Genomic DNA, 131,745 nt, shown 5'->3' with positions numbered 1-131,745 from the left:
GAAAAGGAGAGGGGGAAAAGGAGAGGGGGAAAAGGAGAGGGGGAAAAGGAGAGGGGGAAAAGGAGAGGGGGGAAAAGGAGAGGGGGAAAAGGAGAGGGGGGAAAAGGAGAGGGGGAAAAGGAGAGGGGGAAAAGGAGAGGGGGAAAAGGAGAGGGGGAAGAAAAGGAGAGGGGGAAAAGGAGAGGGGGGAAAGGAGAGGGGGGAAAGGAGAGGGGGAAAGGAGAGGGGGGAAAGGAGAGGGGGGAAAGGAGAGGGGGAAAGGAGAGGGGGGAAAGGAGAGGGGGGAAAGGAGAGGGGGGAAAGGAGAGGGGGGAAAGGAGAGGGGGGAAAGGAGAGGGGGGAAAGGAGAGGGGGGAAAGGAGAGGGGGGAAAGGAGAGGGGGGGAGGAGAGGGGGGGAGGAGAGGGGGGAGGAGAGGGGGGAGGAGAGGGGGGGGAGGAGAGGGGGGGAAGGAGAGGGGGGAGAAGGAGAGGGGGGAGAAGGAGAGGGGGAAAAGGAGAGGGGGAAAAGGAGAGGGGGAAATGGAGAGGGGGAAATGGAGAGGGGGAAATGGAGAGGGGGAAAGGAGAGGGGAAGGAGAGGGGAAAAGGAGAGGGGGAAAAGGAGAGGGGGAAGGAGAGGGGGGAGAGGGGGAAAGGAGAGGGGAAATGGAGAGGGGGAAATGAGAGGGGGAAATGGAGAGGGGGAAATGGAGAGGGGGAAATGGAGAGGGGGAAATGGAGAGGGGGAAATGGAGAGGGGGAAATGGAGAGGGGGAAATGGAGAGGGGGGAAAAGGAGAGGGGGAAAAGGAGAGGGGGAAAGGAGAGGGGGGAAAGGAGAGGGGGAAAAGGAGAGGGGGAAAGGAGAGGGGGAAAAGGAGAGGGGGAAAAGGAGAGGGGGAAAAGGAGAGGGGAAAAGGAGAGGGGGAAAAGGAGAGGGGGAAAAGGAGAGGGGGAAAGGAGAGGGGGAAAAGGAGAGGGGGAAAAGGAGAGGGGGAGAAAGGAGAGGGGGGAAAGGAGAGGGGGAAAAGGAGAGGGGGGAAAGGAGAGGGGGGAAAGGAGAGGGGGGAAAGGAGAGGGGGGAAAGGAGAGGGGGAAAGGAGAGGGGGGAAGGAGAGGGGGGGAGGAGAGGGGGGAGGGAGAGGGGGGAGGAGAGGGGGGGAGGAGAGGGGGGAGAAGGAGAGGGGGAAAGGAGAGGGGGAAATGGAGAGGGGGAAATGGTGAGGGGGAAATGGAGAGGGGGGAAATGGAGAGGGGGGAAAAGGAGAGGGGGGAAAGGAGAGGGGGAAAAGGAGAGGGGGAAAGGAGAGGGGGGGAGAGGGGGAAAAGGAGAGGGGGAAAGGAGAGGGGGAATGGAGAGGGGGAAATGGAGAGGGGGAAATGGAGAGGGGGGAAATGGAGAGGGGGAAAAGGAGAGGGGGAAAAGGAGAGGGGGAAAAGGAGAGGGGGAAAGGAGAGGGGGGAAATGGAGAGGGGGAAATGGAGAGGGGAAATGGAGAGGGGGAAATGGAGAGGGGGAAAGGAGAGGGGGAAAAGGAGAGGGGGAAAGGAGAGGGGGAAAAGGAGAGGGGGAAAAGGAGAGGGGGAAAAGGAGTGGGGGAAGGAGGGGAAAGGAGAGGGGAAAAGGAGAGGGGGAAAGGAGAGGGGGAAAAGGAGAGGGGGGAAAAGGAGAGGGGGGAAAGGAGAGGGGGAAAAAGGAGAGGGGGAAAAGGAGAGGGGGAAAAAGGAGAGGGGGGAAAGGAGAGGGGGGAAAGGAGAGGGGGGAAAGGAGAGGGGGGAAAGGAGAGGGGGAAAAGGAGAGGGGGGAAGGGAGGGGTGGGAAAACGATATGGAGATGTTCGTGCCTTAGAGGAAATGAGCAGGAACATTTTTGATGTGGGGGCTGAATTCAGTGATGCTTTGCTATAAATGCCTTTTGAGGTAAAGACTAAAACATCATTTGAAAAGTACTGTATGAGCAGATAGGTCAGGGATTAACAGATGAGGAAACAAGTGACAGAAAACCACATTAACACCGCCACAAGTTGTCAAATACCCTCCTTCTGTGATGCAACAATCTTTGTTCCATGAAAGCCTTCCTTTATGGAACTGAAACTCAGACAGTTGAGAAGGATCATAAAATAGATCTGAGATATTACAATCCTCTGTATGACAAGTATATTACACTGTTTATGAAAGGTGGTAAGGACAAGCCAGAGAACTATAGACTGGTAAGCCCGACATTGGTGGTAGGCAAGTTGTTGGAGGGAATCCTCAGGGACAGGATTTTCATGTATTTGGAAAGGCAAGGACTGATTAGGGATAGTCAACATGGCTTTGTGCTTGGGAAATCATGTCTCACAAAGTTGATTGAGTTTTTTGAAGAAGTAACTAAGAGGCCTGATGTGGGCAGAGCAGTGGACGTGATCTATATGGACTTCAGCAAGGTGTTCCACAAAGTTCTCCATGGGAGACTGATTAACAAGGTAGATCTCATGGAATACAGGGAGAACTAGCCACTTGGATACAGAACTGCCTTGAAGGTAGAAGACAGAGGGATTTGGTGGAGGGTTATTTTTCAGACTGGAGGCCTGTGACCAGTGGAGTGCCACAAGGATCAGTGCTGGGTCCCCTTCTTTTCATCATTCATATAAATGATTTGGATGCAAGCATAAGAGGAATAGTTAGTAAGTTTGCAGATAACACCAAAATTGGAGGCATAGTGGACAGCGAAGAAGGTTACCTCAGATTATAACGGAATCTTGATCAGATGGCCAATGGGCTGAGGACTAGGAGTTTAATTTAGATAAATGCCAGGTGCTGCATTTGGAAAAACAAATCTAAGCAGGACTTAAACACTTAATGGTACGGTCCTAGGAAGTGTTGCTGAACAAAGAGACCTTGGAGTTCAGGTTCATAGCTCCTCGAAAGTAGAGTCACTGGTAGATAGGATAGTGAAGAAGGCATTTGCCATGCTTTTCTTTTTGGACACAGCATTGAGTATAGGAGCTGGGGGGTCATGTTGTGGCTATACAGGACATTGATTAGACCACTTTTGGAATATTGCATGCAATTCTAGTCTCCTTCCTATTAGAAGTATGATGTGAAACTTCAAAGGGTTCAGAAAAGACTTACAAGGATGTTGCCAGGGTTGGAGGATTTGAGCTACAGGGAGAGGCTGAATAGGCTGGGGCTGTTTTCCCTGGAACGTCAAAGGTGACAAGTGACCTCAGATTTTAAAATATCATGAGGGGCATGGATAGGATAAACCGACAAGGTGTTTTCCCTGGGGTGGGGGAGTCCAGAACTAGAGGGCATAGGTTTAGGGTGAGAGGGGAAAGATATAAAAGTGATCCAAGGGGCAACGTTTTCATACACAGGATGGTGCATGTATGCAATGAGCTGGCAGAAGTGGTGGAGGCTGATACAATTACAACATTTAAAAGGCATCTGAAGGAGTATATGAATGGAACAGGTTTGGAGAGATATGGGCCTCGTGCTGGCAAATGGGACTAGATTAGGTTGGGATATCTAGTCGGCATGGATGGGTTGGACTGAAGGGTCTATTTCTGTGCTGTACATCTCTATGATTCTGTGAAAAAAATTTCAAATATCAAACTGTCTTTTTCAAACTGTCAAGCCAAGAAAGAACATCTTGAAGGTCACTATTAATTTGGCTGCATCCTTGAAATAATTAATGAGGCACAGGGCTCATGCACGGAACAGATTTTAACATCAAAATGGAAGTTCCAGTTACATTCACAAATGACAGCCACAATTATTTAGCTGAAGCAAGTAGTTGTTTATAACAGCTGCTAACTACCAAAGCACTCGGGAGAATTAACAGACAGATGCAGCTATGGAACAAGAATGTTGGATTTCAATTCAGCTGGCCCAACTTAAACAGAAATTCTACCTTGAATTTGAACTCAGCCACCCTCTTTGGATAATAATAGGTTTATAGTGTGTAAGTAATGCTTTGAGGCACATTGAAAACAAACACGGTGTGATAATATATTATTTAAGAAACTAAGTCAGCAACGAACAACGTTTGTTAAAACAGGCCAGTAACTGGAGTGAACAATGAACATTTGATGAAACAGCAAGTTATGTCCTCAGCTTGCTGAAGAATTATTGAACATAACGCATGAAGCATTATAATCTGCTCCAGATGAGCTATGTGAAATCATTTTGATGCTGACTATAGCCAACAGTTAGAGAGAAAAACAAGTCAGCAATTGAAAAAGTTCAACACAGCTTCTTGAGTTAGGTTACTCAAGTAAGACAGAAATCTTTACATAGTGTTGAAACTAGAATACAAATGGAAAGTCTGGAAATTGTGTGCCAATTGGAAATTAGAAGAAAAACTCACAATAAAGTTGCAACAGTTGTGGAAATAAAGCACCAAGTTTAGGCCAGTAATTTATTTTACACAATAGTTAAGTTTATATACGTATTGAAAAAAATTGGAACCCAAAGATGCACAAAGAATATCTTATATATCAGAAAAATACAACATACAAAAGGACAGGAGTTCAGTACTAAGTTTCAAGCTCAATGAGGAAGTATTGATCATTATGTCACGTGTGCAAAAGTTCAAGTTTTATGAATACAGATCCCTTGCAATTCTTAATAGGGACAAAATCTGAAAGTAAAAATTTAAACATCCTCCTTCACCTTCTCCTGAATTCCACACCATTGTAAATGACAGCATAAAGCTAGCTTCAGTCATTCCAGGAAACCTGGAAAACAATTAAACCATTGGACTCAGCAAAGACTGTGGGTCCTGATAATGTCAGAGTTCCAACGAAGAACCAAGTACCTCAACTCCAGTAAATTTGATGACATCTGCTGCTACCCAACAATGTGAGATATTGCAGAGGTATATTACCAACAACAAAACAGAATAATTCTGATCTGATCAATTATGATCTTGTCATCTAATCAATGAAGTGACAAATAAAATCCTGGATATTGCCACCATTAACACTTATTTACCACTAACCTTCTTACTGATTCTCAGCTCATGTTTCTCCTGAAATATTTGACTCCAGAACTCCAAAACTTGATCCAGATGCAAATAAATTATGACAACTGAATAGACAATAGTACATACCCTCAAAATCTAGACAGCATTCGACTGTCGACACCAAGGAGTCCAAGGAAGATTGAGGTCAATAGAAGTAGAAGAGAAATACCTCCAATGATCAGGCACATTACTCACATAAAGGAAGATCTTGTCTGCCAGTCAGATGCCATGACAGCCTAAGGCTATTAACTGCACAGCAATGTCCTTGGTCCAACCATTTTCTACCACTGAGCTTTTTGTAATCCCAGGTCAGGAGTGTGGAATGCTTGCACAGCATTCAATATCATTCAAAAATAAAATTTCCTTCAATGGTACCAAATCCCCCAACATTAATATCCTGGGAGTCACCAATGACAAAAAGCTGAATTAGAACAGCTCTTCAACAATTGACTAGAGCAGGGCTGAGATCGGGTACATGATGATATGTTTAATCTCTTGACCTATAAAAGCCCTTCCATCCATCGACAAAGTTTATCAACACTGTGATGCAATACTCAATCACCTGGGCAGGTTTAGGCCTAACATTCAGCAAATTTAATACCATCCAGAACAGTAGTTTACTGATAACATAATGATCTATGTAAAAGAATGAAAATGTCAGAAGCTATTTTTTTCTTCAATCCAATATGAAACAGAGGTTCATTGAATATATCATAGAGTATAGAGATGTACAACATGGAAACAGATCCTTTGGTCCAACTTGTCCATGTCAACCAGATATCCCAACCTAATCTAGTCCCATTTGCCAGCACTTGGCCCATGTCTCTCTTAACTCTTCCTATTCATGTGCCCATCCAAATGCCTTTTAAATATTGCAATTGTACCAGCCTCTGGCAGCTCATTCCATACACGCACCACCCTTTGGATGAAAAAGTTGCCCCTTAGGTCTCTTTTATATCTTTCCCCTTTCACCCTAAATTTATGCCTCTAATTCTGTACTTCACCACTCCAGAGAAAAAACCTTGTCTATTTACCCTACCCATGCCCCTCATGATTTTATAAACTTCTCTACGGTCTCTTCTCTTTTATAAACTTCTCTTAGCCTCTGACACTCCAGTGAAAACTGCCCCAGCCTATTCAGCCTCTCCCTGTAGCTCATACCCTCCAACCCTGACAACATTCCTGTAAATAATTTCAGAATCTTCTCAAGTTTCACAACATCCTTCTCCTAAGGCGGGAGACCAAAATTGCACAAAATATTTCAAAAGTGGCCTAACCAATGTCCTGTACAGCCATAACATGACCTCCCAACTCCAATACTCAATGCTCTGACTAATAAAGCAAAGTGTTTCAAATGCCTTCTTCACTACCCTGTCTACCTGCGACCCCACTTTTAAGGAACTATGAACCTGCACTGCAAGGTCTCTTTGTTCAGCAGCACTCCCCAGGACCTTACCATTAAGTGTATAAGTCCTGCTAAGATTTGTCTTTCTAAAATGCAGCACCTCACATTATACTACCAAGGAAGGAGAACAAAACCAAAGCAAATGATTTTATTTGAATAAAAATTATGAAAAACAGGAAAGACATACTAAAAGTGAGAGTAATCACCCTTAAAACACAATTCTAAGTAATTGTGGTTAAAGAAAGTGAAAGAGTAGCACTGTTAATCAAGGATAGCTTTGGTGCAATAGTTAGATATGACTTTGTTTTGGGAGATCACAATGTGCAATTGGTTTGGCTGAAGACAATAAGTAACAAGGGAAAGAAGTTGATACTGGGAAAGGTTTACAGGCTGATTAACAGCAATCACAAAGTAGGACTAAGTATACATGGAGAAATATTGGGTGCTTATGATAAGATATGGCAATAATCATGGGTGCTTTTAATCCATGTGAAATCTTGAAATCAGATTGCTGGTCATATCTTGGAAGAGGGGTTCATAAAATCTTTTTGCAGTAGTTTCCCAGAGCAGCACATTCTTAAACCAAGGGGAAAGCAGATTATACTAGTTGTGGCATTTGCAATGTGACAGGATGAATTCAAGACTCAGAGTAAAGGCACTACATGGTAGCAAGAATAACCTGATTGAATTTTACACCCAGCTTGAAAAGAAGAAGAATAGGTATTTTAAATTTTAAACAATAGTAATTACATGGGCACGAAAACAGAACTACCTGGAGCGAATGAGAAGGTAAGCTAGTGAGATAGATCCATTGAGAAGCCATGGCAGACATTTGAGGGGATCTTTAAAGATACTCAGAATTACTGTCAAGAAAAATTTTAAGTGACGAACCCATCATCTGTGGTTAATTAACAAAGAATGAACAAAGCATATAACAAAAGAATTAACAAAAAGCATATAAACATGCAAAGATACAGAGCAGATGAAATGATTAGAATGTAATTAACAGCAGAGAATGATGAAAAGATTAAATCAAATGAAAGAAATTAGTGGGCAAGGAGAAGTGAACTAGAAATATACAAGTGGATAGCAAGTGACTTTGCAGGCATTTTAAAAGGAAAAGAGTAAGTGAAGGAAATATCACTCTGCTAGAGTGTGCAAATTGGAGAGTTGAAAGACAAAAAAGGAAATAGCAGATGAAATGAACAATGTTTTATATTCTCAATAATAAAGACAAGTAAAATAAGTAAGTAATCGCTGTAAATCAGTGGTGGAAGAGAGAAAGGAACTTCAGAAAAAATAAAGTCACTTTGAAAGAGGTGCAGAGCAAATTCTTGGAGTTGTGGGCTGACAAGTCCCTGACCCTGACAGACGTAATCTGAAGGTCTTAGAGCAGGTGACTAATGAGCTAGGAGATGTGTTAATGTTAATTTTCCAAAATTTGCTACAGTCTGGAAATGTTCCATCAAACTGGAGAGTAGTAAATATAACTCCTCCATTCAAGGGAGGAAAGCAGAAAAAAGAAACTATAGACCAATTGCCTTGACATCTGTTGTAGGGAAGGTGTTAGAGTCATCTTTAAAGTTAAAACTGGGCACTTAGAAAAACTCAAGATAATCCTTAAAGTATTAGCATGGTTTTGCAAAAGGGTAATTATGTTTAACCATTTTATTGGAGTTCTTTGATGAATAGGAAAGGTTTGGAGGGATATGGGCTGGGTGCTGACAGGTGGGACTAGATTGGGTTGGGATATCTGGTCGGCATGGACGGGTTAGACCGAAGGGTCTGTTTCCATGCTGCACATCTCTATGACTCCATGACTCTGTAAAAGGAGAATCTTTAGACATACTTTACATTGTTTCTAGAAGGCATTTGTCAAAAGTTCCACACAAAGGTTTCTTGCACAAACTAGCAGCTCATGGAGTATGAGACTAAATATTATCACAGGTAGAAGATAAGTCTGCTGCATAAGTACAGAAAATGCATAAATTGGTCATTTTCTGATTGGTAAAATGTAGCTACTGAAGTATCATAGAATCTCCACAGTGTGGAAGCAAATCCACTTAGACCATCAAGTCCACACTGACCCTCCAAACAGCATTACACCCAGGCCCACCTCCATACCCCATCCCCATAAACCTGCTTTTCCCTTGACTAATCCACCTAGCCAGCTCATCCATGCACCCTATCGGCAATTCAGCATGTCCAACCCACCTAACCTGTACTGAAGAATGTAAGAAATAGGAATAGGCCATTTGGCCCTGTTGACCCTGCTCCTCCATTCAATAAGATCATGCCTGATCTTTTCTAGGACTCAGCTCCCCTTACCCACCAGCTCCCATAACCCTTAATTCCCGGACAGTTCAAAAATCCATTTTTGCCTTAAAAACATCGAATGGGCTTGCCCTCACTGGGCAGGCCCTCATTAGCACCCTATGCAGCTGCAGCATAACCTCCCTATTTTTAAATTCCATCCCTCTAGCAATGAAGGACAATATTCCACTTGCACATAGTTGGACTGTGGGAGGAAACTGGAAAACCCAGAGGAAGCCCACGCACATACAGGGAGAATGTGCAAACTCCACACAGACAGTTGCCTGAAGGTGGAAACAAACTCAGTCCCTGCTGTGAGGCAGCAGTACTAACCACTGAGCCACCATGCCTCTACTGCAGGGATCTGTGCTGGATCTCAGTTTTTTTTAATCATTTATATTGATGACAGATGAGGGGAGCAAAGTCATGGCAGCTAAATTTGCAAAATGACAAAAATAAATTGGAAAATACATTATGAAGAGGATATAAAGAGGATATAAAGTATTGAAATAGACAGGTTAATTAAGTTGCAAAAATCTGACACAGAAGGCATGTGGAAAAATGTGAAATTGGTCACTGGCAAAAAGAATAAGAGTAGAATATTATTTAACAAGAGAACTGCAGACTTTAAAACTGCAAAGACATCACAAAAAGTGTGCAAATACAGAAAATAATTAACAAAGCAAATGAATGCTGTTATTATGAGAGGAATTGAACATTAAAGTAAGGGTGTCGTGCTTCATTTATACAGGACATCTATAGTATGGTGTACAGTTTCGCACCTCCTTATTTAAGGTAGAGTGCAAACACATTGGAGGCAGTTTACTATTCTGATATCGGAATGAGTCAGTTGTCTTATGAGAATGGTGAGACAGACTGGACAAGACTAAGAGATGACTGGATTGAAGTGTATAAAGATCTTGAATGGTCTTGACAATGTTGCATATAAAGGATATTTCATCGTGGGTCAATCTAGAACTCAAGGGCATGAGGGAAAATTAAGAATCTCTGTTTTCAGTCAGCAGTGAGAATTTTTTCTCACAGATGGTACGAAGTTTGAACTCTCTGCCTCAGAAGGTAATGGAGGTGGAATCATCGAAATTTTTTAAGGCAGAAATAGATTGATTCCTTTGCCTAACAAGAATCTAAGGTTGAAAATGTGTTGCTGAAAAAGCGCAGCAGGTCTGGCAGCATCCAAGGAGCAGGAGAATCGACTTTTCGGGCATGAGCCCTTCTTCAGGAACGTCGATTCTCCTGCTTCTTGGATGCTGCCTGACCTGCTGCGCTTTTCCAGCAACATATTTTCAGCTCTGATCTCCAGCATCTGCAGTCCTCACTTTCTCCTTGAAGAATCTAAGGTTATCAGGTGTAGTTAGAAAGTGAGATTCAAAACAAACAACTAGGCCACGATTTTAATTAAAGGGCCTACTTCTGCCCTTAATTCTTAACTTTGGTGCGAAAGAGTTAAATTTGTTCTAGGTAACATCTTTGCAAACAGATACCATCTCGAGATCCAACAACAGTGGGCGGCACGGCGGCACAGTGGTTAGCACTGCTGCCTCGCAGCGCCAGAGACCCGGGTTCAATTCCCGACTCAGGCGACTGACTGTGTGGAGTTTGCACGTTCTCCCAGTGTCTGCGTGGGTTTCCTCCGGGTGCTCCGGTTTCCTCCTACAGTCCAAAGATGTGCAGGGTCAGGTGAATTGGCCATACTAAATTGCCCGTAGTGTTAGGTAAGGGGTAAATGTAGGGGTATGGGTGGGTTTCGCTTCGGCGGGTCGGTGTGGACTTGTTGGGCCGAAGGGCCGGTTTCCACACTGTAATCTAATCTAATCTAATCTAATCTAAAAACAAAATGGATACAGATTACCCTCTTAATCCAAGTTGCTACAATAACACTTTATATTTATATTGCAACTTTAATGTAATGTAATGAATGTTCCAAAGTCATATTCTCAAGGCAGATTTAAAAATATTCTTTTAAAGCTGACCCAATGATTGAAAGTAATACATATTGATCACAAAATTGCCTCATCATACTGTCTGTGCACTACCACTAAATCCCATTCTCTACAGTAATTACCATAGAATGATTATCATAAGATATTTGATACTAAATTTAAATTGCTATACCTGACAAACTTTAGAGCCTCAATTTATACTTTATACAACATTAAAAATATGTCATGGGGTGGGGGTGGGGTTCTCAGTTTAATCCAGCTCTAATCAGAGTCTTATGTCATTCTATACAGAAGGCACCTATACTGTCCAATGCAAAAGCTTTTTTGAAAAAAATCTCTATCCAAGCACTGAGGTAGGGATAGGAACAGGGCCAAAGTCACCAATGCTCTGGTTAAGAGGCTAATAGGACACTAGGCACTTATTTTAACCATAGAATCCCTACAGCGTGGAAACAGGGCCCTCCAACACAACAAGTCCACACCGATCCTCCGAAGAGTAACCCACCCTGACCCATTCCCCTAACCTATTACTCTACATTTACCCCGACTAATGCACTCCACTTACACATCCCAAAACAATATGGGCAATTTAGCATGGTCAATTCACCTAACCTGCACATTTTTGGATTACAGGAGGAAACCGGAGCACCCGGAGGAAACCCGCACAGACACGAGGAGAATGTGCAAGCTCCACACAGACTGTCACCCGAGGCTGGAATCGAACCTGGGTCTCTGGCACCGAAAAGCAGCAGTGCTAACCACTGAGCCACCATACCGTGAGAAAAATATTAGCGTGGACTAGTAGCAAACACAAAAGGTGTGTTTCTCCCAAAGTCAGAAAAAAAAGTTTAAAACATGCACTGGTTGGCAAGTTACTGCAAGTCAATTACCTCATTGACATAATGTGTCACATATTCCTTATTCATAGAGATTAATTAAATTTGGCAAGGTTAAACAAGTTACGCAACCCTGATGAAAGATGTACTTTACAGACTCATTAGATGATAAATATTATGAATTATTTTCTAATATTGCAAATGAGTGAAATAGCATTACCATTGTTATGAATGCATCATATACTCATAAAATGCTTTGTTTATTCAGACCACATTTTAGAAATAAATTCAAACAATCATTAATTAAAATATATGCGCCTGTTAAGTAAATTGTGAGATTAGATCTATTGGAAGTAATAAAAAAATGTTCTTCTGGAGATAACATGATGATATCAGATCATGGAAAGTAAGCCTCAGGAACTGTAAGCATGAATCAGCATCATTGATTAAGATGTGACTATGTTAAAGCTTAACTACAGAAAACCAAAACACTCAGAGGTTCAATTCCCCAGCCAATGCCAGGTTAGCCAATGCAGCGATGGAGGATCCTGCTTCTATGGGTGTGGGCCAAGAAAAATCTGGTGTTGTCCCCACATCTGACTGTTAGCTAGTATATACGATTGAGCAATGATTAAATTGGGCTTCTAGATACACTGTTGACATATACAATCTAATTACATATGCAAAAACTAAAAATTGTGGAGATAAAGAGGTACACAGCAACTTGTGATTCAGGGATTATATGCTACCAACATAATAATTCTACACATAACTTTGTTTCAGTAACTAATTCATTGATGTTAGGTGTTTTGTGATCAAGTGAACTTTACAGTGTTTGTTTTAATACAGTCCTGCAACAGGCAACATCCTTCTTAAGTAATTATTATAAGTACTACTAGAACTGCCTGATTGGATAGATAGTTTTATTTAATTCTAAATTTATGTCTAAAATAATCACTCTGAAAACAGCCTGTCTCCAAAAATTTTAAATTGCTTAGTTATAGTGATGGGATATTTGATGATTCATTTTTACAAGTGACAACAAATATTTGAGTGTAATAAGGAGATGCCAAGTTGACAAAAATTACTCAGCCAAAATGGAAAAATACCTCTCTCAATACGTTCGTTCAGGGATCAATTTAATAGATATCAATATTACTGAGTTAACATGCTCTATATAGATGTAGATCCCAGTCCCTGTTTACAATCCATAATGTTTGCACATGAAAGTAGCATCCAGGTTGAAGAAATAGCAAGAATCTCAGTTCATAATCTTGGTTCAAGCTGTACCACTGCTACTATCACTGAAGACTGTCAGAACAGAAACATAAATTACTTAATACTCCAGTTCAGTTTGATTATTATTTTAACCAGACAACAAGAGGCTCAGTTTATCAAAAGTTCTGCAGGTTATCCATCAGAAGAAAAAAACTGATAAAAAATGAACAGCTGATAAATAAATCTGAAAGTCAAAATATTACATATGAGCACTCCAGATCTATAGCAACAATTTCCTTCCATACATCCTTAATGAAATCAGAATGAGGTACAGATCGGCCAAGATCAAATTAGCGATAGAGTAGTCTCAAAGGTCTGAATGGCCTACAACAATTGAAAAGCTCATTTCAGTTACTTTAAATCAGAGATACTATATGACAAATACTTGAAAAATGTGGAAAAGAGTTGCACCTTCAAAGAGTTACAAGACAAAAATTGAAAGACCTACCTTTTTTTGATACCACACTATAGCATCTGTCACTTTAGACGCCATTTATTCCTCTCAATCATACAATGGACATGTTAGGCTGAAAGGAGAGAGAAGAAGAGATCAGCACCGCTTGCAATTTACTACAGTAATGGTAAAAAGAAGTCTGCTGGTGCTGTGCTTACGTTACACCCAACCTCATTATTAATTTAGTAAGACGTCTTGTAGTGACTTGTTACCATAACAACTGAAAGTTGCCAGGCTAGAACTGTACGGTCTACATATTTCTACACATTATAGACATTCCACCCATCAGTTGTCTCTTGGAATTGATTTAGTCATCTTATTATTTATTACACAATCTTATACAGAATAGTATTTTGGTTAGCAATTTGTGACATTCCCTTTATTGCAATAAGGACATTCCCTTGTCTCAAATGAGAGTGTTTCAAACACTCCATCAGGGGAATCATAATATTTTAAAAAATCAAGTGCAGGGTGCAGACAAAATTGTAATACATGCAATGTTTCTAAGCATACAGTAATTTGCCAAGTCAAATATAAAACAAGTTACAAAAAAGATGCAGCTGCAAAGATTGGTATGTCCACATTACACTTCAAGAATCCCAGGATCCTCCTCCACCAATCAGTTTTAAAGCCAAGTAAGATAATTTTCTAAAAATTACGAATTCTGCAGCTTTTGTGGAAGCACTTTGATTTTGTGAACTTTCAAATCTAACAATATTTCTCAAAAATGTATTCAACTTCAAATTAGTAAACTATATTACCTAAGAATTTGCTCATCTTTCCAACAACAATCTCCGCAAAATAATCAAATAAAGACACTACACCCCAACTATAAAATAAATTAGATTAATTAATTTCTTGCTGTCATATAATATATGTTCATACAGCACATCTCATAGCATTTCTGTCATGCCTGAATGTTAAATTTAATGCTAGAAAAACATTTCAAAACTAGCATTTATTTACATATCACCTCAGAGTCATAGGGATGTACAGCACAGAAACAGACCTTTCAGTCCAACTCGTCTATGCTAACCAGATATCCCAACCTAATCTCGTCCCATTTGCCAGCACAAGGCCCATATACCTCCAAACCCTTCCTATTCATATATCCAACCAGTTGTCTTTTAAATGTTGCAATTTTACCCACCTCCACCACTTCCTCTGCCAGCTCATTCCATACATGCACTACCCTCTATGTGAAAAAGTTGTCACTTCGGTCTCTTTTATATCTTTCCCCTCTCAGCCTGAACCTATGCCCTCTAGTTCTGGACTCCCCCATTCCAGGGAAAAGACACTGTCTATTTACCCTATCCATGCCCTTCACGATTTTATACACCTCTATAAAAGGTCACCCCTAACCCTCAGACGCTCCAAGGAAAACAGCCCTAGCCTATTCAACCTCTCCTTAGACCTCAAATCCTCCAACCCTGACAACATCCTTGTAAATCTTTTCTGAACCCTTTGAAGTTTCACAACATCCTTCCGATAGTAGCCTAACCAATGCCCTGTACCGCCGCAGCATGTCCTCCCAACTCTATACTCAGTACTCTGACCAATAAAGGAAAGCATCCCCAAAACACCTTCTTCACTATCCTATTGACCTGTGACTCTACTTTCAAGGAGCTATGAACCTGCACTCCAAGGTCTCTTTGTTCAGCTACTATCCCTAGGACCTTACCATTAACTGTATAAGTCTTGCTAAGATTTGCTTTCCCAAAATGTAGCACCTCCTATTTATCTAAATTAAACTCCAACTGCCACTCCTCAGCCCACTGGCCCATCTGATCAAGATCCTGTTGTAATCGGAGGTAACCTTCTTCATTGTCCACTACACCTCCAATTTTGGTGTCATCTGCAAACTTACTAACTATACCTCGTATGTTCACATCCAAATCATTTATATAATTAATGAAACATAGTGGACCCAGCACTGATCCTTGTGGCACTCCAGTGGTCACAGGCCTCCAGTCTGAAAAGCAACCCTCCACCACCACCCTCTGTCTTCTACCTTCGAGCCAGTTCTATATCCAAATGGCTAGTTCTCCCTGTATTCCATGAGATCTAACCTTGCTAACCAGTCTCCCATGGGGAATCTTATCGAATACCTTGTTGAAGTTCATATAGATCACATCCACCACTCTGCCCTCATCATTCCTCTGTTATTTCTTCAAAAAACTCCAATCAAGTTTGTGAGACAATTTCTCACGCACAGAGCCATGTTGACTATCCCTAATCAGTCCTTGCCTTTCCAAATACATATAAATCCTGTCCCTCAGGATTCCCTCCAACAACTTGCCCACCACCGATGTCAGACTCACTGGTCTATAGTTCCCTGGCTTGTCCTTACCACCTTTCTTAAATAGTGGTACCACGTTATCAAGATGAAGAGTGAGGTAGTTGATTCGGAGACTATGGTGCCAAATCTTAATAAAGGAAACTATGAAAATATGAGGCATGAGTTGGCCTTGATAGGTTGAGGAGAGTTACTTAAAGTGATGACAGTGTTTGGCAATGGCAAACATTCAAGGAACACAGGAGGGAACTGCAACAACTGTTTATTCCTATCTGGCACAAAAGCAAAAATGTGTAAAAGGACCAATCCATGGCTTACAAAAGGAAATTAGAAATACTGAACAACCTCAGTTATCTGAACGTCAATTATCTGAATTTCGGGTTATCCATTATCCGAACAAAATACTGCCCACCCGTCTCATTCAGATAATGGAGTTTGTTCTGTATTATTAGATCTTAGGAAGAAGCATAGAGATTGGCCAAGAAAAATAATAGGTCTGAGGATTGGGAGCAGTTTAGAATTCAGCAATGAAGAAGCAAGGGAAGGTAGTGGGGAAATTTCTCAAATTCATTATCAAGAACTTTATAGCAGAGCATTTAGAAAGCAGTGGCAGGATCAGATAGAGTCAGTATGGATTTATGAAGGGGAAGTTATGCTTGACAAATCTGTTGGAATTCCACGAAGATGTAACTAGTAGAGTTGACAAGGGGAGCCAGTCAATGTGGTATATTTGGACTTTCAGGAATTGTTTGACAAAGTCCTGCATAAGAGATTATTGGGCAAGATTAAAATGCATTGGATTGGGGTAAGTCGATACCAAGTTGGCTTGGAGGATGAACTGTAACTAGGTTGCAGATATCCTTCAGCATGATCTGGACAGGTTGGGGAGTGGGCAAATCAATGGCAGATGCAGTATAATTTGGATAAATGTGAGGTTACTCACTTTGGAAGCAAAAGCAAGGAGGCATATTACTACCTGAATGGGCTGTAAATTGGGAGGGGGTAGTGTGCAGCAGGACCTGGTGTCCTTGTGCACCAGTTGGTGAAGGTAAACATGCGGGTGCAGCAAGCAGTAAAGAAAGAAAATGGTATGTCGGCCTTCGTTGCGAGAGGTTTCCAGTACAGGGGCAAGATGTGTTGTTGCACTTATACAGGGCCTTGGTGAGGCCACATCTAGAATATCATATACAGTTTAGGTCTCCTTTTCTAAGGAAGGATGCTCTTGCTCTCAAGGCAGTGCAGCGAAGGTTTACCAGGCTGATTCCAGGAATGGCAGGACTGACCTATGAGGAGAGATTGGCTAGGTTAGGGTTATTTTCGCTGGAGTTCAGATGAATGGGGGATACTGTTGGAATCTCATAGATCCTTATAAAATCTAACAGGGCTAGCTAGGGTATATGCAGGGAGGGTGTTTCCGACTGTGGATGCATCCAGAACCAGGGGTCACAGTCTGAGGATTCGGGGTAGACCATTTAGAACAGAGATGAGGAGAGATTTCTTCACCCAAAGAGTGGTGAGCCTGTGAAATTCATTATATAGGAAGTAGTAGTTGATGCCAAAACATTGAATGTATTTAAGAGGCAGCTAGATATAGCACACGGGGCAAGTAGGATCAAAGGTTATGAGGAGAAAGCAGGATTATGGATTTGGAACAATCAGCCATGATTGTGACTAATTGCAGAGCAGGCTTGAAGGGTCGAATGGCCTCCTCCTATCTGCTAAGTGTCTCTTTATTACCTCCAAAAGTTATATCCTCAAAAGAACTGTCACAAATTTGGCAAATATGATTTCCATTTCACAAAATCATGCTGATGTTTGATTGTGTTAAGATTTTCTAAATACTCTGCTGTTTCTTCCTTAATAATGAATTAAGGAAAGTTAAGCCAACTGGCTGATTTTTGACTCTTATCCTTTTTGAATATTATATTGGCAGCTTTTCAATCTTCTATATTGACGTTTGGAAGATTTACTTTCTCTGTAACTACTTCCTTTTCATCTCCTAGAAAGAGAACCATCAGATCCAGGAAATTTATCACCCATTAGCCTCTCTAGTTTCCCTTGTATTTTTTCTACTGATAGTTATAATATTTACTTTCCCAGACCCAACCACACACCCTATCCCTGTAATCCTACATCTTCCCTGGCCAATCCACCTAACCTGCACACCTTTAGACTGCAGGAGGAAATTGGAGCACATAATAGAAACCCATGCAGACACTGACTTATTTTTTGCCCTATGTAACAGGTACTGTTAGGAGGTCTATAGACTACTCCCACCAACATCTTCTTTCCACTGTTAATTTTTATCTCCACCAATATGGATTCTCTATCATCTGATCCCAGATCAATTGTTGCTCTTGTCATTTCGTTAAGAATGAAGTGAACCCACACCCTATTGTTCCTGCCTCTCCTTTTGAAAGCCATCATACCCTTGAATATTAAGCTCCCAGCTTTGATCTCCTTGTAACCATGCCACCGTAATGAATGTAAGATCATATCCAGTAACGTCTATTTGTGCCGAGCATTCACATAATGAGTCATTACATTTGCTTTTTTAACCACACTTCCTTTTTGATCCTTTTTAGGCTTGTACACTCACATTTTAATTCAAGGGATGATTTGGAGATGCCAGAGTTGGACTGGGGTGTACAAAGTTAAAAATCACACAACATCAGGTTATAGTCCAACAGGTTTAAGTGCAAGCAGTAGCTTTTGGAGCACTGCTTCTTCATCAGGTAGTTGTGGAGGACACAACTATAAGACACAGAATTTATAGCAAAAGTTTACAGTGTGATGTAACTGAAATTTTACATTGAAAAATACCTTAATTGTCTGTTGAGTCTTTCATCTGTTCGAATACCATGATAGTTTCACTTCTTTCATATGTAAATCACAAAAAACTTTTTTGTTTAAAAGTTACATTCTCAGGTTAACTGTAACAATTGGTGTTAGCCAGATAATGTTGAAAGTGTTAGCCCATTGTTCTCCGTTTGTGCTATAATGTTTAAACTTATTCTAATCTAAAAAGTGAGTTAACAAAGTCTTACATGAATTCATGCAGTTTTTGTGCAAAGTACAATGTAACTCAGCAAGTACAAATTCACCCCACAAACATATATGTATGCGTGTGTGTTGTGTCGGTCTGTCTGGGGTGGGGTGTTGTGTGTGAGAGAGAGAGAGTGTATATGTGTGTAGACTATCTCAGTCTGTGAGGGGGTGCATGCATGAGTATGGGAGTGTGTGTGAGAGTGAGAGAGAGTGAGAGAGAGAGAGAGAGAGAGAGAAAAAGTGTGTGTGTGTGTGTATATATAGAGTGGTCTAAGTCTGTGAGAGGATGCAAGTGAGAATGTGAGTGTGTCTGCAGGGGTGTGTGTGGGAGTGTGTGTGTGTGTGTGTGTGTGTGTGTGTGCATGGAGGAGTGCCTGTGTGCGCGTATAGTGCAATGGTGGTCACCTGTAGTGTGACATGAACACAAGTTGATGCCCTCCCTATGGGTATGGAACTTAGCTATCAGCCTCTGCTCAGCCACTTTTCACTGCTGCCTGTCCCGAAGTCCGCCTTGGAGGATGGTCACCCAAAGGTCCGAGGTCGAATGTCCTGGACCGCTGAAGTGTTCCCCAACTGGGAGGGAACACTCCTGTCTGTTGATTGTCGTGTGGTGCCCATTCATCCGTTGCCGTAGCCTTTGCTCGGTTTCCCCAATGTACCATGTCTCAGGGCATCCTTGCCTGCAACGTATAAGATAGACAACGTTGGCTGAGTCACATGTACCTGCCACATACATGGTGGGAGGTGGCCTCAAGTGTAATGGTGGTATCCATGTCCACACTCCGACATGTCTTGCAGCGCCTACCGTGACAGGGTGGTATGGAGTTAACCTGAAAGCTGGGCAGTTTGCTATAAACAATGATCTGTTTGAGTTTGGCCTTTGTTTAAAGGCAAGCAGTGGAGGTGTGGGGGAGGTCTTGGCGAGGTGCTCATCCTCATTGATAAAGACACTCACACACACCCCTACAGACACACACACTCCCACACTCACATGCATCCCCTCACAGATTTAGACACTCTTCACTCACATACACACACTCTCTCTCACACACACACAACACACCACCCCAGACAGAACGACACAGACACATTCGCACATATACATATACATTTGTGGGGTGAATTTATACTTGCTGAGTTACATTGTACTTTGCTCAAAAACTGCATGAATTCATGTAAGACTTTGTTAACTCACTTTTTAGATTAGAATCAGTCTGAACATTATGGCACAGACAGAGAACACAGGGGGCTAACACCTTCAACATTATCTGGCTAACACCAATTGTTACAGTTAACCTGAGAATGTAACTTTTAAACAAAAAAGTTTTTTGTGATTTACATATGAAAGAAGTGAAACTATGGTATTCGAATAGATGAAAGACTCAACAAACAATCAAGGTATTTTTCAATGTATAATTTCAGTTACATCACACTGTAAACTTTTGCTATAAATTCTGGATCTTACAATTGTGTCCTCCACAACTACCTGATGAAGGAGTGGCGCTCTGAAAGCTAGTGCTTCCAATTAAACCTGTTGGACTATAACCTGGTTTTGTGTGATTTTTAATTCAAGGAAGACCAACTCTGGTCCCCAACTTAAATAAGGGCAATTAAAGAAGTATGAGAAGAGTTGTCTAAAGCAGGCTTGGGAAATAGACTAAGGGAAAGATCAGTGGATGAGTTCTAACAGACATTTAAACAAATGTTTTATAATGCTCAGTGGTGAGAGAGGTCGATGGGAGTCATCCTGAGCAGTGGTGAGAGCAGCAACGGCAGTCCAAGGCAGCTGGTTGTTAAGGTGGTGATAGCTGTCAGCCCAGGCTGGCAATGGGGATGAGGTCAAGCCCATGTGAGGAGTGCAAGTCCAGCATGGTGAGGAGTTTATAGACATTGGTGTTGAACTGTTAACTGTGTTTCTTTGTTTTTCTACTTTTTAGTAAGAAGGTCTGTAATGCTTAACTTCTTACATTTTGTTTTTTTTCCTTTGTACCAAGGTTCTGTACCTAGGTGCCTTTGTATCTAAGATGGCAGCGTAAGTGGCAACTTGTAAACTTCTTAATGTACTCACTCATGTGTAAATGTGATAATAAACCTAAATGTAAAAATTGTCTTCATTCCAATCAAAAAGGACTCTGAGAATGATTGTTAACCATAGGTGGTCTAAGATGGTCAGGGAAGGTATCCAATCAAAAACTAAGGCATACAAAAGGGCAATAACTAGTAGGCTGGAGGACTAGGAATATTTTAGGAACCAGTTGGCCAGAGTTTATTGCCTACCCTAGTTGCCCTTGAGAAGGTGGTGGAACTGTGTAGTCCATGTGCTGTAAGTAGATCCACAATGCCCTTAGGGATGGAACTCCAAGGTCTTGACGCACAGACAGTGAAGGAATAACAATATATTTCCAGGTCAGGATGGTACGTGGCATGGAAGGGAATGTAAAGGCGAACATGGTGTTCCCATCTACCTGCTGCCTGTGTTTTTCTGGGCAGAAGTGGTTGTGGGTCTGATAGGTGCTGAATAAGGATCTTGGTTAATTTTTGCAGAGCATCTTGTCTTTTGCAATACCTAGGTCAATGCTAGGTGGTCCAAATGGTTTCCTTCCTTTGAGACTTTGTAGTGATCAATATAACAGAGTGCTAGACTATTTCAGAATCAACCACATTGCTGTGGAAGTGGAGTCATATGTAGGCCTAATCCGGAGTGAGGATGAAGCCAGGAAGGTCCAAATCGATGTCCAACAGACGAACAGTCACACTACTCCTGATTCGGAGCGTCACTGCTCCCAATTGCCCAGAGCTGTTGTGCAATGGATACCCCGATTCTCGATGGCTAAAGTTTGGGCTGCACCAGGCTCCTTGCGACGTCTTGTATTCCCACGTTGGGGGATGCTCCTCTCGTTCTCCTTTTCCCCCTGTAATGCTGTGTGTATAACTATGGGAAGACGACAACTGAGTCAGCTACTATTAGCACCTTTTTAACCTGTCCACCAACCTCCCTAATTTCCCACAATTCTTTGACACTCACATAATCCTCCTCAGTCACTTTTCATTATAGCCTTCTGTTGGATGCTCTTCCTCCTGTTGAGTTTCAGGTCCTCCATGATCTCCTTCTCAGTTTTGCTGAGCGAGTCAACTTCTCCAAAATCCTCCTCACTCCAAAATGTGTAAAATAATGTGGGATTACCAATAGGAAAAATATAACAAAGTTCTATTTCTCATTTTTGAAGTCAGTTTTAGGGCAAGAGGTAGAAGGTTTAGAGGGGAATCTAAGAGAAATATTTTCACCTAAAGTGTGTCGGGGATCTGAAACTCTTTAATAAGAGGGTGTAAAGACATAAATTATCAGCATATCCACTTATAATTTACAAGACTATTGACCACGAGTTGAAAGTAGACTTAAACTGGATGGCTACCTGTCAGATAGTACATACACAATAGGGAAAATGTGTCCTCTGTACTGCAAAGTACTACAATTGTGCATGTAGCATCTTTCACTTCTATAAACAACTGGACTTGGTTTTTAAAAAAATAGTTAAAAGGTCCAGCAATTAACCTCTTTTCAATTAAAAGCAGTGCATCAACATTTCTATTATTCAGGTAGCCACTCAGAAAGTTATATGTTTACTCAAACATTATTCACTGATACAGAATTATTTAGCCTGTTATTTGCTGTGCAGCCAATAAGCTGACTATATACTTCAAATGAGCACACAAAGCAAATTGCTTTCATCTTTCCACATAGTAAATAGTTGACTCACAAACAGAGTTGGCAATTTACACACAGACAATCACGTAAACAAAGTTTTTCTAATTGACTTTGAAATGAGGGGCTGAATTTTCATAGCCCCCACAAAAGGAAAGAACAGAGGCAAGAGCAGGAGGCTGAAAATAAATCAGCATCAGGCTGTATCACAAGGCATTCAGCCTGGTAGTGACAATAATTACCAGGGCAGGTGGAGGACAGGACAAGAATCCCACTCTCTCGCCAGTTGAGATCCATTAAACTAAAAACAAGCACCAATAGATTGTCAAAAGGGGAAGTCGTAATACTAAAATGGACACAGATTTCCAAGTTATCAGACCTTAAAACATAGGAGAAGTAGCCTATTCAGCCCTTCAAGTCTTCTCCACCAATGAGATCATAGCTGATCTGATAATCCTCAATTCTGCTTTCCTTCCTTTTCCCTAAAACCCTCAATTCCCTTACTGATTTAAAAGGTATATCTACCTCAGTCTTGAAATGCATAATGACCCACCACTGTTGTAAACAATTCAACGGATTCAGTACTGAGAAGAAATTCTTTCTCAGCTCTGGCTAAAATATGTGCCCACTTATTCTGAGATTATGCTCTCTGATCCCACATTCTCCACAAGGGGAAACAACCTACCTGCATCTACCCTGTCAAGTCCCTTAAGGTGTGGAGGTGCCGGTGTCAGACTTGGGTGGACAAGGACAGAAGACACATGACACCAGGTTATAGTCCAACAGGTTTTTGAAATCACAAGACGAAAGAGCAGTGCTCCTTCGTCAGGTGAAGAGAGGTACATAGGCACAGAATTTGTAGCAGAGAGATCAAAAGATCATATGAATGGTGTGCGCGGAGTGTTGACAGGCTGAATAGCAAGTGAAGGGAAGACCTATAATCCAATTAATTGAGGCAGAGAGTTAATTACAAAAAATTAAAATTAAGGTGGTGCTGGAGGCAAACCAAATGGCTAGAATAACATGATAGATATTAGAATAGCATGCTGAGGGTCTAACCAAAGTAACAAGTAATCCAAAACTGTGCAAACTAATTAAGCTAGAGAGATCGTAACAAGTTATCAAGGTGATGGTGTCAAAACAGGACAATAAGGAAGATTTAACAGATACAAAACAATTTGGTGGGGTTACATGCAGCGCAACATGAACCCAAGATCACGGGTATGGAACTTAGTCATCAGTTTCTGTTCGGCAATTCTGCGTTACGTATCTCGAAGGCACCTTGGAGGACACTTACCTGGAGATCAGAGGCCGAATGTCCTTGACCACTGAAGTGTTCCCTGAATGGGAGGGAACATTCCAGCCTGGCAATTGTTGTGTGGGGTCCATTCATTTGTTCTCATAGCATCTGCACGGCCTTGCCAATATACCCATACCTCAGGGCATCCTTAAATGTAGCATGAGATAAACTATATTGGCACAGTCTCATTAGTATCTGCTGCTATGTACGTGGTGGGTGGTGTTTCCACATGCGATGATAGTATCCATGTCGATGATCTGACATGTCTTGCAGAGATTGCTGTGGCAGGGATGTGTGGTGTTGTGGTCGATGTTGTCCCTAAAATCGGGTAGTTCGCTGCAAACAATGGTCTGTACAAGGTTTGGCAGTTGTTTGAAGGCGAGAAGTGGAGGAGTAGGGATGATCTTAGCAAGATGTTCATTGTCATTGATAGCATGTTGAAGGCGGTGGAGAACATGGCATAGTTTCTCTGCTTCAGGGCAGTACTGGGTGACAAAGCCTACTCTATTGGTCATGCCCTGCGTCTGTCTTCTAAGGAGTTGTTGCATTTTATTGCTGTGGTATGTTGCTTAAGGATATTGTGTACTTCAATAATGTTGCTTCTATTCTTCTAAATTCCAATGTGTACAGACTCAATCTACTCATCCTTTCCACCATACCTGGCATTAGCCAGTGAATCTTCTCTGGACTGACTCCAATGCTAGAATATCTTCCTTTTAATGAAGTGCACAAAACTGTCCAGTGTTCCAGCTGTGGTCTCATTGGTGTGAGGTATAGTTTTAGCAAAACTCCCTATCTGATACTCCATTCCCTTTGACATAAAAGCTAACATTTCATTTGCCTTCCCTATTATCCGCTAAATTCGGATAGAATACATTCACTTTTCTCAAAATCATTAGTTTCTGAACTGTGGAGGAGGTGATGCACAGTTGGGAGAAACTTAAGGGTGCCCAAAGACATAAGCCCAGCTCCATAAAGGAGATCAGTGGTGCAAAAGGTACTTGGCACTCATTACAGGAGATATTTTCAGAAGGCATTTGACAAGGTGCCAAATACTAGGACATAAAAGCTCATGATTTGGGGGGGGGTAAGACATGGCATGAATGGAAGATCGCTGGCTACTAGGAAGCACAGAGTTGGAATAACTGGATCTTTTTCAGGTTGACAGGTCTCTTTATAATTTTCATAAATAACTTGGACCAACATATGATAGTAAAATTTGTTGATGACAAAAAGATAAATAAGCAGGCAAGTTGTGAAGAGGATATACGGAATAATAGGATAATAGGTTAATTGAGTGGGCAAAGATCTGGCAAATTGAACATGGTGATAAAGCATGAAATAGTCTATTTTAGCAGCAAGAAAAAAAAAGCAGATTATATAAATGGTTGCAGAGCTCAGATGTAGAGAGATCTGGGTGATCCATGGCATGTGCTGCAGAAGATTAGCATGCAAATACAGCAAGTAATCAGGAAAGGTGCATGTATGGAATGAGCTGCCAGAGGAAGTGGTGGAGGGCGGGTACAATTACAACATGTAAAAAGGCATCTGGATGGGTACATGAATAGAAAAGGTTTAGAGAGACAAGGATGAAATGTTGGCAAATGGAACTAGGTCAGAATGGAATGTCTGGTTGGTGGAGACCAGTTGGACCGAAGGGTCTGTTTCCACGCTTAGGAGTCCATGATATGTTTCATTGCAAGAAACATTCAGTACAAGGGTAGGGAGGTTAAACTTCAGTTATATAGGGCATTGGTGAGGTCTCTGGAGTACCACATAGAAGTGCTGGTCACCAAACCTACCGAAGGATGTTAATGCACTGGAAACAGTTCAGAGAAGGTTATTTTAAAAACAAGACTAATGCCTGGAATGAACTGACTGCCTTAAGAGAACATAGACAGACGTCTGTAACCTCTGGAGTTTAGAAGAGTGAGTCAGAGGTGACTTAACTGAAATATAAAAGATCCTGAGAGGCCTTGACTGGGTGGATGTGGAAAGGATGTTTCTTCTTATGGGTGAATATAAAATGAAGGTTTATAGCATAAAAATTGAGGCCACACACTGAAGGCAGAGAGAAGAGCCTTTGGAATTCTCTTCCTCAAAAGGCATTAGATGCAGAACCTTGAAAGTTTTTGAGGCATAAGTAGACAGATTCTTGATCACAAAAGGAGATGAAAGATTATTGGGTGTATGCAGGAATGCAGAGTTGAGGTTAAAATCAGAACAGCCATGGTCTTATTAAATGGCCCCATGGTCAACTCTTGTTCCTTGCCTGGATGTTTGTATGCAAGTTCTCTTGACACAGGATAAGTGGCAGAAGAGTGTATTCAGCAAATGGGCGTCAGAGTTGTCGCACCCCTGCATGACAAAGACAGAAGAGTAGGGGCAAGGCTACCAATCACAACAGAACAGCTACCAATCTAAATGGAAACTGCAGCTGGCATTGAGATCACAATGGTTAGATTTCATGCCCAGAGCAAAGAAGGCAAAACCTTTCTGAGGAGGTGTAGAACCAAGAGTATCAGAGGGAAGAGAAGCAGGAAGGGAACCAAAGCCATACCCTAAACACAATATCTACTGCCAAATACAATGGTGTCCGGAGTGGATCAAGATTCAGTGCTGCAGGTGGTTGCAATTCCCTAGGCAAAGTGGTCACTGAAATCTTTGGCCTCATCATTGAGGACCATATACTGTGAAGCACTGGACTCCATGCCCTCCCAGTATTCATCCAAACTCACTCTGGCCTTGCAATTCTTTGTTTTTGGTTCTTTCCAAAGATCAGCTATTGATCTTAGCAGCATTTCACAAATGATGCATGCCACTACATCTCACAAGTCAATAATGTTCTCTTTGCCAGAGCTGGACAACACATTTATTTGATGTCAGACAGCCTTGAAAAGGACAGTGGGTATTGGGTTCCACCTCTGGTGCTGAATTTCCCCAGGTCGAGGCCATCATGTGGCCATTAAAATACCCAGTAAATGGCCAATGGCAACAGCACAGTAGGTAGTGTTCGGATTTGTTGGAGCTGTCCACTCAAGGTCAGCTGCATAATTTTGTGTACTTTTTGTCTTTTTTCTTTTCTTCTTCATCCTCAAGGCCAGAGAGCTGTCAGCAGGGCACTGGCTGCAGGGTCAGCAGTGTGGATCAGGACTCCTGGCAGCAGTGGTGGCACGCCCAGAGCCTGAATCCCTTGTGGTGGTAGGCCCAGACAGAGGGTGTGGACTCCTCGCAGCGGTAGGCACAGAGCGTGGTCTCTTGCCAGCAGCAGTGCTTTGGGACCCTGCAATTACATGGGATAACTGGTCAACAGTTTCCTCATTTCCCCACACCCGACATTATCCCAGTCCCAAGCCTCCAACTTGGCACTGCCCTCCAGACCCGTCCATCACTGCCCCCTCTGACCTATCACCTTCATCCACTTATCGCTTTCCTAGCTATCTCCCCCCAACTCCACTCCCCTTTCATTTATCTCTCAGCTCCGATCCACAAACCTCATTCCGAATGAAGGGCTTATGCCCGAATCGTCAAATCTCCTGCTCCTCGGATGCTGCCTGATCTGATGTGCTTTTCCAGCACCTCACTCTTGACTCTGATCTCTAGCATCTGCAGTCCTCACTTTGTCCCAATGGAATACTCAGTGTGGATATGAGAAGAACATATTTAAAAGGGCCTCAGTAGCAGATAGGATGAGGCTGAGGAAATTATAAGTTACATTATGAAGCTAAAAGTAAGTGTTCTTTGTGAAAAAGAAGTCATGGGGTCAGAAGCTTCATTTGGGATCAAACAGCAAGGCCAGGTTGTGAAAAGTACCTTTCAAACTTAAACACTAGACATATCACAGAGGCAGCAAAAATAATCAAGAGTACCGGTGGGGAGTTGGAGATGAGTTCAGTCAATGTAAATATAGAATTGTTGAGCCAATTTGAGTGTCTTCAACAGTGTTATTTAATACGTTACGTACTAGCCAACCACAGCAAACTGTAATTTTGATTGATAAATTCTAAAAATGGAGTAATGGATACTTTCCTTGGCTATGTGATCACTATACTGATATTTGCATACTGATACTCTCTTTAGCCTTTTTATGTCAGAACAAAAAAAGTAGGACAGACATAAAATGTGAAAAAATTTTTTTAAAAAGGTTGGCATGCAGCTTCCAGATTGAGAAAACAAACAACAGGAACAACAGTAATTCTGACAGTATCAGGATGGAGAGGAGAGACATGATAAAGACTGCAATACAGTACACAGAAAGCACAAGAGTGAGACAATGTACAAGCAAGCACACAAAGATGGGACCGACTAAATGCAGACAGGAAACGAAAGTGAGTATATGAGATGCAGAAAGACAGCATAAAGGATTAATATGCACACGAAAGTAAGAAAGGGAAAATCCAGAGAGGGAGAGTGAGGGAAAGGTTAAGCTAACTGAATCACTCCTTTTAAAGGAAAAGTTCAATTAAAGCATTTAAAAATGGGAAAATGTGACATTAAGACAAAGGCAACTCTGGTTACATGTTCAGAAAACCACATTTTTCACTTTAAATGGTAATTAATAAATCATTAAACTGCAATCATGGCACTTGTTGATGAAACATTCACTCTCCTACAACTAGGACACAGGCTATTCAATATCTATGTTAAAGTACTGTTTCATTGTATAGGAAAGTAAGTTACAAAATTAATAATAAGTCATTCAGTAGACCTGCAACTTTTCCTGGCATTGGTTAATAAGCAGGCTTAAAATTTTTCCCTCTGTAACAGCAGGGTCAAACGTTTTGAAATTTTAACAGAAGGTTCTCTGTAAGTTCATGCTTTTTGTGCTCAATTAAAAGATTATTTTTAAAAAACTGAATTATACCAAAGAATGGTGGTAGTGGCAACTCCATTGGGGTGGGGGAGGGGGTGTAGAACTGGAGCAGATTTTCTCTCTAAACACATCCATGTAATGAGACAGAATGATGTATTCCTAGCATTCCAACTAGGATGAAGGAAAGTGGTTGACAAGCACTGAAATATTTCCTGTGGAAAAAGTGCATTAACATTAAATGTTGGCAAAGAATGAATATTATTTTCAGAAGAATTCCATTTTCCGTATTTGTCCTGACTCACCCGGTCTTCAAAACAAAGCAAAACCCTTAAAAGGTCAATAGAACTTCCCACTGAACAAAACACTTCAAAATTAATCCTTACAGGAGAAGAAAGTTGATCTGAAATACACCTAGAGTTTATAAAAGCCTTATAAGTTCATGCTATCTTTGTTTACGTGCTTGTACTTCAGAAACTAAAGGCAACTTATATGTGCAACACCACAAATATTAGCACAGTTGTAGTAATTTCATACCTGTGGATAGTAAACACCCTGAATTAATATTACTATTCAGGTAGCAATCTCACTTTTAAACCTGCTTATTAAATCTACAAAAACAACCTGCAAAAGGCCAGTGACTGCTAGACTCCACAAACTGGAATTCTGGCCACATTATGCATTCCAGTCTACAAACGACATTCTGCTGCCATGCTGCTGACTGTAGAGAACCACAGGAAAATTCTTTGGCTTAGATTGAATGGATCTTCATGCTAAGGACTAACACAAGCAGACCTCAGTAATAAATGAAAGCAGGTTATTTATTTAAAAAGCTATGTTGGCCATTTTGCTAGGATTTTTAAAGTTCACTTTTCTAAAGTAGAAATATTTCAACACTTTTCCACCTACCATAGACAAAATGAGGATAACAATCAATACTGGTGATACTGTAAAAAGAGATCAGCAAGTATAAAACTAAAATATATGAAAATTACATTTTTTGAAAGCATTTCCCGGTCATCTTACTTCCTTGGAAATTGCTATAAAACAAATACATTTGAACCATTAATCCAAGCAGTATTTAGCACAAACATTCCTGCTGAGGAATTAACCAAAATTTGAAAGATATTGTGCATTTTGTTTCAAGAACTCCCATGTGGCTGCCCACTTATTTACAACAAGCTTATTTATAACAACCTTTTAAGTGATAGCAACAATTTGCATTTACATAAGATCAGACATTTACAGTACAGAAAGCAGACCATTTAGCCCATCCTGTCCAAGCCAATAACATCCCAAAGCACTTCACAGGAGTATCATCAAACAAATTTGACACTGAGCTATTAGGAGATAGCCGAAAATTATGACTAAAGACTTTGTTGAAGAGGTAAATATTAGGAAGCACTAAACATAGGAGGAAGCAAGGCAGAAAGATTTAGGAAAAGAATTTAATGGGTTATAGCAATGAAATTAAAATAAAAAGATAATCAAGGGGCAAAGGATTAGATCCACAAAAGATATATTGGATAGTTGTAAGGGTGAAGGAGATCACAAAAGTAGTAAGGGGCAAGGCCATGTAAGGATCTAAAAACAACAAGGAGCCTTTTAAAATTGAGAAGTTGTTTAACCCTGAACCAACATAGGCCAAGAAACTAGGTGCGAGGCAAAGGTTTGGAAACTCTCAAATTTACAGACAGGACAATGTGGAAAGTTAGCCTGGATTACAGCGGAAGACTGAAATATAGGAGTAGTAAATGAGGGTTTCCGCAGATAAGCGGAGAGCAGAGGTGGAGTCAGGAAACATTACAATGATGAAGTCTGTACTAATAATCTCACAGGGAAATAGAGCTAGTGTCAGGACTAGACACTAATTTCAAGAAAAAAAATTATTAAAACAGAACACATTCAAATCTCCTTTAAGTAAAACAGCCCACAAATGTGCTCTTGGAGGTAACACGCAAAACCACACCTGTAGGAACTGAGTTTTTGTTTAATAAATCTAGGTCTATATTTGTGGGAAAAAAATTACCCACAGTATTGCTTCAAAAAACAGAAGCACTGCGTTACCATTTTGCACACCAGTTTCTAGGTCCAAACCAATGCTTAATACTTTGCCAAAAGCAAGATATTGCAGATGCTGGAAATCAAATATAAACAGAAAATGCGGAAAACATTCAGCAGGTCTGATATGTGTGAATGGAGAAAGAAAGTGAATATCTCAGATCAGTGGCCATTTATCAGATCAGAACATTTTGCTTTTAGTGAGTATTAGTTTGACTGAAACAATTACTTTTGGGTGTATCAAGAACCCCATACTCGTTATCTTGAGGGAAATCTTTGCAACAAAAAGGTACAGTTAGCACAACCTTCTTGGAGTATAACACTTCTATCTATGTAAGTGGGCATTTAATTAACAAGCTGACACAAACCAGATTCTGAAATAAAAGGTTCAGATTTTGAGTAACAGTTGTGTTTTCCATACTATTTTTAATACATTCCCAAAATGTGTTTTATAAAAAAAACTACTGTAATTATATTTTAAATGTTTTTAATTCAGAGGACATTTTAATTTGAAAACAAAAAGCCAACATTACAGAAGAGGAAGTGCTGGATGTCTTGAAACGGTTAAAGGTGGATAAATCCCCAGGACCTGATCAGGTGTACCTGAGAACTCTGTGGGAAGCTCGAGAAGTGATTCCTGGGCCTCTTGCTGAGATATTTGTATCAATAGTCACAGGTGAGATGCCGGAAGACAGGAGGTTGGCAAACGTGGTGCCACTGTTTAAGAAGGGCAGTAAAGACAAGCCAGGGAAATATAGACCGGTGAGCCTGACCTCAGTGGTGGGCAAGTTGTTGGAGGGAATCCTGAGGGACAGAATGTACATGTATTTGGAAAGGCAAGGACTGATTCGGGATAGTCAACATGGCTTTGTGCGTGGGAAATCATGTCTCACAAACTTGATTGAGTTTTTTGAAGTAGTAACAAAGAAGACTGATGAGGACAGAGCAGTAGATGTGATCTATATGGACTTCAGTAAGGCGTTCGGCAAGGTTCCCCATGGGAGCCTGATTAGCAAGGTTAGATCTCATGGAATACAGGGAGAACTAGCCATTTGGATACAGAACTGGCTCAAAGGTAGAAGACAGAGGGTGGTGGTGGAGGGGTGTTTTTCAGACTGCAGGCCTGTAACCAGTGGAGTGCCACAAGGATCGGCGCTGGGTCCTCTACTTTTTGTCATTTACATAAATGATTTGGATGCGAGCATAAGAGGTACACAGTTAGTATGATTGCAGATGAGACCAAAATTAGAGGTGTAGTGGGCAGCGAAGAGGGTTACCTCAGAATACAACAGGATCTGGACCAGATGGGCCAATGGGCTGAGAAGTGGCAGATAAATTTAATTCAGATAAATGTGAGATGCTGCATTTTGGGAAAACAAATCTGAGCAGGACTTATACACTTAATGGTAACGTCCTAGGGAGTGCTGCTGAACAAAGAGACCTTGGAGTGCAGGTTCATAGCTCCTTGAAAGTGGAGTCGCAGGTAGATAGGATAGTGAAGGCATTGGGTATGCTTTCCTTTATTGGTCAGAGTATTGAGTACAGGAGTTGGGAGGTCATGTTGCGGCTGTACAGGACATTGGTTAGGCCACTGTTGGAATATTGCGTGCAATTCTGGTCTCCTTCCTATAGGAAAGATGTTGTGAAACTTGAAAGGGTTCAGAAAAGATTTACAAGGATGTTGCCAGGATTGGAGGATTTGAGCTAAAGGGAAAGGCTGAACAGGCTGGGGCTGTTTTCCCTGGACCATCAGAGGCTGAGGGGTGACCTTATAGAGGTTTACAAAATTATGAGGGGCATTGGTAGGATAAATAGACAAAGTCTTTTCCCTGGGGAGGGGGAGTCCAGAACCAGAGGGCATAGGTTTAGGGTGAGAGGGGAAAGATATAAAAGAGACCTAAGGGGCAACGTTTTCACACGGAGGGTGGTATGTGTATGGAATGAGCTGCCAGAGGATGTGGTGGAGGCTGGTACAATTGCAACATTTAAGAGGCATTTGGATAAGTATATGAATAGGAAGGGTTTGAAGGGATATGAGCCGGGTGCTGGCAGGTGGGACTAGATTGGTTTGGGATATCTGGTCGGCATGGACAGGTTGGACCGAAGGGTCTGTTTCCATGCTGTACATCTTTATGACTCAATGACACAGTACAATCAGCCTTAGTTCAGTGGTAGCACTCTAATCAGAGTCAGAAGAGTTGTGAGTTCACATTTCATTCAACCCTATTTGCTGACAGGGCAATACTGAATCCTATTTAAAAGGCCTCCTTGATGCATTTGAGGACAGGAAGAAAATCTGAATATTGAAATTTTCTATTCAATACTTTAAATTGAAAGTTGATAGTAGATGGCACAGTGTGATTATTGGGCCACTTCATCCTTTCTGTGTACTTCAATATCTTTTAAAGATTCAAATAGATTCATTCACATCTAATCAGTTATTCCAAACATTTAAAAAAGCCTTGATCAGATACTACTTTCTTTGTATTTGATGAAACGCATCAGAATACCTCTGAAGATTCCACCAGTGGAAATACGTATCAAGGGAGGCAGAAGTAATTCGGATTTCAAGGAGTCATATCATATTCACTATATTATTAAGTCTGTTACCTCAATAGGACATTAAAAAGTGCATACATGTTAAACAAGCTGTAAAAATGCAGTGAACAGCATACTGATCAATGTCAGTATTAAAACTAAAGGTCAAGTGCAATTCTAAATCATGTTTTACAGACCATCCAATGAAGACCAAAAAGAATTAGCGGAAACATTAGTCTCCTTCAAATCATCAGAAAGTTATGCAATAATTCGACATCTACTGCAGAGAAGGCTGTTGGTACATTGATGGAGTGTTCAGGAAATTGTGGTGTCACTTGCATCCAATCTTTACTTATTGGCAATTCAAGTCATAACCATAACCATAAATACAAACCTTGATGTATTTCTGCACAATCAATGTGGCCCAGGACCTTCTAGAGGGCAGATTTAGAGGCCTCCATCAGATCGAAGGTCAAAATCATAGGTTGATACTGCTTGCAGTATTTCTTTCATTTGCTAAATGGTAAAGATTGGATATGTGCTTCACAATATGTTAAGACCACATTGGGTTTTCAGCAGAACAGCAAGTGGAGGAAGGCAGTTCAGCACAGACTTTACCTTCTTAATCCAGTAGCTTCGGGATTGGGCCTTTGCAGGCCCAAGGAATTTATCATCCTCGAGAAGGTCTTGTGTTAAGTTCAAAACAGTAAATCAAATGCAAATCACTCGCTTTAGTGCTATGGTCAGTGACTAAAGTCCTGCTAAAACTTTTTAAGGCATGAAAATTATCAAATATATTCACGCACACATACTTTATTTCAAAACAACAGTATTTAGAATCTAAAATGAACAAAATGCCACAAAAATAATGTGAGTAAAGATCAGTGCAGATTGACTAGATGCTACACAGGGAAAATTAAGAGTACTGTAGGTGTCAGACCACAGGGAAGTTAGAGGTAGAGCGTATGAGACTTCTCTGGAATGAAATAACTGTCACCATTCCATACAGTGGACTGGGGTTTAGCATCTTTCCAGTAGTGGCAGGCAACTGGAAGCTCAGGGTCATTTTTGAGAACAGAATTTCAACGCATCACTGTGTTTCCTAGCCAACATTTCTGTCTTAGGCCTACTGCAGTGGTCCAGCAGGGCTCTGTCGAAGCTGAAGAACAGCATCTTATTTTCCACGTGGGGACCACGCAGCCTTCAGAACAAGGTCAATAATTTTATGGCTTGAAAACCTTCTTCCATGTATTTTACCCATCTATAAACCCAAAGCCCTGTCATCAGGTGGGTTGCTTTCAGGACATTTTAACCTACTTAAAGTCCCCATTAGCAGCTTTTCTTTCTCCCTGGCTTACCATCATCCAGCCCTTTGTCTACCTAACTATATTTCTCTGTTTCTCTCCACCTATCACTTACTCCTTTAGCAACAGCCACCTCCAACTCCCTGTCGTTAACATATAGTCCACCTTTTCAGAGTTACCATCAGCTTTGAAGGGTCACTGGATCCAAAATAATAACTGCCTTCTCTCCACAGATGCTGCCACACCTGCTGAGTTTCTCCAGCAATTTCTGTTTTTGTTTCAGATTTCCAGCATCTGTTTTAAATTTAAATGCTAGGCAAGTTAACACAATTCTTTTCCTTATACATTAAAAATGAAACTTTAAGTTTCAGAAATTTGAGTTCTTTCCCCTCAGCAGGAATGGCTCAGACTAGTGTCCTGGGCTCAACAATCTACAGCTGCTTTATTAATGACTTTCTCTCCATAAAGGTCAGAGGCAAAGATGTTCACCACAAATTACAAAACTTTCAGCAACACTTGCAACTCAGACTCTCACACAGTTGTGACCATATGCAGCAGGATCTGGACAAAATCCATGTTTGGACTGATAAGTGGCAAGGTGCATCAATAACCATCTTGAACAAGAGAGAATCTAACCATCTCCCCCTGACATTCAATGAAATTATCATTGAATTCACTATTTTCAACAACCTGGGAGGTTATTATTAGCCAGAAACTGAACTGCACTGGGCATTTGGTATGCACATATAAGAACAGGTCAGAAGTTGAAACATTCTGTAGCAGGTAACCCATTTCTAATCTCCCCAATGCTTGTCCACAATCTACAAGGCACAATTTGCTACATATTCCCACTTTCCTGGAGAAACGCAACTCCAAAAACATTCAACAAGCTCAACACCATCCAGAAACATAGAAAATAACTTTTAGCCATTCAGCCCTTCAAGACTACTCCACCATTCAATATGATCATGGCTGAACATCCAACTCAGTATTCTGATCCCACTTTCTTCCCATACCTTTTAATTTCTTTAGCCCCAAGACTATAACTAATTTCTTCATGAAATAATTCAATGTTCTGGCTTCAAGTTCTTTCTGTGATAGAGAATACCAGGTTAGTTAGTCTCTGGGCAAGCACATTTCTCCTCATCTATGTCTTAAATGGCTTACCCATAGCCTTGAACTCTGATCCCTAGTTCTGGACTCCCCATCATCAAGAACATCCTTCCTGCAATTACCTATTCTGCAGTGTTGCAAGAATTTTATAGGTTTCTATGAGATCCCAACACATTCTTCTAAACTTCTGTAAATATAATCCTAACCAATCCAGTCTCTCTATATCTCAGCTCAGGTAAACCATCACTTCACTCTCTCCATAGGCAAAACATTCGTCCTCAGATAAAGAGTTCAAAACTGCAAACAATACTTCAGATGTGGTCTCACCAAAACTGCAGCAGGTTTTCTTACTCCTGTATTTGAATCTTCTCACTATGAAGGCCTTCTTCACCGCCTGCTGCACCTGCATGTTTACCTCCAGCAAATGGTGTAACAAGAACATCAAGGTCTCGTTGCACCACTCCCCTTTCCCAATCTATCACCATTCAGGTTGATATCTGTCTTCGTTTTTTCCACTGAAGTGGATAATGTCACATTTCACAACATTATACTTCATCTGCCATGTATTTGTCCACACATTCAACTTAACAAAATCACATTGAAACATCTCTGCATCCTCTTCATAGTTCACCTTCCCACCCATTCTTGTGTTTCTGCAACTTGGAGATATTACATTTTAGTAATCTCATCAAAATAATTAATATATATTATGAAAAGCTGGGATCATGGCACGGATCCCTGCAATACACCACAAGTCACTGCCTACCACTCAGAAAAAAAAGATCCATTTGTTCCTACTCTTATTTTCTATCAGTTAGCCAGTTTTCAATCCATGTCAGTACACTATCCGCAATCCCATGCACTTTAATTTTGCTCATTAACGTCTTACGTGGGACCTTTAAAAAAGCCTTCTGAAAGTAGAGCAAAAGCAAAGCAGCTGTTTGATTGGCAACCCATTGAACACCTTAAACATTCACTCCTACCATCACTAGCAACACTGTATACCTATCCATCAGAGTCATTGCAACAATGCACAAAGAATCTTCAGAGAGCACCTTCCAAACCTGTGAACACTACCGTTTAGAAGGACAAAGGATGCAGGTACATAGGAATACCATCACCATCTAAATGGTGGCCTAGCCAACAGAATCCATATCGCATGAATAAACCAGAAAAAGGGATAATCAGACGTCTATCCATCTGTAACTATGCACCATTTTTCTTTCTTAGGAAAATGACATTGAGTGGCTTGGAATGTGGTCCAAACCAAGTCATTCTTCCCAGCCCAGAGGCTCATTTGAAACATGCTTGGATGAGATGATAATTCACATTGCTAACAGCCTAACAAGACCCTCAAATCCTGCATGTGGGCAACAGGGACACCCTTGTGCAACAAGTACTTTAAGGTTCTGCATCTATGCCCTCCACCCATTCACTCCCTTCAATAAGTTGTATCCTTCTAGGGCTTCATTATCCTCAAAATGCACATCTCTCTGAAGGGTCAAATTATGGACAGCAGGGCAGATTATGTCTGAGTGAGACCTTTGCAGAAAAGCATTGCAATACACTAATCAACCAGTTCAGGCATCGATACCATTTCTTCAGAAGCCCAAAGACCTAATTAATGTTTGTCTGAATGAGCAAATTGTTTCAGACCGATACCTCATTCTCAAGTTCTCATAGAAAAACACATAACTAGCTCTTGAAGGGATAGCCCTAGGCCCTAGATGTCATCATGTAGCTTGGAAGTAAAGAGCTGCAGAAGATGAAGGAGTCATGGCACTTGCCAGGAAAACAAAGCATACATGGAAGAAGATCTTAAGAGAATGGAAGCTTCTCCTGTTGATGAATCTCACTGGATAGTCAGTACCTTGATGGTATATGGGTGCAATCGATCGTGCCATGCTTCAGAAATGGACACAAAATTGCTCTGTGCCTTTGAAACACCAACTTGTGTGCTAAAGTCTGTTATATCAAATTACTCCTTCAAAGGGCTCACCTAATCCATGGCAGAGCCATTACTGGCTTCCTACTGTGTGCAGCTGTCTGCCTTAGTCAACGTATACAACTTGTACACCACAATCAAAATCAGAACACACCCCTTACTGAGCTCTCATTGAATACTTTAACAATAGTAATTGACCTTAATAGATCAGGCAAGATCATGACATTGTATTCCCACCACTATGGCACCATGAAACTGGCACACTGGTACGTTTATTCCCATTTATCTTGGCCTCCACTCCAAACTTAGCCCAAACTACAACTCTGGGGATGCAACAAGTCCCTTTTGTGGTCTAAATTATTTATTATGGTGAAGAAGCATGTGAAAGCATGAGGGAATAAAGTTATTCTATTTTGCTATCACAAGTGAAGTTAGTGTACATGATGCAATTAGATCTTAATTTAACCAATGGAACCCTCCTCCAAAACTCTCCCTATCTCAGAGTATGCTTTAATTATTTCCTGTTCAACTTCATGTGTTAACGAGCTGTGGGTATGACAGAGCAGTTGCCTTGCCTAAGCCTAAGGCTTACCACTCACTTTCAATGGTGTGGCCCTTTTTTTGGAACAATCCAAAACTGACTTTGCTAACTTTCTTGCATGTCTTAAACAACTGCTGCCTTTACAAAAGGAAACACAAATTTTCTTTTAAAGTACAAAACTTAAGCAACGTTTTACTCTAAATTCGTTCAGTAAAAAAAAACATCCAATCAAAACCCCCAGAACATGACTATTTGAGATCTGCACCTACTAGAAATGTCTCAGATGACAAGTGAAAATGTCTCTAAATAAAGATGAATTTTGACTTTATGAATTTTTGATTAAGTAAATAGTCAGTCCAAAACATTATTAACATGATAATTAGGTCATGTACCATAATATTCTAACAACAATTTTCCTGCCAGATTTCAATCCAGTGGACTGAATTTGGGACTTTACTTTCAAGCTCACTCCACATCTGGTTCAGAATGTCACACAAATTCATTAAAAAAAAAGTTATTCAGATTCACAAAACATTAAATGCCAGTGTTCAATCACCACTGCAACAGTGTCAAATAATTATATTACATGACTCTATAAGGCATATAAAACCCACAAAATTAAAACTGATTTACAGCTATGGTGCAACTATTTCATGGTAAACTGAAAAAGGAAATGAAACAGGTTTCCTTCATTAAGTTAGTATGCTTCTGACAGGATACATAGCGATCATATCAAATATAAAAAGCAGAATGTGATGCCTTCCATACTGAATAGCTCATGAATATTTATTATCAATGCTCACAACGGCCTTTGGAATCTCTTGAAAATTGAGCATGTGAATCCCAGAAAGACAGTTGCAGAAAATCTAATGCCAAGATGAAAATGTAATGTTTTACATGATTACCTAATTTGTATACACATGATGAAAAATAGGAATCTAAATGTTATGATGGATTGAATACCAAAATTTGCACATCAATTGCATAAAACAGAAGCAAGTGTGGTACCATTATAACTAATCTGTATCTGGCTGGCGTTAAAAAGCTATTACATTAACACCATCCATAAAATGGGATCATTCTGAAGTTAATCTGAATTAATATTTATGGACCAAATTTTCCAAGGTACCAACAGTACAGGTAGATTTATTCAGTGACATTATCAAATACCTAAGCTGACACAGCAGTAAAACTAAATGACCTGATAACAAAGTCTATGATTTAGACACACTTAAAATGTTTGACTGTGTCACTTCCCATCTGGTTAGATAGCGCTAACTATTTTCTTCATTATTAGGAAGACAAAATTACATATTCTGGGATTAATGGCAAAATATATCATCATTTGATTCACAAATCTATTTTCAATCACTACACTCTGCAATACCCAGACTTCACCAGCATTTTTACTCATTTAAGCAAAGTTTCTATCTCTGTTCCAACTAATCTCTTGATCATTTACTCCTCCCCCATGTTCTTCAGAGATTTTCTTGTCGAAACATTGTATTTTTAAGCTTATTTAATCACTGTCCCCAGAAACTGGTATTCAATAATTTCAATTTGTATCTAATTCATACGATCCACTCACCCACAAGAGTCACTTGCCCCTCACTCAATTCAACACTATGTTATCCACCCCATGTCTACAGTTATCCTTTTGACCTTGGCATCATACAAAGCCCTTTTACCTGAAGTCACACTCGCTGATTCTTTAATTATATGATTATCCTTAACAATACCTTTCACAAGATCTGCTTCCACTCTCGTCATGCTTATGGATTTCTGCCAAGAACAGAATCACTCTCTTTTCAATGTGCTTACTCAGATGGAATCTATAAATGCCCAACCTCAGAGTCCTCTAGTGTGCCAACACTGCTTGATTTAACCTGGATAACATCACCTATTTGCATCCCAACTACATTCCTACAATCCAACCCATTTTCCAGCACTGCTGGATCCTTTCAGGGAAGGAAAAAAATAACTTATTCTGCTGGATAAATGCATGGCATAAATGTGTACTAAAACATACAAACAAAGAAAACTCCAGGTTCAATTCCTGGATGTGCCGAGTTCGGAAATCTCAGCTAGGACAACAAAACAGTCATCAAACTTGCAGGTTAGAGAACAAATTATTTCTACTTGCAATCATCATTCAATGACTCCTAGAATGTGCTGAGAATGTGTTGCTGGAAAAGCACAGCAGGTCAGGCAGCATCTGAAGAGCAGGAAAATCGACGTTTCTGGCAAAAGCCCTTCATCAGGAATTCGGCTGGGAGCCTCTGGGGTGGAGAGTGGGGCTGGGGAGAAGGTAGCTGAGACTGTAATAGGTGGATGGAGGTGGGGGTAAAGATGATAGGTTAGAGAGGAGGGTAGAGCGGATAGGTGGGAAGGAAGGTTGACAGGTGGGACAGGTCATGAGGGCATTGCTGAACTGGAAGGTTGGAACTGAGGTAAGGTTGGGGAAGAGGAAATGAGGAAACTGGTGAAGTCCACATTGATGCCCTGGGGTTAAAGGGTCCCGAGGAGGGAGATAAGGCATTCTTCCTCCAGGTGTCAGGTGGTGAAAGAGTGGCGATGGAGGAGGCCCAGGATCTGCATGTCCTCGGCAGAGTGGGAGGGGAAGTTGAAGTGTTCAGCCACAGGGCAGTGGGTTGGTTGGTGTGGGTGTCCTGGAGATGTTCTCTAAAGCGCTCTGCGAGAAGGCATCGAGTCTCCCCAATGTAGAGAAGACCGCATTGGGAGCAGTGGATAACCAGATAACAGAGCAATGCAGAGCCCTCTAGTTCTGGACTCCACCACCCCAGGGAAAAGACCTGTCTTTTCACCCTTTCCATGCCTCTGATAATTTTATAAATCAATATAAAGTCACCCCACTGCCTCTGACACTCCAGGGAAAACAGCCTCAGCCTATTCAGCCTCTCCCTATAGCTCAAGTCCTCCAACCCTGGCAACATCCCTGTAAATCTTTTCTGAACCCTTTCAAGTTCACAGCATCCTTCCTGTAGGAGGGAGAATAGAATTGCATACAATATTCCAAAACGTGGCCTAACCAATGTCCTGTACAACCACAACATGACTTCCCAACCCCTACACTCGATGCTCTGACCAATAAAGAAAAGCATTCCAAACGCCTTCTTCTGCACTCCACTTTCAAGGAGCTATAAACCTGCACTTCAAGGTCTCTTTGTTCAGCAACACTCACCAGGACATTACCATTAAGTGTACAAGTCATGCTCTGAGTTGCCTTTCCAAAATGCAGCATTTTAGATTTATCTAAATAAAACTCCATCTGCCACACCTGGTCCATTGGCCCATCTAATCAAGAATCTGTTCTACTCTGAGGTAATCTTCTTCGCTGTCCACTACACCTCCAATTTTGGTGTCATCTGCAAACTTACTATTATCCTATGTTCACATCCAAATAATTTATATAAATGACAAAAAGCAGTGGACCCAGCACCAATTCTTGTGGCACACCACTGGTCACAGGCCTCCAGTCTGAAAAGCAACCCTCCACCACCATCCTCCATCTTCTACCTTCAAGCAAGTTCTGTATCCAAATGGCTAGTTCTCCCTGTATTCCATGAGATCTAACCTTGTTAACCAATCTACCACGAGGAACCTGTTGAATGCCTTACTGAAGGCCATATAGATCACCTTGACCACTCCACCCTCATCACTCCTCTGTTACTTCTTCAAAATACTCAATCAAGTTAGTGAGACACGATTTCCCACATACAAAGCCATGTTGACTATCCCTAATCCTTCCTGATGAAGGGCTTTTCCCGAAACGTCGATTCTCCTGCTCCTCGGATGCTGCCTGACCTGCTACGCTTTTCCAGAACCGCACTTTCGACTCTGATCTCCAGCATCTGTAGTCCTCACTTTATCCCTATCCTTGCCTTCCCAAATACATTAAAATCCTGCCCATCAAGATTCCCTCCAATAATTTGCCCACCACCAATGTCAGGCTCACCAGTCTATAGTTCCCTGGTTTTTCCTTATCACCTTTCTTAAATAGTGGTACCACGTTAGCCAACCGCCAGCCTTCTCAGAAAGGGGCCCAGCAATCATTTAGATCATAGAGATGTACAGCATGGAAACAGAGCCTTCAGTGCAACTCGTCCATGCTGACCAGATATCCCCACCTAATCTAATCCCATTTGCCAGCACTTGGCCCATATCCTTCCGAACCTTTTCTACTGCCTTTCAAATGTTGCAATTGTACCTGCCTTCACCAATAATTCCTCTGGCAGCTCATTCCCTGCACGCACCACCCTCGTATGAAAATGTTGCCCCTTCAGTCCCTTTTATATCTTTCCCCTCTCACCCTAAACCATGATCTCTAGTTCTGGACTCCCCCATCCAGGGAAAAGACTTTGTCTATTTATCCTATCCATGGCCCTCATGATTTTATAAACCTATATAAAGGTCACCTCTCAGCCTCCGACGCTCCAGCGAAAACAACCACAGCCTATTCAGCTTCTCCCGGTAGCACAAATCCTTGTAAATCTTTTCTGAACCCTTTCAAGTTTCACAACATCCTTCCAATAGGAAGGAGACCAGAACTCCAAGCAATAGTCCAAAAGTGGCCTAACCAACATCCTGTACAGCTGTAACATGACGTCCAACTCCTGTACTCAATACTCTGACCAATAAAGGAAAGCATACCAAATGCCTTCTTAACTATCCTACCTACCTGCAATTCGACATTTCCCCGGCTCTTAGGAAAGACATCAGCAGGCTGGCAAAACATATGGATCTCTACCTCAGTATGAGTTAACGCTTTTAAATGAATTGCAAAAAACAATTACATCACTTTGCCAAAAAAAACTACCATGAGGAAAAATCTAACTTAAAATAAAAGTCCAACTGAGTTGTCATGGGGATGCATGATCACCACGGATTACTGCTTAGGACCAGTCAGTAACATCTGACATTACTCGAGAGGCACACCTTTGTTGTTTTGTTTCTTCAATATCCTTAACAAAACAGAACTACAAGCTGTGGCCTCTTCCCTCACACAAATTAGAGTAGTTCCTAAAAATAAAACTTCTTAATTTTCTTTTATGTTGAACTTTTATTTATGATTCTCTCAAGTCTGTAACACATACTTAAGTCCCCTGTACCTCAGATGATGCCAAAGAAATGTTTCACAGCGCTCATTCAAGGCTAATTCAATTCATCGCAACATGAAAGGCACCTCCTTAAATATCAATTTCACTCATTTCTATCTCTAGGCATGTTGCCCTTAGCTTCTATTTCTCTTATCAAAACTCAAATTCTAATTGTTTCAGATTTTTCCATCCTTACTGTACAGGTCACTCAAACAATCCAGTACATAATGCATATATTGACGATGTTCCTTATGTTCACTTTAGCGCGTGTAGCTATAAATTCCCCCTTCATCTTATTAGATGTATTTGATATTATTTTGCTCTTATAACCTTGACAGCTGTCTGAAATTTTCAATATTTGTCAAACAAAATCATCTAGTCTATTTGATCAACTTCAAAATTATCATATCAGCAATATTCATACCACGTTATTTTCTACCAGTACCCTGAGAAATCTATCAATCAGCCTGATCATTCGGCTAAACTCATAAGTTTTTGCCTCATGCTTAACTTAAACTGTTACTTTGTAACTGCACCCTACTGCTGAATTTCTCTAATCATGGTCTCAGGTACCTTTTGTGGGAATGCATTGTCAATAATCACAAATGAGACACATCCACTCTGGCAGACGTTGGCATGATGAATAAGTTAGCATCGAATAGTTGACATTAAAACAAATTTCATGGGCATCTACCTTCCTTTTGGTTAGCTAACATTTCAGTGCTGACATTTTTCAGACAAGTCTTTCTAATATGGAATTTTACATGGCTTTTGCCTCTGATCTTTTTTGCATAAATTACATCCTCCATTTATTAGTCAATCCCCAGCTATTCATTTGATGAAAATTCCAATCTAGTTCATCAATTTTCTTTAAATATACTTACAACATAGAGTACATACTGATCTCATAACTTACAATGGGGTAAAGAAAATGTTGCTTCTTTCAAATTTTTTAAGTCCCAGTTACTTGTGGTAAGTCTAACCAGCATCCAACTCTTTCATTGTTGCTATATTATTTGCTGCTCTCAACAGCTTTGGTCTTACTATCTTTCTGCTCTCAAAAGAAAATCTTACACTGTCCTCCAATGCTAAAGCATTTGCTTTCTCTCCAATTCTCAACCGGGTCCAAGACTATCCAAGATGTAAAAGCTTTTTGTCATGTGCCATCTCACAGCTGCCCCATACTTTGACACCTATTATAGTATACTTTGCCCTTTAAGAAGTAGATTCGCAAATGAAGTGAAATGAAGAACGGGAAATAATTTGTGCAGAACATTTTTGAATCTACCTATAAATAATGTCTCAAACTCTTGGATGCAAGTAGCAAAAATTAATCATAATTTTCTTCAGTTTTCACAACTTTATTTTCTACCCATTGACTACTTCTGACCTCACATGCAGAGCTGATGTTGTTCAAAACAATGAGAAAAAAATATGCTTACTGTGCTTGGCAACAGGCCACATGAACTTATCACCTGTGGCTCATGTTGATTGGCTCACTTTTAACTAAACTCTACAGATGGCTAGTATTCAATTCTGTTACCCACTAGAAAGCTCTCTTCTTTAATCTCTTCTTCAACATATGTTTGGAATCCGTTAAAATGACGGATAAAATAAAATAAAACAAAAAAAGAGGGAATACAGAGTTGAACGCATACAGATTGCTACACAGTACCAACAAAATAAAAGCCTTCTAGGATGCTGATAATCCAAGGTCACTCATGCGAAAATCAAAGTCTTGGAAAACACAGCCAACAGTCATTCAACAACCAATGTCATCTGTAGCATCATCTCATCAGGGACAGTTCAGTTATTTGTGCGGGGGGGGGGGGGGGGGGGAACAAAATGTTTTATTTCTGAACCATTTACAGAAATATAAAAGGAGACAAAAAAAATTCATTCAGTATCAGGTTCAAATATTTGTGTCACTTAAGAACTCAAATCTAAATGTTGGTTGAATCTTAGCCCCAAAGTTGGCGACCACATTTCAATTCCTTGGCATTTCAGTTGTGTGCGGAAAAATGCAAATAGAAGTACAGCCGACTTCTCTTGAATAAAAGGAGGGAATCACTTTTAAACCTCCCAGTAAAATCTCGGAATCATCCTAAGATAAAAAGAAATCGATTAACTACCTCCATGCAACAACAAAAATATCTTCTACTAGAGACTTAATCGATAGGCCTTAACAAGATCAAAGTGTCAGATTTACATTAGAAATTACTGTGGCTTTTCCAGTAATAAAACACATAGAAATAAGGTTGTCTTAAATGATCAAGGGTGTATTCTTCCAGCAAATCCCAACACCTTCATCCATTTCTATTCTATATCATTATCTCTTAGCGACAATAGTATCCAAAGACAATCCGTTTTTGTTTAAATTATTCTTTCAAATGGTCGCGACGTTATCACTTACCAACATATTACATTTCCCCTCTCATTTCCATTTCTGTTGAGTCAACTCTTTCTCTGAAGCGGTGATTAACTGCCAAATCCTCAGCTTCCTTGCTCCTTTTAATTTTGAATCACGTCTGTTTCCAACTGAGGAGGCTGCAGTCGAGCTCGCGCAGAGTAACAGCCTTTCCCGTCCGTCCTCCAGACAAGCGCCAACCTACCGTAATACTCCAGATTGCAGCCCCTTTACCGTAATACACAACTAACCCACCTACCGCACAATACCGCAATATAACAAATATACAGCCAAAAATACCGCAATACATCAAATATACCACACCCGCTAGGCATTTCAGTCAAACGACCGTCGTATTTCGAATTCATTTCCAAACATATAGGTGCATCGACTTCCCTCAGTCTAACTGTAAGTCACGTCACCCACTCTCTAGCAGATCTGTAATTTCATAAATTGTACAGCCTCCAGGGTCTAGAATGCAGCATCATCTCCCAAAACATTGTTTTGATCAAAATCAGTCATTTTACTTTGGAATTTTGACTTTTGTTAAAGTGCCCCTTAGGGACTTTCTGCACTAATTTTGTTTAATTTGATTATTTTAAGATAGTTATAGCCAAACCATCTCATGTACCAGAACCAGAGATAAATTACATATAGAGAGGCGATTCAGACAATCATGACTGTTAGCTGAATAAACTAGCTACCCCTACCAACCCCATTTTCCAACACCTGGTCCATAACCTTGTGGGTATCAACACTTCAGGTGCAAATCCAGACTCAGTGATTCCCCCCTTTTATTCTGGAAAAGTCAGCTGTTGTATTGTCTCTCTTTGCATTTTTCTGCGCACAACTGAAATGCCAAGGAATTGGAAATGTGGCCATGAGTTTTGTGCCAGTACCAGAAAAGATCAATCAACATTTCAGCTTGAGTTCTAGTTCAAGCAGCAAAAATCTTTGAAGCTGATACTTAATAGATTTTTTGATCTCATTTTTGTATTTTTGTAAATGATTCTGAAATAAAACATTTGTTCCCCCACACCCCATCTCCGCACAACCTGAGTCTCCAGACTCCACATTAGGGTTTCAGTTGGAGATGGGAATCAAGGCCAGTTGTGTTATGTTGTGGAGGCGATTGTTTTAACAGAGAAGATGTGGAAATAGAAAGCAACCTGTGGGTCAAACAGATTGTAAATGTTATATACAACCTCCATTTCAACATCCAAATTGGGAAGTGAATTCCAGACACTCAATACCCTCTTATCCCCTCTAATCCTTCTTAAATTCCATCACCTTAAATCTATGCCCTTCCCCACTCCCTCCCCAGTAATTGACATCTCCATGAAGAGAAACAGGTCTTCCCTGTGTACTTTATCCAAGCCCCTCATTGTTTTGTACACATCAATCAAGTCACCCCCTCAACATCCTCTGTTCTAAGGCAAACAACCTTAGGCTAACCAATCCTACCTCATAGTGCAATTTCCAAGCCTTGGTGTAAGATCAAGCAAAAATTCCCAATATTAAAACACTTGGACAAAACCCTAGACTTTCAAAACTTTTAAAAGAAAAAGACAGCTCTATATTCTGTGGGAAATCTGCAACATAACCAGCAGATCAGAGATTGCAGCCTGGGGCTATTGTTCAGCCTGGAATCCTAAATTACACCTCCTCTCGGGAAGAAAAATCAATTGAAACCAACAGACCTTAGCCTGAGACAGCTTTTACACCTTGGGCTACACAGTGGAGACAGAATGGGGCCCATAGAGATACTAGACATTCAACCTTGATCAAAACCCATTCACACATTCTAAACATAGTAAAGCTAATTAGTTTCAGAAAAAAACCTCAACAGCTCAATAAAACTTTGTTTTATTTTAAAATCTCACACAATAATGCATCTTCATAACACTTTATTGAAAGTTTGGTGGAGCATTACAACAAGAACATGCCTTTACCATTGCAAACTGTCCCAAAGTACTTCACAGGGGTATTATGAAACAATGTTTTAGGAACATTTGCTTCCTGTTCCTCCTACCCTTCCTCAGAGACATAGAACATAGAATAGTACAACAAGAACAGGCCCTTTGGCCATCGATGTTGTGCTGACCTTTTATCCTACTCTAAGATCAATCTAACCTTCATACCCTTCATTTTACTATCAGCTATGTGCCTATCCACGAGCCACTCAAATGTCCCTAATGTATCTACTGCTACCACTGGCAGTGCACTCTCTGTGTAAAGAACTGACCTCTCACATCTCCTCTAAAGCTTCCTCCAAACACCTTAAAATTATGCCATTTCTGCCTTGGGAAAGTGTCCCTGACTATTCACTCTGTCTATGTCTCTCATCATCTTGCACACCGCTATCAAGTCACCTCTCCAATGAGAAAAGCCCTAGCTCCCTCAACCTTTCTTCATAAGACATGCTCTCCAGTTCAAGCAGCATCATGGCAAATCTCCTCTGCACCCTCTCTAAAGTTTCTACATCCTTCCTATAATGAGGCTATCAGAACTGAATACAATTTTCCAAGTGTCGCCTAACCAGGGCTCTATAGAGCTGCAGCATAACCTCACGGCTCTTAAACTCAATCCCCCTGCTAATGAAAGCCAACACACCATTCGCCTTCTTAACAACCCTATCAACTTGAGTGGTTACTTTGAGGGTTCTAAGGATTTGGACCCCAAGATCCCTCTGTTTCTCCACACTGCCAAGAATCCTGCCTTTAACCCTATTTTCTGCATTCAAATTCAACCTTGCAAAATGAATCACTTCACACTTTTCCAGGTTGAACTCCATCTGCCTCTTCTCAGCCCAGTTCTGCATCCTGTCAATGTCCTGTTGCAACTACATCAGCCCTCCACCACTCCATCAATCTTTGTGTCATCAGCAAGCTTACCAACCCACCCTTTCACTTCTTCATCTAAGTCATTTATAAAACTCACAAACTGCAGAGGTCCCAGAAAATATCCCTGTGGAATACCACTGGTCACGGAGCTCAAGGCTGAATACTTTCCATCAACTACCATCCTCTGTTTTCTATGGCCAGCCAATTCTGTATCCAGACAGCCAAATTTCCCTGTATCCCATGCCACCTTACTTTCTGAATGAGCCTACAAGGGGAAACCTTATGAAACACCTTACTAAAATCCATGTTCACCATTTCCACTGCTCTACCTTCATCAATGCTTTTTGTCACATTCTCATATAATGGGTGTGAAGGAAGGGTAGGAACATTCACAAGCAGGCTCACCACACTCATAGGAGTGGCTAATTCTGTTTGTTCTCACCTTTACCTGGTTTCAAGTTTCCCTAGTTTTATTCCCAGCCCATCCTCATCCTTTCCCATAACTTCCATAATTCTAACTCAGTTATGGTCACTATCTCCAAAATGCTCTTGTACTGAAATAAGCATAGAGATAGTAAGCAAGTGGTTAAAAAGGAATAAGGACAAAGAATAGAAGTTCAAAGTAACTTGCTATATCCCATATTCTAAACAAATGAACAGAGACAATGTGGGACGGGTGGTGTTCAACTCAGGCATTCCAACAGGGCAAAAACTGGCAAGAAGGCCACTGTCACACAGCCAGATGACTTAAAACAACATCTATTTACCTCCCTAAACTTTTTACACAAAATAAACACACATTCTTTGCTACCTTTGGAAAAACAATACTAAGTCTTCGTAAAGCAATTACCAAATATAATTACCATTATGCAATTATCAGTTATTAAGTGGCAGATGGAGTTTAATTCAGATAAATGCGAGGTGCTGCATTTTGAGAAAGCAAATCTGAGCAGGACTTATTAACTTAATGATACGATCCTAGGGAGTGTTGCTGAACAAAGAGATCTTGGAGTGCAGGTTTATAGCTCCTTAAAGGGGAGTCACAGGTAGATAGGATAGTGAAGAAGGCATTTGGTATGCTTTCCTTTATTGGTCAGAGTATTGAGTACAGGAGTTGGGAGGTCATGTTGTGGCTGTACAGGACATTGGTTAGGCCACTGTTGGAATATTGCTTGCAATTCTGGTCTCCTTCCTATCAGAAAGATGTTGTGAAACTTGAAAGGGTTCAGAAAAGATTTACAAGGATGTTGCCAGGGTTGGAAGATTTGAGCGAGAGGGAGAGGCTGAACAGGCTGGGGCTGTTTTCCCTGGAGCGTCGGAGGCTGAGGGGTGACGTTATAGAGGTTTACAAAATTATGAGGGGCATGGATAGGGTAAATAGGCAAAGTCTTTTCTCTGGGGTCAGGGAGTCCAGAACTAGAAAGTTTAGGGTGAGAGGGGAAAGATATAAAAGAGACCTACGGGGCAACTTTTTCACACAGAGGGTGGTATGTGTATGGAATGAGCTGCCAGAGTAAGTGGTGGAGGCTGGTACAATTGCAACATTTAAGAGGCATTTGGATGGGTATATGAATAGGAAGGGTTTGGAGGGATATGGGCCAGGTGCTGGCAGGTGGGACGAGATTGGTTTGGGATATCTGGTCGGCATGGACGGGTTGGACCGAAGGGTCTGTTTCCATGCTGTACATCTCTATGACTCTAATTATCCACAGCACAGGAGGCAATTGCGTTTTGGCTTTTGTCTATCTGATACTGTTAGCTGTAACTAATAATGAAACATATACAAACCATGCTCATTTTGAACTTTACTGGAGATGCACCTGGATTGCCCAATTCCTGCATGTATGCTTAATAAAACTACTTGAACATTGCACCTCAATTCCAAGTGTCAAAATTTTATTTAAGTATCTGCTCGGACCTTTTGTGTTCAACCTTTCTCAACAACATAGGTTCTTTGTCACATGAGTGAGTTGAGCGAGCTTTCTCCAATCTGCTTCTAATGCAATGACATCCTCTTTAAATGAGAAACCAAAATTGTAGTACTCCAGATGTAGTCTTGCATCTTATTGAAAGAAGGCCTGTTTGACTATGCAGCCAACACTCAGTACAAAAACGGGAGTGTCAGTCTTGAGTACTACACCATATGAAAATGAAAAAATTATGTGGATGCTGTAAATCTGAAACAAAAACAGAAATTGCTGGAAAACCTCAGCCTGTCTGGCAGCATCTGTAGAGAGAAATTGGAGTTAATGTTTTGGATCCAATGACCTTTCTTCAGAACGGTTTTTTAGTTCTGAAGAAGGGTCACTGGACTCAAACATTAACTCTGATTTTTCCCTTCAAAGATGCTGCCAGACTATGTGAAGGTAACTAGGGGCAGCAAATGTGTGGTAGCCTTGCCTAACTAGTGGCTGGTATTGTGTGTATATTTTGGCTTGTGGAAATGGATTGAGTAATGTCTGGTAATGGCAAAGGTATGAGTTAGGTTTCAGGTGGAAGGTGGGAGTTGAGGCCAGTTGTGTTATGGTGTGCAGGCAGTTAGCTTTTGTAACACAGAAGATATGGAAATAGAAATTGGTCTGTGGGTCAAACAGATTATAAACGTTGTGTGCAGTCTGATTGAGTTGGTAGTGGTTGGGGAGGTTGAAGTCAGAAGCTAGAATGTAGAGTCTATGAAAGGAGCCGAGGAGAGTGGATTCAGTCTTCCTGTGCTTATCTGGAGAAGTTAAGATCATCCAAACAATCAGGCTGAGTAGATGTAGTGGAAGTGTCAAAAGAGCTCTCAGATAAATAGAGTTTGGTATCATTGGTGTATCATGCTAACCTAACCATGTCTGATTTTATTTTGAATATCATTATTTAAGCAAAGTTTTGTCAGTAGGACTCAAAACCTGACCCTGAGATTGAGTCCCATCATCTACCAATTGAACTAACCAGGCTACAGAGGAATTTCCTGCACAAAGCTTTTCCAACTTGTTCACTGGTTCAACTTACTCCAGTAGATCAAAACAAAAATCCACCCTCTTTCACTCTCTCTCTTTCGCAAGCTCTTCTCTCTATGTAAGTTGGGGCTCTTCTTTTCCTCATACATAAAGCATTCCTTCACCCTTTTCCATCTCAATAAATGCTGGTATTAAACTTCCTTCTTTTATCTCTTATTGGTGTCCTTCCATTGTCATTGAAGTTAAAAATCACATAACACCAGGTTATAGTCCAGCATGTTACTTCGAAGCACTAACTTCCAAATAAACCTGTTGGACTATAACCTGGTGTTGTGTGATTTTTAACTTTGTCCACCCCAGTCCAACACCGGCACCTCCAAATCATGATTGTCATTGAAGTCACTGTTGCAATGTGTGAATCAGCAGTCAATTTATGCATCACTATTTCCACAAACAGCAATGTGATAATCAGCCAAGATTCAGATTTTGCAATGTTGTTTGAGGGATAAGTATTAATCAGGATACCAGAGATAATCCACATTAAATGATGTTGACTATTTTAACTTGCCTTTGTTTTAGTGCTGCTCCTTGATGCTAATTATTGTCAGTTGTCAGTTACTCAGTGTATTATTTAGTAGCAGATTGGTGTCTGTCTTTCCTTCTGTGTTGGGCATGACGCATTGTAACAATGTCAGTGTTGACTTGATTTGGAGATGCCGGTGTTGGACTGGGGTGTACAAAGTTAAAAATCACACAACACCAGGTTATAGTCCAACAGGTTTAATTGGAAGCACACTAGCTTTCGGAGCGACGCTCCTTCATCAGGTGATTGTCCTGACAATCACCTGATGAAGGAGCGTCGCTCCGAAAGCTAGTGTGCTTCCAACTAAACCTGTTGGATTATAACCTGGTGTTAGTGTTGACTTGGTTCTTTATGGTAGAGTGCTTAGTTACTCAGTTCATTACATCAAGATGCCTGGTTATACTGTAATTGTTGGAGCGAGAGTATGGAGGAGATTTACAAAAATGTTGCTCCAGTGTAAGGTTCTGGTTTGCAATCAGTTAAGTTTCTCATTAATAAGTGGTTTCAATTGCTCCCAGACCCCTGGTTCTGGACACTGGACTTATTTATGGGGAGAAAATGAGGACTGCAGATTCTGGGTATCAGAGTCGAAGAGTGTGGTGCTGGAAAAGCATAGCATCCAAGGAGCAGGAGAATCGACATTTTGAGCTCTTCATCAGGAATTACTTATGGGGATGTGAAATGAAGAGGCAGTAGTGTTCTCGAGCAGAGGTATCTCTGCGTTTATTTAAAATAGATAGATACAAGAAATTGGAAATGCAATAAATCAAGGAAATTAACACAATGAATATACAAGAGAATAGTAGAACTTGAAAATACACTATTAAACATAATGCATATATCCTGAGGACACCATAGTCTAGCGGTAATATTGCTGGTCTGTTAATCCAGAGACCCAGGTAATGTTCTGGGGACCCAGGTTTAAATCCTGCCCCCATTACAGATTGTGGAATTTGAATTCAAGGAACAAAAAAAATCTGGAAGTAGGAGTCTAACAATGACCATGAATCCATTGTCAGAAAAAAAACACCCAATTCACTAATGTCCTTTTAAGGAAAGAAACTGCGATCTTTACCTATATGTGACTCCAAACCCACAGTAATGTGATTGACTCTTAATGGCCCTCTGGGCAATTTGTGACTGGCAATAAATGCAGGCCTAGCCAGCAGTGGCCTCATCCTGTGAATAAGTTTTTAAAAACACTCGATTACCACTCTTAGAACACAACCCCACTGACACAGAATCAACAGACTCTGGAATACTGTATTCCCGATGAAGGGCTTTTGCCTGAAATGTCGATTTTACTGCTCCTCGGATGCTGGCTAAACTGCTGTGATTTTCTAGCACCACTAATCCAGAATCTGGTTTCCAGCATCTGCAGTCATTGTTTTTACCTACAGAATCAACAGTGTTTAATTTCAGACTCTTAATCAGAATTTCTGCCTATAGGGTCCCAATGCACTGTCAGCACCCGCCTTCCCCTCCTGCTAGTTAGGTTGGAACTTTGGGGTCTTGGGATTTATGCTCACTACTCAGTTTTGAAGTACAAATGGCTGTTCTGGCTTTCTGTACCTGGAGCTTGGATGAAGACTTCAGCTGCACAGGTTCTTCTGTTTCGTTAAGTCCACTGGTGTGTTAAAGTGCATATTCGATCTATCTGGTAAGTACCTAGTTTTCTTGACTTTTGCTGGTTTGGTGAGCTCAGGTTGTGTCTGAGGACTTGTGGTATTGGCCAAGTCAGGTGTTGCTTCAGGTTTGAGGTCTTTAGTTCTGATGGTCATGGTTGGTTGTTGAGGTTCTTGCTACTGGTGTTCTCGATTCGGAATAGGTGCGTGCTCAGAAGCTCTTGTTCAGATTGCTCGGTTGGCTTCCCCCTCTCAGATGTATTTTGTTCTGATGAGGCCTTTGGTTCTGTTCCCTGTTCTCAGTTCGGCCTCTGTGGTCCTTGGTTATGAAGCTGCTTGTGGGGAAGCCTGTGGGGCAATTGTTCATGCAGCCGCTCATTGTTGAAAAAGGCTCTCCTCGGGTGAGAGTGGGGTTAACAGTTATACTTACTATGGGCCCTGTTATCTCTGCTCAAATAGAAGGGCCCAGCAATCACTTCCCCAGCTTCCCGCAGAGTTCTAGGGCACACCTGATCAGATTTTGGGGATTTAGCAACCTTTATGCGTTTTATGACATCCAACACCTTCTCCTCTGTAATATGGATATTTTTCAAGATGTCACCATCTATTTTCCCACATTCTGTATCTTCCATGTCTTCCTCCACATTAAAATCTGATGCAAAACACTCATTTTGTATGTGCCCCGTGGTTCCGCAAATAGGCTGCCTTGTTGATCTTTGAGGGGTTCTATTCTCTCCCTAGTTACCTTTTTGTTTTTAATGCATTTATAAAGTCCCTTTGGATTCTCCTTAACCCTATTTGTCAAGCTATCTCATGTCCCCTTTTTGCCCACCTGATTTCCCTCTTGTACTGCCTTTATATTTTTCTAAGGATCAACTTGATCTTCGCTGTCTATACCTGACATATGATTCCTTTTTTTTTTACCAAAACCTCAACTTTTCTAGTCATCCAGTATTCCCTACACCTACCAGCCTTGCCTTTCACCCGAACAGGAACATACTGTCTCTGGACTCTTGTTATCTCATTTTTGAAGGCTTCCCATTTTCCAGCCATTCCTTTACCTACGAACATCCGCACCCAATCAACTTTTGAAAGTTCTTGCCCAGTACCATCAAAATTGGCCTTCCTCCTTTTTAGAACTTTAACTTTCAGATTCTGTTTATCGTTTTCCTCACTATTTTAAAACTAATAGAATTATGGTCGCTGGCCCCAAAGTGCTCCCCCACTGACATCTCAGTCACTTGCCCTGCCTTATTTCCCAAGGATAGGTCAAGTTTTGCACCTTCTCTAGTAGGTACATCGACATCCTGAATCAGAAAATCTTCTTATACACGCTTAACAAATTCCGCTCTATCTAAACCCTTAACACTATGGCAATCCCAGTTTATGTTTGGAAAGTTAAAATCCTCTACCATAACCACCTTATTATTCTTACAGATAACTGAGATCTCCTCGCAAATTTGCTTCTCAATTTCCTGCTGACTATCGGGGGGTCTATAATACAATCCCAATAAGGTGATCATCCCGTTTTTATTTCTGAGTTCCACCCAAATAACTTCCCTGGATGTATTCCCTGGAATACCCTCCCTAAATACAGCTGAAATGTTGGCCTCATCAAAAACACCACTCCCCCTCCCCTATTGCCCCTTTTTCTATCCTTCCTATAGCATTTGTATCCTGGAACATTAAGCTGCCAGTCTTGTCCATCCCTGAGCCACATCTCTGTAATTGCTATGATATCCCAGTCCCATGTTCCTCACCATGTCCTGAGTTCATCTGTCTTCTCTCTTAGGCCTCTTGCATTGAAGTAAATGCAGTTTAATTTATCAGTCTTACCTCGTCCTCTGCTTTGTTCCTGCCTGTCCTAACTGCTTGATTTGCTCCTTTTCCCAAGTGTACCAGTCTCAGAGACTGGTCTCTTTCCTCACTATCTCCCTGCCCACTGCCCCCCACTTCTCCACCTCAACTTACTGGTTTAAATCCTCCTGAGCAGCTCTCAAAAATCTCCCTGCCAGTATATTAGTCCCTTTCCAATTCAGGTGTAATCCATCCTTCTCATACAGGTCACTTCTACCCCAGAAGAGATTCCAATGATTGAAAAATTTGATTCCTACTCCCATACACTAGCTCCTCAGCCATGCATTCATCTGCTCTGTCCTCTTATTCCTAACCTCATGAGCACATGGCACTGGGAGTAATCCAGATATTACTACCCTTGAGGACCTCCTTTTTAAATTCCTGTCTAAATTCCTATATTCTCCCTTCATAATCTCATCCTTTTTCCATCCTATGTCATTAGTTTCAATGTGTACAATGATCTCCTGCTGGCCCCTCACTCCCCTTTGAGAATATTCTGCACTCTCTCCGAGATAGCCTTGATCCTGGTACCAGGGAGGCAACACACAATTCTGATTTCTTGCAGTTAGCTACAGAAACGTCTGTTTGTGCCTCTGACTAGAGAGTCCCCATCATAATTATTTGCATGTAATGTGATGTACCCTTCATTACATTAGAGCCAGTCTCAGTACCAGAAACCTGACTGTTTGTGCTGCATCAACCTCCACATTTTCCAAAACAGCATACTTGTTTGAGATGGAGATAGCCACAGGAGACTTCTGCACTAGCTGCTCTCTTGCCTACCGTTCCTGGCGATAACCCATCTACCTGATTGCATCTGCAGTTTTTGTCCCTTCCTATAACTGCCATCCACCAACCCCAGCTGCTGTAAATTCCTCATAGCTTCTAACTGCCGCTCCAATCAATCCAAGATATCTGATAGAATTTGCAAGCAAACACACTAACTGCAGTCATAATCATCAGTAACATGCAAATTCTCCCTAATCTCCCATATCCAACAGGAAGGGCATACCACTCTACCAAAAGCCATCTTTGCACCTTAACAATTTATAGATAATAGTAGTCTTACTGCTCTAAAACATACTGCTGCAGGCTAACTTAGTTAGAGACAGATGTCAATAAAACATATAACCAAAAACAACCCACTCTATTCACTATTTAAAAAAAGGATAGCAAGTTTACAGTTTAAAACCATGCACTTTTCTGGTCCTGTGCCGTGAGCTCTCCCACACAGGTTCCTCCAAGGTCAGCTGTGAATTTCACTGTTTGTTAATTTTTCCTAGATATACTCCAGTGTCCAGAAACACTTGAACTCAAAAAGCAAAGGTGCAAGCTGTGCAGGTTTCTTTTTCTCTTTCTTTCTCTCTCTCTCACTCTCACTGACCAGGTGGTCCCTACCTTTGTTCTCGTCCTTTTTGAAGTATGGTTGATTTGATTATTTTTCCCCAAAGTTCCAAAACAATTCAACAGTTATAGAACAGTAATTACTGCTCCTGGAATTCAAGGAAATCATCTCCAACACCTAAAATACCTCAAAACACGAGCAGCTCTTACAGCCACAATTTTTTTCCCATCCTCATCTTGGATTACCCAGAATTCTTGAGTGGCTTGAAGACCACCTCTGGTATCTCTTTCCCAGAAACCCACCTTTTACCATATATGATTCTCTACAATAACTAGGATCAATAATGTTATGTGTAATGGACCTTAACTTCTGATTTACCTGATTAAGTGAATGGATTTTGAGAGAATTACAAATGAACTACAGATTTTCACATGATCTATATTTGAAACATTGCGGATGGTGGTATATCACCGAATTTAGAAAGATAGTGACACTTAGAAACTGGTTAGAAGCAACTCTTTCATACAGAATCTAGAAAACATTGTTCTTCAAAAACTTGAACAGCAGTGCAAGTTTCACTGTCAATACCTATTAATGTCACCACATTAATATCAACTGAGTACGTGATAGTTACATAAGACCATAAGATATGGTAGTAGAATTAGGACATTGAGCTCACTGAATTTGCCATTCAATCATAGCTGATATGTTTCTCAAGCCCATTCTCCTGCCTTTTCCCATAATCCTTGATCCTCTTACTAATCAAAACCACCCATTTCTATTTAAAGACACTCAATAACTTGGTCTGAACAGCCCTCTGCAGCAATGAGTTCCACAGAGTCACCACCCTCTGGCTGAAGAAACGACTCCTCACCTCAGTTCTAAAGGGGCATCCTTTCACCCTGAGGCTATGCCCTGTGTACTAATCTCTTCTATTAGTGGAAACATTTTCTCCACATTCACTTTGTCAAGGCCTCTCAGTATCCTGTAAGTTACAATCAGATCCCCGCCCCCCCCATCCTTCTAATCTCCAAGTACAGACCCAGAGTCTTCAACTACTCCTCATATGACAAGCCCTTCATCCCCAGGATCATTCTTGTATGCCTCCTCTACATAAATTTCATTAGATATTGGGCCCAAATTGCTCACGATATTCCAAATTTACACAATACACAAAAATGGTAGATGAAAGATGTTCATGTGATCATAACTATGCACTAGAATTGGTTTATAATTGCTCTCAGTAGAGGATTTCTCAAGATTATTTTTAACCCAACTGTTTGAGGATTCTGGATGTAAATTTGCTCACTGATCTGGAAGATTCATTTTCAGACAGCTACACACCCCTGAACACTATGGGACAATTTAGCTTGGCCAATTCGCCCAAACCTGCACCATTTTGTGCTGTGGGATGAAACTGGAGCACCCGGAGGAAACCCACGCAGCCATGGGGGAGAACATGCAAACGCCATACAGTAATCCTGAGGATGGAATTGAATCCGGATCCCTGGTGCCATGAGGCAGTAGTGCTAACCACTAAGCCACCATGGGTGATGGGGTGTGGGTTGCAGTTCAGCAGAAAACAAAAAAGCCCACTGACTCTCCCACTGCATCCACTGTCAGAACAGGCAGGAGACTTAGTCCTGGGGGAGCATCACTGGCGGAATCCAATTGTTGGGAGTGCTGGTGGCCCTCCTGGTGCTTGTTCAGGCTGCAGGACATCGTAAGCCTCTGCCCACACTCAGGGCAGGCAAATGGCCTTTCCCCGGTGTGAACCCGCTGGTGGGTCAGCAGGGTGGAAGAGACAGCAAAGCCCTTCCCACATGAGGCAGGCGAACGGCCTCTCCCTGGCGTGTACCCACTGGTGTATCAGCAGGTGGGAAGCCTGGGTAAAGCCCTTCCCACACTCAGGGCAGCTAAAGGACCTTTCCCCTGTGTGGACCCGCCAGTGCTTCAGCAGGCCGAAGGAGCAGGTAAAGCCCTTCCTGCACACAGGGCAGGTGAATGGCCTCTCGCCGGTATTGACCCGCTGATGGGCCAGCAGGTCAGAGGAATCGCTGAAGGCCTTCCCACACTCGGGGCAGCTGAAGGGCCTCTCCGGTGGGGGCACCTACCTGTGCCTCAGCCGGGCGGAGGAATCGTTGAAGGCCTTCCCACACTCAGGACAGGAGAATGGCCTCTCCCCAATGTGACTGCGCCAATGGGTCTCCAGGGCAGGTGGGACACGGATGCCTTTCCCGCAGTCGCCACACTTCCATGGTTTCTCCATGGGATGGGATTCCTCAGGTTTCTCCATGGTTTTGTTGATAGAGTTCCAGTTGGAATGCCATACTTCTAGGAATTCTCATGCATTTCTCTGTTTGGCTTGAACTAGGATTGATGTGTTGTCCCAGTCGAAGTGATGTCCTTCCTCATCTATATGTAAGGATACTAGTGAGAGTGGGTCATGTTGTTTTGTGATTAGTTGATGTTCATGTATCCTGGTGGCTAGTTTTCTGCCTGTTCATCCAATTTAATGTTTGTTACAAGTTCTCGCACGGTATTTTGTAAATGATACTAGTTTTGCTTGTCTCTTTGAAGTCTTTCAAGTTCACTAGCTGCTGTTTTAGTGTGTTGGTGGGTTTATGGGCTACTATATGCCAAGAGGTCTGAGTAGTCTGGCAGTAATTTCTGAGATGTCTTTGATGTAAGGGAGAGTGGCTAGTGTTTCTGGGCGCATTTTGTCTGCTTATTTGGGTTTGTTGAGGATCTTTAAATCTTTTTTTCTTCTCAATGAAAGCTAATTGGTTGTGATGGAAAGAAAATACTCAGTTATGTTGCTTAGAGGCAATATTATTGAATAGAACACACTAAACGGACTAGTTTGTTTTGCTTTATCCATCTTCCTTGCTCATTGGTAAATGTCCAGTGCCTTATAAGAACCCCATTCCTTGCAACTACCCAAGCTCTTCCACTTGATGGAATACATCGCCTCGCCTAACGATTCTACCACAATATCAATGCCAAGCTGTTACCACATTAACTTAACCAGCCAGATAATCCTAAACCGGTAAATTAATTTCCCTAAATTCTTAACGATGTATTCCAAAAGTTACCTTACTTACAGCTTAGATTAAAATTAGTTTAATTTTAAGAACATTGATGTTATGTCAGCCCTCCATAAAATTGCACTGTAAGTAAAATTCTTGAAATTTATTATTGACAAGTAATTACAAGTAAACCATCCATATAAAACGGCGTATATCCAGTAAGCGCACAACGTTAGAAAGGCCTCCGATTATCGTTCCCGGAAGTGTACCATATGGCTGATTGACAGTATTATATCGCAATTGGAAACAGAATATATTCGAAAAAATATTTTAAACCACCAATCGCGCACGCCTTGGGCGTGACTCTGCGTGAGACAAAGGCTACATGTTGTTTTCGCTTTAGTCGAAAGGGAAAGGAAAGCTCGGGTGCTGCAAGGAGTCTGTGAAAGAATATGAGCTGCAGCTTCGCCTGTCGTTCGTAGTCTTGTTAACCCGAATCCGATTCATATTTGACATCTTTGTAACGATGGCCAAGCGGTGATTTTTTTTTTAGTCTACATTCGGATGTTACGAAGTCGATGTTATTAGGCAAAGTATCATGAAGAATAAAATGGAGAAACCGCCGTGCAAATGTAATTGAGAGCGGCTGGCACTGACGTAAGAGACTGTTTATGTAAAATATGAAATGAAACTTGGACAACAGTATCGTAACATTTATTGAAACATCGAGCAGACATTCAAAAGGCGGGCAGTATTTCCTGCAGCTGTTTTAAATGAGAATGTCATTAGCACAGAGGGTTTTAATGACTTGGCTCTTTACCCTGCTCTTCTTAATTGTGTTGGTCTTGAAATTGGACGATAAAGCTCCTTGGAACTGGATCCTCATATTCATCCCGCTCTGGATTTTTGATACCATTTTATTAATGATGTCGATCGTAAAGATTATAGGGAGATGCAAATCGGGCTATGACAGGAACAATAATAATCTCAAGAAAGAGATCTGGTATTTCTGCGCTATGCTGCTTAAACTAAGTTTTCTGTTGGCACTGAGCGCCAGACTGGAACATTTCTCACAAATGAAACTCACTTTCGTTTTTATACCACTCTGGCTCTTGCTCATTGGAGCAGTTGGTGATCTAGTCTATAATATGTATTCTATGAGACAAGACTAGTGGACAGTTTGTAGGCTCTGGTTGTGACCCTAATTATTGCCCCAGCATCAGTAGTTGATGCGGGACTCCACATAAATATACCGAAAAACTTATTGGACAGTGTATTACAATTGTTTTTAAATTTAAGTGTCCCGCTCTGTAAATGTCACAATTTGCGGCTGCTTTCATCGAGCTTTGTGAAGTTATCATGTATAATCACGTAAAAATCAGAAATGGATGTAGTCATATCACGAGTTTGTTCAAGCAAAGTATACAATTGGCAATATTCAAAACCTTTCTTACGTTTTGATAATTACACTAACATGGGAACAGCCCTTTTTCTGTATGAAAAGTTTGTGGTTAATGCTTTAATTTTTTTATTTATAAAGCACAAATTCAGAAAATAGCCTTATTTCTAACTAATTTATATATCACAATTTGCTCAATTCGAGGATAATTGTAATGAATTGACCTATTGCATATCTACTAGTAGTATTTGGTAAAGGCTGCAGCACTGAGTTGAAGCACATTCAAAACATAGTTTATTAAGCAAGCAGTTGATGACAGGATTGCAATATTTTAAAATCCGCACAAAATCCAAATAATGCACATATCTTTTCCAGTCACTTGCTGTATTAAATGTCAACAATATGCAAGGTTTTTTTCTTTACACTATGGGCATATTTCCAAAACAAAACGTGGACTGTGAAAGATACAGTAAATGAGTAACAATGTGGTAAGTGCCCTTTCCTGTAAGGCAGGAGGTCTAGGTTCAAGTGCCACTTGTGTCAGTGGTATATAACAACATCTCTGAACAGGCTGATTAGAAAATATCAGCAATTGTAGCAGTGCTCACCTTAACCACTTAGGAATAGGGTAGGTAAAGGTCAGGGATACAAATGCTCCCTATCATACACCCCCAACCCCACCCACAATTTGGGAAGGAACCTGTTATAGATTCCATTTAACACCCAACTCAAAAGTTGCCTTTGTCTTAAGAAAACCATAGGGCTGCTCTCAGTGAGAGAGAGAGACAACTGGTGGGGAATTTAACCTGAAATTCACCACACTTTAGACAAGGTCAAGAAAGTAGGCTCTTTATGGAGGCTTCAACCAGTCCCATTCTACAAGATCATCCTGATAGAAGGGTGTGTATCAGGGTTATTGTTCTAGGCAGAACATTGCAGGAACCATCAACACAAATGCTAAAAATACAAGGGGATGGGTGACAAATTCACTCAAGAAAATACCCCTCTCGGACAGCTAGTTAGGGCAAATTACCCCGACCAGTGGGAGGACAAAGTGTGATTTGCAATTGTTATTTTTCTGGAATGTCAACCCCCACCCCCTCACAACCATCTCCACATCATTTTCTGCCCTCCTCCACAGTTTCCACTGTCAGACTGAAAGGTATATTTTCTACATTTCCCCATCTCTGTAGATTGAACAGCACTGGACCATGGTGGTGTCTATACTCTATGAGCCTTCTCCCACTGTGCTTCATCTAACCAGCATAACTTTCGATTCTTCTTTTATGTAGCTATCATTTGGCTCAACCTTTCTGTCAATGAACTCGACATTCTCTCCACTCTTAAGGCACACAATTTGAGGTTAACATAGAGGGAATGTTGAGCTCTCAGAAATACAATTTTTCAGATGAAATGTTGAAACGTGGCACCATGTCTGGTTAGGTGAATGTAGGTAATATTTGACAAAGAATGGGGAAATTTCCCAGTGTTCTGGCCATTATTTGGCCTCGAACAACAGCTCAGAAAACAGATTACAAGTTCTCTGATAATTATTACATTGCTGTTTGTGGAGTGATGCTGAGCTCAAATTAGCTAACTGGTTTTTAAAACTTAATTCAATAAGTACATAAGAGCAAAATGTGGAATCTGAACCTATTTTCTATTATGTATGTATTTAGAATTAGATTAAGATGGTTGGATGAAACGTTCCTTCCACTCTGATTTAGCAAACAGAATGCTGGAGAAACGCAGCAGATCTAGCAGCACCTGAGAAAGAAAAAGTTACTGTTGAATGCAGAACTGAAAGGTGCTGGAATTTTTAAAAAATGTTCTGGCAGAGACTGAGTTTCTCCAGCTTCAACACTAGTTTCAAAAAGTTTGGCATAGATTAGATTACAGTGTGGAAACAGGCCCTTCGGCCCAACAAGTCCACACCGACCCGCCGAAGCGAAACCCACCCATACCCCTACATCTACCTCTTACCCAACACTACGGGCAATTTAGTATGGCCAATTCACCTGACCCTGCACATCTTTGGACTGTGGGAGGAAACCGGAGCACCCGGAGGAAACCCACGCAGACACGTGGAGAACGTGCAAACTCCACACAGTCAGTCGCCTGAGGCGGGAATTGAACCCGGGTCTCTGGCGCTGTGAGGCAGCAGTGCTAACCACTGTGCCGCCCACACGGTGGCACAGTGGTAGATGTTGAATGGTCATGAAAATCTGTATATAAATGTTATTCTTTGCAGTTATTATTTTTGGGCCTTAATGGAAGCCCCCACATACTTCTATCTTATTAAACTTCATAGTTTTTAAACAAACTTCTATTGTTCTTTTTCTTTCTTCATAAGAAATACTGAACATGCTAGTGCTGTTTTCTGTTAAGTACTGGGTATATTCTCTTAGCAACTAACCTAATCCAAAACAATGCTATCTTATTCCAATCCATTCCTGCTCATCCATCACCCTCTTCCTTGCTTGTCTAGAATTTCACCTAGTCCATCAGTATCTAAACTCGAATCTTCCCTTATTGTTCAAATTCCTTTATGAAATTCCCCATTTTCTAAGTTCCTACAGCCCCACAAATTCACCCAGCACCCCATTTATTTGTTCCTCTGATTCTGCCTTGTGTATTATCCTTTCGCTTCTCCCAGCCCAGCCAGCCATTATTGATGTTCATTCACAATGAATCCGGCTACATCGCATCGCTGATCTTGAGTGTAAAGGGTCATGGTAAGAGAGATCAGAGTTCCGCAATGGTGAGAGGTTCTTGCAGCTGCAAAGCATTGTTCTTTTTTTTCAATTATTGGGCAAATTTGTACAAGTTGTTGAAGATTAGGTACTAAGTAACATCCCTAAAGTATTATTTGAACAAGCACTTGGATCTTGGATCTGTAACTTGAGTTCTGTAGAAAGATGGGATTAGAAAGGGCATCTGGGTGTCTTTGGGACAGTATGAACAAGATGGATGGATGGTAGGGGGGGAAGAATGCCCCCATCATTGCCATATCTTTTCTATGGTTCATAAAACATGCCAGAGGGGATACTGGCGAAGAGAATGGTCATCAGAAAATAGCAAGCAGTAGAAATTAGTCAGCTTTACTTCAACGAGATCCTTGCGTTCTTTGTTGCATAAAGACCGGATTGTCAACCATTCTTTGGAAAGTTGCAAGAAAAAGATAGGCACTGAAGACAAGAACATTCCTCCGAGATCAAATAGGATTCTTCTAATTTTCTAATATACATTTAAAATTGGATCCTGATGGGTGGGTGAAACCTTCTTTCCACTCTGATTTAGGATAATTAGTTTAATTAAAAGCACACCACCATAACAAATGAACTGTCGATATTCCAAAATTAATTTGGAGATCAGTTTAATAGTGTTAATCTCTCTCATGCTACTGTACGTAAAGACATTAAATCACCGATGATGTAACACGAAAGGCTGTTCTCAGCATTGACTCAGCTACTGCATTTGGTTTCAGTATTATCTCCAATTAAATTCTTTTATACAATTGACACTTGCACTGTGTGTTAAGGAAGAACATCTCTCATAGACAAATTTCAGATCTAAAAATCCAAGATGATTCTTATCTCCCAAATATTTTAAGTTTCAGATGGTGCATGAAGGAGATGCAGAAGAGGGTTTAAAAAAGTGCATATACACAACATTAATTTACTGTGTAGTTATTTAATAAATTATTCATTAGCTGGAATACAACTCTGCTAGAGATTTACACGAAACCCCTTATAACCTTTCAGCCCACAGTATCGACTTTTTGCCGTTCTCATCATTGGTCTCTAAGCAATCACAGTATAATGGTAGAAAGCCTGGCTTTGAGAGGAAAATGTCAACATTTGCTATCCTCCAGGAAGACTGGAGGATAGCAAATGTCCCCTTGTTCAAGAAGAGGAGTAGACACACATCGGATAGTTATAAACCAGTGAGCTTTACTTGGGTTATGGGTAAAGTGTTGGAAAAGGTTAGAAGAGATAGGATTTGTAATCATCGAGAGGAAAAAGTTGAATAGGGATAATCGAGTTTTGTGAAGGGTAGGTTGTGCCTCTCAAACCTTATTGAGTTCTTGGAGATAGTGACCAAACAGATGGATGAAGGTAAGGAGGTTGATGTAGCATATATGGATTTCAGTAAGGCTTTCTTTAAGGTGCCCTATAGTAGGCTACTGCACAAAATAAAAGTGTGGGAATTGAGGGTGATTTAACGATTTGGATCATGAATTGGCTAGCTGAAAAGAGGTGGTGGTTGATGGGAAATGTTCATCCTGGAATTCAGTTACTAGTGGTGTACTGCAAGGATTCTGGATTAGTGATGCTGGAAGAGCACAGCAGTTCAGGCAGCATCCAAGGAGCAGTAAAATCAACGTTTCGGGCAAAAGCCTTTCATCAGGAATAAAGGCAGAGAGCCTGAAGCATGGAGAGATAAGCTAGAGGAGGGTGGGGTTGGGGAGAAAGTAGCATAGAGTACAATAGGTGAGTGGGGGAGGGGATGAAGGTGATAGGTCGGGGGGAGTGGATAGGTGGAAAAGAAGATAGGCAGGTAGGACAAGTCATGGGGACAGTGCTGAGCTGGAAGTTTGGAACTGGGGTGAGGTGGGGGAAGGGGAAATGAGGAAACTGTTGAAGTCCACATTGATGCCCTGGGGTTGAAGTGTTCCGAGGCGGAAGATTAGGCGTTTCATCCTCCAGGTGTCTGGCGGTGAGGTAGCGACGGTGAAGGAGGCCCAGGACCTCCATGTCCTCGGCAGAGTGAGAGGGGATCTGTTTTGTGGCCACTGCTGTTTGCCCTTTTTCATAAATTACCTCTAAGGGCATAGAAAGATGTGTTAGTAAATTTGCAGATGACATGAAGGTCAGTAGAGTTGTGGACAATGTTGAAGGATGATGTGGGTTACAGAGGGATATAGATAAGCTGCAGAGCTGGGCTGAGAGGTGGCAAATGGAGTTTAAAGTGGAGAAGTGTGAGGTGATTCACTTTGGAAGGAGCAACAGAAATAAAGAATGAATACTGGGCTAATGGTAAGATTCTTGGTAGCATAGATGAGCAGAGAGATCTGCGTCCATGTACATAGATCCGCGAAAGTTGCCACTCAGGTTGACAGGGTTGTCAAGGTGGCATATAGTTTGTTAGCTTTCATTGATAGAGGGATCGAGTTTCGGAGCCAGAAGGTCATGCTGCAGCTCTACAAAACTCTGGTGCGGTCGCACTTGGAATATTACGTGCAGTTCTGGTCACTGTAGGAAGGATGTGGAAGCTTTGGAAAGGGTGCAGAAGAGATTTATTAGAATGTTACCTGGTATGGAGAGAAGGTCTTACAAGGAACTTGAGGCTATTTTCTTTAGAGAGAAGGTGGAGAGGTGACTTACTGAGATAACTGCAACATAAGAGAGTTAGATAGACTGGACAGTGAGAACCTTTTTCCTCGGACAGTGATGGCTAGCACGAGGGAACATAGCTTTAAATTGAGGAGTGATAGATATAGGACAAATGTCAGAGGTAGTTTCTTTACTCAGCAATAGGGGCATGGAATGCCCTGCCTGCAACAGCAATAGACTTGCTAACTTTAAGGGCATTTAAATGGTCATCGGATAAACATATGGATGAAAATGGAATAGTGTAGGTTAGATCGGCTTCAGATTGGTTCAACAGGTCGGCGCAACATCGAGGGCTGAAGGGCCTGTACTGCGCTGTCATGTTCTATGTAGAATGCCAGAACATACTAAGCCAATGGCCCTTGTAGAAATTTCTCGTGATTAAAGGATGACCAAATTTAGCTATGATGTCCCAGTGGTAAAATACTCACCATTTGTAATTCACAAAGAAATACTACGTTGTTCAGATAGAGGGTAGATGTGCAACTGTAGTTCGACAGGAATTGTGCCTTAAAGAGAGGATAAGTGAAGAACAAGTGGACAAGGTGAAAACATAACTATATAAAAGACAAATTAATGAACAGAAGAACTTCACAGAACGACATTTGGTGGGGAACAAATTTCAAAATGCTCATTTGAACTTATAGAAGTTGTTTTCTCCTTGCACCGTTGAGTCTCAAAGTATCAGCCACTTGGTCCAGATTACAATGTGCAAACTTTGGCTGCAAGTTATAATCAAACTGTTAATATGGAAAACATTAGTGTTGTGTACAAACCACACTTCATTTATGTAACTCATTAATTACAATATAGGTCCAGAAACAAGTTCATTTTTCTTTCTTCAATACAATTGTAGTACTCTTAAGTACTGGCTTAGCTGAGATGAACTGACTTAATACAACAGTAATGAATTGCTCCATCTTTTCTCTTCCTGCTTGATCACCCCACAATTCTTCCCATAAAGTGCAATAAATCTTAACATGCATATTAATAGAACATTGTAAGCAATGGAGATTTGGATGTGGAAATACCATGATGTTACAGGAAGAATGGTCATCTGATTTGGTGGCATGATACCATCTTGATTGTTTGTGTTGTTGAATAACAAGGACTTAAATCCAGCCCAAATTAAATGAAACAGTAGTTTCATTACCAATATCTATCAAAACTGAACTGATGATCTCAGGATAAATGCTACAGTTTAGATCACGATGACTTTCTAATATTACACATCTAGTGCAACTGCAGAACATTATTTTCAATATTAACAAGTGACACAAAGGCAATGGTTTAGAATTTGTGGTTCTAATGATAAGACCATTGGTGCTCACCATCACTACAGCAAAAAGTAATAGCAATTTGTGGCATCCAGAAAAGCCGGTAAATGCAGATAAACAAAAATTGTTGTCAGTGATACTTTGTCTCTGTGAAGGGGTATGGGAACAATCAGCACAAACAATCACAAGAAATTGACATAATCAACACACTATTCTCATTTTGCAATCAATTAAATGGTTAATCAGATGTAACTGATAATTAACAACATTTTAAATCATAATTACTGGGGTCCTTGAGGTGCAATGGTAGTGTCCCTACCTCTGAGTCAGAAGACAGAGGTTCAAGTCCCATCCATTCCAGAAGTGTCTCTTAAAATCTGAGCAGATTGATTAGAAACTTCATAATTAATGGTGAACAACCTTTCTGGCCCTGACAACTGATTTCACATATGTGGAACTTCTTTCCCTAAGAACCTTTGAAACTTAAACTTGCATTTAAAAAAAAACATACTTTAGCTTTTCTTTCAGTGCATGGATTAAAACATACATTATAATCCTTGCTTTCTTCTTTATGCTCTGCAAGTTGGAATAACTCTTCAGTCTGATTGACAGATCGGTTGCCTACATTGTTGTTGAATGCTGCAGATTGTGCCAAATTCAAGTCAGAATAGAGAAATCTTTATTCTTTTAACCCCAGAAAATCTTTGATACAAGCTTGTTGAGATCAGCAGCTTACTTTCAGTACTGAGCTGCCGACAGTGTGACACTCCCTTGGTACTGGCATATAAACTGCATCGCTGTATCAAAGAAGTACAGACAGAAAATGATTTGAAAACAAAAATCATCCTAGGTCTCACGTAACTGGAGCTGATGCCATAGAACACTAACTTTGTTTAACTTGATTAGGGAAATAAAGCTGTGGTGTACATTGCTAATAGATGCTGGAATTTCTAAACTTGTCCTGTCCTGAAAAAAAGGTGTAGCAGCCTAGTAAAAAGGCTCACCACTGGTGAGACATTAGAATTACAATTGAATTTTGTGAAGACAGCGTTTGCAGAAACTTAGTGAAGAAATGGATAACCATTATAAACTAGCTTAAGTCGGCTACTGGTACTTCAGTGTCTTAGACAACATCACATAATGAATACCTTTATTTTAAAATCTAGAATATGATCATCTGCACTCATTTCCCTTCTCCCCTCCCCCTGGGAGAGAAAGAAGAGAGAAAATTCTGATTTGTCTGCACAGTTACACAAATTTTGTCACATCTACGTTAGGTGAAATAAAATAATGCAGCTGTAACATAGCCGAAGGCTACCACTTTTGGTACTTACATATATAAAAACATTAAAGTACACTGAACCTTTATTAAGTGGTTCAGATTTTAGTCTGAAATTGAACTACATAATTATAATAAAAATGTATTTACACTGTGTTGACACAAATACCAGTATTCAAACTTGCAACTAGGTTGATATAAGCTCTATGGATAAGCTTGAATTTGGAAACAATTTTGGCTCAGCTTACAAAAAAGTATATGCCGAGGTCAACTCTGCTTCTATTCCCATGACTTATCTAAAAACAAAAAAGTAATTTTTAAAACCTTTTATTTTTCCCATTTAACCTGTGGTATGACAGTGCACCTGCCCCTTAAGTGCTGTTAAGTTTCACAGTTATGGACAGGCACTGAGGAATGTTACAAAGCTACATGTACTTTTCTGTCCTACCATGTAACAGTCTTAAGAACAGTAACAAGCTTGCCCCATAGAACTTACATAAGCAAGAACATACATTGTACATCACACCATTGTTCAGATACATTTAAAAAAAATAAAAGCTCCAAAGAATATACACAGATGTCAGTAAGAAAAGTTCTGTTGCTACTCATGCAAATCTGGCTTTACTGAAGGTAGCTGTTGTTCATCTCCACGGTCAGTTTGGGTGTTTGAACACACTAGATCTTTTGACTCAATTACAAACTGTGATTCAGTGCTTTCAGGCTCCATTTTTGGGAGTTCTGTGATATTAAGTTCTATTTTTACTTCTTGATGTCTTGCATCTTCAGAGGTGATATCATCCCTCTGTTTTTTGTCATCAGTCTCCAATTTGATAATAGGGCACTTGGTGTCTGGTGGCATTTCTGGACCTTCAGAAGCACATTCTTGAGCACATGGTTCTCCTGCATCTGGATGATATTGTCTCAACCGGACATGCCACGCCAAGCTGCAAACTGCAGAGACAGTCTTGAACTGGTGTACAACATTCCGGGGAATGAAATATACGTCATTGTCATATAGCTGAATTCTCGCATAGCGAATACCTTCTCTTCGTATCTGGTTGAGTTTTGCATCATCTACCCATTGAACACACTAAAAACAAGATGAGAAAATGAGGTTCAGAAATGCAAACTATCCACAAATTACATACAATATAGTAGTTTCAAGTGCATTAATGCACCCCAGGAATTAACTTTTGTTTCTAAACTAGTATAATAGAGTGGGTTCTTTCTGGATTATATGTTTTATTGAGGTCTGTCTCTTGATTAAATTTTAAGAATATAAGTGATAAGTACTAAGTTAGCCTGCAGCACTGTTTTTAAGAGCAAAAAGATGGTGCTATTTTCTGGATCTGTAGACTGTGAAGGAGCGAAGATGGCCTTTAGTAGAGTGATATGCCCTGTCAGATGTGGGAGTTTAGGGTGAGTTTCCATGTTACAGCTAATTATGTCTGCAGCAAGTGTGTCTGCTTGTGAATCCTATCAGATTGCATTGGTCAGTTGGAGCGGCAATTAGAGGCAATGAGGAACTTACAGGAACTGAGGGCACGGAGTTGATGGATAACAGTTGTAGGAAGGGAGAAAAACCAGAGATACAGTCAGGCAGGCAGGAAAGATAGGAGAGGTAGGTAGTGCAGGAGTCTCCTGTGGCCATCTCCATCTCAAACAAGTATGCTGTTTTGGAAAATGTGAGGGGTGATGGACTCTCGGGAATGCAGCACGAACCGGCAAGTTTCTGGTACTGAGATTGGTTCTAATGTAATGAAGGATACGTCAGATTCCAGGCAAACTATTGTGATAGGGGACTTTCCAGGCAGAGGCACAGACAGACGTTTCTGTGGCCGACTACAAGAAATCATAATGGTGTGTTGCTCCCATGGTGCCAGGATCAAGGATATCTCAGAAAGTGAAGATATTCTCAAAGGAGAGAGAAGGATCAGCAGAAACACATTGGAACTAACTACACGAAGGGAAAAGGATTCTGAAGGGAGAATAAAGGAACTTAGACAGGAATTTAAAAAGGGGATCCTTGAGGGTAGTAATATTTAGATTACTCCCATGCTACAAGCTAGTGGGGGTAGGAATAGGAGGATAGAGCAGATGAACGAGTGGCTGAGGAGCTGGTACAGGGGAGAAGGGTACAGTTTTGGATCATTGGAATCTCTTCTGGGGTAGAAGTGACCTGTACAAGGAGGACAGATTGCACTTGAATTAGAAGGAGACAAATAAACTGACAGGGAGATTTGCAAGAGGCCTAAGAGGGAAGTTAGATGAACTTGGCATGCTGAGGAACATGGGACTGGGATATCATAGCAATTACAGAAATGTGGCTCAGGAATGGACAGGACTGGCAGCTTAATGTTCCCGGAAACAAATGCTACAGGAAGGAGAGAAAAGGGGTGCAAGAGAGGAGGGGGAGTGGCGTTTCTGATAGCCTTTGTGTAGAGCCGCAGGAGATGGCAGAGATAATAAGCGAGTATTTTGTATCAGGGTACACTGTGGAGAAAGGCATGGAAGATATGGAATGTGAGGAAATAGATGATGATATCTTGAAAAATGTCCATATTACAGAGGTGGTGGTGCTGGATGTTTCAAAAAGCATAAAAGTGGGGCCCTCTACTTTTTGTCATTTACATAAATGATTTGGATGCGAGCATAAGAGGTACAGTTACTAAGTTTGCAGATGACACCAAAATTGGAGGTGTAGTGGACAGTGAAGAGGGTTACCTCAGATTACAACAGGATCTGGACCAGATGGGCCAATGGGCTGGGAAGTGGCAAATGGAGTTTAATTCAGATGAATGAGAAGTGCTGCATTTTGGGAAAACAAATCTTAGCTGGGCTTATACACTTAATAGTAAGGTCCTAGGGAGTGTTGCTGAACAAAGAGACCTTGGAGTGCAGGTTCATAGCTCCTTGAAAGTGGATTCGCAGGTAGATAGGATAGTGAAGGCGGCATAGGGTATGCTGTCCTTTATTGGCCAGAATATTGAGTACAGGAGTTGGGAGGTCATGTTGCGGCTGTACAGGACATTGGTTAGGCCACTGTTGGAATATTGCTTGCAATTCTGGTCTCCTTCCTATTGGAAAGATGTTGCGAAACTTGAAAGAGTTCAGAAAAGATTTACAAGGATATTGCCAGGGTTAGAGGATTTGAGCTATAGGGAAAGGCTGAACAGGCTGGGGCTGTTTTCCCTGGAGCGTCGGAGGCTGAGGAGTGACCTTATAGAGGTTTACAAAATTATGAGGGGCATGGATAGGATAAATAGGCAAAGTCTTTTCCCTGGGGTCAGGGAGTCCAGAACTAGAGGGCATAGGTTTAGGGTGAGAGGGGAAAGATATAAAAGAGACCTAACGGGCAACTTTTTCACACAGAGGGTGGTACATGTATGGAATGAGCTGCCAGAGGAAGTGGTGAAGGCTGGTACAATTGCAACATTTAAGAGGCATTGGAATGGGTATATGAACAGGAAGGGTTTGGAGGGATATGGGCCAGGTGCTGGCAGGTGGAACTAGATTGGGTTGGGATATCTGGTCGGCATGGACGGGTTGGGCCGAAGGGTCTGTTTCCATGCTGTACATCTCTATGATCTGATCAGGTGTGCTCTAGAATTCTGTGGAAAGTTAAGGAAGTGATTGCTGGGTCCTTTGCTGTGATATTTGTATCAATAGTCAAAGGTGAGGTGCCAGAAGACTGGCGGTTGACTAATGTGTTGCCACTATTTAAGAAAGGTGGTAAGGACAAGCTAGGGAACTATAGATTGGCAAGCACTGGGCAAGTTGTTGGAGAGAATCCAGAGGGGCAGGATTTGTATGTATTTGGAAAGGCAAGGACTGATTAGGGATAGTCAACATGACTTTGTGTGTGGGAAATAGTGTCTCACAAACTTGATATTTTTTTGAAGAAGTAACAATGAGGATTGATGAAGGCAGAGTGGTAGATGTGATCTATATGGATTTCAGTAAGGTGTTCGACAAGGTTCCTCATGAGAGACAGCTTAGCAAGGTTAAATCTCATGGAATACAGGGAGAACTAGCCATTTGGATACAGAACTGACTCAAAAGTAGAAGACAGAGGGTAGTGGTGGAGGGTTGCTTTTCAGACTGGAGGCTTGTGACCAGTGGTGTGCCACAAGGATCGGTGCTTGGTTTACTGCTTTCCGTCACTTAAGAGGAACCTCAATTATCCGGCATTCGATTAACTGAACAAACTACTCGCCGCCATGTCCTTTGGATAATTGAGTTCCGTGTGTATAAAAATGATTTCAATGCGAATACAGAAGGTATAGTTAGTAAGTTTGCAAAAATAGTGGTGCAGTGGACAGTGAAAAAAGTTACCTCAGATTACAATGATCAGATGGGCCAATGGGCCGAGGAGTGGCAGATGGAGTTTAATTTCGATAAATCTAAGATGCTGCATTTTGGAAAAGCAAATCACAGCAGAACTTATACACTTAATGGTAAGGTATGCTTTCCTTTATTGGTCACATTACTGAGTATAGGAGTTGGGAGGTCATGTTGCAGCTGTACAAGACATTGGTTAGGCCACTTTTGGAATATTGTGTGCAATTCTGGTCTCCGATGTTGTGAAACTTGAAAAGATTCAGAAAAGATTTACAAGGATTTTGCCAGGGTTGGAGGATTTGAGCTATAGGGAGGGGCTGAATAGCTGGGACTGTTTCCCCTGGAGCGTCGGAGGCTGAGGGTTGGCCTTATATAGGTTTACAAAATGATGAGGGCATGGATAGGGTAAATAGACAAAGTATTCTCCCTGGGGAGGGGGAGTCTAGAACTAGAGGGCATAGATTTAGAGTTAGCGGGAAAAAATATCAAAAGGAACCTAAGGGCAAACTTTTGATGCAGAGGGTAGTTTGTGTATGGAATAAACTGCCAGAGGAAATGGAAGCTGGTACAATTACAGCATTTAAGACGGATCTGGATGGCTATATGAATAGGAAAGGTTTGGAGGGATATGGGCAAGTGCTGGCAAACGGGACTAGATTAGGTTAGGATATCTCATCGGCATGGACGAGTTGGACTGAAGGGTCTGTTTCTGTGCTGTTTATCTCTATAAATCTAGTCGTTAAAATTAATCAAGTGGTTTCTCATGAGTTCACCTGTCTGAATTTCACCAGTTCTCAATTTCACCACCAGGTGGAGTGAGCTGTGCTCTGACACAATGTTTTTGGGAGGCGGATGTTTCCCCACAGGTCAAAGCCTCCCCGAACAAGGACAAAGTCACAGCTTTTTTTTCCTCATATTCATGTTGATTCACAGACTGATAAGCCTCGGTGACCAGTTCAAACTGACTTACAGAACAAAAATTGAATTGAGGCAACACTGAAGCTACATTCTTTGCAAATTGGGCTGACCAATCCTTTGTTTTCTTCATTGTCAGGTCAGATTACTTGAAGGGGCTGGGATATGGGCATGCCCAGAAAACAAGTGGGTGGGGCCAAGTAGGGGCTTGTTCAAGAGAGAGAAATGTCTACGGAATCACAGAAGTGCACACGAGGCAGATGCAATGTGAGAGGTGTATGTGAAGAATGGAAGAGAAAGAGAGAAAAGTATATTTAAATATACTGAATACAATTGCATTAATCCATCTTAAGAATGAATTATCTTGTACATTTACGTTAGAGAGTCATTGAGTCACACAGCACAGAAACAGACCCTTCAGTCTAACTGGTCCACGCCGACCATGTTCTCACACTAAACTAGTCCCACTTGCATTTGGTCCGTATCCCTCTAAACTGTTCCTATTCATGAACTTATCCAAACGTCTTTTAAGCATCTGGATGGGTAAATGAATAGTAAGGGTTTAGAGGGATATGGGCCAATAGGACTAGATTAGGTGAGCATATCCAGTCAGCATGGATGAGTTGAGCCGAAGCGTCTGTTTCCATACTGTATGACCTTAACTGTTATAACTGTACCTGGCAATTATCTCTGGCAATTCATTGAACACATACGAACCAGTCTGTAAAAATGTTGCCCCTCATATTTTTTAAATCTCTCTCCTCTCACTTTAAAAATATGCCTCCTGGAGATCCAAGATGGCAGCGATTTGATAGGTCTGCTGTGCTGGGCTCTGCACCATAACCCAGGTAAGGTGGGCTTTCAACCCACCCACTAATCATCATAAGAAAAATTGGTAAAATAAAGCAAAACAAAAAACCTAGAACCTTTTAAATTCCGATTCTAATGTTCTGGGAACAAGAGTAAGACGAACAAAGAATAGGGAGCGAGAGGATCGCAGCAAGCAGAGCACTCTCCTACAGTGCCGGACGCACCTGCAGCCACAGTCCCGACTCCCACGGTAGTGCTTTTGAACCTGTTGGAGCAGCAGAATCTAATACCAGAGTTTGTAAAACTCAGAAAATTGAGTTGGCGCTAGAACCAATCTCTGCCATGCTACAAAAGCATGAGCAGGAGATCTGAATGCTGGATCGATGTGTTGAGGCAGTCGATCAAAGGACCACGGTGTTGGAGACCACGGTGGAAAATTCGGGGAGGCGGATCCCAACACTGGAAGGCCAGGTTTGGGCACTGCTGGACCAGGCTGACGACCTCGAGAAGAGGTCGAAAGAAGAACTTATGGATAATCGGGGTCCCGGAGAGTGAAGAAGGTGAAAGAATGGTCAGCTTCCTAGAGCAGTGGCTCCTGCAGCGTCGGGGGTTGTGAGTCAACTCGGGCCGGGTGCGAGCCGGCCCACCAAATCACAATGTACAGGCCCAGCCTGGTCCTAGCACGACTTCAATGTTATGAAGAAAGGCAACTAATAATGGAAGCCAGCAGAAGGCTTGGAAAAGACTCATGGGCCCTGGTGTACAAAGGGTTGAAAATTAAGTTTTTTAAAGACTTCTCTGGGGTTGTATTCATGAAGAAGAAATCTTTTGATGAAGTCAGGAAGAAATTGAGAGACCTGAATAGCTAATACTCTGAGGTACCTGGCAGTGCTGTGCTTCAACCATGGAGGGGCTGTTTACAATTTTGACTCAGCAGAGAAAGCAAGGGATTTTTTTTTACTCTGAAATAAATGGTCTAGGTTGGGAAAAAAACTACAGATGATGGTATATTCTTTCCTTTTGTGGTTGTTGGTCCTACAGGCTTGGAATTGCTTTGATGTAAAATTCCCCATTTCCTTTAACTAATTTGTGTTTTTTGTTTGTTTTCTCTGGGTGAGGGATGGGTTTTTTCTGTTATTAAAGATGAATGGGGCTGAGGTATGAAAGAGATGGGGTGGACGTCCACTTTTAACTTTCACGTGTGTAAATAATAGGTTTTCTTTGTTTCTGTATTGCTTGGGTTTGGGGCATGGCCTTAGCTGAAAGGAACCAGAGTGGTTGCAAGGTTTGGGACAGGTGCCCCCTATGGGCGAGGGGGGGGGAGGGGATCTCCAGGGGTTTGTTCAATTTAAGAGTAGTAGTTAGTTTTTCTTTCTCTTCTTGGCTAACCTGGAAAAGTCTGTAACCTGGCTAATTCAAAAGAATAAATTATTTGGCATTGTCTTAGGATATAAAATTAATTTTACATGCCTGTTGGGGGGGGGGCTGGGTGGGAATGTCTGACCTGGAGGATGGAACACAGTTTCCTTTCTGGTGGTCACAAAAAGGTTTTCTTTACTTAGGTATTTTTATTACCCCCGCTTTTCACCAACCCCAAAAAGTTAACTTTGTGCAATTGTTGGATATGATAAACAGGATGTGCAGGATCGGAACATAGAACATAGAAGAATACAGCGCAGTACAGGCCCTTCGGCCCTCGATGTTGCGCTGATCCAAGCCCACCTAACCTACACTAGCCCACTATCCTCCATATGCCTATCCAATGCCCGCTTAAATGCCCATGAGGGAGAGTCCACCACTGCTACTGGCAGGGCATTCCATGAACTCACGACTCGCTGAGTAAAGAACCTACCCCTAACATCTGTCCTATACCTACCCCCCCTTAATTTAAAGCTATGCCCCCTTGTAATAGCTGACTCCATACGTGGAAAAAGATTCTCACTGTCGACCCTATCTAAACCCCTAATCATCTTGTACACCTCTATCAAGTCACCCCTAAACCTTCTTTTCTCCAATGAAAACAACCCCAAGTGCCTCAGCCTTTCCTCATACGATCTTTCTACCATACCAGGCAACATCCTGGTAAACCTCCTCTGCACCCGTTCCAGTGCCTCGACATCCTTCCTATAATATGGCGACCAAAACTGCACACAATACTCCAGATGCGGCCGCACCAGAGTCTTATACAACTGCAACATGACCTCAGTACTCTGGAACTCAATTCCTCTACCAATAAAAGCCAGTATGCCATATGCCTTCTTCACCGCACTATTTACCTGGGTGGCAACTTTCAAAGATCTGTGTACATGGACACCAAGATCCCTCTGCTCATCCACACTACCAAGTATCCGACCATTAGCCCAGTACCCCATCTTTTTATTACTCTTACCAAAGTGAATCACCTCACACTTAGCTACATTGAACTCCATTTGCCACCTTTCTGCCCAGTTCTGCAGCTTATCTATATCCCGCTGTAAGTGGTTACCAATATCATGGTTAGGACGAATAAGCCTTGATTAAAATAAATGTTCTTCCTCAGCTACCATACCCCATTAGAAAGCTCCTGTTGTTGCTGCCCAGACAAGTGCTGCAGAAGCTCAATGGCTGGCTTGGGTCCTTCATTTGGTGTTGTAGGCGCCATCTTATTAAATTTACCAAGTTGCAACTCCCACAGAGGATTGGGGGAGGGAGGGGGTTGGATGTCCCAGACTTTAAGCAATGCCAAATAATTGCCTAGTGTCCTTTGAGAGTGACTGGGCGTGTAAGGATCTGAGGTTGATATGGCTTGACATCGAGGCCTCTCAGGCAAGGTGTTCCCTCCTTAACTTGCTGTTTATGGATGGGATGAAATTTCATGCTGAGCATTGCAAAAGCCCGATCATTATAATATGGTCAAAGTGTGGAGAACGATGCGGAAGGATGAGGGTAATTTACATAAGACCTCATCGTTCACTCTGTTAGCAGAAGCCCTAGGCCTGGGTCAACGGATTCTGGCTTTAAAGCATGGGAGGTCAGGGGAGTCTCCTGTTTGGGAGATCTATTTGAGGGAGAGGTCCTGATGTCTTTTGACCAGCTAACTCTACAAATACGGGCTACCTAGTAGGGACCTCTTCCGTTATTTTCAGATTAGGGATTATGTACAGAGAAGGGCCACGCTTAACGGCTCAATCCTGTATGACATGGAGAGGAGGGTGGTCTGGTGTGTGGGTACTCTCTCAGTCAGTACTTATGTCATCTACAGAGAGTGGACACCTTGGAAGATATGGAAAGACTCTATGGGGTCTGGAATCAGGAACTAGGGGTAGAAATTTTGTTTGAAATGTGGGAGGACATATAGGAGAATGTGAAGAAAATCTCGATATGCAATAAAGCGCAGGCTATGCAATTGAAGATTCTTCACAGAGCATATGGCCCTGGAGCGATTAGCAAAGTTCAAGAAAGGAGCATCTCCAGGATGCCCTAAATATAAAATAAGCACAGGCACCCTGACACATTGCCTGTGGTCGTGTCATAAGATCTGTAGGTACTGAGGTGCCATAGTGAGTGATTTAGAGGAGATCCTGGGAATTAAAGTCAGGGTGGATCCAGTAGCCCTTCTTTTGGGACTGCTGAACCTGCCTTCACCAGATGAATATGGGAAGAGATTATTCAACATTCTCACGTATTGTGCAAAGAAGAACATTTTAATGAACTAGATCTCAGAAATCCCCATTCACCAGGTATCATGGGATGGCGCAGATTAGTGATGGAGCACGTCCCCTAAGATTACCTTATGAATGTAGTGCATCAGAAAATGGAACTATTTTATAAGACATGGCAGTCCCTTTTACATTATATAAACATGGACTTATCAGCCATATTGAACAGGGCCTTTACGTAGCCGTGAAGGCTGGGTTTGGCGGTTCGGGGGCCCTGGGGTAGGAAGCTTGATAAATACAGGTACAATAACTGATGCTCCCGTGGGGAGCCTCGGCGGGGGTGCGTCGAGTGGTATAATTTAATTTAGGTCATTAATTTAAGGTGATTTTATCTAATTTTATCTAATCTAAGTTACGTTAGGTTAGTCTAGTACAATTTAAGTTAATTTAAACTAATTTGTTGGTACAATCATTTTAATGTGGAAAGATTGTTTTGTACCTTTGTGATAGTTTTGGTGTGTTCTGTAGAGTAGTAGGTAGTTTATTGTTCATGTTTTTGTAATATAAAACGGTATACTACTTTTATAATTTTGTAAAAGAATAAAAACCTTTTCCAATAAAAGAAATGTCCCTTTGTTTTGAAATCCCTCATCCTAGGCAAAAGACAACTACTATTAACTCTATCTACACTCCTCATTATTTTATAAACTTCTATAAAGGTCTTTCAACCTCCTACCCTCCAGTGAAAAAACGTCCCAGCCTATCCAGCCTTTCATTATATCTGCCATGCATCTGCAGCCTGAGGGATTAAAGCAAAAGCTAAAATGTTAATAGTGTCAAGATCAGGTTTGTAATACCATCAAACTAGAATGAACTAGGATTACCTGAGATAATGGTGGTTCATGCAGATCTAACTGGAGCCTCTGCACCACCTCTAGGAAGTCTTCTGAATGAAAACAAATCACATCTTTGGTTATACGGGGTTGATCAAACCTATAAAAAAAAAAGGATCATTCTTAATTAGATTAAGTTTAGAGAAAACAAATCTCTAGGTAGACAATTGATCATTTTATTGTGACATAAGCTGCTACTACTGTGCCTGGCAATGACTGAAATTTAACACCTAGATGAAGGAAAGAAGAATGGAAGTTCAGAATTAGCACGTTTTTCAAATCATTAAATGGTTATTGGATGCAGTATGAAAGCCATATTAATAAATATTAATCTAACTAACAGCCTAATCAAAATTCTCTAAGTATTCTTTAAAAATGAAATCAACTGTTATTGGTACTCATCAATATGCTTATTTCAATGTCACACATTTCACAAGTACATTACTCATATTTGAATAGGTTCTGCCTACCATCGCTGCTCATTCTCCTGTTTTTTTACTTGAATCCCTGGTCACTGCAGATCATTTGGGTATACACCTAAGGAGGCAGATTTATAATTTTGAATAGGACTGGTTATTTACCTAATGTCTGAACTGGAAGATGATACAAAGGGCAGTGGAAAGAAAGTTTTAGAAAGGAAGGGGTGACAGATATACCTGCACCATATATCAAAACCTGGCATTAAGTGCAAATGATGGCTCAAATGGTTAGCACTACTGCCTCTCAGCACCAGGAACCCAGATTCAATCCCAGCCTTGGATGACTGTTTATGTGGACAGTTGGGTGCTCTGGTTTCCTCCCAAAGTTCAAGGATGTGTAAATTAAGTAGATGGGTCACATTAAGTTGCCTCATACTGTCTAGAGATGTGAAGAGTAGCTAGATTAGCTTTGCAAATCTGGGGATAAGGCGTAAAGCTTGGTCTGGGTGCTATGCTCCTTGGAGAGTTGATGCAGGACTTAATGGGCCGAATGGCCGCTTTCCACACTGTAGGAATTCTGTGCTTCTTTGTAAAATGATTATACACACACATAAAAAATATGTAAGAAAAAGCTGAAACGCAACCTTTTGAACTCTTCCCAACATGTATACAGGAGTCCTTACCAAATTATGGTTTACGTTCCTGAAGCAACTAAGTGAATCGATTCCCTTATGAATCAACAATGTGGGGTGCAGTGAGGCAAGGCAAGGCCAAGGGAGAAAGTGGGACTGAATGCAGCAGCAGAAGCACGAGGTAAGTGGTCGTATTAGCAAATAGTCAACAGAAGAGGAAGTCGATGAGAAACAATGTTCAAGGGAAATTAGCAACAATATCATCATCACTGGCAATTGCTCGCAAGCAAGGATGACTCTCTTCCTCTCTTGCTCAGGGCAAGTCCATAGGTGGCTGAACAGATCAATGCAGCTTCCACAGACTGCTACACTTGAGAGTGGAGGTGGTCATTGAAAGGGATGTTAGTGTGGCAGCACTCTCCTTACGCCTTTTTGCCTGACTTCCACTTTTCCCTGATAGCAAGTCTCAAGGTGCTTGATCTTACCAGATGCTCCTCCTCTATTTGGATGGTCTTGAGCCAGTGATACCCTGGTGTAGGTGGGAAAGTCACAATTTGCAAGTGATGCCTCAAGAGTATCCATGAAGTGCTTCTTCCGTCCAGCTGGAGCTCGCCTGTCATTTTGGAGCTGGGAGTAGACTGCCTGCTTGGGGAGTCTCGTGTCAGTCATGCGGATGACATGCTCAGCCAGTCGCAGCCGACCAAGGGTGGTCAGTGCCTTGATGCTGGGAATGTTGGCCTCATCGAGGATGCTGGTATTGGTGCATCTTTCTTCCCAGTGGCTATGTACTGACATGACTTTATTAGTAACATTATAGTGAATCCATTTTAAAGGGATCTAGCCTAAGCGGAAACTTACTGTGATTTTTAATGCTGTTTCTCTTCCTAATTAAATAAAGTCATCAATACTTTGGTATTCCTGCCTTCTACAGCAAATCATGAAGAACAAAAGATGTGTGATGTTTAGCAACGAATGACTGAAGTCAATTTCCCTACCTGCACGTTCAGATGATGCTCCAAAGATCCTAAGCTAGACGCAGGGGCCATAATTATAACATCTATGCTTAGCTTATCATGACAGGTAGCTTAAGGTTTCTTCTAACATTACTCTTAAAATCTCAAAATTATTAAAATCATGTAGTGTTTTGTTCCTTTAGGATTTCCGTTTCAACATTAAGGAAGGTTTAATTGTACCAGATGCAGATACTAATAAGCCACGAGCAACTTTGGGTACCATATATGAAATACTAGAAATGTAATTTGTATAGAAATCAGCATTTTGGTTAAATCAGGAACTAAAGATGATATATTTTCAACATTTAATAGTTAACAAAAGACAGAAGTGGTTAGCTCACATACCAATCCCCACACTGTACAGCTTTCAACACTCCAACAGCTGCTGTAGTCTGACGTTCAAATCCCTGTCCAATATGATCAGCATGGGCTCGAGTCCTATCCTCAAACAGCATTTCGCGTGGCTCACTTGCACGAGGTAGATACTGTAAATTTTTTATTTCATTGGTAGTTCTGAAAGAAATGGATAAAAGTGTAAACATAAAATAAGACCAACTTCATATCTTGTTCAGATTCTTTTTCAAATCAACTCCAGGGATTCAAACATCAAAGAGATGGAATGCAGAGAAGGAAAGATAAATGTACAATGTGAGGCAGTCTGAATCTTAATTTATTAATAAGAAAAAATGTGAATAAATTGCTAAACCAAAGCATGATACAAAATAGAAGTTGGTTATATTCATTCACAGGAGGGGGGTATCACTGGCTAGGCCAGCATTTATTGCCCATCCCGAATTAACCAGAGGGCAGTTAAGAGTCAACCACATTACAGTGGGTTTGAAGTCACATATACTGCAGACCAGGTAAAGATAGCAACTTCCTCCCCTAAAAGGATGTTAGTGAGCCAGATGGGATTTTTCTGACAATGAATTCATGCTCATGGTTAGAATTTTAATTCCAGATTTCTTTCTTTCTTGAATTCAAATTTTAGTCAGCCATGGTATGATTTGAATCTGGGTCTCCAGAACATGACCTTGATAAACAGCCCAGAGATAATATCACCAGGCTATGGCCTCCCCTATGAATTCCATTTCTCTCCCTCCATTCACTCCACTCCAGCTGCACTGATGCCTATTAATCCGTACCTATACATTACCCAGTTTATTTCATTAATGCCACATACCACTATTCTCTAATTTAAAGTTTCAAATTTATGATGTATTAAGACAGATCAACTGTACTTTATAAACCTTAAAGCAATTCAACTTTTTTTTAAGCCAGTATAAACAAAATGGGTTTTTGCAATTAAATACAATTGGAAACTAGGAATATACTTCAGGAATAAAAATTCACATCTACTTCTAACAAATTATCAGTTAACAATGAAATAATTACAAACGTATAAATTAGGAATAGTCCAAGGTCATTGGGCTCTTCAAGTTTGCTCCACCATTCAAATAAGGTCATGGTTGAACCATTTGTCTCTGAATTCCACATTCTCATCAAATCCCTTGTTTGACAAGAATCTACCTACATTTGATTTAAAAAAAAAGATCAGACCTCCATTATTTGTTGAGTTTAAAAATAAACAAACCAGAAAGGAATCTCCTCTCACCTGTGTCCTATAAGGTGACCCTCAATTTTAAAACCATGTCCCTTGGTTCTGGATTTATCCACAAGAGGAAATGTTCTATGTCCATTTTGACAAGATTACTCAGAATGATCAATATGTTTCAACTGAGTCACGCCTTGCTCTCCCAAACTCCAGTGGGAGCAAGGCCAGTCTATCCGATCTTTCCTCAGAAAAGATGATTCCATGTGTCAGTCTAGCAAACTTCACCTCCAACATGTTTACATCCTCTCTTAAATGAGACGACAAAAACTCCACACAGATTGTACTGCTATAACATGTGTTTCGCTAATTCTCAAATTCGCTATAATGTGATTGACAAATTAGGACACTGTTTCTAAAGTGCAAATTTTTCAAGTATGTGTTGGTTATCAATGTGATTCTGGACCCATTAGGTTAAATGGTGCTGCTATCACGTGACTTTCTTATGATATGGGATTGCACGAGAACAGAACTACCACGTTATAGCAGAACCAGAGTGTGTGTGTGTGTATGCTTTTATAAATATATTTATATTTATAAAACACAATATTCAAGAGGTGGTCTCACCGCTGTCCTGTAAAAGTGAAGCATAACATCCATACTTTTATGTTCAACCCCTCTTGTAATTAAGGACAACATCCTACTACTCTTCTTAATCACTTATTGTACCTGCATATGAATTCTCGTGTACAAATCACGCATTCAAACGTCAAGGCCTGTCATAATTCTGCAGTGGTTTTGTTTAAATAATATCCTGCTTTTATATTCTTCCTGCCAAAGTAAACTTCATATTTCCCCACATTATATTCCATCTGCCAGATTTGTACAAACCTAACCTACATAATTTTGCATCCTTATTTTATCATCTTCACAACATACTTTCCTCTCTACGTTCCTCTCATCAGCATGTCTTCAATTCCTGAATGATTTTTAAAAAAATCATTCATGGCAATGTGGGCTTGACTGCCATTTGTTGCTCATCCCTAATCCTCTTGAAGATGGTGGTGAGTTGCCTTCTTGAACTGTGCAGTCCATTGGCATAGGCACACCCACAATGCTGTACTGCAGGATATTTATCCAGTGACAGTGAAGGGAATGGCAGTATATTTCCAAGTCAAAATTGTGTGCAGTTAGGAGAGGAATTTGCAGGTGATGGTATTTCATGTACCTGTTGCCTTCTTCTTTCTTGATGGTACAGACTGTAGGTTTGGAAGGTGATGCCTAATGAGACGTGGTGAATTTCTGCATAGCATCTTGCTTTTGGTATACGCTGCTGCTACTGTGTCAAGGGAATGAACATTGGGTCTGAGGGCCAGCATGGACGCCTACAAAAATCCAACTTGTCACATCCTGCCAATCCGGAAAAGATCAATTTATCATCCAGTTATTTACCAATATCATTTGATAGTGAGGCTACTTCAGTAATATTAAAAACAGACTTGTGAAGCTCTCCTTTGTATTCACAAATTCTGCTGAGTTAAGGCCCTGTCTACATGTGAAATAAATTAATATCCAGAAACTGGTGTGCCTATGTACTGCACTAGACTCAATAACACAATAATGTCTTGTAGTATAGCCTTGTCATTGTAAATGACAATTAAGAAAGTGGAGACAATGGCCCTATGTTCCTACAAAATGGAAAAGAAAATAAATAAAATTATTCACCTGCAACTTGATAGTATTCAATATCAATACAGCACCTATGGAAGGTTTTTCATTTGCACATTTGTAGGTTATACCAAGCATAAGACAATCTCCATAAATAATTTCCCTCCCACATACAGCATAAATCAATTAATAAATAAGCCAAATCTATAAATAACTCTTGCACATGTTTACAAAATCACATTTGGCAATCAAATCAATGTGTCTCTCATCATTCTCTATATTGGTAATTGTAGAGAACAACAGTTAGTTGGCTGGAGATTACAACATTTAAAGCACCACGTTGTCCAAAAGTTGATGCATTTGATTCTGCCAAGAAACAGGGTTGACCCTGTTTTAAGGTTTCATAGGTGATACAGATCAGTTCAATGTCAGAACAGCAACTAGGAACAGAAGATGATGCTCTGTACAACCAAACAGATGCCTTATGGTTGTGGAGCTCAGGGAAGCCTGCTGGAAGCTGAGACGATGGTAAAAGTTGCTGGCACAATGCTGCTTGGGGAAGCCCAGGACATTAATCAGTTTGGTAGATCAATCAGTTGGACAAAGAAAAAGCCTGTACAATTGTAGAAACAGGCAGTCATTACAAAGAAATGTCCACAAGCAGTGAGATTCTGGTTATAGCAATTAAAGTGTTGGAAATGTACTGGTAATTTGATGCTGGAGTACAACCTTGTGAATCCAGTGGGATCCACCCTCAGGAGAAGAGACAACTGAGATAAACAAATGGTTAGACAGTGTGAGCTTTAACTGTTTTTGAAATAAGTCACAGGCTGGATTTTTGATTTCTGGGTCAAATTTTGATTTATTTTGTTTTCAAAGTTACCAATCCCTAACCAGATCATAAAATTCTGAAGGTCTTGACTGGAACTGTGACAAAGTGAAGGGTCTGGTCTAGGATTTGAACAGATAATAGAACAATGTTGTCTAAATTACAAAGGGGAAACAACATTTTGAGCAAGTCAACTACAATCAAATGTGTGTAATGACATAATGGAAATTATCTTTACACTGGGGATTGTGTGGCTAGGTAACAAGAACATTAGGCATGCAGCAAACCAAGCCACTTCTTCCTATTTTGTCATCCAATTGCAGACCTTGACGGTGCCGCTAAGTAGAAGCGGAGTGATACAAATACGTAACCATAAATTTGAAACTTCTATGCAGTTCAAAAGGTAGCAGAATTATTCACAAGAACTCCATAACATCAATTTGGTATTTGGCAACAAGCTGATGACAGCTGTATATTTTCAGCGCACACCATTTCAAGTTGGCTTGGATTTCAGTTGTCTAAAGAATATCAATGGTGATTCCAATTACGGATCCATTGTTGCTAGTTTTAAGTTTCACCATGTGTAGATCCAATTATTTCCTTCTGCTACAAAAGCAGAGTCTCCCAGTCCCTGACATTTTCATGCAGAGAACACAGAAACTTACAGTTCAAAGGAACACATATATCAAGACAGTTTACACAACTTACATATCACTGAAGCACTAACGCATTATGTCTACTTCTTTCACAACAAGAAAATTTGAGTATGGTATTTGCAGATAATTATCTGGAGTATTTATGGTAGAAGCAAATCCATACTACAAGAAAGTGAAAAGTACTGGCAAGTATGTTGCCACTACTGTTGTTATTGCATGACACCATTGGCAAAGCTAAAACAAAATGAAGGACAGTGGTATAACAGAAGACTCAGATGGTCCATAAATTGCAAATACTTTGTCAAAATCATTACCAAGAACCTCAATAACACAAGTATCATGGCTCCTTTGACAGCATCTTCCAAACACATATTTATTACTATCAACAACAGAACAGCAGACACTATCTGCACATTTTCCTGCGAGATTCTTGCCATCCTGACTGGGAAATATATTGCCGCTCCTTCAGTGTTGCCGAGTCATAATCCTGGAATTACCTCCCCATGTCATAGTTGTACGTACCTACATCAAACTGGCTGCAGCAATTAAAAAAAAAACAGATCATCACTGTAGTGACTGTAAGAAGGAAAGCCAAGTGGACCTCAAAATAGGAGTTCCTGACTGGGGCAATTAATCTGGTCAATCAGGGTGGCCTGGCTGACAGATAAAAAGATAATGTCAGACATTATGACATTCAGTGCTGGTTCTGAGGGAGCTAGTCCAGTGTTAAAGATTTTCCACATGTAAATAAAGGGTAACTTGGTGACAGGATACCAACCTCAGTGATGTTATTTCAGTGGTGACGAGAGAATGTTCTTGAAGGAACTTGCTTTCAACAGTTGCCTTTGAACTAAGGTAAGCATTTCTGGCATCATGCCATTATTCAGGAAGCTTGACTCATTCGATCCTGAAGACTAGGCCCCAGTATGTGGAAAGAATGCATTTTTAAAAAAAAAACAGGCAAATGACATTGGGGCAGATGAGAAAAGCAATGTTTAATTGTGACAGCTTGTGGAACTGTTGCTTTTTCGGTTATTAGGATCCAAACTTTCATTTAGTTAAGGAATATTATAACTAACTCTCCTCAAATTCTGAGATGCTATCGTTTTTATTCAGCAAGCTGAGAACTGGGGAATTTTGACTTGATTAAGACAACTGGCAGAGGCATGTGACTTTGATTTAATACTTAATTAGATGCTGAGCGACCTGTTAGTATGTGGGATTTATGATGTAACCATGCAAAAACACTGACTCACTGAAGACCGACTGGACTTCAAACAGGCATTACAACTGGCTTTATCATTGGAAAATGCATCAAGTACAGCATATGGGTTTGCAGGGTATTTGGATGGAAGTGGACACCATCGCCAGTCCGACTGAGCTTGGCAAACACCGCTTGGGTGAAGACAATTACATAGCCTCACTCAGGACACATGCTGAACAGAGGGACTCTAGGTCAGCCCATACTAAAACCTTCAGCAAAGCGAAGCCTCAGCCATTGTAGTTGCTGCCAGTATGTGGATTAGAGATAGCAAGGGAGTCCTACTAGACCCAAGTTGAGTAAGAGAACTCATAGGCCAGTTTTAGGAGAGTACACACTCTGTAAAATTCACATACAGTTAAACTGCTCAGCAACATCCAAATCAGAACCAAAACAAATGTCTAGTTAAATAATCATCCAGTTCTAATGGAGGACAATACTGGCATAGCCATTTCGTCATCACAGAAGCAGTCTTTACCAAAATTCGCTCTGGACTCCAAATGTTAAGTTTGCTCAAGACATCAGTTCGACTGAGAAACTATACTGGAGAACTTTTACAGATTAATGGTAAAACTTTGTTCAGTCGCCAGTGATTGTAATAAAAGGCTTGGGCCCAAGCATCATGTAGTGAAATTGGTTGAGAGCGAATCAACTTGATCGGCTCAACATTTTTCAATTAGAAAATGGCTACCTGAGTGAAGTCCTAATTAAATACTCAGACTAGGGACTATCAAAGGAAAAAAGGCCATTTTGCACATTGAGCAGGAAGCAATTCTATAATTCTGCAAGGCCCGCCGTGCTATTTGCCTTACGGGCAAAGGTAGAGGCAGAAACCAGTAGGCTGGAAAGTGAAGGAATCATCAAATCAGTCCAGTTTGCGAAGTGTGTAGCACCAGTCATACTGATTTTGAAGCCCAACAGGTCGGTTTGCTGTTGTGGGGATTTTAAACAAATGGTAAACCCCTTTTCGCAGCTGGATACATACCCAATCTTACACAGAGAATTTATAGTCAAAGCTGCAGGAACTGTCTTTGACGAAGCTGGACATGAGCCACATGTACCTGTAAGTACCTTTCGATGAGGATTCCCAGAACTATGTTACAATTAACACCCATAAGGGTTTGTACTGATATATGATAATATTATTTGGGATATCATCAGCTTGTGCAATTTGTCAGTGGACCATGAAGAACATTTTGCAAGGTCCTCCAAAGTTGCCATTTATCTCAATGATGTCAATAAACAGGGAAAACCAACAAGGAGTACTGAGAGAACTTGGACATAGTCCTTAGACATTCCTCCCAGGCAGGCTTATGCCTCAGAAGTGAAAAGTGAGTGTTCTAAGCACCCCAAATAACCATAGATTACAGAGACGGCAAGACCTGGCTTCACCCGTTGCAAAACAAAGTGAGGGCAACCAAAGGTGCCCAGGCTCCCACATCTCTCCCAGAGCTTAGGTCTTTCCTTAAGCTGGTAAATTATGGAAAGTTCATACATAACCTAACTTCCATCCTGTCATCTTTGCATCAAGTCCTTAGAAAAGTGGCAGCTTTAGAAATGGTTACATAGTCAAGTCATAGCTTTCAGGGAACTGAAGAAACAGGTATCATCCTCCAAGGTCTGAGCACACTATGGTCCCAAACGAGATCTGGTATTGATATGAAATTCCTCATTCGTAGCCCAATGGAGAGGAACACCCTTGATGCGTATCATCAAGGCTTTTGGCTAACGCAGAACCTAACTACCCAGATAGAGAAGAAAGTTTTGGCAGTCATATTTGGAGTCAGAAAGTTCTAACAATATCTTTATGGATGCAAATTTGTCATAATAATGGACTACAAATCCCGAGTAAGTCTACTTAAAGAGGACAAGGCATTGCCCCACATAGCTGAAGGCCAAATTCAATGATGGGCTCTAATACGAAGTGCATACAACTTCAAGTTGGAAAACCACCTGGGAAGCCAAGAGGCGAATGCGGATACATTGAGTCGATACCCACTGGTGGACATACCACTAGTGATATTGCCACTGGAGGAGTCTGTATTGGTTTTAAATTTTCTGGATGCACTTCCAGTTACAGCTGACAGTATCAGACTTTGGATGCGGCAAGATCCAGTCTGTCAAAACTGAACAGCTGGCGATGGGGAAACCATCACAACCAGAACTGAAACATTTTTGGACTTGGAGAGACCAAATGACAGTAGAGGACAATGTATTATGAGCAACAAGAGTGATCATCCCAAGCAAAGGTCACTGGCAGATATTGGCTGAACTCCACCAGGATCTCCAAAATGAAGACATTAGCAAGAAATTATGTTGGGTAGGTAGACTTGGATGCAGACATATCTATGTTGTTGGCAAAGTGCCCAGAATATCAATTAGGACAAAAATTACTGCCAGCTACTCCCCTACATTCATGGAAATGGCTGGGTAAACCCTGGACTCTGTTAATCATCAACTATACAGGTCCTTTCATGAACTCAATGTTCTCATTATAGATGCCCACTCAGAACGGTTGGATGTGGAACATTAATAGAAAAACTGCATGCATCTGGTCACAGATAACGGGCCATCGTTTACCATAGCGAATTTAAGTATTTCCAAAAGTCACCAGATTGCACCAAGCAAGAGAGACAGCTTACTGCAGGAGACTATGTTTGCTATAGGAACCATGGAAATGGCCCTGCATGGGTAAGAAACAAGGTCAGGACCAGTGACTTATAAAAGTTCAGGTTGCAGCAATTGCCCAGAACAAGCACAGCAATCATACAAAAGCTGCAAATTTGCAAACGGTGCAGGAGCAAAAACATGCCCTGCTCCTCGAAAAAGTCAGAAAGACTATTAGAAAACATGGGCTGTCCCTCTCCACCAAGTGTTGAAGGGATCTCTAAATTGAGATGGACACAGCGGATGTTGTCACAGTGACAACTTTGATGCTGGAAGACTGAATTTCTCCCGAGCTGCTCTAGGCGCAAGAGATGAACTCCTTTGAGTTACACATTGCCCATATCTGAAAGAGTCAGAGGGATGTGATCTGTTGCTAAAATGTCCCAGGAGGCATTATTGGAGAAAGGATCAGCCTATGTCCTCGGACTCAGAGGGGGAGGAATGTCGTGATTGTAATGAGGCCAGCCAGGTGGACCTCATAAAATGAGTTCCCTGTTTGAGCCAGATTAATAGCCCCAATCAGGGAGCCCTGGCTTACAAAGAGTGTCAAGATATTCTGTTCACTCAGAGCTGGCTTAAAGGGAGCTGGGCCAGCGCCAAGGTTTTTCTACAAGCAAGCAAAGGATGACTTGGTGACAGGATACTGATCTTCGTGGAGTTATTCCAACCACCTTCATTCTCAAGAAGAATTAGGGATGGGCAATACATGCTGATGCAATCAGTGAAGCTAACATTCCATGAATGAAGACTGCCAGCATGCAAAGACCAAATTACGAAGAATGGAATGAAGCATGAAATGTTTGACATTAGGTATAACACATGTAGCCAGGTGAAATTCCAGAACAAATCGTACATGTATGCTTGTGCATGCCACTACTTATATCAGTTATTTGCGGTGCTAGTGTATATGTGCCTTCCCTCAGTCTCATTCCAAAATTCAGGGGAAAGAGCTAGAAGCTACTAATAGATGCCACAGTTGCCACAAGGGTTTCAGGAAGGTTTGCGTTAGATTCACCTGACTATTCATGGGAGAAATCCAATACTAAAGTCTATCTTCCAGAGACTATTTTAGTAATCATGAATTAGATTTCAGAATTCTTTGCAGCTGAAGCAATCAACTACAGAACTAGCTTTAGAACAAATCAAATCCAGATTTCAGAATTCCAATAATTTGTGCAGGAGCTTAGAGTGCAGCATTTACAGTTCATTACTGAATCACAACTCAACAATTGTTGACTATGACAATCACTTGCTAACAAGTATAATTGTCCACCTAGAAATTTTGTGTCACTGTTCATGGGTTCTGTGGCTTCTTGCATGGCTGGTGTTCCGGTTTCCTACCACAGTCCCATGATGTGCAGGATTGCTATGCTAAATTGCCCATAGCATCCAGGGATGTGTAGGTTATGTGGAGTCGCTATGGGAAATGCAGGGTTTCAAGGGTACGTGTGGTAGGATGCTCTTCAGAGGGTTAACGTGGAGTTGATGGGCCAAATGGCCCGCTTCCACACTGTAGGCATTTCTATGATGCGCCCTCTCAGAAAGCCCCATCTTTGGCCAGAGGCTTAGCAGGTGTTTCTGGTAGGTGGAATTACTCCTTCACCTAGAGATCACTGGCATTCCTTTCTCAGGTGCTTCTTCCATACTCTGTCGAGCCAATGAGTATTCTTTAAGAATTGCTTGCCTTCAAACAGGAGGCACCACCAATTTGGTTTCTTCTGAACAAAGGTCTCCCAGGTGTTGGTAAGCCTTCATGGAGTCTTTGAGCACTTCCTCAGTCCTCCTCCTGTTTGAATGGCTTCCAGGAGCTGGATAAAGAGAATTTGCTTTGTTAGCCATCCTAAGCACATGGGCAGCCAGGTGAAGTTGGTCTCAGCTGATTATGGCCTCCTTGCTCTTTCAAGGTCAGACATGGAGAATCTGCCTCAAACAGAGGATGGCACCTCTCCAGGGCCTTGAGGTGAAACCTCTATGTAGTCCATGTTTCTGAGCCATGGAGCAGTGTCAGAAAGATGACTGTCCTATACACAAGGATCTTTGGCATCAGCATGGGTGTTGCTGTCTTTGAGAACTTTCATCCTTGGGCACCTGAAGATGTTACTTGTGGATTGGATATGATGTTGCAACTCTATATCGAAGTCAGCCTTAGATGAGAGGTGGCTCCCCAGTTAGGGAAAATGTTCTATGCTTGGGAGGTTTTCTCAATTGATCTTACTGGAGATTTAGACTGGAACTTGCCCTGGGACAGTTGGGTAAAGGACTTGAATCTTCTTGAGGTTGAGACGGAGACCAATTTGTCAGTATGCTTCCACAAAGACATTGAGGTTTATAACTTCTCTTCCGAGAGAGAAGATGACATTCCACAAACTTAAGTTACATAAGTGATGTAAGTGTCATTTTCTTTTTGGATTTCAACCAGTTAGACGTTGAAATGCTTTAGGGCTATCCTGTAGCCGAATTCCACAACACCGGGAAGTCTGTTCTGACAAGATGAAGGTTTGTGGTGATAAAGATAGAGAAAAGGTCGGGGTAATGACGTATCCCTGCTTGATCCCGGTCTTTATCTCAAAGGATTCTGTTAGATTACAATCAGTGAGGACTGTCACTGACATCTTGTCAAGGAGGTGGCAGAGGACATTGATGAATTTCTCTGCTCAATCTGCCTTTCACAGGGTCTTCTACAGCACATGCCTCTTGATTGAATTAAAAATCTTGGTCAGAAGGCCATGAAGAGCGGTTGCAGTTGTTCCTAGAATTTCTATTGGAGTTGTTGAGCAGTAAAAATCAGGTCCATAGTTGTATGATTTGGTCAGAAATCACGCTGGCTTTCTGGAAGGTTTTCTTTAGAGACTGGGAAAAGGTACTTAGCAGCAATTCAGGTGTAGAGCTTCCCAGCACTGAAGAGGAGGGAGATTCTTCTGTATTTCTCAGAGTCACATTTTGTCTCTTTTCTTGAGCACGGTGGTAATGGCATATCCGGAGATCAGCAGGGATTTCTTCTTTGCTCCAGATTTTCAGGAGTAGTTGATGGAGACAATGGGTCCTCCAAGTTTGGAAAGCTCCACTAGAATCCTGTTCACTTCAGACTTCTTCATATCTTCATGTGTTTAATCACAGCTTCAACTTCCACCACACTACGTAGTCAACTGCGATCATCTTTGATGAGAAGATGGTGGATTTCCTCAAACACATCCTCATTACAATTGTATTGTGGTTTAGGACTTCTTTGAAGTGATCTCTCCAAAGGCTGATGTTTTTGATCCTCTCAAAACGATTCCGTCCTACTCCGCACTGATTGAGGCCAACGTGTTCAAGAATCATATCTCCATTATTTAATAGCTAGACAGTTTATCTTGCCAAAAATAATTTAGAACATTACCACATTACGCACTTTCTATGATTGGCATATCATGCAAATTTTGTGACCCACTGCAAACTGAGGATCACAGTGCTTCATAGGCTACTATATTTGTGAGAAAGGTAAGATCTAACCTAATCTAATCTGGGAGAAAGATCTTGCTTCAGAAGCAAAAATTGAGAACATAGCTACTGTGAAATAAATGAATAAAATTATACCTAAAAACAGTTACATCCATATTCAATTACTTGTTTACACATTAGTTTATAGTAACTTACTTTTCTCTAATTATTTTAAAGGTATTCATTAAATTAATAAAAACATTGCATTAAAAACTCAAGTTACGCTGACTAAACATATTTCAAGATAACCAATATTCAGAAACAAGCATTTATTTATTTAGTTAGGCTGGCATTTATTACCCATCCCGAAATGCCTGAGAGAAGGTGGAAGTGAGCTGCCTTCTTGAACTGCTGCAGTCCTTTGGTTGCAGGGGGAAATAGTGCTGTTAGGAAGGTGGTTGCAGGAATTTGACCTTGCAACAGTGAAGAATTTTATGGATAATTATTTTCAAAACCTGTTCAACTTAACTTATAGGATAGGATGGATATAGGCAGGCAATATATTCATCGAGCCACTACAGAGGTGACTAGGAACTGTAAGAACAAAAACCATTTAACAACTGCATTGCTAGTAAAAACGGAAGCCTTTTTTGATGTTAATCAGTGTTTAAGAAGTCAAACCCAAGAGAAAGATAATTCTCTACTTCAAGCTATAATTTATCAAGGAAAATGTCTACTGAAATCAGGAGCCAGAATTATGTATTTTATAATCACAGGCAACAAGAAACATTTATCAGAAAAAATATACACAAACACGAGAGATCAGATTATATATTTTTCAAATAGCATGATAAATGGAGCTACTCTACATTGCTATCTGGTAAGCTCCAATGCTTCACTAATACAATCAAACATAACAAAAAAACCCATTTCTTAAGCTCCCAGATGGCAATGCATATGGTTGTGAAACATGATTGTCAATTTTATCTTTCTCCAGTTCAGAATATCAAACTCTGCAGTTCAAACTAAATTCTCATATGTTGCGCAACTTGCATTACAACTCGGAAGAATTCCATTAGGTCAGAAGCATTCCATTGTATCAATGGGATACAGAATTAGTAGTTCTGCATTCTGGCTCTGATAAACTAACAGAGGACAGGGGCAGACACCTTTTTGAGGCTCACCAACCTCCAAAATGTTGCCTCTTCAATAAAGCGTAAAGGTAAATAACTGTTACAATTTAATTTCACTAGATCATAGTTTTCTAGCAACAGTACAGGCTTACAATATATTTGAGAAGATTGCAAGATAATTGCCAGAGTCTGCAATTTCCATTTTCACTTTCTTCAATATCTTTGGATGTATCACATTCAGTCCTGGTGCCTTGTACTGACAACTCACCTTTCACCAGTTTGAAACCTAGTGATGGAGTTTCCTCCTCTGCCAAGACGGCCGGAAAAACATCCAATTGCAGGTAAAGACAGATGTAAAGTTTTCATTTAAAACTACAGCCATGCTTCTCACCTCTAAATACATAATCCCTTTTTGGGCTCCAATTGGTCATATTCTTCTTATTATCAATCTTTTACTGTGTATGTGCATGTGTACATATGTCCTTGGGATTCCCTGTTATGTTAGTTACCAATGCTTTTCCATAATCCCTCTTTGCTTCTCACATTTTCTTTTACCATCTATATTTAGCTTATTTCTCAACTGCAATTACTACCCAAAATGCAAGATGTGCGATTTTTATAGATCTCTTTTAGAGTTTGGATTTTGAACTTGTAGCACGTGGGGTTTGGTGCGTGCACACCAAGGGGTTTAACACTTAACTTTCATTCTTGCTGGAGCCCTCTTGGAATGACAATGTGAATTTATTTGTATTGTGAATTTTATGATTGGACAGAATAAAGATCACATGGTATTAGGTAGGTTTATAATTTAGTAGAATTAAGAAGTGACTTTTCCTTAGAGAAACACATACATTAGAAAGCATCATCCTAAACCTTACGATACAATGATGACCGTTCCTTAAAGGCTTCCCCCACTGTCACTTGATCCACTTGACGCGACGCAACTCACTCCCAAGAATCAGGTCCATCAGTACTTCCTTTTTTTTGGACTGGACACGAACTGCTGTTGAGAATTCTCCTGAACACAACCTAGGAATGCTTGTTCCTCACTGCACTTATATTATCTCAGTTGAAATACAGATAATTAAAGTCCACCAATGTAAGTAGACTATCATGTTTAGAGTTCTCTGTGATTTTCTTTCAGATTTGTTCCACTATACCCTTCCCACTAGCTGGTGGTCTACATTTGTACACCGAGCAATGTAACTGCACTTTTCTTATTCCTTAGCTCTAGCCAAATTAATTCCAAATTTGAATCCATAGAACTGTCCTTTCGCCAGTATTGCAATGCTCTCCTTAACCAAAAATCATCATCCCTCCTACCTTTTCTTCCCTTTGCTATTTTTCCCTGAAGAAACTGTAACCAGGAATATTTAGCATATATTTAGTCTGCCTATCCTTAATCCATGACTGTTATAACCACAACATATCTTTTATATTGATTTGCATGTCATATTGATCAATACCACCTGTACATTTTTAAAGATCCAAAAGACAAGAAGCTTCCCACATAGAAAATAATTAGTGCATTATCATGTTAAATTCTGGACATTATCTTATTAAGTAAGAGCCTTAAGCTTAACCTCAAGAATGAAGAAACTGAACACAAAGGGAGAATTAGAGATTTCCATAGAATTCCTACAGCGTGGAAACAAGCCATTTGGCTCAATGAATCCACTTTGACCTTCGAAACAGTCTTCCACCCAGACCCATAACTGCACCCTATCCCTCTGACTCTGCATTTTCCATGGTAAATGAATTTAACCTACACATCCCTAAACACCGTGGGCAATTTAGCATGGCTTATCCACATAACCTGAAAATCTTTGGAGTGTGGCAGGAAACGGGGACACTGGCAGAAACCCACACAGACATGAGGAGAATGCAAACTCCACACAGCTGGTTGTCAGAGGGTGACATCAAACCTCTGTGTTGCCCACAAGAGGTTACAACATTTTAAAAGAAAGCAGGTATTAAATTAATAGATAAGATAAACCCTGAAAATTACTTCAAAAAGATATCAGGACCAGAGAAAGTACATGCAAAGTAAATTAATAATATATTACAAAGAATTTCTAAACTTAAAGAGTAACGGTAAACACTCTGAGCAATACCTGGCAGTTATGTAAAGACAAAATCATTCAGATTATTCAAAATACAATTGGGATGTTAAGATGTCAAAATTAATTCATAAGAAAAAACATGAATGGAACATAAGTTTGTTTTTAATGGTTAGAGATGCATTATTGGGGGGGGATCCAAGATGGCGGCGACCCAGCAAGTCTGAGTCTACAGTGCTCCTCCCAAGACTTGGGCAAAGTGGGTCACCCACCCCCACCACACACCAAATCATTTGAAATAGTTTTTACTTAATGTAATTAGTTGTTTAGTATTGAATTTAAACAATTTAATCTCCAGTAAAAATGACTAAAGGGAAGGGAGCCCGCAGCTCTCAGCAAGCAGGAACCCCTCTTGATCAGTGGTGCTGGAAGAGCACAGCAATTCAGGCAGCATCCGACGAGCAGCAAAATCGACATTTCGGGCAAAAGCCCTTCATCAGGAATAAAGGCAGAGAGCCTGAAGTGTGGAGAGATAAGCTAGAGGAGGGTGGGGGTGGGGAGAAAGTAGCATAGAGTACAATAGGTGAGTGGGGGAGGAGATGAAGGTGATAGGTCAGGGAGGAGAGGGTGGAGTGGATAGGTGGAAAAGGAGCTAGGCAGGTCGGACAAGTCCGGACAAGTCAAGGGGACAGTGCAGAGCTGGAAGTTTGAAACTAGGATGAGGTGGGGGAAGGGGAAATGAGGACGCTGTTGAAGTCCACATTGATGCCCTGTGGTTGAAGTGTTCCAAGGCGGAAGATGAGGCGTTCTTCCTCCAGGCATCTGGTGGTGAGGGACGGCGGTGAAGGAAGCCCAGGACCTCCATGTCCTCGGCAGAGTGGGAGGGGGAGTTGAAACGTTGGGCCATGGGGCGGTTTGGTTGATTGGTGCGGGTGTCTCGGAGATGTTCCCTGAAGCGCTCTGCTAGGAGGCGTCCAGTCTCCCAATTGTAGAGGAGACCGCATCGGGAGCAACAGATACAATAAATGATATTGGGGGATGTGCAGGTAAAACTTTGATGGATGTGGAAGGCTCCTTTAGGGCCTTGGATAGAGGTGAGGGAGGAGGTGTGGGCACAGGTTTTACAGTTCCTGCGGTGGCAGGGGAAAGTGCCAGGATGGGAGGGTGGGTCGTAGGGGGGCGTGGACCTGACCAGGTAGTCACGGAGGAAACGGTCTTTGCGGAAGGCGGAAAGCGGTGGGGAGGGAAATATATCCCTGGTGGTGGGGTCTTTTTGGAGGTGGCGGAAATGTCGGCGGATGATTTGGTTTATGCGGAGGTTTGTAGGGTGAAAGGTGAGCACCAGGGGCTCTCTGTCCTTGTTACGGTTGGAGGGGTGGGGTCTGAGGGCGGAGGTGCGGGATGTGGACGAGATGCGTTGGAGGGCATCTTTAACCACGTGGGAAGGAAATTGCCATCTCAAATGAAGAGACCGCAATCTCCTTCTTTAGAGATGCTGCCTGAATTGCTGTGCTCTTCCAGCACCACTGATCCAGAATCTGGTTTCCAGCATCTGCAGTCATTGTTTTTACCTAAGCAGGAACCCCTCCCCCACCCTCTCCAGCTGCAGCAGAGGCGTCCGCAGCCGCCCCGGGGGACTTAGCTATGGTGGCGAGCCTCGTGGAAATAATCGCCAAACTCGAAGCGAAGATCGGCGCTTTTATTGAAGAATCCCAAAGCTGATGGGACTCACTCTTGGCCGCGCCGGAAAAGCATGGCTGAGACATCAAGGAAATCGAGTGCCGAGTCGGAGGGGCGGAACTAAAGGCCGCAACCTCCGAAACTACAGCACAATCGGCCGTGGATCGGGTCCGGACTCTCGAACAGCGAGTCTGGACCTTAGAGAATCACATGACGACCTCGAGAATCGAGGTCATCGAAAAAATATTCATTTGCTGGGCCTTCCCGAACGGGAAGAGGAAGGCCAGCTTACAGTGTTCCTTGAACAGTGGCTTCCACAGCTTTTAAATCTGGAGGCTGGATCAGGCCAGGTAAGGGTAGAATGGGCCTACCGGGTTGCAATACGCGGGCCCGGCTCGAAGCAGTGTCCCCACCCGGTCCTGTTCCGGCTGCAGAGCTACAAGTAGAGGCAGATACTCTTAGAATCCTCCAGAAATCTTGGAAAAGATCCCCAAGCCATGATCTATAAAGGATCCAAGATTATGTTATTCCAGGACTTTTCCCCAGCTCTGGTCCGAAAGAGGAAGGCGTTTGATGAGGCGAAGAAGTGTTTAAGGGACTTAAATATTCAGTACTTCTTGCATTACCCAGCAACGCTACGCTTTAACCATGAAAGGACCGTGTATAACTTTGGATCGCCAGAAAAGTCCAAGGAATTTTTGGACTCTCTTAGATAAATTGTAAGAGATAATTGATGTTGGTTTGCTTTCTCCCCACTCCGGTTTACATCCCCCCCTCCCTTTTTTTTTTAATATATTAATCTTTTTTTTAAACTTACTGTTTAATATTATCTTGGGGGGTGGGGAGAGGGATTTATTTATTTGTTCTCTACTTAATGATTTTCTCCCCCCTTTGTTTTTTTTATTTTATATATAGGCCAGGGGTCTAGTTAATGTTGGTGGTGGTGGGGGGGGGGGGGGGGGGAAGAGAGGGGGGAGAGGTGGTTACCTTATTCTATTTTACCTCTCTCTAGGAGCGGGGTTGTTTTCCCTTCTTATTTTGTATTATTATATTTAATTATTGCTTGTTGAGGTTGTAATTTTATAGTTATATATGTTTATACATGGTATTAACATTACCAAATATATCCAGGTGTTGGTGTGGATGGGGGTAGGGTGCTCACTGCTAACTCGAGCTCTGTAGTATATTTGAATTTTCTTCATCCTATTGAGGAGCACCTGGGTCGAGGGTGGGGCACTGGTTGGGAGATGATACAATGGACTTTTGGAAAGGAAGTGATACCCCCTGGGAACAAGGAGGAAAACTTCCATTTAAATATGTTTTTTTGTTATTTAGAAATAGTTTTTTATTATACTGTGGTGAGTCTATTAGAGAGCCTTTATTTCTGTGAATTTTATATGCTCGGGGTGTTCTGGATAGGGTTTCCCCTCCCAAGGGGTCTCGGATTTTCCCAGACGATCATGGTTGATCAGTCGGTTAAGTGGTGCACCTGGAATGTCAAGGGGAGTAATTCACCAGTCAAAAGGAAGAAAATATCAAACCTCAAGAAAGAAAGGGTTGATATAGCTCTCCTACAGGAGATACACTTATTGGATAAAGAACACTTGAAATTACGACAGGGTGGATTTTTTCTTCTTTTAGCTCAAAAAGCAGGGGAGTTGTTATACTTATTCGGAAGAATTTCCCTTTCAAAATCCTAAATCAGATAAAAGACGAATCTGGACGATATATTCTGATTAAAGCCCTTATAAATGGAGAGGAATATGGGATTTTAAATTTGTATTGCCCCCCGGCACATCCTTTTAAATTTATAACGGAAGCCTTCTCGTCATACAATTATAGGGGGAGACTTTAATTGTATTATGGATCCGGAAATAGATAGGATTCCCAAGAGTACTGCTGGAGTATCTCCCAGATCTAGACAATTGGTGGATTTGAACAAAGAATTAGGACTAGTAGATGTATGGAGATGCCTTCATCCACAGGGCAGAGATTTTTCTTTTTACTCCAATCCACATAAATACCATACCAGAATCGATATGTTTTTTGCCCCCTCGATTTTTTAAAATTCCATATTATCCTGTAAAATAGGCAGTACAGCAATTTCCGATCACGCTGCTGTATATATGGAAATCAGGGCGAGGAACAATGAGACATCCCCCCGGCATTGGCATATGGACCCCTTCCTGATGGAAGATAGTAAATTCTCTCAAGAATTAGAACTTTTTTAGAAATTAATTTAGGTACGGCTAGCAACCCATCAATGATGTGGGAGACCATCAAAGCTTACGCGCGAGGTTTGATCATCTCATACTTAGTGACGCAGAAAAAATTAAAGGGAGAACAATAGCGTCTGCTTGAAGCTCGCTTAAAAGCGGCTGAAACAGCATACGCTGACAGACCTTCTATTATCAAATTGCAAAGGATTGCGGCCCTTAGGACAGCTCTAAACACCACGCTTACCGAAACGGCTAAGAGGGAAATATTATTTGCAAAACAAAGGTTATATGAATTTGGCGATAAACCTGGTAGATACTTAGCATTTCTTGCAAAGAAAAAGAAGGCCCCTCAAACTATCACGTCTATCAAGGAAAGTACGGGTATTTTGACTCATGATCATAAAAGGATTAACGCAATCTTTAGAAAATTTTATTCTGATTTATGTAAATCGCAGGATTGTGAAGACAGGACCAGAGGATGCAGTCATTTTTTAAAAACTTGACCTTTCTGGACCTAACTCCGGAATAGGTATCGGTCTTGAATGTTCCCCTAACAATCTAAGAAATACTTGACGCAATCAGGCAACTTCAGAGTGGTAAGGCACCTGGCCCAGATGGCTTTCAAGCTGAATTCTATAAAGAATTTACAGGAATATTGGCTAGTCCACTTATGGACATGTATAACTACTCATACAGTCAGGGCTGTCTCTCGCCTTCGCTTAAAGAGGCAAACATCTCTCTTATCCTTAAAAAAGGAAAGGATGCAGAAGATTGCGTGTCATACAGACCAATATCCTTGCTAAATGTAGATTTTAAAATCCTCTCTAAAATGTTAGCATTGAGGCGAGAAAGGGTATTGCCACATATCATAAAGGAGGATCAGACGGGGTTTATTAAGGGCCATAGATCATCCAATAATGTTAGAAGGGTTTTGAATGTGATTCAAGTCTGCCATCAGGGAAAGATATCACGAGTTATAGTCTCATTAGATGCAGAAAAGGCATTCGACAGGGTTGAATGGTCATATTTGTTTTACACATTGGAAAGGTTTGGCGTTGGAAAGGTGTTTACCAAATGGGTCTCAACACTGTATAGTGATCCCAAAGCAGTTGTGAACACCAATGGATTAGGCTCGGATAGCTTCAGTGTGGATAGGAGCTGCCGTCAAGGATGTCCTCTCTCGCCATTGCTATTTACGCTAATAATTGAGCCACTCGCAGAAGCTATATGGGCTGACCCTAATATAACAGACCGGAGGATTGGTATAGGTAAACATAAAATTACCCTTTATGCAGATGATGTTCTTCTATTTCTCAGTAATCCCCTGATGTCTGTGCCTCGCTTAATCCAAGTTATTAATACATTTAGTGTATTTTCAGGCTACAAAATTAATCTCTCAAAATCGGAGGCTATACCAATGGGCGGTCTTGCTAGTATATCTCACTTATTGGATGGATCCCACTTTCCCTTTTGGTGGTCCCTGGAGGGTTTTTTATATTTAGGCATTTTTATTACTCGAGTATTTGGTCAGTTATACAAGGCTAACTTTGTGCATTTACTGGAAAGAATAAGGCAGGACCTCCAGCGATGGGGAAACATTCAAATTTCCTGGCTAGGTAGAATAGCACTAATTAAAATGAATGTCCTGCCCTGTCTCCTTTACCCTATGAGAATGCTTCTGGTGATGCTGCCGAGGCTGGCATTACGTAAATTATATGGCTGGTTGGGTTCCTTTATCTGGAATCATAGACGGCCCTTATTAAGCTGAAGAAGCTACAGCTTCCACAGGCAAGAGAATTTCCCAGATTGGATTGGATTTCCCAGATTTCAGGAAATATCATTAAGTTCCCTATTAAGTTACGTAGCTGATTGGGTCTTGTTTGATCCACAATCAATCTGGCTGGACATCAAGGCTTCTCAAGTAAAATGCCCACTTATTAACCTTTTATTTTTAGACAAGAGGAAAATCATTATGGATCACTGTAAAAACCCTATAATACTAAACACAATTAAAGCTTGGAATATAATGCGGCAAAATGAGGGCAACTCACATAAAACATTCCCCTATGCTCCGATAGTGGGAGCATGGGGATTTCAACCAGGGTTTACAGATGCCACTTTCAAACTCTGGAGATCCAGGGGTATCTCTTGTTTAGGGGTTCTACTTATAGAAGGGGTCCTGATGTCTTTTGATTAGCTGCATCAGAAATTCAGATTACCTAATGGAGACCTCTTTCGATACTTCCAAATTCGAGATTACATACAGAAGAAGACTACGTTATTAGATAGTCTTTATAAATCAGATGGAGAATGTAGAGTGCTCTGGCCAATGGGGGTATCTTCTGTCAGTACTATTTATCATTTACTACATGATGAAGTATCGGGAGATATGGACAATCTGCTTAAAACATGGGATTAGGATTTGGGACTAGAAATCTCTATAGAAACGTGCAATGACATTTGGGAAAACACCATCTGCAACAGAACTCAGGCTATTCAGCTGAAGATACTTCATAGGGCTCATATAGCACCGGATCGATTGGCAAAATTTAAGGCAGGAGTATCTCCAATGTGTCCCAAATGTAAAATAGAGGTGGGCACTCTTGTACATTGCCTATGGACCTGTCATAAGATCCGTAGATATTGGACTAAAGTAGCAAGTGCTCTGACAGAAATCTTAGGAACGGAAATCAGAGTGGACCTTGTATCTCTCCTTTTGGACTTTTCGAACTTACCCTCCCTGGATATGCACGGGAAGAGATTGTTTTCTATTCTCTCTTTCTGTGCAAGGAAAAATATTTTGGTAAACTGGGTGGCTGAGGGCCCCCCTGGACTTTCAAATTGGCACAGATTAATTATGGAATGTATTCTCCTTGACTTCCTTACAAATATGGTGCACCACAAGACCGAATTATTCCATAAAATATGGCAGCCCTTCTTGAATTATATAAATACAGATATTTTGGCCATCCTAACAAGGGCTTTTATTTAATTGAGATGGTGAACCTGGCTGGTCCAGGGCCCCTTTGGAGAGGAATCCCGCATGAATATGGGTTTTGTTACATTTGATGTTAATACATTCCGAGCATGTATCTCACCACCCAATTTCTGTGTTATCCGTCGTTTTCTTTTTCTCTAATTTGAATAATGTGCGAGACTTAATTATACACTCTGGTTAGTTGTAAGTTAGATTAGTTGAGTTTTGTTTTTTTCTCTCGGTATTTTTCTTTTGTTAAATTTTGGTTATTATTTATTTAAGATTTAATTGTATATCAATGTTTATACTTGGTTTTTTTTATTTCGTAAACTTGTAAAAATGTTAAATTTTCAATAAAAATATCTATAAAAAAAGATGCATTATCAGAATATGTTCCATCTGTAAGGTAGTTCTGACATGTATTCCATGGGATCTGGGGCATGTATTAGGATCCCAGTACTCTGATTTAAAGCTTATGACCACTGTATACATTTTTTAATATTGCAAGTTAGAAGATAACTGAAGCCTTTATTGATTTTATAAACAAATTAAGATTTTGCATCTATTACTGTACTTATCAAAAGAAATAAATAGGGAGCAAACGAACAATGGAAACTTAATTACTGGGTGCCAAAAGAGGGGTTGGCAAGAACAATAAGCAAAATTTGGAACTCACCGTCTTCGTTTAAAAGGTGATTTTGGCATGTCTGCTATAGGGATCACCTGCTCTCCTGGACGAACCCACATAATGGGGCCGTCATCGCTTTCTTTACGGCACTTCAGTTTGAGACTAGAAAGTGATCCCCATGGCAATGTAAGCTGTTGGAAGGAATAAGCAAAGGTTTACATTTATAGTTTTAGTTATATCCAATGCTGTTCATTAACATTTATTTACTAGATTTCCAAGCTTAATCAAATTTTTGTAACTATCTTTCAAGATAAATGATAATTCACTGTTACACATAAATTTATCTTTATTTAAAAGGGAAAAATCTACAATTCAAACACCCAAACTAGCACTTGAAACATTTAATAAAAAAACCATTTAAAAAATTTTAAATCAAAATATTTCCGCTTTTGAACCCAAGTAAATTAATACTATTCTTGTGTATGTTGAGCTAATTTGATTTCAATTTTTATTTTTAAGTAACGGCCACGAATGGATATTCTGTACACTTTTCAACCACACTTGTATCACTATACGTCTGGACATTGCGTTGGTGGTTTGCAATGCTTTAGTAACTTAATGGTGAATGCATAAATCAAGCTTTCATACGACAACTTTGAGATGTGACAACCCAACGGTTGTCATATTCTGGAGATTTGCATTAATCAGAAACTAAGCTGGGGCAATTATATAAATACTGCAATCATAAGAGCACAGTAGAAGTTCAAAATTCTGGAGGTAACCTACTACCTGTCCATCATCCATTAGGCGTAAGTCAGGTATCCGCGAGAGTGTCCGCGAGAGAGAGCGCGCGCGCGAGAGTGTACGCGAGAGAGAGCGCGCGCACGAGAGTGTCCGCGAGAGAGAGCGCGCACGTGCGCGCGAGCGAGAGAGAGGGCGCGCGAGAGAGAGGGCGCGAGAGAGAGGGCGCGCGAGAGAGAGCGCGCACGTGCGCGCGAGAGAGAGTCCGCGAGAGAGAGCCTGCGCGAGAGAGTGTCCGCGCGAGAGAGTGTCCGCGCGAGAGAGTGTCCGCGCGAGAGAGTGTCTCTCGCGCACTCTCGCTCGCGCTCTCTCTCGCGCACAATCTCTCTCGCGTACTCTCTCTCTCTCTCTCTCGCGCACTCTCACTCGCACTCGCATTCTCATTCTCGCGCTCTCTCGCGCGCGCGCTCTCTCTCGCGGACACTCTCGCGCGCGCGCTCTCTCTTGCGGACACTCTCGCGCGCGCGCTCTCTCTCGCGGACACTCGCGCGCGCGCTCTCTCTCGCGGACACTCTCGCGCGCGCGCTCTCTCGTGGAAACTCGCGCGCGCGCTCTCTCTCGCGGACACTCGTGCGCGCGCGCGCTCTCTCTCGCGGACACTCGCGCAGGCTCTCTCTCTCGCGGACTCTCTCGCGCGCGCTCTCTCTCGCGGACTCTCTCGCGCAGGCTCTCTCTCGCGGACTCTCTCTCGCGCGCGCTCTCTCTCGCGGACTCTCTCGCGTGCCCTCTCTCTCGCGCGCGCGCAGGCTCGCTCTCTCTCTCGCGCGCACGTGCGCGCTCTCTCTCGCGGACAATCTCGCGCGCGCTCTCTCTCTCGCGCGCCCTCTCTCTCGCGGACTCTCGCACGCGCGCGCGCTCTCTCTCGCGCGCGCGCTCTCTCTCGCGGACACTCTCGCGCGCGCGCTCTCTCTCACGGACACTCTCGCGCGCGCGCTCTCTCTCGCGGACACTCTCGCGCGCACTCTCTCTCGCGCGCACTCTCTCTCGCGCGGACGCTGTCTCTCGTGCGTGCGCGCGCGCGCTCTCTCTCGCGCGGACACTCTCTCGCGCGGACACTCTCTCGCGCAGGCTCTCTCTCGCGCGCACTCTCACTCGCGCGCACTCTCACTCGCGCGCACTCTCTCTCGCACGCTCTCTCTCGCGCGCGCGCTCTCTCTCTCTCTCGCGCGCTCTCTCTCGCGCGCTCTCTTTCCGCGAGAGAGAGCGCGCGCGCGAGAGTGTCCGCGAGAGAGAGCGCGCGCGCGAGAGTGACCGCGAGAGAGAGCGCGCGCGAGAGTGTCCGCGAGAGCGCGCGCGCGAGAGTCCGCGAGAGAGAGGGCGGGCGAGAGTAAGGGCGGGCGAGAGAGAGGGCGCGCGAGAGAGAGAGCGCGCGCGAGAGTGTCCGCGAGAGAGAGCGCGCACGTGCGCGCGAGAGAGAGAGCGAGCCTGCGCGCGCGCGAGAGCGAGCCTGCGCGCGCGCGCGAGCGAGAGAGAGGGCGCGCGAGAGAGTCCGCGAGAGAGAGCGCGCGCGAGAGAGAGTCCGCGAGAGAGAGCCTGCGCGAGAGAGTGTCCGCGCGAGTGTCCGCGCGAGAGAGTCCGCGAGAGAGAGCGCGCGCGAGAGAGTCCGCGAGAGAGAGAGCCTGCGCACGAGTGTCCGCGAGAGAGAGCGCGCGCGCACACGAGTGTCCGCGAGAGAGAGCGCGCGCGCGAGTTTCCACGAGAGAGCGCGCGCGCGAGAGTGTCCGCGAGAGAGAGCGCGCGCGCGAGTGTCCGCGAGAGAGAGCGCGCGCGCGAGAGTGTCCGCGAGAGAGAGCGCGCGCGCGAGAGTGTCCGCGAGAGAGAGAGCGCGCGCGAGAGAGCGCGCGAGAGTGCGCGAGAATGAGAATGCGAGTGCGAGTGAGAGTGCGCGAGAGAGAGAGAGAGAGAGTACGCGAGAGAGATTGTGCGCGAGAGAGAGCGCGAGCGAGAGTGCGCGAGAGAGAGCGCGCGCGAGAATGAGTCCGCGCGCGAGAGAGAGAGAGCGCGCGCGAGAATGAGTCCGCGCGAGCGAGAGAGAGCGCGAGAGAAAGAGCGAGTGAGAACGAGTCCGCGAAAGAGAGCGCGCGAGAGAGAGCGCGCGAGAGAGAGAGAGAGAGAGCGCGCGCGCGCGAGAGAGAGCGTGCGAGAGAGAGTGCGCGCGAGTGAGAGAGCGCGCGAGAGTGCGCGCGAGAGAGAGTGCGCGCGAGAGAGAGTGCGCGCGAGAGAGAGTGCGCGCGAGAGAGAGTGCGCGCGAGAGAGAGTGCGCGCGAGAGAGAGTGCGCGCGAGAGAGAGTGCGCGCGAGAGAGTGTCCGCGCGAGAGAGTGTCCGCGCGAGAGTGTCCGCGCGAGAGAGAGCGCGCGCGCACGCACGAGAGACAGCGTCCGCGCGAGAGAGAGCGCGAGTGAGTGAGCGCGAGAGTGCGCACGAGAGAGTGCGCGCGAGAGAGAGTGCGCGCGAGAGAGAGTGCGCGCGAGAGTGTCCGCGAGAGAGAGGGCGCGCGAGAGAGTCCGCGAGAGAGAGCGCGCGCGAGAGAGAGTCCGCGAGAGAGAGCCTGCGCGAGAGAGTGTCCGCGCGAGTGTCCGCGCGAGAGAGTCCGCGAGAGAGAGCGCGCGCGAGAGAGTCCGCGAGAGAGAGAGCCTGCGCACGAGTGTCCGCGAGAGAGAGCGCGCGCGCACGAGTGTCCGCGAGAGAGAGCGCGCGCGCGAGTTTCCACGAGAGAGCGCGCGCGCGAGAGTGTCCGCGAGAGAGAGCGCGCGCGCGAGTGTCCGCGAGAGAGAGCGCGCGCGCGAGAGTGTCCGCGAGAGAGAGCGCGCGCGCGAGAGTGTCCGCGAGAGAGAGCGCGCGCGCGAGAGTGTCCGCGAGAGAGAGCGCGCGCGCGAGAGTGTCCGCGAGAGAGAGCGCGCGCGCGAGAGAGCGCGCGAGAGTGCGCGAGAATGAGAATGCGAGTGCGAGTGAGAGTGCGCGAGAGAGAGAGAGAGAGAGTACGCGAGAGAGATTGTGCGCGAGAGAGAGCGCGAGCGAGAGTGCGCGAGAGAGAGCGCGCGCGAGAATGAGTCCGCGCGCGAGAGAGAGAGAGCGCGCGCGAGAATGAGTCCGCGCGAGCGAGAGAGAGCGCGAGAGAAAGAGCGAGTGAGAACGAGTCCGCGAAAGAGAGCGCGCGAGAGAGAGAGAGAGAGAGAGAGAGAGAGCGCGCGCGCGCGAGAGAGAGCGTGCGAGAGAGAGTGCGCGCGAGTGAGAGAGCGCGCGAGAGTGCGCGCGAGAGAGAGTGCGCGCGAGAGAGAGTGCGCGCGAGAGAGAGTGCGCGCGAGAGAGAGTGCGCGCGAGAGAGAGTGCGCGCGAGAGAGAGTGCGCGCGAGAGAGTGTCCGCGCGAGAGAGTGTCCGCGCGAGAGTGTCCGCGCGAGAGAGAGCGCGCGCGCACGCACGAGACAGCGTCCGCGCGAGAGAGAGCGCGAGTGAGTGAGCGCGAGAGTGCGCACGAGAGAGTGCGCGCGAGAGAGAGTGCGCGCGAGAGAGAGTGCGCGCGAGAGAGAGTGCGCGCGAGAGTGTCCGCGAGAGAGAGCGCGCGCGCGAGAGTGTCCGTGAGAGAGAGCGCGCGCGCGAGAGTGTCCGCGAGAGAGAGCGCGCGCGCGAGAGTGACCGCGAGAGAGAGCGCGCGCGCGCGAGAGTGTCCGCGAGAGCGCGCGTGCGAGAGTCCGCGAGAGAGAGGGCGGGCGAGAGTGAGGGCGGGCGAGAGAGAGGGCGCGCGAGAGAGAGAGCGCGCGCGAGAGTGTCCGCGAGAGAGAGCGCGCACGTGCGCGCGAGAGAGAGAGCGAGCCTGCGCGCGCGCGAGAGAGAGAGCGAGCCTGCGCGCGCGCGCGAGCGAGAGAGAGGGCACGCGAGAGAGTCCGCGAGAGGGAGCGCGCGCGAGAGAGAGTCCGCGAGAGAGAGCCTGCGCGAGAGAGTGTCCGCGCGAGTGTCCGCGCGAGAGAGTCCGCGAGAGAGAGCGCGCGCGAGAGAGTCCGCGAGAGAGAGAGCCTGCGCGAGTGTCCGCGAGAGAGAGCGCGCGCGCGCACGAGTGTCCGCGAGAGAGAGCGCGCGCGCGAGTTTCCACGAGAGAGCGCGCGCGCGAGAGTGTCCGCGAGAGAGAGCGCGCGCGCGAGTGTCCGCGAGAGAGAGCGCGCGCGCGAGAGTGTCCGCGAGAGAGAGCGCGCGCGCGAGAGTGTCCGCGAGAGAGAGCGCGCGCGCGAGAGAGCGCGCGAGAGTGCGCGAGAATGAGAATGCGAGTGCGAGTGAGAGTGCGCGAGAGAGAGAGAGAGAGAGTACGCGAGAGAGATTGTGCGCGAGAGAGAGCGCGAGCGAGAGTGCGCGAGAGAGAGCGCGCGCGAGAATGAGTCCGCGCGCGAGAGAGCGCGCGCGAGAATGAGTCCGCGCGCGCGAGAGAGAGCGCGAGAGAAAGAGCGAGTGAGAATGAGTCCGCGAGAGAGAGCGCGCGAGAGAGAGAGAGAGCGCGCGCGCGCGCGCGCGAGAGAGAGCGCGCGAGAGAGAGTGCGCGCGAGAGAGAGTGCGCGCGAGAGAGAGTGCGCGCGAGAGAGAGTGCGCGCGAGAGACAGTGCGCGCGAGAGAGTGCGCGCGCGAGTGAGTGTGCGCGCGAGTGAGTGTGCGCGCGAGTGAGCGTGCGCGAGAGCGCGAACACGAGAGAGAGTGTGCGAGAGAGAATGTGCGAGTGAGCGTGCGCGAGAGCAAGAGAGAGCGCGCGCAAGAGTGCGCGAGAGAGTGCGCGAGAGAAAGTGCGAGTGAGAATGAGTCCGCGAGAGAGAGTGCGCGCGAGAGAGAGTGCGCGCGAGAGAGAGTGCGCGCGAGAGAGAGTGCGCGCGAGAGAGAGTGCGCGCGAGAGAGAGTGCGCGCGAGAGAGACAGCGCGCGAGAGAGACAGCGCGCGAGAGAGACAGCGCGCGAGAGAGACAGCGCGCGAGAGAGACAGCGCGCGAGAGAGACAGCGCGCGAGAGAGACAGCGCGCGAGAGAGACAGCGCGCGAGAGAGAGTGCGCGCGAGAGAGAGTGCGCGCGAGAATGAGAATGCGAGTGCGCGAGAGAGTGTGCGCGAGAGAGTGTGCGCGAGAGAGTGTGCGCGAGAGAGTGTGCGCGAGAGAGTGTGCGCGAGAGAGTGTGCGCGAGAGAGTGTGCGCGAGAGAGTGTGCGCGAGAGCAAGAGCGTGCGCGAGAGAGTGCGCAAGAGTGAGAATGCGAGTGCGAGAGAGTGTGCGAGAGTGCGCGAGAGTGAGTGCGCCAGAGCGAGTGAGAGTGAGTGTGCGAGAGAGAAAGTGAGTGCGCGAGAGAAAGTGCGAGTGAGAATGAGTGCGCGAGAGAGAGAGCGCGAGAGAGCGCGCGAGTGTGAGTGAGAGTGAGTGTGCGCGTGAGTGAGAGTGTGCGCGAGAGCGAGAGTGTGCGCGTGAGCGAGAGTGTGCGCGAGAGCGAGAGTGTGCGCGAGAGCGAGCGCGAGAGTGCGCGAGCACGAGAGAGCGCGCGAGAGTGCGAGTGAGTGTGTGAGAATGAGAGTGAGAGTGAGAGTGTGTGCGAGAGAGTGTGCACGAGAGCGAGCGCGCGAGAGAGTGCAAGTGCGCGAGAGCGAATGAGAGTGCGCGAGAGAGAGAGAGCGTGAGACAGAGCGAGTGAGAGCGAGAGTGAGACAGAGGCGGGCGCCGGCGAGAGAGGCAGGCGCCGGCGAGAGTGTGAGAGAGAGAGAGACAGACAGAAAGACAGAGAGAGAGAGAGAGAGAGAAAAAACAGAGACAAAGAGAAGCTGGTGGAAAGGTTAACTCTTTGTGGTCTGATTTGAGTGTACACATGCTTGTCGTGGATTGAATGTTTGTGTGTTGTTCCCTGGAGCTCGAGATCTGGGAACGTTTTGAATTTAATTTGCATTTTGGGAATCCAAGATGATTTTAGATAAAAACCATTTTGTAGGACAAATGTTACTGGGCACATTAGCTGAGCAAGGTTACCTCATGACCTTTTCCACATAGTTTAGACTACTCTCTCGTAATGAAAAACTGTTAAAAGGGAGCTTATCTCGCTAAGGCATTTAGCCATTTGGCCTGGCTTGATCAGGCTTTCCCACTTTGATGCACATGTAGCTTAATTAGTCAAGCATACCTCGACCTGTCAAGTAGTTTTGCTTCCTCTACAAACTTTTGCCATTTTATTGTTGCTTTTCTGAGTATTTTGTAATCTCAGTACCAATTTCTGCATATTGACAACTTATTTGCAGCAATAAGGGGAGAAGCCATAAGAGAACTCTTAGGGGTAAGAGCTGGCACTGCAACTCTGCTCATGGTTTTAAAACCTTAGCTCAAGCCTGGCTTGTAGATATCTATGTTATATTGTAACATTGATGCCATTGGTAAATAAAGGTAAATAACTTAACCTAAACTGTAAGAGTTTTACATTCCAGACTACAATCTCCGGGATGAACTAAGAGAGGCTTACAGGTAAAGTCCATTACGGATTCCCTGAGCCATCTTGAACAGGTACTTTAACACACTGAGCATGTTTTTACATCTCAATGGTCGCAGCAGTTTACCACCACTTTCTGCAGGGCAATTAAGGAAAAGCACTAAATGGTGCCATATCCATCGGCATCCACACCCATGAATGGCGTTACAAGTTGGTTAAAACTAAAATAGACAGGCTACTTTGGATAAATATTTCAGAAACTGAGCACACACTGCTAATCTTATTCTAAATGCTGTGTCTATTGACAGCAGAGGCATGAGTGGCTACTCACTGCTTAAATCTGCACAAGTACTTTTAAATGGTTTGGCTTCCTCATCTCCACCTCACCCCATGCTCACTCCTTCCCACCACTCCATCCCATTCCTCACCTCTCCCCTGATAAATTCCATTTCAGTATCATGCTTCTGTCTGCACAAGTGCAGTGTCTTTGCATATGATGTTATCAGCATTGCACTGGCACAGTGTTTCTGGAATTATGTGCATGAGCATTATTTCACAGTGGATGCTTTTCAATCTAATCTTCTCCATTCGCCCACCACACTCTAGATGATTATAGTTATTGTTCAATTAAATAAATCAACTACTTAATTTAGCCATAACCGATGTACCTGGCTCAAGTATTTTTATGCTTGGGTTGACTAGTTACTTTTGAAATTACTGCATATTTGTAATCAATGTTATACATTTTACACAGCACAACATTGAATATTAAATCCACCCTTGAGTTGTGCATATGACAATTGCTTCAAAATATGTCACAGAGGAAGACACTGGCCTGAGAAGGTGCATGATTTGCTGGCCTGGATTTCCTCAACACCATCCTAGCCATCTGAATTTTGGAAGAGGTGAGCAAAAATAAATGTGCTCTAGTCAGTCTCCAAAAGATAACCTACATACATTGTAATCTCAAATCCAGACTTTAAATTTCATAGACATCGGTTGTTTGCTTTTTGTTTTGCTTTAATATGCAACTCTAGGACTGGCTATTTGAGGTACTGCAATGTGATACTGGAGGTGAACTATGTGGAAATTCAAAATCAGTTTTTGATTTCAAAAATAGCCAGGAAAACTTACTAAATTACTTGAAATTCTCACACAGGGAATTTAAAAAAAAAGCCTGTGATTCCAATACTTGCCTCTGCAAATTTATTTACAAAATATTGTGGAAAGACTTTTTAGACACAAGATAAATAGGACAAGATGGGTGGCAGAGCCTAAAAAAGTACAGTCTAAGCCTATTAGTTCCTTGTGTTTTGTTGCATGACAGTCATGATATCTCCCATCACTCCAAATCATCAAAGCTCAGTCAGAAGTGCTTTGAAACAAAGTCAGGATGTAGTTTTGCTATTTGAACTATGGCCTCTCAGATATTTTTGGACTGCTTTGAAATGTTGCACCATTGCTTTATGCCTCAGGTACATATTTAGTTCACTCACTTGTGGCACTCAAACATTGCTCTGAAATCTAGAAAAGCATTAGTCCCGAGCATTCCAAATTGCAAATGTTACAGTATCTATCAATTGCTAGGCTAGAATAACACAAAATGATTGACAATATTTGTAAGTTCTGATGACTAAAAATACATACCTTTAAAAAAGGAGATTCTTCCAATCTGTCAAGGAACTCTGGAAAGTAGTCCCCAACTTCTTCATCTACAGCTCCTACCAAGCTGATTTGTCGCATTGGACCAGCCCTGTATGTACCATGTGAATATGTTCGCCTCACCTATTTCCAGGTTAGAAAAACAATCAAATTAAGCAAATGTGCTATACTATATGGTAGCAAAAAATGAATACAGCCAGAAAAAAACGAAACAAAGATTTTAAATCTTTGAAGACGTTGTGAGACCCCCACTTCCGTTTGATATCAGCTGTAAAATCAGATCAATAGTCAAGATTAAAGTTTCTCAGACGGCAACTGCATGTGTGAATCAAAATCTTAAACTCCAGATAGCGCCTAACATTTGCTGTGCTAGTTTTGCACATACAGATTTATTTTCAAAACACTTGCTTGCCAAATTTACTTAAAGAGCGAGCTTGTGGCAGTGCTGTAAGACAGATTGGGCACCGAGGACCTGAACAAGGAGGGTTACCAAATGTGTATCTTCTTAACATGACTGAAGGATTGTGAAACTAGAAACACAAGAACGGAGATGGAAACATTTGTTATAATGGGTGAATTTAATGTCAAATCAGGTATAGAAAAAGGATGAATGTGGAAGATTGAGAAAAATAAAGTATATATTTGATGGCAAAATTGATAAGGATGCCATTTTTATAAAGTTAATGGCACAGCTTTTGGATTTCTACATTTGGCTTCGCATCTTCTCTTGGCAGAACTTGCTGATACACTAAAACATCAATAATAGACAGTAGTATTAATCTCATTGCTGCTGCAGCAAATTATTTCCCTTCCCTATAAACACCTAGCATTCCTCATGAATCTTGATATTCTTGGTTTTAGGTCTTTTAAAATCTCACTTGAGATCTCCCAAGTTTGAAAGGCACTGTTGAAGGAACCTGGATGAATATTGTACTGCTTCTTAGACTGCTGCCACAGTCCATCAGGAGCAGAAATTAGGCCAATCAGCCCATCAATGGTGATGACGATTATAAGTCAAAAAGCCGAACATCATCCATGACAAAACATTCTGCTTAATTGGTACTTTATTAAGGACTTCATTGATGCACAGTGGAGCAGCCTGCACAAACTGCTGTATACAATTCACCCAGGTTCCTCCAACAGCATCTTCCAAATGTGGGACCTCTATCACATCGAAGGACAAGGACAGTAAATAGATGTGAACACAATCATCTGCAAGTTCACTTCCAAGTATACATAATCTTGAAACCATATCACTGGTTCCTCACAATCGCTAGGTCAGAATCCTTGAACGCTCTCCCTATCAAGATTGCAGATGTATTTACACCACATGGACTACAGCAGTTCAAAGCAGCAACTCACTATCATCTTCTCAAGGACAATTAGAAATGGGCAATAAATCTGGCCTAATCATCTATATTCACATCCTGGGATGAAGGACATTCCCTGTGATAACACTGCAAATTCTATAAACTCCAGAACTTAGATGAATAATAGGTGATCTCAACAGAAATTTATGAAAGGATTTGAAATGGTCAATAGAGATTCTTCTCCCTGACCGAGGAATCTAGGACACAGATGTATAGCTCAAATCTAAGGAGCCATCAGATGTATAGCTCAGTCTAAGGAGCCATCATTTAAGAATGAGAAAAAATGTCCTCACTCAAAAGTATTGTTAACGCTTGGAATTATTTACCCAGAAGCTTATGGATGCTCCATCGTTGAAGAGCTTTAAGTTTGAGATTTTTAGTTTCTTGTGAGAATCAAATATGTTATGGAGAGCAGGCAGTAGAGTGGAACTGAGGGTGAAGGTCAGCCACTTCCACATTAAGCAAAGCAGTAGGCTTGTTGGTAATATGGATTAGAACATAGAACATAGAAGAATACAGCGCAGTACAGGCCCTTTGGCCCTCGATGTTGCGCCGATCCAAGCCCACCTAACCTATACTAACCCACTATCCTCCATATACCTATCCAATGCCCGCTTAAATGCCCATAAAGAGGGAGAGTCCACCACTGCTACTGGCAGGGCATTCCATGAACTTACGACTCGCTGAGTGAAGAACCTACCCCTAACTTCAGTCCTATATCTACCCCCCCTTAATTTAAAGCTATGCCCCCTTGTAATACCCGACTCCATACGCGGGAAAAGGTTCACACTGTCAACCCTATCTAACCCCCTAATCATCTTGTACACCTCTATCAAGTCACCCCTAAACCTTCTTTTCTCTAATGAAAACAGCCCCAAGTGTCTCAATCTTTCCTCATACGATCTTCCTTCCATACCAGGCAACATCCTGGTAAACCTCCTCTGCACCCGTTCGAGTGCCTCCACATCCTTCCTATAGTATGGCGACCAAAACTGCACACAATATTCCAGATGCGGCCGCACCAGAGTCTTATACAACTGCATCATGACCTCAGGACTCCGGAACTCAATTCCTCTACCAATAAAAGCCAGTACGCCATATGCCTTCCTCACTGCACTATTTACCTGGGTGGCAACTTTCAGAGATCTGTGTACATGGACACCAAGATCCCTCTGCTCATCCACACTACTAGTGCTTCCGTCTCTTATGTCCTTGTGTATTAATTTTTTTTCCTTCCTTCTTATAAAATATAAGACATTCAGTAGTTACCAGAAAACTGAAGGAATTATATAGAAGATGACTTTTAGTAATTAGTAGTCATGACAGTTTTTTGAATTTTAGCAGTGTTTATGCAACTTAAAATATTCCAAATGCAAATAAGGGACTTGCTAAGACTGGGCTAGAAGGCACTGTTTGGTTTAACGAATGATTCCTGCCCTCAGAGTTAGGCATGTGACTTCTGGAACAGTGCATGTGCAACCTTAAGGAGCAACATTAAAAAGATTCATCTATGCTCTGAGAAAGGTGAAGATGCTTCTAAAAATGGTTAGTATAGAGGTGGCAACAGTTTCACATAGCACATAATGATTTCTTGAAGAGAAAAGGGATAAAATACAAATCTACCTATGTGATCTAAGAAATGCAAGAAAACAAAACATGGTGCACCTTAGAGCATTTCAGAAAAGGGGCAGCAGGCAAAACCTTGCATGTACCCATACGTTGTAAAGAATGGTAAATGGTGAAGCTGTAGGTCACAGTGGTTCATGGTTTGACAGCAGAGACCAAGTAAACATGGTATACAATCTAGCAGTGTTCAACGTCAGGTTGGCTCAAGGCCTGATGACAATTTTAAAAGTCAGTTTGTGCTCATCTTGTATAAATAAGAAACAGCACTTTAAAAATTTAAGGGGTCAATGACTGCTTGTCAGATTTATGCTGCTTTAGCTAAATAAATTCAATAGAACTATATCTTACACCATATAAAGTTGTGATTTAAATAAATGGCAATATCTCAAAATATTGGCTGTTGTGACAACTCATGCTTGCATTTTAAAAAAATCTTCAGATATAATACGAAAATGTCATAATATCAACTCAACAGATTACCCTGAAGCCGGTGTGATCAAAGTTGTTGGTCAAATATCAGCCCCAGTACCGATCAATGAAAGAGGGAGGTTTCTTTGTTTTGTTTTGGAGGGGGTTGGGGAATAGAAGCTACTGAAAACATTCTATGTATATGAGTTAATATGATCTATATAAATTTCAATTTTTATTTTGTTAGAAACATTTTAGCTCATTTGTGCTAAACGGAGGGCTAAGAAAAGTTTAAGTATCTGGATTAATTTAATTCAGTCTTTTATTGTATTTTCTCACAAGTAAGCAATATTACTGCATTCATAAATTGTTGTTGTATGCTGGCTATTTCCTTCAATTATGATTTGTACTTTGTTTAAAACAAACTCCTTTACGGGATTGGACATCACTAGCAAGGCATCTATTGCCCATCCTTTAATAAGGTGGTGAGTTGCATTTTTCTTTTATTACCTGAGCCAATCAACAAGAAAAGCTTTGCCAATTACAAGAAGTGCATATTACAAACACAATTTTTAAAATAAATTACACAGACTGCTTAGAATTGTTAACTTTGCAAATTTGTTGATAAATTGCATTGATCAATGTCAGCTAATAAGTTTGAAAACAGTTGCTGCATTTAATCTGACCTGTGAAATTGAGATTATTAGGATACTAAATGGTTAACACAAGGTGTACTAATAACAGGACATTTTTCCATGTTGAAGATATCCATATTTCTCAGATCTATGTATTTATATTGTGAATACTTCATGTCTCAGCCAGCTTGTTCCAATTAATCTAGTTTAGGTCTTGTTGCATTTGAATAAGAACTACTTAATAATTGCAGGAGATGTGAATGAAACAATGAACTGTGCAATTACAAATGACCATCCTCATTTCTCACATGATGATGGAAAGTAGTTCACCAATGAAGCAGCTAATGGTGCTTGATACTAGACCATTACCCTGAGGAATTTTAGAGAAATGTTCCAGGATGTTTTGTCAAATGTCTTTGAATTGTGGAAGTTTTCAATGTCTGTGGGTCTGTATGGGAAATATAGTTCATACTTCCCATTTATTACTGTGATTCCTGTTAATTTGCATCAGAAATATTGTCAATTTGATAAAATTCATGATACAGTCATGTGTATAACAAATAAATACTTCAGTGACATCTAACTATCCTGTGTGTATTTGTATTAGTGGATGCCACGGACCTTTGGAATGTATTTGTGGAGATATATATTTCTGTGGCATTGCTAACACCAAGTTGCAGGGACTAGGGGATAGCCTTTTCATTATTCCATTAAAAAGAATGCAGAAAGAAATGTGCCAGATTTCGACAAGAATAGAATGCTAGCAAACAAACTGATGTTCCTCTTGGTTACCACAGGTAACTATAGCAAACAATCTCTGCATGTGATGTGGAGATTTATTCCCACAATTCATCTGTGTAAGATGAGCTTTAAAGAGTAAATACAGGTGAATACTTACAGTATGAGCTCTTCACTAAAGGTCTCTCATATTCACTGCAATGCATTAAATACATGTTTCAGCCAGGGCTTCCATTCAAATTCTCTCCAAACTTAAACCTCAGTCTTCCTAGGATTTGATCCAGTAATCGTGAGAACAAATAAAGAACAAGCTTCCACAAGAAGTGGTAGAGGCTAATACAATTCCAACATTCAAAAGGCATCTGGATGAGTACACAAAATAGGAAGGGTTTATACGGATATGGGCCAGTTGGTGGCAAATGGGATTAGATTTATTTAGGATATCTGGTCAGTATGGATGAGGTGGATCAAAGGATGCGTTTCCATGCTGTACATCTCGAGGACCACTAATGGTTGCTACAACCATTACAATAACATGAAAAACTTCCTTCTTCCTGAATCATCGGTTTTCTCTTTTGTGAAGTTATTTCTCTTTTTGCATTTCCCAACTGCGTTTTTAGGATAAAAACAAAGACTGCAGATGCAGGAAACCAGATTCTGGATTAGTGGTGCTGGAAAAGCACAGCAGTTCAGGTAGCATCTGAGGAGCAGTAAAATCGATGTTTGGGGCAAAAGCCCTTCATCAGGAATACATGAAGGGCTTTTGCCCGAAACATCAATTTTACTGCTCCTCGGATGCTGCCTGAACTGCTGTGCTTTTCCAGCACCACTAATCCAGAATGCATTTTTAGGATGTCAGCTGGTATATCAAACATTTGTTCATTAAAATGAAGTGTCTATTTTCACTTGTAAGTATGCACCATTTTTCAAAAAAAAACATCAAACCCTTTCTCATAAAACCCTTTCATACAACGATTTACCTACAACAATGGTCTACTGAGAATGGGCCACTTTTAGCTACTTTGTTATTTAGTTTCTGCAGCTGACAACAATGCACTTTAGAATCTGAGCAGACTCAAGTATAAACTAGCATAAAGGAAGACACTGTTCCATGGATTTCATTAGAAAAATGCCCACCATTTACAGCAAATCACTGTTTACAAGTGGTTGTCTTTAAATCAGAAAAGTAACATAAGCCATTTGCTTAAAACATGTGAAGCACAATGAATATTTTCAACAGTCCAGCAAATTCTTTGCACCTTGTTAAACCCCAGACTTACTGATCAAGCCATGCACCACTTCTCAACACCCCTCTATACGTGTGCCACATTCATTTGTTGTGCTCTTGAGATTTCTGTGACAACCGTTCAGGGATAATTGAGTATTTGGTCAGAGGATTCAACCTACTTAACAGAATCACTAGATACTTGCGCATTATAAAAATGCAGTTTATGCAGGTAACTGAAGTACAGATTCCAAAGTTAATCAAACTTGGCATTACAGGATGCATGAAGGGAAATGAAAACACTTCAGGAGAGGTAACAGAGAAAGAAAGGAGTTAGAAAAGAGAGGGGTGGCTGGGGGGGTGTTTAGGAAGTGCACGGCAGGGGACAAAGCATGAAAACGGTGGGGAGAAAGGGAGCGTGCTGGGGAATGGAGAAGGTGGTATACGCAAGGGTGGGAGAAGGACTATGCAATGGGGGAGAAAGAGTATATAGGGCAGGGATCAGAAAGCATGTAACAAGTGAGGAGAGAGAGAGGATGTGTGTGTTGGAGGTCACCTTAAACTTTGTGCAATGCTACATCATCAGTTTCACTACCTCCCCAAAAGCAGCTACATGAATTCCAAGCTTCTTTGTGTGACATGTGACTGTGAAAATTATGCCTTTAGGCTTTGTAATTGTAGAGAAGGTTCCATCTCCAAAATGTGCACAATTTTAAATTTATAAATCAAAACTGGAGATGCAAGTCATACCTTATCTCCCCATTTGATTTGCTGGCTGGTTTTAAATGATTTTAGCAAATTCTTAATTTCAGCTGAGGCTGCCTTTCATTTAACTCACATTGATTTTATGAAATGTGGCCAACTTGTGCGGTCAGGTTATCATTTAAAAAACATTTTAGTCTATCCAGATACTGAAACAGATGAACAATCCACACTTTGCATCATCTGACTGTGCTTTTGCATCAGTCATTGCGAGCTAACATACAGGTGCAGCAGGCAAGTTGTTTGTCTTGATCACAGAGGATTTGAATATAAAACAGTGAAGATTCTTACTTTGAATGCATAAAACCTTAAGATCACACCTGGAATATGGTACCTAGTTTTGATCCCATTAGCTAAGGAACGATATACGTGTCATAGACAGTGTGCAGCAGAGGTTCACCAGATTAATCCCCAAGATGTGGGACTGTTTTAGGAGAGATTGAGGCAACTCTCAAGTTTCAAACAATGAGAGGTGGTCTGAATGAAAGCTACAAAATTATTACAGCTCATCATAGGATGGGTACAAATATGATCTTTCGCCTGGCTAGTAACTTTAGAACCAGGGGACCTAATCTCAGGATAAGAGCTAGAGCATTTAAGATGGAGATGAGGAGGAATTTTGTCATAGAGGGTGGGGAATCTTTGGAATTCTTACCTCAGAAGGCCATGGAAGCTCAGTCATTGAGTATGTTCAAGACAGGCAAATTCCGAGCTACTAATGACATAGAGGAATATGGGGACAATATTTTCATAATGAGTAGACACGAGCCTGAACTTATCCATATTAAGCTTCACTTTCCACAAGAAAATATCAACATAGTATTGCTGAGGAAATCCAAATCGATACTTATAACATTCAACATAATGCTGAAAAATAATTTTTATTTGAAATCCCTTGCCAGTAGTAAATATACAACTATTTACAGAAACCATCAATAAAGTTCTTTAGTCAGGCTTTCCAATCCTGATTGGAAACAGAATTTAACAGGTCAGAAATCATTCCTCTCCAGACAAACTATAACAGAGATAAAAATTGCTGTAGCCAAAATTAATCAGTTGAAGATTCCTTAACTGAAAGCATAAATACTGGCAATTTTTCCTCAGCTTTCACTGTAATTACATTGAATCAGCAGACAACACAGATCCTACCTGAGCATTGAAGTTTGACATGGTAGTTGTCTCTATATCCTTTTTCCCTAAGATTTCCATCTTCACTGGTGCACTTGGAAAGCTATAAGCAAAATACTCAAGAAAATCTGGTAAGTATGCAGCAGCTCCATGAACAATACCCATAACATAATAGGCTGCAGAGTTGTTATTTTCACTGAATGTTAGATTCACAAACTCCTCTGAAAATTTATCCATCTCCGCAAGAGATAGGGAAGAAAGCTCATCCATGTAGGCATGCACCACTGAAGCTCCTCCATTAGGCTGGTCTTCAATATGAATAAACCTTTTAAATTCCAACAAGTCTAGTCTTGAATTCTTGTTTTCAACACCAGAATTCTTGCACAAATTAGAGGGAGGTTGACTGCTTTCCAAGGGTACACATCCAGACAGTCCATCTTGTTGGTACAAAATGGCTATCCTATTTGCATCTTCGAATGAAGTTTCCTTCTGCTCTTTCATTTCTGATATTAGCCCTGAACAAATTGTTTGAATAGATTTGCTGCACATTTTGGGCTGCTTCCGTTTGTCAGTTTCCTTGTGTTTCTTTTTCTTTTTCTTTTTTATCTTTTTAAATTGGAATTCTTCTGTACTAAGTTTTCTTTTTTCAATGATACCTGTAAGCAAATGTAACAGAAAATATCTATAGTATCAGATTTGCAACATTAACTTTTTCAATCATTGTGAAATTCAGTTTTAACAGGGCAGAAGAATCAAAACTACCTACTTCTTTGCAGATTCTTCAATTTCCATCAGGTTTACACGTGCGCTTTTCTCAAACTATATTTTTTAAAATTGTTATTTTTGTTTCACTTGTTCTTTTCAATGATTTTCTTATTTCTTTATTCTTCACTTTTCTCCACACTCCATTTGGAATGGATAGATTGTTCCGCTACAACGCATGTTTCATCAGTACAAATTGGCTATAATGCAACTGATGAATTGCGGACATTGTTTGGATAATGCAAACTTTCTAATGAATGGCTATAGTGATATTTTTATCGGTGATCTTCTACAGTATGATTTTGTGCAATGGTTTTCCTTAATGCGATTTGACCACCACAGGAGGGTATATGAAATTTGATATATGAAAGTATGTCACCACTTTTTAAAACTGATATTAAATTCATAATCTACAAAAGGCTATCTAACCTACAACATTAGGTCAGATAGCCTTTTTCAACATGTTGTTACCCAGCCGATCAAAAACAGGAAATCATTCTCCAGGATAAACACAGAATGAATGCTAAAAAGAGCTTCAGGCAAACTTGTGCACAATACTCTTCTCTGTTGTGAACTGAATTGAAAAAGATTTTAACCAAAAAATAAATTAAAAAAAAGAGTACAATACTCATCATTCATTACCATATATTGTAAATTGATGTAGTGCAGCATCTAAAAGCTGTATCCAGAAGTGTGGAAACTGCACCATGACAAGCACTTTAGACTTAAATTACTTGCAATGCGATATATGTGACCTCCGAAATATCCCTGTCAAAGTTACCTATAAAAATACATCATTAAAGCCGAAAGTAGAAACAGAAATTAGTAAGATGCTTACTGCTCAAAATGCTCACTTTGGCATAGCAATCAATAGTGCTGAAGCAGTAACAAACCAAGTGGCCAAAACAGTGGATTACAATTCAAAATAAAATTACACATAAAAAGAAAAAGACCTCAAATCCTAAATGAAAAACCTTTTTCATCCAGAAGGTAGTAGGGGTCTGGGATGCACTGCCTGGGAGGATAGTTGAGATGGGTAATCTTCGAACCTTGAAAAAGTACTTGGATGAGCACTTGAAATGTCATAACATTCAAGGCTTTGGGCTCAGTGAGAAAGTGGGACTAGTGTGTTTTTGGCAGTACAAGCTCAATGGGGCACAGAACCCCTTCTATACTGTATGTTTCTATGCTACAAAGCACCTTAACAATGGCACACGGAAAACGTCGACTATAGAAATTTCTTTGGTCTATGTTCCTTTCAGCCATTGTTTCATACTTGTGTATAATTCCACGATAGCGTATTTGCTAAGTGTCATTAGCAATTCCTCAATCATTATTTTTATTTTGCATGAGGTTGGGAGAGGGCAAGAGTAAGCTACCTACCAATGTTAAAGAGGATTTCAACAGCTTCTTTAGAGATCTGAAAGGTAAGAGGGCGTAAACTGGACATTGGACTACTGGAAAAGAGAGGCTTGCGATGTACTAGTGGGAATTGAAAAAATAGATACTTTGCATCAGTCTTCATAGTGGGAGATATCAACAGCATAGTCAAATTTTGAAAAAGTCAGGCGGCAGTGATAAGTCTATGGCCATGACTCAGAAGATGGTGTTGGGAAGCAGTAAAATCGTAAGGCAGATAATATCACCCAGCCCAGATGAACTACGCGCTACAGTTCTGAAAGAGATATGGAGGCATTGGTGTTGTTGTTTCAGAAATTACTGAGAATACCAGAGGACTGGAAAATGACTAATGTAATACCCTTGTTTAGGAAGGGAAAGAGATACGAAACTATAGGCTGGATAGCCTGACTTTGGTCAGTGGTAAGATCTTTAAGTCCATTAGTTAAGTGCAGGTATGAGATCATGGAGGACTAGGAAGTGTGTGGTAAAGTAAAATGAGCATGCAGGCAGGGCAGCGGGCAGCAGACAGCATGAGGAGTGAAAGAGGGCACAGACAGGAGGGAGTGAACAGAGAAAGTGCAGGGTGGGGCTGTAAGGATGGGCAGGGGAGCAAACCAAAGCTCAGGGCAGACAGAGAAGCAAGATGGAGTGCAGAGTTAAGGGGGAGCGAGAGTAAAGTGAAAGAGAGCATGTGCTCCAATTCTAAAGTCGCCAGTCAGGCAAAACATCATACTTATACCCATCCAATGATGAGCTGTAATAATTTTGTATCTTACAATTAGACCACCTCTCATTGTGTGAAACTTGAGAGTTGCCTCAATCTGTCCTAAGACAGTCCCACATCTTGGGGATTAATCTGGTGAACCTCTGCTGCACACTGTCTATGGCAAGTATATCCTGAGCTAATGGGATCAAAACTAGTCACCATATTCCAGGAAAAACAGACAGACAGCACATGTGACCTTAGGAACAGATAGTGGGTTGAAAGTATGCAAAGAATCCAGAAACACACTGATATCCAGGACCTGCTTTGATTCTTCAGCACAGACAAAAACCACCTATGGCCAAAGCACCCAAAAACCTACTCCACCATGAGTTAAAAGCGAAGAGGTGCTCATCAGGACAGGTGGACAGTCAGTGTTTGTTAGAAAGAACACTGAGGATCTCAAGAGAGAATCAGTCCTCAACCACAACCTGCAAGTGTCACCAACCAACACCCCAACTTGACATGAGATTGAGAAGGCTATCTGACAGCTGAGAATCAATAAGACCACTGGTGGAAATTAAATTCCCACCAAAATTGTAAGATACACAGAAGCACACTTGGCTCACTACATTATCCCACCTGAAAGAAAATAATCTATGACAGTGATTTCAACCATCAATAGAGAAGACAGGATCGACTGCAGCAACTAAAGGGGAGTCTCCCTGTTGGCTGTCACAGAGAAGGTCAATGCAAATATCCTCCTTGATTACCCTCTGCCTGCATCTGAGGAACTTCATCAGTCAGTGGTCATCAATTTCACAACAGAAGTCCAAGAAAAATGCACACAGCAGCAACAATTTCTATTCAAAACCTTTGACCTCACAAAGGCTTTCAACTCTGTCAACTGGGAAGGATGACGGAACATCTTTCTGAAATTTGAAATGCCCACAGAAATTCATCACCATCCTGCACATACTGCCTGAGATCTTCACCAATGGATCCACCACAGAGAGTGATACATCATGGAAACAGACCCTTAAGTCTAACCAGTCCACACCAAGAATGTTCCCAAACTAAACTCGTCTCACCTGCCTGCGCTTGGTCCATATACCTCCAAACCATTGCTATCCATGAACTTATCCAAAATGTCTTTTATACATTCTAACTGCACCTGCATCCATCACTTTCTCTGGCAGTTCATTCCACACACAAACTATTGTGTAAAACATGTTGCCCCTCATGTCCTTTCTAATCTTTCTCCTCACACATTAAAAATATGCCCCCTCGTTTAGAACTTCCCCAACCTAGGGAAAAGAGCCTTGTTATTCACTTATCGATGTTTCTCATGATTTTTTTAAAACTCAATAAGGTCACCTCTCAAACTCCTATTTCACTGCAGCATAAGTCCCAACCCTTCCAGTCTATTTTAATATTTCAAACCCTCCGTTCACAGGAGCATCTTAGTAAATTTTTTCTGAACTCCCTTCAGCTTAATAATATCCTTTCTCTGACAGGGTGGCCAGCACTGCACACAATACTCCAGAAGAGACCTCAACAATATCCTGTACAACCTCAGCATGACACCCCAACTCTTGTACTCAAAAGATGGAAGCAATGAAGGCAAGCATGTTAAACACTTTCTTAGCCACACTGTCTACCTGTGATATAAATTTCTAAGAATTATGTGCCACATAGCCAATAAGAGTGTAAAATGGAGTCATGAAAGGCTGCATCTTCACGCCAGTAACTTCTACTATCTTCCTTGCTGCAATGCTCCAGCCCATACCCACGAAGATCCCAGTCAGAGAGCAGCTACTCTACAGGATGGCGTGGAAACTGTTTAACCAATGTCAGCTCCAGACCAGTACCAAGATGACACCAATTTCTAACAGAGCACTAGCATACAGGCAGTACTTGCATGGGCACAGACAAGCTAATCTCCAAAAATTGATGCATTCAGATTCATGAAGGTATAAGCTTCAGGCTAAACATCCAGAGGACAAAGGTCTCCCGCTGTAATACTGGGGGAATGAGAAGTTGAGACAAAGAAAGGAACAGGAGAGAGGCAGACAGAGAGAGAGGGAGAGATGAGGAAAGAAAGGAGAGAGAGCGCGAGAGAGAAAGTGCGGCCGTGCGAGCAAGAGAGAGAGCGCGCGAGAGAGAGAGAGCGCGCAAGAGAGAGAGAGAGAGAGAGCGCGCGCGAGCGAGAGAGAGAGCGCGCGCGAGCGAGAGAGAGAGCGCGCGCGAGCGAGAGAGAGAGCGCGCGCGAGCGAGAGAGAGAGCGCGCGCGAGCGAGAGAGAGAGCGCGCGCGAGCGAGAGAGAGCGCGCGCGAGCGAGAGAGAGCGCGCGCGAGCGAGCGAGAGAGCGCGCGCGAGCGAGAGAGAGAGCGCGCGCGCGAGCGAGAGAGAGAGCGCGCGCGCGAGCGAGAGAGAGAGAGAGAGCTCGCGCGAGCGAGAGAGAGAGAGCGCGCAAGCGAGAGAGAGCGAGCGCGCGAGCGAGAGAGAGAGCGCGCGCAAGCGAGAGACAGAGAGAGCGTGCGCAAGCGAGAGAGAGAGAGAGCGCGAACGAGAGAGAGAGAGAGCGCGCGAGCGAGAGAGAGAGAGCGCGCGCGAGCGAGAGAGAGAGAGCGCGCGCGAGCGAGAGAGAGAGAGCGCGCGCGAGCGAGAGAGAGAGAGCGCGCGCGAGCGAGAGAGAGAGAGCGCGCGCAAGCGAGAGACAGAGAGCGCGCGCGCAAGCGAGAGAGAGAGCGCGAACGAGAGAGAGAGAGCGCGCGCGCGAGCGAGAGAGAGAGAGCGCGCGCGCGAGCGAGAGAGAGAGCGCGCGCGCGCGAGCGAGAGAGAGAGCGCGCGCGCGAGAGAGAGAGAGAGCGCGCGAGCGAGAGAGAGAGCGCGCGAGCGAGAGAGAGAGCGCGCGCGCGAGCGAGAGAGAGAGCGCGCGAGCGAGAGAGAGAGCGCGCGCGAGCGAGAGAGAGAGCGCGCGCGAGCGAGAGAGAGAGAGAGCGCGCGCGAGCGAGCGAGAGAGAGAGAGCGCGCGCGAGCGAGCGAGAGAGAGAGAGCGCGCGCGAGCGAGCGAGAGAGAGAGAGCGCGCGCGAGCGAGCGAGAGAGAGAGAGCGCGCGCGAGCGAGCGAGAGAGAGAGAGCGCGCGCGAGCGAGCGAGAGAGAGAGAGCGCGCGCGAGCGAGCGAGAGAGAGAGAGCGCGCGCGAGCGAGCGAGAGAGAGAGAGCGCGCGCGAGCGAGAGAGAGAGAGCGCGCGCGAGCGAGAGAGAGAGAGCGCGCGCGAGCGAGAGAGAGAGAGCGCGCGCGAGCGAGAGAGAGAGAGCGCGCGCGAGCGAGAGAGAGAGAGCGCGGGGGAGAGAGAGAGAGCGCGCGGGGGAGAGAGAGAGCGCGCGGGGGAGAGAGAGAGCGCGCGGGGGAGAGAGAGAGCGCGCGGGGGAGAGAGAGAGCGCGCGGGGGAGAGAGAGAGAGCGCGCGGGGGAGAGAGAGAGAGCGCGCGGGGGAGAGAGAGAGCGCGCGGGGGAGAGAGAGAGCGCGCGGGGGAGAGAGAGAGAGCGCGCGGGGGAGAGAGAGAGAGCGCGCGGGGGAGAGAGAGAGCGCGCGGGGGAGAGAGAGAGAGCGCGCGGGGGAGAGAGAGAGCGCGCGGGGGAGAGAGAGAGCGCGCGGGGGAGAGAGAGAGAGCGCGCGGGGAGAGAGAGAGCGCGCGGGGGAGAGAGAGAGCGCGCGGGGGAGAGAGAGAGCGCGCGGGGGAGAGAGAGAGCGCGCGGGGGAGAGAGAGAGCGCGCGGGGGAGAGAGAGAGCGCGCGGGGGAGAGAGAGAGCGCGCGGGGGAGAGAGAGAGCGCGCGGGGGAGAGAGAGAGGGCGCGGGGGAGAGAGAGAGCGCGCAGGGGAGAGAGAGAGCGCGCAGGAGAGAGAGAGAGAGCGCGCGCGGGGAGAGAGAGAGAGCGCGCGGGGGAGCGAGAGCGCGCGCGGGTGGGAAAGGGAGAACGCGCGGGGGAGAGCGAGAGGGCGCGCGCGGGGGAGAGCGAGAGGGCGCGCGCGGGGGAGAGCGAGAGGGCGCGCGCGGGGGAGAGCGAGAGGGCGCGCGCGGGGGAGAGCGAGAGGGCGCGCGCGGGGGAGAGCGAGAGGGCGCGCGCGGGGGAGAGCGAGAGGGCGCGCGCGGGGGAGAGCGAGAGGGCGCGCGCGGGGGAGAGCGAGAGGGCGCGCGCGGGGGAGAGCGAGAGGGCGCGCGCGGGGGAGAGCGAGAGGGCGCGCGCGGGGGAGAGCGAGAGGGCGCGCGCGGGGGAGAGCGAGAGGGCGCGCGCGGGGGAGAGCGAGAGGGCGCGCGCGGGGGAGAGCGAGAGGGCGCGCGCGGGGGAGAGCGAGAGGGCGCGCGCGGGGGAGAGCGAGAGGGCGCGCGCGGGGGAGAGCGAGAGGGCGCGCGCGGGGGAGAGCGAGAGGGCGCGCGCGGGGGAGAGCGAGAGGGCGCGCGCGGGGGAGAGCGAGAGGGCGCGCGCGGGGTAGAGCGAGAGGGCGCGCGCGGGGGAGAGCGAGAGGGCGCGCGCGGGGGAGAGCGAGAGGGCGCGCGCGGGGGAGAGCGAGAGGGCGCGCGGGGGAGAGAGAGAGCGCGCGGGGGAGAGAGAGAGCGCGCGGGGGAGAGAGAGAGCGCGCGGGGGAGAGAGAGAGCGCGCAGGGGAGAGAGAGAGCGCGCGGGGGAGAGAGAGAGCGCGCGGGGGAGAGAGAGCGCGCGCGGGGGAGAGAGAGAGCGCGCGGGGGAGAGAGAGAGCGCGCGGGGGAGAGAGAGAGCGCGCGGGGGAGAGAGAGCGCGCAGGAGAGAGAGAGAGAGCGCGCGGGGGAGAGCGAGAGAGCGCGCGCGGGGGAGAGCGAGAGAACGCGCGCGGGGGAGAGCGAGAGAGCGCGCGCGGGGGAGAGCGAGAGAGCGCGCGCGGGGAGAGCGAGAGAGCGCGCGGGGGAGAGAGAGAGCGCGCGCGGGGGAGAGAGAGAGCGCGCGCGGGGGAGAAAGAGAGAGCGCGCGGGGGAGAGAGAGAGAGCGCGCGGGGGAGAGAGAGAGAGAGCGCGCGGGGGAGAGAGAGTGAGCGCGCGGGGGAGAGAGAGAGAGCGCGCGGGGGAGAGAGAGAGAGCGCGCGGGGGAGAGAGAGAGAGCGCGCGGGGGAGAGAGAGAGCGCGCGGGGAGAGAGAGAGAGCACGCGCGAGAGAGAGAGCGCGCAAGCGAGAGAGAGCGAGCGCGCGAGCGAGAGAGAGAGCGCGCAAGCGAGAGAGAGAGCGCGAACGAGAGAGATAGAGAGCGCGCGCGAGCGAGAGAGAGAGAGCGCGCGCGCGCGAGCGAGAGAGAGCGCGCGCGGGGGAGAGAGAGAGAGCGCGCGGGGGAGAGAGAGAGAGCGCGCGGGGGAGAGAGAGAGAGCGCGCGGGGGAGAGAGAGAGAGCGCGCGGGGGAGAGAGAGAGAGCGCGCGGGGGAGAGAGAGAGCGCGCGGGGGAGAGAGAGAGAGAGAGCTCGCGCGAGCGAGAGCACGCGCGAGAGAGAGAGCGCGCAAGCGAGAGAGAGCGAGCGCGCGAGCGAGAGAGAGAGCGCGCGCAAGCGAGAGACAGAGAGAGCGCGCGCAAGCGAGAGAGAGAGCGCGAACGAGAGAGATAGAGAGCGCGCGCGAGCGAGAGATAGAGAGCGCGCGCGAGCGAGAGAGAGAGAGCGCGCGCGCGAGCGAGAGAGCGCGCGCGCGAGCGAGAGAGAGAGCGCGCGCGAGTGAGAGAGAGAGAGAGCGCGCGCACGAGAGAGAGAGAGAGCGCGCGCGCGCGAGAGAGAGAGAGAGCGCGCGCATGAGAGAGAGAGAGAGCGCGCGCGCGAGAGAGAGAGAGAGCGCGCGAGCGAGAGAGAGAGAGAGAGCGCGCGAGCGAGAGAGAGAGAGCGCGCAAGCGAGAGAGAGCGAGCGCGCGAGCGAGAGAGAGAGCGCGCGCAAGCGAGAGACAGAGAGAGCGCGAACGAGAGAGATAGAGAGCGCGCGCGAGCGAGAGAGAGAGCGCGCGCGCGAGCGAGAGAGAGAGCGCGCGCGCGAGCGAGAGAGAGAGCGCGCGCGCGAGAGAGAGAGAGAGCGCGCGCGCGAGAGAGAGAGAGAGCGCGCGCGCGAGAGAGAGAGAGAGGCGCGCGCGCGAGAGAGAGAGAGAGCGCGCGCGCGAGAGAGAGAGAGAGCGCGCGCGCGAGAGAGAGAGAGAGCGCGCGCGCGAGAGAGAGAGAGAGCGCGCGCGCGAGAGAGAGAGAGAGAGCGCGCGAGCGAGAGAGAGAGAGAGCGCGCGCGAGCGAGAGAGAGAGAGCGCGCGGGGGAGAGAGAGCGCGCGGGGGAGAGAGAGAGCGCGCGGGGGAGAGAGAGAGCGCGCGGGGGGGAGAGAGAGCGCGCGGGGGAGAGAGAGCGCGCGGGGGAGAGAGAGCGCGCGGGGGAGAGAGAGCGCGCGGGGGAGAGAGAGCGCGCGGGGGAGAGAGAGAGAGCGCGCGGGGAGAGAGAGAGCGCGCGGGGAGAGAGCGCGCGGGGAGAGAGAGAGCGCGCAGGGAGAGAGAGAGCGCGCGGGGAGAGAGAGAGAGCGCGCGGGGGAGAGAGACAGCGCGCGCGGGGGGAGAGAGAGAGCGCGCGCGCGCGTGGGAGAGAGAGAGAGCGCGCGCAGGGGAGAGAGAGAGAGCGCGCGCGGGGGGGAGAGAGAGAGAGAGAGCGCGCGCGGGGGGGAGAGAGAGAGAGAGCGCGCGCGGGGGGGAGAGAGAGAGAGAGCGCGCGCGGGGAGAGAGAGAGAGCGCGCGGGGGAGAGAGAGAGCGCGCGCGCGGGGGAGAGAGAGCAAGCGCGGGGGAGAGAGAGCAAGCGCGGGGGAGAGAGAGCAAGCGCGGGGGAGAGAGAGCAAGCGCGGGGGAGAGAGAGCAAGCGCGGGGAGAGAGAGCAAGCGCGGGGGAGAGAGAGCAAGCGCGGGGGAGAGAGAGCAAGCGCGGGGGAGAGAGAGAGAGCGCGCGCGGGGGAGAGAGAGAGAGCGCGCGCGGGGGAGAGAGAGAGAGCGCGCGCGGGGGGAGAGAGAGAGCGCGCGGGGGAGAGAGAGAGAGCGCGCGGGGGAGAGAGAGAGCGCGCGCGGGGGAGAGAGAGCAAGCGCGTGGGGGAGAGAGAGCAAGCGCGCGCGGGGGAGAGAGACGCGCGGGGGAGAGAGAGAGCGCGCGCGGGGGAGAGAGAGCAAGCGCGGGGGAGAGAGAGAGCGCGCGGGGGAGAGAGAGAGAGCGCGCGCGGGGGAGAGAGAGAGAGCGCGCGCGGGGGAGAGAGAGAGAGCGCGCGCGGGGGAGAGAGAGAGAGCGCGCGCGGGGGAGAGAGAGAGAGCGCGCGCGGGGGAGAGAGAGAGAGCGCGCGCGGGGGAGAGAGAGAGAGAGCGCGCGCGGGGGAGAGAGAGAGAGCGCGCGCGGGGGAGAGAGAGAGAGCGCGCGCGGGGGAGAGAGAGAGAGCGCGCGCGGGGGAGAGAGAGAGAGCGCGCGCGGGGGAGAGAGAGAGAGCGCGCGCGGGGGAGAGAGAGAGAGCGCGCGCGGGGGAGAGAGAGAGAGCGCGCGCGGGGGAGAGAGAGAGAGCGCGCGGGGGAGAGAGAGAGAGCGCGCGCGGGGGAGAGAGAGAGAGCGCGCGCGGGGGAGAGAGAGAGAGCGCGCGCGCGGGGGAGAGAGAGAGAGCGCGCGCGGGGGAGAGAGAGAGG

The 131,745-nt window shown here is 43.4% G+C and overlaps 2 protein-coding genes across 2 annotated transcripts; one reads left to right on the top strand and one right to left on the bottom strand.

Annotated features, from left to right (window-relative positions):
* The first annotated feature begins 60,034 nt into the window (after positions 1 to 60,034).
* tmem60 (transmembrane protein 60) lies at positions 60,035 to 64,717 on the top strand. Its single transcript, XM_087999514.1, has one exon. It carries the CDS (start codon positions 60,415 to 60,417, stop codon positions 60,811 to 60,813), a length of 399 nt encoding a protein of 132 aa, XP_087855640.1. The 5' UTR covers positions 60,035 to 60,414; the 3' UTR covers positions 60,814 to 64,717.
* Positions 64,718 to 68,366: 3,649 nt separating this feature from the next.
* On the bottom strand, positions 68,367 to 122,723 carry LOC122561730 (lysine-specific demethylase RSBN1L-like). Its single transcript, XM_043713805.2, has 7 exons — positions 122,589 to 122,723; positions 121,206 to 121,840; positions 113,278 to 113,415; positions 104,449 to 104,591; positions 81,996 to 82,163; positions 79,578 to 79,686; positions 68,367 to 70,079 (listed from the first exon to the last, which is right to left on the bottom strand). The coding sequence occupies exons 1-7, from the start codon at positions 122,653 to 122,655 to the stop codon at positions 69,591 to 69,593; spliced, it is 1,749 nt and encodes a 582-aa protein (XP_043569740.1). The 5' UTR covers positions 122,656 to 122,723; the 3' UTR covers positions 68,367 to 69,590.
* Positions 122,724 to 131,745: the final 9,022 nt, after the last annotated feature.

Source organism: Chiloscyllium plagiosum, unplaced genomic scaffold, assembly GCF_037043375.1.
Source record: "Chiloscyllium plagiosum isolate Xiang-an unplaced genomic scaffold, Cpla_swu_hap1 HiC_scaffold_23, whole genome shotgun sequence".
In the NCBI taxonomy this organism is placed as follows: Eukaryota; Metazoa; Chordata; class Chondrichthyes; order Orectolobiformes; family Hemiscylliidae; genus Chiloscyllium; species Chiloscyllium plagiosum.
Note: the sequence above shows the minus strand (reverse complement) of the source record. Positions and strands in the feature narration are given on the sequence as shown.

Bases quoted from the DNA above. Each gene is read 5' to 3' on its own strand.
- LOC122561730 (XM_043713805.2), bottom strand. From the start codon at position 122,655: ATGGTGCAGTTTCCACACTTCTGGATACAGCTTTTAGATGCTGCACTA. The intron at 113,416-121,205 runs GTAGGATCTGTG...ACCTGGAAATAG, and splicing joins TGTCAAACTTCAATGCTCAG to GTGAGGCGAACATATTCACA. The intron at 104,592-113,277 runs GTATGTATTTTT...TCCTTCCAACAG, and splicing joins AAGAATCTCCTTTTTTAAAG to CTTACATTGCCATGGGGATC.
- tmem60 (XM_087999514.1), top strand. From the start codon at position 60,415: ATGAGAATGTCATTAGCACAGAGGGTTTTAATGACTTGGCTCTTTACC.